Source organism: Aphis gossypii, chromosome X (assembly GCF_020184175.1).
Source record: "Aphis gossypii isolate Hap1 chromosome X, ASM2018417v2, whole genome shotgun sequence".
Taxonomy (NCBI): Eukaryota; Metazoa; Arthropoda; class Insecta; order Hemiptera; family Aphididae; genus Aphis; species Aphis gossypii.
Genome location: NC_065533.1, coordinates 12,514,857 through 12,658,623, shown reverse-complemented (window position 1 = coordinate 12,658,623; position 143,767 = coordinate 12,514,857). Strand labels below are relative to the sequence as shown.

General features: G+C 27.7%; 4 protein-coding genes, 1 long non-coding RNA gene and 1 pseudogene across 5 annotated transcripts in view; 4 read left to right on the top strand and 2 right to left on the bottom strand.

The window, feature by feature from the left end:
* LOC114126083 (uncharacterized) overlaps positions 1–10,715 on the bottom strand; it is a 13,038-nt gene extending 2,323 nt beyond the window's left edge. The window contains exons 1-3 of the mRNA XM_027989959.2: positions 10,556–10,715; positions 4,884–5,034; positions 2,543–2,722 (exon numbers count right to left, since the gene is read on the bottom strand). Coding sequence (XP_027845760.1) covers positions 2,543–2,722; positions 4,884–5,034 — 331 coding nt within the window. The 5' untranslated portion in view covers positions 10,556–10,715. The remainder of the gene's footprint in view (positions 1–2,542; positions 2,723–4,883; positions 5,035–10,555) is intronic.
* LOC126551774 (uncharacterized) lies at positions 3,367–4,339 on the top strand. The gene has a single exon (XM_050205912.1). It carries the CDS (start codon positions 3,374–3,376, stop codon positions 4,337–4,339), a length of 966 nt encoding a protein of 321 aa, XP_050061869.1. The 5' UTR covers positions 3,367–3,373.
* A 48,876-nt stretch (positions 10,716–59,591) lies between the features above and the next one.
* LOC114126084 (annulin) lies at positions 59,592–86,648 on the top strand. The gene is made up of 14 exons (XM_027989961.2): positions 59,592–60,202; positions 74,584–74,814; positions 79,202–79,341; positions 79,448–79,577; positions 79,800–80,029; positions 80,158–80,332; positions 80,746–80,884; positions 80,987–81,256; positions 81,942–82,021; positions 82,169–82,313; positions 83,563–83,705; positions 84,421–84,590; positions 84,707–84,843; positions 85,857–86,648. The coding sequence occupies exons 1-14, from the start codon at positions 60,085–60,087 to the stop codon at positions 85,990–85,992; spliced, it is 2,244 nt and encodes a 747-aa protein (XP_027845762.1). The 5' UTR covers positions 59,592–60,084; the 3' UTR covers positions 85,993–86,648.
* A 1,071-nt stretch (positions 86,649–87,719) lies between these two features.
* Positions 87,720–120,570, bottom strand: LOC114126088 (early endosome antigen 1-like). Its single transcript, XM_050205906.1, has 16 exons — positions 120,341–120,570; positions 97,334–97,552; positions 96,874–96,951; positions 96,598–96,701; positions 96,374–96,497; positions 93,562–93,603; positions 93,429–93,482; positions 93,215–93,346; positions 93,066–93,151; positions 91,962–92,088; positions 91,775–91,897; positions 91,582–91,692; positions 90,983–91,123; positions 90,775–90,875; positions 90,468–90,717; positions 87,720–87,931 (listed from the first exon to the last, which is right to left on the bottom strand). The coding sequence occupies exons 1-16, from the start codon at positions 120,464–120,466 to the stop codon at positions 87,830–87,832; spliced, it is 1,920 nt and encodes a 639-aa protein (XP_050061863.1). The 5' UTR covers positions 120,467–120,570; the 3' UTR covers positions 87,720–87,829.
* Positions 116,287–118,255, top strand: LOC126551770 (uncharacterized). Its single transcript, XR_007605658.1, has 2 exons — positions 116,287–116,329; positions 116,472–118,255. It is a non-coding gene; the product is annotated as an uncharacterized LOC126551770 (long non-coding RNA).
* Positions 120,561–121,699, top strand: LOC126552348 (uncharacterized; annotated as a pseudogene).
* Positions 121,700–143,767: the final 22,068 nt, after the last annotated feature.

Here is a 143,767-nt window from a genome sequence, read left to right as displayed (position 1 = left end):
TGTATTTTTTTTAATCTTTTTATTTTTAGTAACCGCGCCTTAGGCCATTGCTAAATATTTAAGAAATAATCATATAAAACACATTATTAAATTTAAATTTGTTACACGTCAAACTAATGTTTTTTGAGAAAAGATTACCTAAATGAAATTTAAATATATTATCAAAATACTAGCTGTTTCTTTTGAATGAATAAAAACATGAAAAGTTTTCAATTATATATTTGATTGTTATTTTCACTAGTTTAGTGTAATATCGTAAGGTTGTAAAAAATCCACGATCGTCATAAGTCCAAAAAGGAACGGAATTATTTTTTATTTTTATTAATAATATAATGTAATAAGTAAATCGGTTAAAATACGCAATTTATTGTTAACACAATACAGAGTCGTTCAAATATATGTTTACGATTTTATACAATATACAATCTTCCAGTCTTCGTTAAGTTTGTAATGTGACTTTTAAAATATGACATTCCCGTAATTTTTATACTTTTATAAATTAAACTAATATTTTTATAATTTATGTATGAATTAAATGTGTGATTAGATACTATCAAAATTATTATTATACACATATAGTTAAAATACATAAAATATGTTTTATTTACACATTATACCTATTTTAGTTATTAATTTGCTACTATTATTCTTTGGTGTAAAATTGTATTTTTCAATTTTTTTTTTTTAGTAAAAACTCACTAGGTGAAGAAATAACAATACTATGAACATTGAGTTATGAAAAACACAATATTATTTCAATTGATAATGACGCAAACCTCATGGATAGTTCAACTTTATATTACAATATATTATTGAAACTCGATAAATATACACACTTTTTTATATCTATATAATAATAAATAGTAAAAAAAAAATTAAATGATATATTATTATATTTTTTTATATAGTTTTTTTTTTTTTTGGAATAAGTTTAATGAACTGAATGTTTGCCGTTAACGCTGAAATATTTCAAAAATATTTGAAGAATATTAACAAATAATTATTTAATGTTATAAGGTATGAAAAATTGGTTTAGTGTTAACGAAATTAAATTTTCGATGGAATAAAGTTTTTTATACACCTACCTGTTGAATAAAAGAATAAGGAGAAACCAATTAAATTAAGTGAGCTAAAATGATACTAAAATTGTTTTGGTGTGTAGTATAAAACGTTATTAGAACTGTTGGTTGAACACAAAAAAGAATTTCACATTAGATAGTTCATAAAGGAAGCACGTGCCATGAAATATGATATTATTATAATATGTGAGTGAAACTGTTTGGACAATAATAGCCAATAGGATATACGTTTAATAATAGCAGAACATCTTTTTACCTTATAGTTAAATTAAAATAATAACTGTGTTTTCTTTCCGGCAGGACGGAAGACTAATGGTTTTACGAACTATGAATCGAATTACATAAACAAACTAAATTATATTTAATTTATTTACGCATTAAGACACTGTTGTATAACATCGGCACCTAGCTCTTCTTTTTTCTAACAGTCTCAATTTATTATTATACATAATATAATAGGCGTATCTTATTGTTAGTTACTACGAATAGAAACGTATTATTATTCTTTTATTGAATTTATTTTCTTTCATTCATTTATAGCAAAGCTGGGAAGGTCATCTGAAAACTTTAAAGTATATAACGATATTTAATACGTATTACACACCTACTAATCACATCATTGAAAGCACATTTTTTCTTCTATTAACAATGGCTGGTGAATTATATTACACTATTCAGCGGTAACGTGCCGAATCGTTCTCACGAAATTGTAGAAAGTCGGTAATGAGATGGACAAGTATATCGGTACACCTATACTTATATAATTTAATAATATATAATATTCATAATTATTTTAAAATCATTTTGAGCCAGATCGGGTTGGATTTGTTTGAAACAAAATTCTGATCTAGTCGGAAGATCAATGACTGTGTAGCCTTGAAAAATGAAACAATGATCATAATATAGGTTAGGTTTTTGCAATAGACATAGATAAAGACATGATATGAAACAATAACTTCAAGTATACAGTTGGATTGTTGGATTCGACCAGTGAGAATATATGTTATGAAAGTAACGCCCTTGTCTTAAATTTGATATTCATTAATCAACTCTCGTAAAACAACGCTTCACAGTCATTATATTATTATGTATTTTTTTTTTTTTTTTTTGGAAATGTTGATAGAACTTACTAACTAAAGTACCAAATACTCAGTGTATTATATAAAAAAGGTAATTACCTACTCAACATCATTGTAAAATATAAAAATAGTAATCCTCACTCAAATTGATAAAAAATATACCCATATGTACTAAATAAGTAAATCCCAAATTAATATAATAATCATAATATACAACCATCCCGTGTTATTTTATCAAATTTATCTATAATCCATGCTAAGAATAAAATTATAATTATGAATTATAAAGTTGTAGCGTCTTGTCACAAACCACATCAATGATATTAATAATAATAAAAAATCATCGTTTTACTTGTAGCAGATAATAATATTCGAAATACTCACTTTGTTGGATCAGTCGGAAAATGAGATTGTTTTCTTCTTGAGTTTCAATCGATACGAGGTCCATGCAGTATTCTCGGCAGATATTTCTTGCTTCTAACCAATCTACTTTGGATGTTTTGTATTGTTGTGTGTGTCCACTGTAGAAGTAATTGCGTCCTTTGTACGTGAATTCTTTCGGTCCTAACAACAAAAAATAGCAATATTAAATCATAGTACACCATTAGTATACCCATTCATAACTCATCACGTCATTATTGATACTATATAATAATTTTAGTAGCCGTTCATAATTATTAATGACGCGTTATCTTATTATGATATGTATGTGTAATGTATAAGTGATAAAAAAAAGAATGAAATTATTTCGATTTCAAAAAACATAAAATGAAAAAACAATTGAAATCCTATAAAAATCACTATCCTATGTGATAACATAGTTGAACATTATTGAATTTATACACTGAACATATAATAATTGTACAATACAGGCCATCTATCATTTATAAACAAATAATCAAAATTTGGCCTAGATCGGCGACAGCGCGACGTTCTTTTTATACATTATTATAATATTATTTCCGGACCAGTGTTTTTCAATCAAAAAAATCTTCAAATCTATGAAGGTTCTATTTTTTTCGAATAATAGTTATTCGCACTCAAACGTTGCTTACATATTATTTTGTCATTTTTCTTTGCATAAAAATCTTTGCTCTCTCTCTACACAGCTATCTATGATGTGTTACATGATTACGAATACACACCGCCGGTCGCCGTTGGTAACGCAAAAAACATTTTTTTTCGTTATTACCCACATGCGGCCGTTCGCGAGAAATGGGCAACATTGAGGTAACGCCGGCGGAACCGTCATTGTCGGACAACGACAGCAACGCGGACAACGATTCGAACGGGTCGTCCACCACCGATGTCTTAACGCCGTGTGCGCACGCGAACGAAGACGAAGACGACGACGACGACCGCGACGACGATGACGGCGGCGGCGGCCGCCGAGAGGACATCGACAACGGTGGCGACGACAACGACGACGACCACGACCGTCGCCGCCGACCGGACGTCGAAAATCGGAAGACGAATCGTTCGAACCGGACGACGACAAATCGCTCGAACCGGACGACGACAAATCGCTCGAACCGGACGACGACGGATCAACGGCGGCAGACGACGACGGCCGCTGGTCGGCGAAAGGCCGCGGTCGCGAGGCGGAACAGATCGAGAGCGGCCGCGAGCGAAGTCGGCCGCGGCGAACAGTCGTCGTGGACGGTCGTAGTCGACGACGTCGCGGAATCGTCGTCGGCGGCCGCCGGACGTAGGACGCGGCTGAGCCGATCACCGCGGTCGACCCGAAACCGGTCGCGGTCAGCGTCTTCGCCGGCCCGGCAAGACGATCGCAGAGGACCGGGCCAACGCCGTCCGTCGGCGAGCCCGGTCGAGCCAGTCGTCACGATGGCGGCCGCGAGACGAGTTACGCCGCGGGCCGCGGGACGAGTCACGCCGCGAGCCGTGGGACGAGTCACGCCGCGGGCCGTGGGACGAGTCACGCCGCGGACCGTGGAAAGAGTTACACCGAGGGCCGTGGAAAGAGTCACGCCGCGGGCCGTGGAAAGAGTCACGCCGAGGGCCGTGGAAAGAGTTATGCCGAGGGCCGTGGAACGAGCTGTGCCGCGTATCGTGGGACGACCAGTGTCGTGGCCGACGGAACGGTCGGCGGCGCCAAAACCTCAGCACTACCCTCGCAGGTCCACGAGAACGACGGCCGGCCAGAGCAGGAGGAGGAGTTAACGTAGCGGACACGGTTACGGATGATTTTTAAACCGCTTATAAAAAAACTATTCTAATATTATACCTACTGCGAAATAGTTCGCGGTGGGTCCTTCGCGTTGTGTTTAAAACAAGTCTGAACGATTCGACCAAAATATTTGAATATTTTTTTATGGCCACGGGACTAAATATTAAATATATGTATGTATATATAAATTATAATACGTTTTAAATCGCGACTATTTTTAATTGCAATTGTTTTGATTCGATGAGAAACGAAATTAAAAAATAAACTTTTCCGACATTATATCGATGGGTATACGAGATTTGAGAATTTGTGTAACATAATAATATAAAAGTCCATTTTGAAATAATTACAAAGGTATTATTCAATTACTGTAGCTCAGTCTGTTGCAAACCGATATCATTGCTAAACGATTTGCGACCAGATCTGCAGACGTCATAACTGCAATAGCTAACTTATCTATCAACGCGGGTTAACGATATCTCGCGATATATTACTATACTGTGTAATATTGCTATTTCTTTATCGCGGATGACTTACTTTGACTACATTTCTGAGCGACAGGCAAGCTGAGGAAACGACCAGGCTTCTGCGTAACGGGGTTGTTGGTTTTAACCTCACTGATGGCCGCCAAACAGCTTGTCACTGTCAGCGCGAAGGCAAAAAATCCAAAAGACACAGCTCCTGTCATCTGTAACAAAAAAAAAAAAAAAAAAAATTAGTAACGAATCATTTTACAGGTATTTTAATATTTTAATATATGTGTATAGTTGTACTAAATCATACCATTTTTATTTTATATATTTTTCATAAGTTCAAATACAATTAAAATTTTTTAAAAATAATCTAACTTTATGATGAAAGCACGTAAAATTATGGTTCAAATTAGCCAGAAACTTTTCACCAATAATGTAATACTTTTGCGTTAGGTATACTTATTTGTTAAAAACTTATTTTTCATGTATAATTGGTAAATTATTGAAAATTTAAATGTATTTAGTTAAATCTAAAATTTCGATCACGGACTTGAGTTATGCTGTTGTGAATCTCAATAATAATTGTTAAATTTTAAAGTATGGTTACACATAATTTTATCAAAAAAAAGTAAAAATTATAACAGATTAGTATACAACGGTACAATAAGTGTATGTAGAGATTGTAGGTGCATATTGAATAGGGGAATAAAGTATTATTTATTTTAAGATCAACAGAGAAATGTAAAATAATTAAATTAAATTTATATTCATTAAGTACCTATGTATAGTATATTATAATAAATATTATATAGTTTAAGTATCGATTCTATACAAAATTCGTCATTGAACATTTATTATATTTTATAAGAATATATTATACAACATAATGGGATACTTTTAGTTACAAAATTAAAATGAATTATTTTAAATTTTAGCTGAAATTGGTATAATCTTAATTCGAACTATAAGTATAAATTATAATTTAGTATAACAATAAACTATTATTAGGTAATAAAAACAATTAGTTTTATTTTTTAAGATATTTGTTTATATTTTCTAAAAATAATCTGCAAATGCATATTTAAACTTTAAAGTTAGTATATTAAAGTTTTTTTTGTATTTTGAAATATACCATTTAACAATGGCTTTTTCGACTTTAATTAAATAGATATATAATGTGTTTTTCATGTTTAAAATCGTATAAAATATTAATTTTCAAAACGATTAAATACCCAAATGCATGAAGAGTGAATGTCGATACAATGTCATCTAGTACAATTTCATAATAAAATGTTGATTTCATGTAATGTGTAAATATATAATATTATTTTTTAATATGAAAGTCAAATAATTATACAGTCAAATATTGCAATCATCGTAATATGAAATTATACGTAATAATGTAGAAAAATATTGTATAGTATATACGTTTCAGATAAAATTATAAATTTTTTGTCCAGAGTAATTTGAAAATCAAATAGTTACCTACACGTTTCTCTATTTAATAAAATTATTCTTGTCATAGTTGTATGAGATGTAGGTATTGACGTATCACCATACCCGAGCAAAGGATATAGTAAAAAATTATTTTTATGAGTTAAGTTTCCAACTTTTAGAACGGTTAAATTATAGTGTATTTTTAAGATGATATTTTATTATATCGTCAATATTGTTAAAATCTATTCCCGGTGGAAACCACCAACCGATATAATAATATTAATGCATAGTACCTATAAGAGACGTTGAGGTAAGGTGACAATACGACTCTTTAGTAGTTTATAGTGTTTATACCGACCCGAACAAATGGATTTTACTGCAAACGCCTAATGGATTTCGAAACGATTCGGCTCGCTGTAATCATCGAGGTTTTATTGTGCGTTTTTTATTGTTGACACCAGCTACTTTACAATAATAATATATGTATTTTTTTTTTTTTTTATGTTAGCCGGACGAGAACTCTTCGCACACGTAGGTCGGGTCAGGTTAGGTACACGGGCCACCCACTACCTACATAGGAGGCACACCACCCATAATAACAGTCGTATAATAATAATATGCCAGTGTAATATTATAGTAAATCGGACACAGAGCAAATACACGCGTCGCCGGCCCCATATCGGCCGACTTAGTCGGATTTGCCGAGTCGAAAGGCCGTTTTCGCAGCAGCCCGACCGCAGTTGTGCAGGACTGCCTGTATTATTATAACGATACCGTTGTACACTGTCTACTTACCTATAACCTCTGTAACGGCTCTATAACACGCGGACAACGAAAGCGTATCTCATTAGCCGTGCACACTGCGGCGCCCGAGGTTGCGCAACTCGCCGTACGTTATTATATTATAATAAAATATTATGTATATAATATACGGGTAAGGAATAATATAACATCTTCTCGGTTCCCGGTTTGTGTAAACGTGTTCGCGTCTTGTAAACGTTTGTAAACGCGCGTAACCGCTGTTGACGGCGGAATATATGGATATACCTTTAATATTATTATCTATTATAGTCGTCGCCCGAGACGATGAGAAATTTGCCCGATCGGTCGTCGCCGATAAAACCGCTTGGATTTTTTTTTTTTTTTTTTAATGGAACCACCGCCGTTACACAATACACAAGTAGGTACATGGTATTATGTTCGGAGTGGTTCTTTTAACGCGTAACAGACATTTTCACTGCAAATTTATATGTTTTTGAAAACGCGTCTGTTTTTTTTTTTGTTTATACATAATTTCAAGAAATTTTAAATTTCGTACGCAAATTCATGAAAAAAAAATTACGTTTTTCATCGATATTGTTTTTTATTTCAGTGTATACAAACCTAATACCGAACCAGGAAATTAATTAGTTACGACTTATTAGTGTTTATATGTGCACAAACATTATGCAAGTTATCACTAATTATTATGCAGTTGTGCCGCTTTGCCACTCCACTGGTCCAATGTATACCCTTCTAAAATTTAGACAACCGAGTTAAAACATCATATGAAACATGAATTTACTCCCAATTAATTACTGGTTATTATTATATTTTGAACATCGAAAATTTTTAAAAAATATTTCGTGTAATGTTAAGGAACGTGAGACAAAAAAAAATGTATGTTAATTTAGAAAAAATTAAAGACTTTGTAAAAACATAAAGGTAACGATAAAAATAGTGAAGAAATATAATTTATGGCGCAGGCGTTTGTTTTTGACTAAGACGAAAAACTATTTGATTTTTTCATACCCATGAAATTCATCATTTTATGGTTTATTGTATAGTTCTTTTCAATTTAAGTCCCATAAACAGATTTAGAAGACATCACAATTTTTCTTAATGTTATAATATTATTGTTATATTTTGTTATTACACCATTACGAAAATCACCAAACGAAACGTCATGAGATGAATTTTTTTCAAAAACGATGAGCCCGTATGTTGGAATTTTGAATTTTATTCTTAAAACCAATAGCCGAGGTTCTAAATATATTTTAAGGTGGATACTTCGATATATTACTCATTTAATATTTATATACTTTTAGTTTGAAAATAAATTTGAAACAATCTAAATAAAAACTTCCTACACACTCTTATAGAATTCTGTAGAGAATATATCAATAATAAGATATTTAATATATCTATCTAACAATTAATGTATTCATAGCTGGTTGACAATTTTATTCAAATATATTTTTCTTTTAGTAGGTATACATTTATAGTACAATATGAAAGGCGTGATATTTAATTTCGCAGCGTGTTATAAAGTACGTCGACTGACGGACTAATATTACGGTCGTTGTAAGTAATTTGATTAATATTATATTTGTGGTAACTGGTAACTATCAACCGCGAAATGACAATTATTATTAAAAGTTTCTATAAACGGAAAGTCTTTCGTCATTATACATATTGTATACATAACACGCATAATAGTACTATTATAATTTAAAATATATACTTATTATATTGTCAGTTTTATGTACCTAGGTATATATTCTTGTTTTGTTACGAATATAATTAATCATAATGTCCTATTATCTATGTGACTTATGTAATAATATAACTTAACATAGTGAATAATTCATAAATCCTTTTCATGTATATACCTACTTTATTCTGTACTTAGAATTTCTAAATTCAAATAATTAGCTTAAAAAATATTCAGAATATTAAAAAAAAAGTGTTTGTGTATAATAATATATATACTACTTTATATCTATAAATATAAATTTTAATCAATAGATATTTTTAAAAGTGTTTCAAATGTCGAAGTTTATTGAATTTCAAATGTAGGTAATAATGTGTAGTATTAAAAGTAACATTTTAAAAGATGGATTATTTTCTTGGATACAAACTTTATTTTACCATAATAAATAAGAATAATTGTTAGTGATAAGAAAAGTGTTTTTCGTGTTTTAAAAAATAATATATTCAGGTATTCTGAACACTTATTTGAATAATTTTTTTGTTAAATATATAGGTACATGTAATTTTTACAATGATATCGAATTCAATAAAAAATATTAAATACAAGTAGTATTACAAAAACCATGGATTTATATAATATCAAATATATTTTATTCAAATACTCTACAACGTATTTCAATGTGGGTCACTTTTAAATCGTGTTTGCGATGTACCTACTTAATGTTTTTCATATTTTACTCAAGTTTTAATCATCATTAAAATATAGGTATAAGTAGGTATTAATATAACGCGTTTAATTTACAATGAATAGATGGGGAGAAATCTGATATTAAATTAAAAATTATAAAATAAAGTAAAAGACATAATTTGAATATCCTTACATAATAATTCTCTACTGGTTAATACACCTAATAGTTAATACCATACACCAGTAAGTACCTAATTATATCTAAGCGTATCAGACTGAAACCATGAATTTTTATTAATTACACATTAAATAAACAAATTTAAATTTTTAATATAAATAGTATATTTACTCAACTACCTATATACAATTTTATACTTGTGTATACATAATTTTCACCTAATTTTTACCTTTATAACTTATATAATATTTTAATTTACATCTTATAAGTCCACATTTTTATTGCATATTTAATATTATAATTAAAAACACTTATTAAAATTAGTTAATTTTATTTATAGGTAACATTGTATGATTGTACCTATACCTATATTTCAAATTGTTATAAAATAAATTTAATTTTAAATATTTAAGCACATTACAAAAGTTAATTTGAAAATTAAATTTTGAATCTTGAAATAACGATTTTGTGTTTTATTTTATATTTTATATCTTTAAAAATACCATTTAGTTTTTACCTATTGCTATTTATTAAGAAAAATAAAAACAATATTTTTTATTATGTTAAGATTAGAATATCATTAAAAGTAATTGTATTATAAATTATTAACACTATAATTATGTACATTAAAGATACTAAAAAAATTTATTTTAAAAAACGTGAAAAAATTAGTAGATATTATATTTATATTTTATTTATTAAACTTACTAAAAACTAATGTAATTTTTAGATTCAATAAAATAAAACGTTATACAGTCATAATTCAAGCCGTAAAAATGTGTTTTGTTAAAATAATTAATTTCAACTAACATATTATAATATACACGCAGTAAAATTATAGATAAAAAAATCAATATCTATTACTCTGAAGTTAAACGTGCTTATCAATTTTAAACGATTTAAGTTTTTAATTAAGTTTAAAAACAAATTGCAATATAATAAAAAGTCATAATATATTTACCTTAATAGTTAGATGATTTGGAAGATGAAACTACTTGCACAGGCAAGAACGCTAGGTATAGAGACGAAACAGGACCAGGGAATGTCCAAGCGATAGTCAACGTCTCCGCACAGTTGCAAGTACTATTTATAGAAGTGGCTATAGTGGCTGCGACGGTGACCATTTACTTGTGAGTCCTTCGGCAGTGGGAGTCGGGTAAGTTCACGCATTGTCTGACCTTAAAGCAGATCAAAGTGGTGTATTCTTCGCAACGACCTTGATAACAACACAACACTGTGTCCGAAACTCAATCCTAATCACTTTCACTGTGTACATGATCTATTCGAAAGAAAAAAAATTAAATCAGGTGGACCATCGTTATCCGAATTGTTTTCGCCAAGTGTCCTGCAACTGTATTATTGTAATTCATTATATACATACTATATAATTAATTATAATCGTCCTTATAGTTAACAAAAAACATTATATTGGTACATTAATACCATTAAAATGTGAAGAATAAATTAACTGTCAAACTAAGATCATATATTTATTATATATATTTATGATCTTAGTATTTAGTATATTATATATTATATGATGCTTTATTCGGCGTAAACAAATATTTGAGAACACTTTATAATCTTGAGAGCATTCACGGGATCAGGAACAGGTTTTATACATAAATACGACGCATCAACAAAACATTTCAATGTGAAAATTACGAGTTTTTTTAATTTTTCGAAGAAATTTTTATTGTAAATTTGTTTTTGATACGACGTAAAAGTCTGGTTTCCAATTATAACATGATTTTTATTTTATATTTCTATCAAAGATGTCAGATACACCAACTAATTTGAGTATAATATAATCATTAATCACTAAGTGCTTTATCTAATATCCTAAGCTTCTAGAATTTTCATAACCATAAAAAATGTTTTGTGTTGTATACTTGCATATAGGTAATAGCAACAACATTATTACATTCCATAATGATTAATAATTGTAACACTATCTTATAATAATTTTATTCGAATATTATTTTTTAATTTAAATTTAATGCTTTATTGCTTTGGCTATCACCACGGAAATATTAAAAGTATTAACTTTCAATTCCTTAATAACATTATCGAATTAATTTTATGTCATTGTTTCCTATTGTAGACAGTAAAATATAATAATATTATATTAGTTTCTCTTTTTTGTCGTCCACTCATCACTCATCAGTGAATCAGCCTATAAACATTTCACACCACTGTCTAATAAAAAGACACTGATACCATGCACGTGGACTACCAAAAATATATACACGGAAGAGAAATCACACACTCGATCGTTTATTCTGGCAGATAACTACCTAATAAATATAATGTTATATTACACAGCCATATACAAACACATTTTATAATATTTTGTTTCCAGAAAATTAACGAACAGTTCTCAAAAATCAAAAACAAAATCAAAATTAAATTCTTATGTTTTAATCAACAATTCATAAATATATTTATAATATAATAACGATTAGGTAACAAAGAAACAGTAATTTTTACGAAATAAAATAAAATAATAATAACATATTACTCTTACTGATTGTTTTGCTGTTAATCGATTTCAAAAGCTTCAATTTTAGTATTTAAATTTATAAAAGTATTTTAATACTTCAATAATTAATAGTACATATCATCGTATCATACATTTACGAGCTTATAACATGCCTATCAAGTATAATATTATATGTAAATGTAAGTAAATTATAGTATATGACATATGTAAGAATAAAAATAAATCGTTCATACACAAAATTATTAATCAGTATTAAATATTAATGGTTATTGTATTATTGTAATTATTAATTTTGAATCTTATTCATATGTAGGTATACATAATCTGTCGTGATATTAAATATATCATTTATTCTTATACAATGTATTTGATACTATAATCTATAACGATATATGTACTAGTCCATACATCAAATTAAATATTAATGTATGTCGTTATTTATACACTGTTTGTAGATAGTCGATGTACAGACTTCGATAGAGAAAAATAAGCTCAACCAACCTCACTAAAAAATTCAAGATAATTAGAAAAAAATGACATCACAAAAAGTGTTTACGAAATTGAAAAATACAGGGAACAATATTTATATTGTATATATTATAGTTATACAAAAAAGAAACCTGGTACCTACATTTTTATCTTTATTGAACGGAAAGAAAGGAAAACATATGCATAACATACCTACTGCATTAATCAATGTACATAAAATTGATTGCATTGATCATATTTTTGATATTAAAATGCATTATATAATACGTAAACAGTATTTTTTTTACATACATTGATCCATATTATGTATTTATGTGTATAATATAATATATTATGAAGAGCTTAGAATTCAATGAAACTGGTCAAGAAACATATTTTTTTGGTGAGTACTTAACATTAAACAAAATAACATGTTCCGTTGAGGACTATATAGTGACTACCGCTAAAGATATTTTAATAAAAAAAATATCTTTCTCGAGGTCATTTACTTCAATAGTCTTGACTTATGGGCCGTATTGCTTAACGAAAACACCAACCATAAGTCCCGGTTCATCTGCTCGATGGATCGACAATCTCCATTCCACTATATAATATGATGGCTGAAGGTTATGACGAAAAAAATAGAAGTCATGAACGTTGGGAAGTCGAACTATTAAATTCTATGTAAAAAAAAAATTGTATTCTTCTTCACGAAACAAACAAAGTTATAGTATATATTTACTGGACTATAAATCGAAGCTCAAAAGTTTTATGCGTTTTACAATATAAGTTTTTATGCTAACACTCGACAAATACATAAATACATGACGTAATTGTTGTACTGATCACCATAATCATACATGTCTTTATTTTTTATAACTATTTTAACTATACGATAGATATTATACTAGCAAAATTCCATGACTTCACCTGTACACCGTTTTGAACTGCAGCTATATACATTTATGTATATAATAATTATAATATATGTATACCTACTTTAATAATTGTTATGATTTAACATTTTTTGTGAAAAATAATTCGTAAAATTATTCAAATATCTCGTCGGAAAACAATAACATTTAAATACAATATTCTCCCCCTCATTCTACAAAAAAAAAAATGAAAAAATGGACAACGTGAAGACACTAATATATTTAGAACAAATGTTAAAAATAATCATAAACAATTTTAATAAATAGTTTCATCAGAAACTTGGTACAAAAGAAAACCTGTTCCTTTTTATAAATAAGAATATATTTGTTCTGATTCGTATTGTGTGTCTTACCCTTTCAAATTTTTTTAAAAATAATATAATATTATACTAACTTTTAAAATTATTATCAATTGTTAAATTGCATATTTTTCTACATAATATGTTGATAATTTAAAAAATAATTAATTATATATGTATTTAATTGGTTGCTTAGATTAATTTATTAAAAATATTTTAGTATACATATTTATTTTATAATATCAATAGTTTTAATTGTAATCCTTAAATTAATATATTCAACAAATATTTAGTAGAATATTAGATACTTACCTCTTACCCATGTGTTTTTTTTAAAAATTCGAAACAAATATTTAAAATTTAACAATTATTACGTCCTCCATACGAAGTATTCTATTTGATAATTTTGTATGTTATAATTTTAAAATTGAAAGTTTAACTATAAAATAGACACGCTATTAAGATAAATCAAATTATTATAATGATTAAAAATATAATAAAATGTTTAGAAAATACAAAACGCTTAGCTTAAAATTTAATCACGAAATCGGAAATCATATCCAACTGCAGGTATTGTATATGATACTATATAATTATAATAGTATACCTATATTACACAAGTTTTTAGATTTTTACATAATAAAACATTTTATGCTTTTTTTATATTTATTTAGGGTTATTCATACCTTGTTATATCTTCAATGGTTTATTCTAAATAATATAAATGAATAAAAGAATCATTAAATACAGTACCCAGTATACCCACTTATAAATATTTTCTCATAGAAAAAATATATCTATAATCTACCTGCAATGAATTCATATTATTTTATATGAAAACAATCAAATATTTTAAGTTAGTAATAATTAATAAATAATAAAAATTAAATAAATATAACTAGTTCAAAATTGCCTTATAACCTACAATAATTATGTATTAATACAGGTAGCACATGCTGCTCTCTCAAGTTGTGTAATGCGACAATAAAATTATGCGTCAAATACCTACGTTCATTTATAATTTGAAATATTTATTATACTTATATTTGGTTTTGGTATCAAAACTCGAAAGCATAAAAATATATATGCAAGTACTTACTGAAAACATTTAATAATAATTACAGATTTAACATTTATACAGAATATCTATATTATTAAGTGAATGCATACCTACATAAATTATCCATCATGTATATATATATAACCTAACCTAAAGACTAAAGTATGATCGAGTAAACACCAAAATAAAATTATAATGTCGATATCGACGCATTATTTGCAAATCGTAAACATGTTTACCGAGTTTGAAGAAATATTCAAGTTTTATGCACCTTGGCATAGTTAACTGGGCATGATGTATAATTCTTGCGACGTATGGGATACCTTTCGTACACGCGAACTTGACACTATAGGGCATATATTAACCATCCTGAAATTGTCGTGAACTTCTTTTCATTATTTCCGGAGGTATTGCATTAAAAACGTGAACGCGCCGTTGAAAATACACGCATTACATGAACTTTTTCTTTGATTGTAGAATTCGATAATACCTGTAATTATGCTCATACCTACAACTGTTTAATAATGAATACAAAAAAATCCTTTAACTTATTTACGTGTAGAGGCCATTTAAATTGTAAACTAGTGTCAGTTTAAAAAAAATATAGAATTTCTCTTAATACGTATTATTAGCTTTATTATACATTGCAATTGCCTTATATTATTTTATTTCGAAAATTGTGTTGTAGGTAACAACTAGCCAATCTATATGTATAATGTAGATAGGTTACTATAGCAGGTATATAGTACAATAATACTATGCACCGAATAGACACAAGCAGAGTAGGTAACCACTTAATTTAAGTATTTAAGTATTGCTACTATGATAATTATAATAATTCATTAACTCGTATGTCGTACATATTATTATAATTTATAACCCAGGGCTGGTAAGTTCATAAATTTGAATGTGATGCATATTAATGTTAAATAGAATTTAAAGCTAAATATTGTTTAGAAATTTGTTTTAAAAATAAATGGATTTGACACTGCAGCAATTATGTACTTATTTACAATGTTTTTATTTTGCATATTTTTGCATATTTCGATATTTTTTGTATTAATCGATATAATCATCGTTTTTTTTTTTTTTAAGTGTCGTATAAATAATTATTTTAATCTACCATTACACTTTTTTTCATACTTTTTTTCAATGAAAAGATTAGAAAAATATAATTTTTTTTGAAAAAAAGTCAGATTTTATAGAAATATCTCTGAAGTATGACGGCGTAAAATAATTAAAACAATTATACAGTTTTTACCTTTTACAGCATATAATAATTATATAATAATACCTAGGTGTAATTATACCTGAGTACAGAATTAAGCATTTTTTTCTTTTATTATTTACATAATTAAATAAATATTTAAGTGATTGTTAGTGTATGAATCTGTGAGCCTTCTTAAATTGATAATGGTTTATTTATGGTAATCACTTATTGTAATGACAAATCAAAGTAAGAGCTTGAGAAATCCAAAAGTGAAAAAAAAATTTAAAACCTAATAAAAAGATCAGTACCTTATCGGTTGAAAACTAGTGATAATTTATTTTGTACTTTATATTTATCATTGTACTATGTATTTATTAAAACTAGGTTGACCAATCAAAACAATAAAATATTCTGAAAATAATAATAATAATAAAAAACAAACAAACAAAAATCTACAAAAAAAATATTATATATTTTTATAAAATATTTATTTTGATCTTGTAATCTTTTATTTGTACCAGGCCAATCAGATAAAACAGTAAATAAACCTAAACGTAGCACTGTTGATAATTACGTCAAGAACAAAATTAAAGCTATCGTAACGACACAATTACAAAAATTACTCCTAGTAGTAGTACTGCAGGAAACTAGTATTAAAACAACAACAAAATTTAAAAACATATACAAACAAAACTAAAAAACTTATAAATGAAATAATAGAAAATATAAGTGTAATTAAACCAAGCTCGTCCATTGACATCGATTATTGTAACGAGTTTAAATCTGAATATGAGCTAGTTCAAAAACGTCTTAAAACTTATACTAAAAAAAAACTATTGAAGAATTAAAAGTTATTGCCAGTACCTAATGTATCTCAGTATCCGATGATGTTAGAGAAAACATTAGAGAGCAATTCATAGAACAAGCTTTAATTTTTGAACCATTTAAGCCCTTAATTATTAATTATTTTAATTCTACATTTCTATAAAAATGAATGTAAAAAAACTTTAAATGATAATGCAATTCGTGCAGTTTCTAATGTACGCCTGAATATCATTCCATTTCCAATGGTATTTAAACAGTATATAAAATAAGGTTAAGAATTTAAATAAACTATTTTATTATTTAATATTTTTTTAGCGTCTTAGTGACAAATTACTTGATGGTGTGAAATTGCCAGATAAATTAAGAAAAGTGCTGATAAATGATTTGTTTATGCATAATCAACGCAATAAGGTAAATTATATTATACATCATAATTATTATGTTTGCAAAATTTACAGCTTGGTTTAAGCTACTTAAATTTCATGATGATCGTTATGTTGAAAAAGTTACATATATTTTCACTCAATTATATAATGATGGCAATTTGGGACAATTTTCCATGTTTCCAAAAGTATATAAAATTATAAACAAAATAATACCAATTATTGAACTTTACCTACGGTTGATATAATATGTTCCATATTTGACCTTAATAAACGATAGATAGAGCGCTCCTTTAGTCGGTACAAATCTGTGTTACGACCAAACCGTAAGTCATTTAACTTAAACAATTTGAGCATGTATCACATTGCTTTCAAGCTCAAGATGAATAAGGTTCAATTTCATAATACTAGCAAACCTTTTCAAACAAGTGAGCTACATTTAAAATTTTAAGTCCATGATGATCGGCATCCAGGACAAAGAACTAAGTCTTTAAGAAGATATTTAAAACTCAAAAGAATAATTATTTATTGTTTCTTCATAATAATAATAATCGTAATAATTTATTAAGCGATCGATCGATAATTAATGGTAAAATTAATTTTGACAACAATTGACAATTCTTAGTAAAATCGACTGGTTAGCGTCCCGTGCTGTAAAATAATTGGACTTTTAATTGTTTTTCTTAGTCCTCTCAACTCACAATTAAGTTTCCATTCTAATGCCTCTTTCATCATTTTTAGCTAAAATTCGATGTGCATTTACCTTAGCATTTAAATTAAGTGTATGGGCATCACATGTGTACCTCATAATAATTACAGGTAGCGATATAGCTTTACAGTATTCATTTTATGTAAGTTAAAAATAAAAATAAATCGTTATTGATAATAAGGCTAGGAAAATGATCCATGGAAAATCTACAGTAAATGCATAAATATATTATAAATATAATTAAAAAAAAAAAAAGTTTTCTAACCATAAAAATTCTACTAAAAATTCAACTGTAAATAATTTGTTAAAAAGAAAATATAAATCAAAAGATTTTTGTTATTAAAATTTGAAATATTACGAATATGCATATAATTAACGATGAAAATTGAATCTAATTAACCATTATTTCACTATCAAAATTGCATTAACTCATGAAAATCATAAAAAAAAAAAAATGCCAAGAAATACAAAAAACAATTTATAATTGGACTCTGTGATGCATGAATCAAATTTTATTTTTGGTAAGCCATGTGTTGAAGTAAATACTATGTAAAGAAATACAAAATATTCTACAAATTTCTAACCCAAGCCATTCACCATTTACATATAAATACATGTCAATCACGTTTAGATGCAAACCTTTATTTGTGAACTATGACGTTGACCAAACATTGCATTGTAGTGGAACCTAACGTACAATGGTAAACATTCAATTTTGTAATACCCTTGACTTTAAAAATCTCAATGCTAATAACCTTATTGTTATGTAACTATAATTATCAGTGTGTAATTATATTTGTAGTATGCGATATAGTTAGACTATTAATCTAAAATCATGTTGATGTGATAAAATAATTATTCCAGTTTCAATGTTTGAAAGTTTTAACAAATAATGAAGTTACACGTTAGTACGTTACTACACTACTATGCAGTTTTCAATATTTCGAATACATAGAAAATGTAAAAACGAACAATTTATTAATACATTTTAATGATTAACAAGTTATTGAGTTATTGTGTTAGGTTCGTAATAACATTATAAGGTATTTTCCGTTGTAAAATTTATGTTCAACTATCAAAAACTAAAAATATAATCTATTTTTGATTTGATTTTCAATTAGTACCTATTGTTTAATTAAACCTTTTAACTTTTTACTGAATCATCGAAGTATAATTTAATGCTAATTGAACTATTTTAACTCCGTCAACACAATAGTACCTACATTCTATTATTAAACTTAAATATGTCCATCAGACATACGATATTGCATCATTAAATATTTAACTGTACCTGTTAATATTATGTATTCTGGTTAAAACATAAAATAACATTAACGGTGAAGATGACTGAAAAGTAGATATATAAACATTTTTAATTGTGAGAAAAACAATGAATACTTTCAAAACATTAATTTTTGGTTAAGCAATCCTATGATAAAATTATAGGACTGACCGCAAAATTTGAATGAAATGTCGCCACGGTTAACGACTAGAGTTTTGACAGTGATAACGGGAATTTACGCAAACACGACTATGATAAATAATAGTGATAATTATATAAAGTTATACAATGCGTCAATGCTAATGACCGATGAGTAGGTATGATATATTAACGACCTTCCAAAGTACCTATTCGCCCGTATACACAACAGTAAGGAATTCGGAAAGTACAACCCTACAGAGTAGTTTTATACATATTTTACAGTCGACTAATTACATATTGTTCAATTATTATATTTTAATTAGTCACAGTTTGTTTCTTTTTATTTTTTGTATTTGTTATATGATAATTAATAAAAAATCTTAATTTATAATGTCATGGTAGTATGGTACACATATAACCTGTACATAATCTGTGTGTTGCTTTGTACAAGTAAACATGTGTCACGTGATGATTTAATACATTAAATATAAAAATTAAAAACAAATGTTTTGAAATTATTCACATTACAATTTGTCTTTTTGACAAGACATTCGATTTATCAGTACCCAAGTATAAATATGTCACACTTTGTGCGCTGCAGTTAAAAGATTCAAAAAATTTTAAAATTTAAAACTTTAAGTAATATTAATTAAGTATTAAAAGGTTAAATAATTATAAATGATCTATAGCTACCTACAACCAAGTCCAAATCGTAATCGTAAAACGCTATTATCTATACAGATAACATAGATATCTATTGATATGTGTGAGTTACAAGATTCCATATTATTAGTATTTGCACCAGTTACTGCAATAGCCAGTCAATATTGGATTAACTGTGGTATCGATGAGTAGTCATTTGTGTTGTACCTACGCGTTTTCTGTACAGGTCTGTGAGTAACTCACAAGCATTGAAAGCGTAAAGAAATCTTCGTGTCAAAATCAAAACAAAAAAAGTCTTGAACAAATGTTAACGTGAAAGTGTAGTGATGATGTGACCTGGACTATAGCTGCAGGTAGATTGAAACGGGAATGCACGAGTAGGCCTAAACGCATGCATGCGCATTTTTAATTTTATGTCATCGTCCTTATCCAACGTGATTTAATATTTGTTTTCAAAACATTATAATATCCTACTGGTGCAACTGCATAATAATAGTTTTCATCTTTGGACCAGACGAGAGTGAAAATAGAAAGTGGCACAATATTTACACACGCTTGTACCATATAGGCCTAAACGTCGTGTTTAACTATACATATATAATTTGTAATATAATATTATATTTTTATAGTTTCATCTTTCATATATATTGAATTGTTCAAACACTAGTTTTAGAATTTAAGGTTTTACGAATATGGAAATGAGTATATGGTGGTTTAAGATTGTCGTGAATATTGTACATACTTATGTGTAGGGCTGGGATTTTAATGCCCTAAAAAATCTCAAAAAATGCAATATAAAAATGCATTTATATTTATTATGATTTATGGCTTCATAAAATTTTTTTAAAAAAATTGTATAGTTAATTTTTTATTAATGTACGTTGTTACTTGATTTGTTTTGTTTTGTTGTATTTCTGTTTTCTTAATCATTCATTGTAAAATAATAAAATAGTTTAATATTTTAACTTGTTTTTGCTAGTTCATCTATTAACCAATAGGTATATAACGGCGATAATTTAAGCAAAAAGTCCTAGCTATGATAAAATTGTTATCGACGATAATCGATTGTCGTGCTGTATAATTTATAAATCGTACCGTCGCGCGTCGGTAGTTAGCCTAAAATATCTTGTTAATCACAACAATTTTCGTTCATTTTATGAATAAATTGTGAAAAATGCTCTAAAAACTAAGAAAATGCCCTGAATTCTTAGAAAAAAGCCCAAAAAATGCATTCAAGGTTAATTTTGACAACAAATGCAAAAAAATGCAAAATAAAAATTACTTTAAATTAATCAGCATCACCCAAAACACATTTTAGATGCATTTGCATTAAAATCCCAGCTCTACTTATGTGTTATATCTACAAAAATAAGTAGTTCGGTATTATTGATGACATGAAAAGAGCGATTCGTTTAAAAGTCAGCATCACTTTGTGGCGATTTTGTTACAGATCCTCTGGTTATTATATTATGTACTGGAATCTGGAAATATTCATAAAATAGATATATTCCAAAAATGGTTGTGAATATAATATTTCTTATGATACACAAATAACATAAATATGAATAATAATAATAAAATATTTATGATAACACAAATGTTCATTAATTGAAAAGTTTACACTGGTAAAACCGTATAAGCTCGACTTAAAACTTATATTTTATAAGCCCCAATATGTTAACAATAAGTATTTAATTCTAATTACAGAATTAACAATTTACGGATTTTTATATCTGAGATAAATAATAACTGACATGTTTGTTTACATATTTTCGTCGTTTTGTTGAAAAATATGAATACATCTTAAATATTAACTATTTAAACATAATTTGTATTTAATTACAATGAGAAGACGACATGTGTTATATTTTAAAGTTGGTTATTTAAATACCCTTATTAGCCACCTCGCTTTTCAAATAAAACTTATAGTGTAATATTATAATATATATCAGGTTGGCAGACTTTTACTATTTTTTGGTCATTGTAAAATTGGCGTTTATTTGTACGCTAAGACCTGACCCATAAGTCCTGAACTCATATAACTACGCATTTTGGTATTGGTAAAAATTACTTTTTAACTTATCCAGGCATTTTCTATCTGCTTTAAAATTTAATTTATCAAAAAAAAAAAAAAAAAAATGTTTTCTTTTCCTACTCATATCTATTAGAATTATATGTTCAAAATGCAAATCAGTAATAATTATAATGATCTGGCCTTAAAATTGTTTATAGAATTTGTTCAAAATTATTCATCTAATTATGGACCTCAGACTTCATTAACTACAATGAGCACAAATCTTTTAAAATTAAAATTTACATTTTACCGTCAAATCACTCTTACTAACAATTACGTTCTTTGCTGTAAAATGATTAAAAATTACTGTAAATAATGCTAAATTTGTTTGCTTATTTCATTTGTTAATAATGAAGAAGTAATTGTTTTATACTAAAATAATTAATATATAATGGAAGTTCCGTAAGAACGTTTCAAAGGTCCGTAAGGATATAATGAGATACAATACTATATTCCTTTTATATACTTGTAACCGTTTTTTCTTGCACTGTGGGCACTTATCTAGCCCGCGGCCTTCCGGTTCTACTGATAAGAACTAGATATGTACGCGTTTCCATATAATGTGCATTTATATCATGGTGCATAATAATTACAAAAGCGCGTCTGCAACTGCACCAGCTGCAGCTGCAGTCAGTAAACGAAAACAAAGTGCACTAACCCGCGATCGTGCACGGCCGAGGGAATATAATAATTGCACTGCGTTTCGTCAGTCGTCACACGGCAAGCCTAATGATACGACCGCGGAGATTTTATGAAGCTATATTATTATTATTTGTCCGTCGATCGCTGCGCGTTTGTCGCCTTCGCGCTCGCTCGCCGTCCGAAAAATCATATTATTCACACGACGTGAGACGTAACAACAATTATTATTATATTGTAGGTAGGCAAAAAACATAATATAATATGATGTTTTTCTCGTCCTGCGGTACTCTGCACCGTACGTATAATATCACTGTATCGTATATCACGACCATTAAATATTATGCAATATTGTCGCCGTTTGCGTGTTATAAGATCGGCACTATATCACGATCCGGTTTGGCGTGTGTGCGTGCGTGTGATATTATTATTGGGTACGTATAATATAATATTATTACGCGTCCTGCGAAACTACCGAGTTACTCGCGACGTCGCCGGCAAGGGGTGGGCGCGGAGGGGAGGCGAAAAAAAAAGCTGAACCACAACAAAACCCGTCTCGGACATTCCGAAAAATTAAAGACCCTGACGCATCTTCTCGTCCGCTCGTGTTCGTATATTACAATATACTACACCTACCTACGCGTAACATAATTTCATATATTACGGGTATATTAAAATATATATTGTGATAATAATTTATTAGTGGCGTCGCCGTCAACCGTGGCCGGATGACCTAGTCTGGGGGCCTATCCACCGTATTGTATACATAATACGTATATTATAATACACATGACGTCCTACACTGCTCGTACGATATGCGACACGACGCCGCCGCCTCCGACGCCACGCGTCATTATACCTATTTTAAACGCGCGATAAAACGATATTATTATTATTATTATGTACACTGTCCACGTATAATATATCTAATAATAATATATTATATTATTATATTACACGTACGTCGCACCCCGTCGAATGTCATCACGTCCGCCACGCCGTTTACAGCTTCCATATAAATATTGTTATGTACACCTATACTTATATAATAAGATATAATATGTAATGAGTTATTATGTTGTTGTACGATATTATTGTTTGCATTTTATTTAAATTCCATAAGTGCAATGTCGACGATTAGCCGTCACCGAAAGAAGAACGTATCATTTTTACTATATATATGATCGGCGAAATTGATTTAAGACCGTTTAGTTTTGCCCGCAGTCGTCCGACATGATTAGGAGTAAAAATTAAATCGATTTTAAATTTTTAACCGAGCGAGTTGCAAGGGCAAAAAATCTAAAGTAACTATTGACTTGACTTATTTTTGTACTTACGTCGGGTCATGTGTTAACTAAGTTAACTTATTAATACAATTTAGTTATTATGTAATTACAGGCTATGTAATAAACATGATAAAACCAATTAAACAAATTTGACGTATTAATTTTGAATTTGATCTTAGTTTAATGGTAGGTACCCACTACCCATATTATAATAATATGTAACTATGTATTATGTAAGTAATTATTATTCATACTTATGCTTAATTTATTTGTTACCAGGAAGTCATAATACCTATATAACCATATTTTTGATTCTGCAATAAGTAAAATCAATAGGTAACAAAAATATTAAGTAATATTATTGCATTTTTCCTAAACTCACTTAGGTAACTTTCAACTAAGATAAGATAATTTGTATCAATTTATAAACTAGGTACCTACTGTTTGAAACGATAAAACGATTTTTGGCACACTTTTATTTTTAATATACTTCTTCATTTTTGGTATTAGGTAGACAAAGTATTTAGCAAATTTAAATTTTATTTTTTTAATTTAAAACTGTCAATTTTTTTCACATTATTATGGTTAAAACTTAGATTAAGAGTTCTGTTTGTCGTTTGACCACGTCATGTGTCTAAAATCGATCGTGATTATTCTATTAACCCGTATATTATGTACTATAAAAATATTACGATTTTTACATTTAATAATTATTTTTGTTTCATTTTACTAAATATCGGTTTAGAAAATTTTAATTCATAAGTATAGTTACTGAGTACCCCATACTTACCAAATGTGCTTTAGAATCACAATAATAGAAAAAAAAGCTTTTGTTGAGAGCTGATAACAGCTATTGCCACTAAGCCATTGTATTCTTTATAGCATATTATATAACACTATTTACACATGTGAACACAACCTGGTTATAAACGACGTTACAAATACGCTTTCAAAAGTATTACTGACAGTATTGTACTTGTACACCATGGACAATAATAAACAATAAATAATATACCTAATAACAAGACGCGTAGGTATACTGCTGCAGCAGCGATTTATTTTACGTCGACACGTAGACACATTTTTAATCTTACTATGCCCACCTAACTCACTGCGCCATAATAGTGATGACAGACAAATCCTATAACTACTCGTTCGAAGATTATTCAATTTATATTTTAACGTTCATGGTTCATACATCACAACATAATATGCCTACCAGCTATTGTCAACATGTACCTATAGGTAATATATATGCCGCTGATATGCTTTTTTCGCATTCTGTATTTACGAACATATAAGTATGTAACTTAAGTTACAAATCTAGTGCCAAATTTTATATACAACTGAAAAGGGTTAAAATACATTTTATGGATATTTAGGTATCTATTATAACTCAAGGCAAATAATAACAAAATTGAATAAGAATAAACAAAGTTCAAACAATTTTTTGGTTTCAATGATAGCATACTCAATAATACAAATATAGGTACAAATGTAAGTATACCGCTCAAAAAAACAAAATTAAAGCTGAAAACGTTAGGTTAGGTTAGGTTAAAAGATAGTATATATTAGATAGTATACTTAAAAGATAATACTAAATTCATTCGAATATATTTAAATATTAAATCATTAGAAATGTTATATAAATAATTCAATAAGAAAAACAGTTATATTTTAGTGGATACCTACATCAAGTACTAGAATACACAAATAAATTTAAGTTAAAGTACAATATTTAATAATGTAACATTTTTTTTTTCACATTAGATTTTCAAATATATAGTTAAACTGCTTTTAGTACTTAGGTGAATAATCAATTACTAACTAAAAATACTTAAATACCTATATAACATAACTATGAGATGCAAAGATATAGTTTTTTAACATAATATATCTTTATGTTAAATCAATCTAGTTGAACCCGTACACTTCGTTTCCCGTTAAAAATGCCATTTCTATAATATGGTTCAAACTTTGTTTAATTTGTTATTTAATATTCGGTTTAACGATGTTTAAAACTTAAACATTTTCATTGACTATTTTAAATCCCAAAAAATTTATGCAAGCACCACTTTAAAATGCACATTTTGTAAAATGCTTTCTTATTGCACATCAAAGTTTTGGTACGAATATGCCGTGGTAATTACAAGCATCGATCTATTATATTTTAGGTTCATTGTCTATGTTTATCAGTCAGTGAGTTAGTCAGTTTCTAGCTATTCCGCTTGGCGTTGACTGTGAGACTCTCGTACTTCTCGTGTTATGCGAACAGTATATTATCGAGCCCCGCGAGATAAGTACCTACGTAAGTTTATAATTTCTAACAGTTCAGTTTCAAAGTTATAACAATTTTTTTTGTACAGTATTAGATAAGACACTATAATGGGCCATCTCGTGGTTTTTTATAGGTATAGTTAGTATAACAACCTGATTTATGTGTTGACACATTCACAAATTTATTATTACAACTAATTAATATTAAAAACTAATAGCAATCATTTATAAACAAAAATTTCCATCGTAAATCTCAAAATTCCTGTTTTAGCACCTACTGGGGGTGGACGTTAGAGCCTAGAGGTAACTATTGCGATATGAAACTTCTCTGTGATATAATCATTCATTTTTAAAAAATTCAAATAAATGTAATAAATAGTTCCAAAGTTTACCCTATACAAAGATTTTCAACAAACGCACGAACGTATTTTAAAATAAATTTAAAATAATAATTCTAATACACGATATCTAATACCATGGTTCGAACTTGAGACGCTGCAGTCTTTGAAATCCTATAAAAATGCCACTGGGCAAGAGAAATCTGAACACGGGGCGATAATTTTATGCTATTTAAATATATACGTCTATAAGGCACAAATTTGATATCATAGAAATTTTATTTATCAAGTTATAGGCATAAATTGCAAAATAAAACCTATTGATTAGAGAAAACTGTAATAAAATTCGTTTTTTCGGAATTTGAGTTATGCGCGTACATACAAAAAAAGGGTTCTATTTTATATAGTAAACAGAATATACAGATACAGATAATAATTATCTATATTATTATATATATATTTAATATTTATTAACATGAAAGCATGCTTAAATTATCGTTTCTGTATATTAATTTTAAACAAATCCATCTATCGCATTATTAAACAATTCTATTTTTCTTTTAACACCTTAGTGGCACCTTACTCTTATTCATTTTTTTCTTCAATAATAAGCAACAGTTCAAAACTGTATTATTGGAATTCTTAAATATACCTAATGATCCATAATAATATATTGAAATTTTTGAAATTTTTATATTTCTTAGAGAGTTTTCTATGTAGATACAAACATATATATTTTTTCAAATTAGAACTATCTTTTTATACTGTAAATTATTTAGTGAATAATTTTTTTTTTAAACATTTTTAGGTATCAAAATCAAAAATTAAACGAATAGTTTTTGAGTAACTTTTAACTTTGTATATGAATAAGGATAAAAGGTCCACGATGATGAGTTTGGAGGATGTGAACTATGAATGGTTTGAAAATCTTAGTAAATATCTAATTTATATTAATTTAGTGTTTATATTACCACAGGATACTCATTTTTAATAGTAATTGAAAAATGTTTTATAATTTGAAAATGTGGTGTTTGAGTATATTATTTAAAATTTACAAATATTAGAATTATTATAGGAAAAAATAAGGGGGACATTCTTAAGTACACAGTTCTTAACACAATACAAAATACAATTGAGGCAATTTATTAAGTTATTACTTATTTTTATATATAAAAAAAAAAACAAATTTTAAAATCTCTAACTTGAATATTTTCCTAGAACTGTATATTTATGAATACAAAATATGAAACAACTCAAATGTTTAATAAAATAATTCTGTAGACACTACTCTACACAAGTGCATATCAAGTACGACTATCTATATGGCTATATATATTGAATTTAGTCAAAATATAAGGTCTGGCCAACAAGCAGTAATCATATAAACCACAGAACCTAATAACTATCCACTTGTGAACAATCAACAACTACGGAAGTCAGAAATATATGTATTTATACATAATTATAGTTTATAATTACATACATGTGAGCTTCAAGTTGCAACTTACTATATTGTTACTATGTATTGTAATAATGAATAATGAATAATGATTCACTAAAATACAATAGTAAATGTATTTTAATATAATAGACTAATAATATTCATTGCCATTTGCCACTAAATCATGTCCGAAGGATCTCTATATTGATTCTCTAAGTATTTAGTGATTTAAATTTATGAAATCCGGCGGCCTGTTTTTGATTGATGAGAAATATTGAAAATGTTATACTTAAGTGAATGCATGCCAATTGGCAATTACTTATATATTGTTGTAAAAATTGAACTTAAAGAGTATAAATCCTACGTAAAACAACTAGTTTTTAAAAAAATACATATACAATTATTAAATAATACCGCTCGTTTTAAAACCGATGAGTTATATTATACAACTGCAAGGAAAAGTGTTTATTACAATAATTGCGAAATACGTAAGGTGCCTGTACCGAATAATTTAACCTACCTATCGAGTAACGAAACATTAAAACATTACGGATTTATTTTTGAGCCAACGACTGAGATTTAAACACGCGTAACAGTGTATGTTGAATTAAAATAGTAATAATATATTTTATGCATACAATGTTCCCGGTAAACTCGACACGACAGGTTAATGTATAATTTGTTCTCAGCTTGTATACATATTTCTTAAAATAAACGATGACGTGTTACATTTTATTATAGTTAAGGACAGTAGAACTATTATACAGATGTATGTCTATACATTTACACTACCTACTAAGATATTACCTAAATATGAATTATAAATTTATAATTGATAAGAGTTTGCACATTCCATTTTTTTTATACATAACAAAATTTGTTTTATTGCCGAGTAAAAATATAAAAAACATCCATTTATTTTTGTAGAATTATTTTATTCAGTTTCCTATTATAGATACATACAATATTATAATATGAGGTCATCAACCATTTTCCTATACAATTTAGTAGTTGTTAAAACAATTTTAGTAGTAAGTGTTTAGTTCATATTTATACTTATATAATGCGCCTGGGTGTTGTGCTTGTCTTATGAATATAATAAACATCTCCTAAATTAATAAAATTATTATTTTAAACAAACAACCATAGCAGAAGTCAATAGTGCTGGAGATTTTAAATTCCTTTGTGCACTTCACACTTCATACCTACACTATATTATCTACATGGCTATAAACTTAGTACCTGCATTCCCGTACCTACATAATTACTATTATTATTCAGAGTTGCAGTATCTCGTTGCTTCGAAGGTCTAGGTCATCAAAGGGAAGGGGTCAGGGGAACCAGGGGAACAAAAGAAGTTTAATGCGTCAAAAAATCAAGATGATTATATACATACATATGATGCATCGAGAATTTGAATAAAAGGAAATGTAAAATATTCACGAATATTATCGAAGAGAAGATCTTGTTGGTTGCACACTTGCACGTAACTAATATGTGATGAAAACGTACTTATATTGAAGTTCCCCCTATAATAATATTATTATCGAGAGTTATATATAGGTTTTTGCATTAAATATTTTTTCGTTCAATTTAATAAACCGGAGATATTGTTTTTAATTTTATCCCGTGAAACTATACAATTGTCAATTCTCATATCACGATCCACTAATAAGGTTGTTACGGAAAAAGGTGCCATATTACTATTATTACAGATTATATAGATAAAATCATAATATATAATATTATTATTATGTCTTATTGTCCTAATGATGTCAGATACTTTATTGAATTCTATAGTAAATTAGATGTTTTAAATGTTAATGATTTATCCATACTATTGTTAAATATGAGTATGAAATACGACGTTATGCATAGACACAAATCGCACGTCGAGATAATAATATTATGTTGAAATGAAATTATGTTGTTGCTACTAAATTATTCGATGTTTAAACTTAAAATTATATTGGCTAACTGGCTTAAGGTTTATTGATAGGTTATTATGCGTACTTTTTCTTACCAGACGCTAACTAGACAAACGAAACAATGTAATATGTAATGGTTAGGGCTCGGATTTGACTGCAAAATGTATTATTTTTTTGTAATAATACAATTTTATAATTTTATGTATTTTAATAATATATTTTTTTTTCAGAAAATTTTTTTCTCATATTTAAAATTCGTTATATACATCAACGAATTGAAAACTTGAATTTTCATTTTGCATTTTTACAATTAAGGGGTTTTTGAGTATATTTTATAATTTCTAGGAAGTACATAATATTATATACACAATATTAAATTTTATATTAAACAATGTTCTTCCGATCATTTATCATTTTCCGATCGTTCTATTTATTATTGATATTTGTACTATGTAGACATGATCTAGTCTTTATCTAATTACTGGACATATACTGCAATTAAAATGCATTTTTTGTTATTTTTTAAGCATTTTCATATAGATAATATTCTCCTTTATTATTCTATGAAAATTTGTCGATTTTCGTAATATTTCGGCTTCTACGGTGTTAATTTTCCCAAATCCAAATATCACATTACAAATTTTCACGAACCCGTGTATAAATGGAAATTTAAATTCTCACTTTGTTACTTTCAAAAGGCTGCGTGCGTCAAAAACCAAGGGAATTTATATGCAGTACGTTCAGTTTAATTAGGCTTTAATAGTTGACAGGTAGTTATTATATAATACACCTTGAAGTCTTATTACGATTGCACGCCTTATAAATTGTATGTATATACATTGTGTGCGTGTATACTTAATATAATGTTATAATATAGGGGCGGGAACCTTGTCCTTCTGAATCCGAGGCTCAGCAATATCTGTTCGTCGGCTATTCACGCGTTTCAAACTATGATTAGTATATTATAGTATGTATATATTATAGCCCCACCTAGAAGTCTTGTAAAACTTAATAGGTACGAAAAGTGTGTTCATAATAATATTATTAGGCATGAGACCCTTGACTTCGAACAAGTATTCCTGTCATGGTGCATTTTCGTTATTCACATAGGCCTGCGGGTTGGATAGAGAGTAGGGCAAATCGCTTAAGTTGGATTTATATTGTGCCTATACATACACGAAAACGCACAACTATTACAAATTATTATAATTAACCAAATAATTGAATGCTATTACTTTCAAGATTGACACATCGTAAATACAAAATTTAGGATGCCCGTTATAATATCTAATTCAAATATAATCATATATTATTATAGACTGTAGAACTGTAGCTAGTACATACATAATATCATGATATATTATAATAAACGATACTGACTTACTAGTTACTGTTTACCGATCAAGACTTGTATACGTTAAATAGTATGGAAATTTAATACAATTTATTGGGTATAGTTTACAGCCGTATACGTATATGATTTGCCATATATGATAGATCACATAGCTATATGTATAATCATTTAGATATTTTATATTTAGTTAAGAGGACGCTATACCCGCATGTGTTGTCTCTGTCTTATACACGTGTAATATTGTTAAAAACTGTTTTGCGCGGGACAACTTTACTCTCTCGATATTTTAATCAAAACAATCAAAATTATAAATCCCACTGAGAAGAATTTTACCTGTGTCGTAGCGTTTTAATTTTTTTGATGACATGAGTACAATTAAAGTTATCGGTTTGAGAACTTTAGGTTTTTTTCATTTAATTGTTAAAAAATATTGCTGATCACTATTAAAAAAATTAAAAGTTGCAAATAGGCTATTAAAGGAATAAATGGCACGAACTGTTTTTGAATTGCAAACTGATTCAAGTCTATTTTGCGTTTAATCTATGAATAACGGAATGTTAATAAATATAAGTAAATGTTCAATTATTTAATTTTCTCGATAAAAAAAACTATTTTTTTTTTACCAATTATCAAACTCTAAGATCCAGAACAGTTGATGCAACGGATAAATTTATTTAATAATATATAGGTGTATTTTTTGTTAAAGAAAATAATTTCATGGAATATATCAATAAGATAAAAAATAAAGTACTATTCAAAATTAGATATGTTTTAAAAACGGAGTAGTTCAAATTTTTAAAATAATTTTTCAATAAAAAAGTATTTAAAATATTTTGTACTTATTCAGTCCAATATTTTTTCAATTCTAAATCAAACTATTAATTCAATTCAAAACTCTTTCATGGGTTTTTATTCTTCAAATGCAATGTCAAAAGACTTTCTCATTCCGTTTATGAAGGAGTATTTGCAATTTTTTAATATTCCTGTATTAAGGAATCGTAGAAAATATTTAAATTTTTTTTTAAATTATTAAACAATAAAATGTTATTCCATAAAGTACCATAAAAACTAAATATTTAAATCAAATTTAATCTACAAGGAATATTTATTTATTTATTTAAAAAAATATACGAACTAACTGTTCTTCTCTGTAAATAATTTTATGTGCACTGTAATTTCAATAAAAATGAATTTATTTTATACTTTTTTTTTTTTTTTAACAAGTATTATTAAGTTATCGCTCAATGCACAGTTTTATAATTGTTTTTGATATTTTGTAAAACATTCTTATGATGGATCGTAAAATTGTAACTTATAATATTATTAACATATGTCTGTAATACTACTATGCTATTTTATTGTAAATGGAATTAATTTCATAAATAAATAAAGAATTTGTGAAACAAATAAGGTATTCTGAGCCATATTACTCTATTATTTAATGCTTCTTAGAGACAAATTGTGGTAAATTCTCATTGATCCTATTCAACAGAATAATATTTTTATTAGCCTTATTTATATTCAATATTATATAGACACTTAAATTAAAACAATATCATCTACATAATCTAGTTCTTTTTCATAATTATATAATTTAATAAATTAAACTGTATTGATATTTACCTAAAAATATATAAAATTATTGTATATTAATAACTCCATAAGCCATTTTTATTTAAAATATAAAATATTAATTTCATATTCAATAGTCTCAAGTTTAATTTATTATGTAAGCCATTAGACAAGAGTCTTAAAATAAAATAAATATTTATGTTTGAATTATCTATTAAATATAATGTACCTATTCAAACCTTAAATTTAAACTCGGTACCCATTTATATGTATATTATACTAATTTTGTTCTCTATTTATTTAAAATTTCATATTTGAACAAAGTAGGTATGTACAATATAAGTAAATTTGCTTTGTACAATTTCAATATTGTTCTTCACATTTTATAAATAGACTAAATTTTTACAACTATCAATTATTGTTTATCAAAAATATGCAAAATTAATTAATTTTTTTTTGAACTTCTATAGCTTTTAGCCATGAGTCTTGTATATTGTATATATTATTATTACTACTATATACCTATTAATTAAACATTTATTTATAAAAATCATTATTATGTACAATATAATATTATACTTATTCATATATATTATTAATATTATGTATGTTTCTACAGACTTAAAGAAAACCTAATTAACAATATTATCATAGTAATAAATCATTTTGATCTCAAATTAAGTTATATTTCTATTAAGCATATTAGGTGGGTACCTAAATAATTTATTTTTGGTTAATTATTCACAGCATTGAACAAACCCACTCACGGTGACATTATTATTATAATATTAAATATTACAATTCCATACAATTAGGTACCTACCAACGTAAAACATATATTTATATTATATTATGACGTATACTATAGTAAGTTCATCGCTATAAATAAATAACGCAACAAATTATGTATATGATAATATTATACAATAGGATAGTATTATTAATTAATATCTGAAGATGTTATAATATATTTTCTATCGTAGTAAAGTATCCACGTGAGTAATATTTAATACCTACTATAATATTCAGTATAAATGCATTTAATAAAAAAAGGTGATTAATTTTTACAGATGTTGTTTTTTACAAACAAATAGGTAGATGTACGATTTCGTTGAAACACAACGTCACATTTCGGTCATCGCTGCCGTGTAAAGGATGAGAGGCATTGTAAGCACACGGTCGCACGGGAGCTGCACGAGGAGTAGGCAAACCTGCAGAACGAGATAATCGCGCGCCACGCGAGAGCGTATATTAACACAATTATTATTTAACAACGACCTTGTCCGGAATTCACACGCCAATAAACAACGACGGACGTCAAACTCCATTTGTGCAATTTTCTGTTTTTGCGCGCTTGTTTGCATGTCCTAGAAGTTCATTATGATACGTGAGCCGGCTACTCGTTTTAGGAATTTTTTTAGAAATTCTAGTCATTTTCATCGATGGTTGGTTGAAAGTTCTCACGTAAAAAACTCGTACAAATTAATTAAGGTAGAGCAGTCAATAAGTTAACAATAAGCAAAATTATGGTAGTACTGTTAAAAAAAAGTTGCAATACCTATGTTTGTGAACTCAAATCTCAATTACCTATACTAATTACTAGGTAATTGGTTTAAACGCTTAAAAAAATGGGAACTTTCCGACAAAAAACGATTAGTATTCCACGTTAAATGAAATTAAAATATAGATCTAGTCCAACAGTGTTTACAGATTTAATATATATTTATTTTAAAAATGAAACAAAAATATTTATCTTACGTACCTATCGTTTGGTGAAAGCATTTAGATTCTACTTAAAGTTAATAAAAAATATGTGTTACGGTGACATTTTGCTTTATTTTGTTATTGTTATTTGTTCTAGACTATAGACTATAGCATATACTATATACTATATAGGAAGTTATCATTTAATAATTTAAGGAAGTATGTTATATTAAAAGTTCAAATATATCAAAATATTATACCATAAAAATGAAATCCATAAAATATTAATATAACAATATTAATAATTGTTTTCTTGTTATCTATATTATTTGGATGAATATCAAATGAATACACAATACCATTGTTGATAATTGATAAATCATAAGCATACTACATTTATATTAACAAATAAAAACATAAAGTGCTTAACAGAATTTTGTTAACGAACAGTGTAAACATTTTTAGACCAAAATACGTAGGTAGATATGTAATAACGTGTATATAGCGTATCTATTAAGATTGATTTTTAACGTAAGCCACATAAAATGATAAGAAGGAAATAAAAAGTAAGATTATTAAAAAAGTACCAAAATTAAAGATACAAAATTCTAGATATAAAATGTAGAACTTTTGATGCATTCAAAACTGCCTAATGTATAATCATTTTTTTTTTTTTTATTCAAGTAAAAAAATATTTACAATCTGTAATATTTATATTATACAATAAGTAAATTGTATAGCAAAAGATAATAACGACATGAATAACATGTGCCTCATGTCATGAGAAGGGAGGTCTATCAGAGTAAAATCAAACAAATTTACTATACATTTATGGCAATAATTTAAATTAGTATTATTTCTGAATTGACTTAATATTAATTATTAATTAATATTTAATATAAAATAAAATATGTAATGAGTATAAAAATAATGGTAATAGTAATGAGTTTAATAAATTATAAAATTTTTTTTATATAATGGTACTTTGTAACATGCATTTTTTTTTTTTATATCACATTTCATTTTATAATACCAAATATTTATAATTATTATTACTATTACAAATTGGTACATAATAATAATTTTCATTTTATTTTTTGTGCTTAAATCATATTACCATTACCTATGGCTTTATGGTAGATAGATAATATAATAAACAAAATTTGTTTTTATCTAAAACTCTTTGAAGTAGTTAGAGAAATTTAATATGCAATTGACAGTTTGGTACAAAAGCAAATAATTAGGTATTATGATTAACAATTCAACAAAGTTGCTTTGTAATTTGAATTATTTTTTAAAATATATTAATCTACAAATCTGTTGTAGTACATTTTTATTGGAGAACCGGGTTATACCCGTTTACAAACACCAACTTGACATTTATCTTTAAATGTCTCCTTGTTAACTTATTACTAAACTTAAAATTTTTTTAATTTCTAAGAAAAACTCTTATAATAAATAAAAAAAACCCCAAAAAATAATTAAAATCATTTTAATTCTTATTTAACCAAAATTTGATGATAAACACACATCATTGAATTACTTAGCTCAAAATAGAAATAATAATCTTAATATACAACTTATAATTCAAAAATATCACTAAAAAATATAAATGTAAAACAAAAAGCATGTATTTTATTTTGCAGAGTGCCAGAGTATGGTTCAAATTTCCAACTGGTATACTAGCAAAAAATTTGAACTCTACTATGTAAAAATCACAAATAGTCAATGATAACAATAATTAACTTTATGAAAACCTTCATTTAAACAAAAGTATTGATCTTCTGTACATAAAATTGATTTTATACTGACATAATAACTAATACGTATGGGTTTTGATTAGAAATAAATGTATACCCATAATATTTTTTCGTTTACTTAATTTTTTTTCAAAGTTATCTCACAGCATTTAATTACTATTAGTTTTGTTATCATATAAAATTAATCCCTAACAGACTGAATTTATTTAATATATATTATTATTTTAAATAAATTCAAACTAAATAATATATATTTATTATAGTTAAGGCAGATCTCAAAATAACAAATCAAACGCCCCTAAATATAAAAGCTTAAAATAATAAATGTAAAGATGTTAGACTTTATAAACAAGTTTAGTTGAGCAATTATGGAGAAGAAAGTTCAACTAACAATTCCATACACCGATTGATTTTTTTCAGACATACCTATGTAATATGTATAGATAACAATGGTTCACTATGTCCAATAAAAATCACCGAAAAATACGAAAACCATTCTTATAGTTTGAGGAAATTATTGATGTAAGTGATAAATCATCAGTCTATAGTTTAAACCTACAGTCTTGAGAATATGAGATTCTGGAGGATGACAAAATAATTGCCTATACAAAACCCCTTAAAAATTATAGGTTTTCAGCAAACAACATATTGTAGGAGTTTACAAATTCCTATTATAAAATAAAAATTTTAATTTGTTAAATGCATATTGCATATAGAACACAAGCGAATGTCAACCATATAAACTATATACTGAGGCTATAGCTCTATTACTCATACATACAACAAGTAGGGAAAAATTGAAAAAATTAAGACAATGTTCTACATAAGAATTTCTTATTGAATCCAAAAACACTAAAAATCTATATGTATAATTTTTATAATAGATATTCTAATTAAATTTGAATGAAATTAGATATTTAAACGAACAATTTTTATTTTTAATCAATTTTAGTTATTTCATTTAAATTTAAATTTTTTAAATATTATTCATATAGTACTAACACATAGGTATCATTATATTTTATAATATACAATATCACTTTATTATAAAAATGTTATTCAAATTAACAAAAACAATTCTTCTATAAAATAAGTGTAGAGTAATCATTGTGATGAATGTGTTAAATTTGAATTCAATTAAATATTATTACAGTCGTATGCATCATATATTTGTTTTTCAGTGGACGTTCTTTATGGTACATCAGTATCAGTATGATTATTATTTATTATACAATAATATGTAGTGTAATATTGTTATTGAATTTAATTCAATGAGTTAGATATTGTGATTTAATGTAATATTAATAAAATTGACAATTCTATAAATATCACATGATCTTTTTAAATATGTGGAGGATGTGTCTATCCTTTTTACGCTGCACTTTGAACAAAATGAACAAAAGTCGGTTTAGTAATGTATCAATATCTTCTATAGAAAAATACATTGAGATTCAAATTAATAAAATGTTGAAAAAAAAATTACTGATAAAAATTATATAATGAAACTTGAGCAAATAAATATAGTTTTGTTTTGTTTAATTTTATTATTGCAATTATAAATATATTCATATTATTGTATTGTGTATCTGTTTTTATAGTTTTCAGACTGTTTTGTTTGAGAAATTCAACAGTAAAATTGTTTATTATAATCGATGAAATATGTTTTGCCTATTAATTATGTGTACAACATTAATTTTTATCATTATTAATTAAAATAGTTATAATTTACTGATTTTATTGAATAGGACTGGAGCATATTATGTTTTAAGGAGTTGTGTTTAGGCATTTTATATTACATGTACATTTTACTGTTTCAATGTGTGATAAGTAAATAAACATGATATAATAATATGTAAACTGTATATAATCTGTTATCACTTATTTTGAGATAAAATTCCTCAAACTACAATAGTAATCAAAACAAATTATGCTGCATAAGAACACATTGGAAAAAGGGTTAATTTTTTTCTATGAACTATATAAAGGCCTTGCCACACTATGCGTTCTGGTTTATAAATTCGATGATATTTCTATTATTTTAATCTTTTTGTACCATTTTATATTTGAAGTTTTCGTTTTATATATGCTAATTAATTCTATTTTACCAACAAATACAAAATACATCTTACTTAAAATATATTTTAAGAATAAAAATAAATATAATATTTACCTACCTAAAGTAATTTGTTGTTCTCTTCACATTTCAACAGTTAACTTAGAGATTACCAACCGGGGTGCCGTGAACTTTATTTAGGGTTCCGCAAAATTATTTGGAATATTTTTTTTATTATATTATTTATGCAATAATAATCAAAAATAAAAATATATAATTAATTTTCAATGTAATAGATTCTAATTAATATTAATATTAATCTTTAGTGTTATGCAAATAATAATAATCTAGAGAATAAAGTTTCTTTTGGAGGAAAAATATTAAGGACGACAAAATACGTTTTTTGAAACTAAATTCAGTAACATTACTATATTAGGTTAACAGCTTACTCGATTAAAGTTTTCACCAAATGATTTGACTTAAATGGAAAAACAATACTGTTCACACTCGAGAACTGCATTAATTGCAGCTTTTTCTAAGTCATTTATAATAAATTTTGGTAAAAGTGCATAGCCTAATTACAGATTAATATTAAGTCTTCAAATGACCGCTCAAAACACTTTTCATTTTTAGATGTCATTGAAATGTAAACAAGAGGTAAAGTTTTGTAGTTTATATTAGTGCTTTCAGTGCAAACCTGCTGGAGTATAAATCACGTATAATTGTAAAAAAATATGTGAAACGGTTTTAAATTTTTCATTCATAATTTGGTGGCTGACTTCAGCTAAGTTTTTTTTAGAAAATATAAATATTTTTTCATTAGATACTGAAATTTTTCTTAGTAAAAATTGATCACCATATAAGTATTTTTTTAAATTATCAGTAATATTTATTACCTACTTTTACTTCATACTTGGTTGTAGTTTTCTTCTTACTCGAACAATTATTTTTGTTTTTAGTTCTACTTAAGACATGAAAAGGCGATAAATAATTGGAATTACGCAGTGAATATTATGAATAATTTGATATGGTTTTTTCAGAGTCGATTCAATTTTATTGTTTAATGCGTGACTATGTATTGAAACTTTACCTTGAATCACGTGTTTCTAATTTGTCAAAACTGTAACCATTCGAGCATTACAATAGCCAAAATATTTGTTTTCTTTTTTATGAAAAAGTTTTTCACATTCCTATAAAAGACATTATCTTGTATACGAAGATGTATAATAATTTGTATTAGTATATATTATATACTATATAATATTGTGATATATTTTGTTTTTGCTATGTCAAATAAGCTATGGATTTAACTCGTTTACTTCGCACTTTCGTTAAACTGTTCATTATGGTATTTTATACAATATTTTAATATTCAATCGTACACAAACTACGCAAACGTCAACTAAAAAATATAAAATATGAAAAAAACTAGTGGACGTGTGGTACAAATAGTATGTAAGTACATTCGTCACTCTTCCTAAATCAGCTAAATTATTTGTTTACAGTTTTTTTTTATTTTTGAGTACATTGTTCTAATGAGTTAATTTTCGATACTTTACAAAATATTTACAAAATTAAATTGGCTCATAAATCATTAAATTTAATATACTATCAGACACGGATCAAGAGCACCCCCCTTAGGATATTTAATTAAGAATTAAAATATTCTACAGAAAATGCCAATTTTAACAACTGGTGTATGTTTCAAGTTTCTACGACGAATAATTTTTAACTACAGTGGAACCTCAATAAGTCGAAAAAAATCTGCTCCCTTACGAAAACCTAACTCGAAAGAAAAACTATAAATAATTCGAACATTTTGTATTCCGAATATAGACTTATAATATAGATAATATACATATACAATGAAGAATAATTTTATAAACATTTGGCTAATCACCTTAATGCTATTGAAAATAGCATGTATTCTCAAATTTTAAGTCGAAGTAAGATACAAATTATCTATTATAAATTTGCAAAACTGTACATAATATGTTTTATTAAATTTTTTTCGTGGTAATTTTTTTTAATAAACTTTTTAATCTTAAATAAACTATATAATTACATTTTTTTAAAGTGTATATAATAATTTAAAAAAAAGAATAGAAAAGTGAGTCACGCTTTGCTATATAGTAGGATACTATAATGAATGTATAATACATTTGAATCAAATGATAGGTATCATTGTATACGAAAAACGATTCTGAAAGTAGATAATTTGTCAGCCTAGGCCCTAAGGCCTAAGATATAATTTTCAGTGATTGGTGAAAAAAATGTTTATGTTTTAATAGTCTGAATAAACCAAAATTTAAGTTATTTTATTTTTCCAAACTTATGAAAAATCTTGTATTACATTTTCAACTCACTATTTATACAAAAAATGTTATGAATTTTACCTACAAAATATTTCATAATTTTGACGAACTCTAAATGTCAATAAAAAAAAGTGGGCAAGTGAGTACCGCTCTGCTGTACATTAGGTGCCGTATGGATCATTATTATATATTATAGGAGTGTTAAATTTGAATCCAATGATAGTTATCATTGTATACGAAAAACGATTCTGAACGAAGATGATTTGTCAGCCTAGGATATAATTTCTAGTGGTTGGTGAAAAAGGTGGTTTAAAAAAACCAGCTTATATTAAAAAATATTTTGAAAATTAAATCACGTAAAGAAAACGCGAATCTTAATAACTGGTAAAATTTTCAAGTATCTACGACTTATACTTTTTGAATAATAACAAATATTTAAAATCGTTTGAGGATAAATCGTTATCGTTACGCTATTTCGTTAAAATTTAAAATTCAAACGCACTTAAAATTTTTCCTATAATGATGCTTCGAGTTTTCTCTATAGATACTTGAAGGTAAACTTATGGAAAACTTAGTGTTGTATTTTTAATCCTTAGTTATAAACACAAAAAATTTTATGATTTTTCAACTTCAAATATTTCGCAAATATTCATAATTTTGACGAATTTTCGTCAAAATTTGAACTTCAAATGCTAATAACAAAAAATTGTGCCTATGTATTCTTATAATTTTTTAATCACTATAAGAATAACATATGAGGAACTTTGTATTAAATTTTCAAGTATTTTGATAGGGCCAAAAAAATTTTATCGACACTTCAAAAATATTTTTTCAGAAAAATTGAAAATTTCAGTTGTCTATAAATAGCTCAAAAAAAGTCAAAATATTTTGAAATTTAAATCACTTAAAGAAAACGCGAATCTTAATAACTGGTAAAATTTTCAAGTATCTACGACTTATACTTTTTGAATAATACAAATATCAAAAATCGTTTGAGGCTAAACTGTTATTTAACGCGGTTTTTGTAAAAATTTAAATTTCAAACACTCATAAAAATTTTTTGTCTGAATCCGGTAGTTTTTTTTACAGATATTTGAAGAAAAATGTATGGAGAACCTTGTACCAAATTTTCAAAACTTAGTTATAAAAGAAAAAAATTTTATGATTTTTCAACTTCAAAATTACTTGCAAATTTTCGCGTTTTCGATAGATTTCGTAAAAATTTGAACTAAAAACGCTTATAAAAAAAAATTGTGACTAACGATTTTTAATTTTTTTTAGCTACATTAAAAACAACTCATAAGGAACCTTGTATTAAATTTTCAAAACTTTTTGGTCATCCAAAAATTTTTTATCGACACTTTAAAAAAAATTTCTCAAAAAAATCGAAAATTTCAGTGGTCTATAAATAACTGAAAAAAAGTCAAAATTTTTTGAAAATTTAACTATATACGGATACCACTGACATTAACATTTGGTGAAAATTTCAAGTATTTTTAGTGATTGGTTTTTGAATTACAACCATAAAAAAAAATCGATTTGGTCGAAAACTGGTTTTGCGTAAAAATTGCCGTTTTTCCGTCATTTTTTTTTTGTTTTTCTCGATTTTTTTGAAAACTGTTGGAAAATGTCAACTTTTTACCTCTATAATGCACCAAGGATATTCACTTTTACATCGGAAACCACCCCCATAGTTTGAAATTGGAGCATTATTTCGACTAGTTATGCTGTACACAGACACAAAAACAAAAAAAAAAAAACAAAAAAAAAAAAAAAAACACACACCATTGTAAAATCAATACATTCATCACTTCGTTCAGAATCTAAAAATTGTGCCTATGTATTCTTATAATTTTTGAATCACTATAAAACTAACTTATTAGGAACTTTGTATTAAATGTTCAACTATTTTGACTTAGCCAATAATTTGTTATCGGTATTTATAAAAAAGATCAACAAAAATGTATCTTTTATACACTTAAAAATAAACATAAAATAAGCGAAATATTTTGAAAAGATAATTATGTAAAGAAAATTCCAGAAATTTCCCAATTTGTCAGCGGTATACATAAAAAAAAAAAAAGTGGATAAGTAAATTAGTAAATAATCAAGTTGTAAGTTTTTAATTAGTAATTTATGCTTTCGGTCTTAAAGCTTAAAATTATAACACAAGATTTCTTATAAGTTGTAATTATAGCTATTTAAAAATACTGAAAGTATGTTTTAAGCATACCTAACTAACTATTTTTTTATAAGCAGTTATTATTCAAATTTTGATAAAATTTGTTAAAATCACAATAATTATTTTATTACTTTGTAAAATGTTCTATGTTTATAGCTAAGGTTTTAGTTGTTGTTAATTTATGTAAAATTGAATTATTTGTTTATTAAATACCTATGTAATAGTAATATATAAAACACAATTTTCAAGAAGAAATCTAACTTTAGCTTTAATCAAATTTCTGACAATTTGGACATCAAAGATACTAACTATGAATTTAACGGTGAAGACGATCCTTTAGAAGACATTCATATAACTTCCGATGGAGATTCTTGGGCAAGGAAATAAAGTGGCAATAGCATTAAAAAAAAAAAAAATTTAATGACAATGATAAAAAAATGTTGCAAACCAACTATTTAGATTTTTATTGTGAATTTCCTAAACAATTCAATCAACGGTTCTCATTTGACAGTAATGAAGTTTTAGCATTGAAGGAATTAACTTTTCTCCATTTGGACAATATTTCCAAATCTCAATCAATGGGTCCCGTTGCAAATTACTTTGGATCATTTGTTAACAATCTTAATGAATTAGACAGAGGATGGCGACTGTTTCAAAATAGGGGCTATAAATTATATTTAAATATTTTTGATTATATATCTTTTTGCGAAACCAACTTAAAAGTTAAAAGGGGTGATATTAACTTACTTTTCCTCAAATTTTTTTTGACTAAGACATTTCGTTGTATGTATTCCGACCGTACATTTCGTTGTGTGCTGACCGCATATTTCGTCGTGTGCCGACCACACATTTCATTGTGTGCTGATCGTTCAATTAGTCATGTACCGATTGTTTAATTTTCTGTGAGTCGATTAATTTACTTTTGTTCTGTGCGTTGATTTGAATTGCATACACGATACATCCCACCCGTCGCAGTATAATACACATACCCGCATTCGTTTTCGTCGACATTGAGACTACGAGCGAATCTTCTCGTGCGCCTGGTGTGTAAATCAAGTTAACGCCGTCGTGAGGTCAATGATCTTCACAACAACATCGATATTTGGCAACACCTGGACTAATTATATCTCCCGATCTCTGTCATCGTCGTCGTATTCCATCATCAATTGTGTCCGGTGGTATCGTTATTATTATTATTATTATTATTATTGTATGTACCTACTATCTATTGATATTATATTTGCATATTGCACACCATTTGTGTCTTTTATATTATAAATCATTCTGTTGGTATCATTATTATTATTGCAACTGTCCAAAGGGACGTCTTAGCATTGTAAATATTTATATTCTACCTATGTTATATATTTTTATGTGCTAGGTAAAACTTATAAAACTTATTTTGTACCGATTATTTTTATCGTTATTACTATTTGCTGCCATACAGTTAACGAGTCGTTCAGAAAACTGCTCAAACAAGTGCTGGCTGCATAAACAGATAACATTATCTATTATTTAATTAAAAAATTTAAATAACTATAGATGAAAGTGGCAATAACTACAATATTTGGTATTTTTAATCGTACCCTCCGTTTTTCCTATATCGAAATTCTCGAATTAACTTTTTTCCGACAGTTATTGTTCCTGAAATAAAAATTTAAAAGTTTTGTTATTACAAAACAGTAACACTGTAGCTGAAAGAATTATACGCAGATGGTGAGCGCGAATAGTCGTAGACTACGAAAAGCGATTGTTGAAAGTATGTAAGCTGATTATAGTTATTGATTTTATTTCTAAATTTATTGTTTTGCAGAGCAACTGACAGTTGAGAGATTAAAAGTTAAATTATTACTTATATTGACTCTTAGTCATATTGCCTAGCCATGCTCCTTAAAACGGATATTTTACTTTCCGGATTGTACTATTTAGGTCTTAAATTCAATGTGATTATAGATACTCAGTTTAAGATACAAGTATATAATAATGTGAATGATTACAGTGCAAATATAATGTGGTTTAAAAAATAATTATTGTTATAATTAGACACTGCTGTTATAATTCAAAGAAATTTACATTTTTGCAATACGCATTTATAGATAATATTTGTTTGAAAATAGTCAAACGAAATTGATTTTTTTGATAAAATATATTGAATTAAGAATGTGAATATGTAAATATAAACTATATTACACTATTTTAAGTACTCACTACCGAAACGGTAGAAGCGGTCCACTATTTATTTTAAACTACAATTACACATGTGATATTTATACGTAGACAAACTTTTAAAAATTGCCTATATTAAACTCCTTATAAACGATTATGACCGAATCCCCTTAACAGAATTTATTATACTCTATAATTTTGCAATTGTTGATTAGGCGCTAAGAATGTTAATGTGGGGTAAACTGTACTACAGTTATAATATTTGTTTATATTTTATGTATATAATTTGTATTTAATTTTATAACATAATATTATAATCTTTATATCTAATATCCAAATACCGGATTTATATGCATTTTAAATTTAAAAACATGCATGCAAACATGCATTTAAAAAATCAAAAAGAGAAGGATACAAAACAAACAAAATTAAATTTCAATTTTTATTTCATTTTATATTTGATTTTAATTTTGCAGTGATGATTATTTATACATTTTATTAAAAATTTTCATAAACAAAAAGTAAGATGTATAATATAACAAATATGCAATACAAAAATTTAATTTAATTTTAAATCATTGATAGGTACATTGTAAAAAATATTTAATAAAAGTGAAAACATTTTGTAATTCGTAATTTGTATAATTAATATTTCAACCAAGAGTTATATATTTCGAAATATAAATCATAATAAAGATATTAGTGGAAGTTTTATTAAATAATGTGATTTATTTAAAAAATGTATAGGCAGTAAAGTTTAAAAACGAAACCAATTTAAATGGTGCATGCACTTCATGCATTAAGTTTAGGAAGTTATTAAAAATAGAAGGAAAGAAGATTTAGCAAACAAATATTTTAAAAACAATAAAATTAATTGTATGTACTAAAATAGTAGAAATACTACCTATATTATTAAGGTTAAAAAAATTATAATTTGTAAATACCTGTAAATTTAATTTAAAATAATTAAGTATTTTGAATAAAATATAGGACAAGTACCCAATTTTCTTCTGATCAGAGTGATGAATATTTTAGACTTGTAAAATGTATAGTTTCTAGCACAAATTAAAATTGTATATAAATTGTTTTTTTCTTATAAATCTACAGAAATAACATTTTACAGAACTTCCATATCTTCTGACTTCCATTATTTTTATAGAGGATTTTATACTCAATCATTTTATATAACTATACATTTCTCATTTATTTTCTTTATAAGGTGTATGCAAGGCTATAACCGGGGGGAGGGCCCAGGGATCCGGACCCCCCTCAAAATTTTTAACGTAAATTATAGGTAAAAATGACAAGTGTTCAGTATCTATATTCTATATATTTAAAAAAATGTTGGACCCTCCGAAATATTTTTTCAGTTACGGCCTTGGGTGTATGCATAGTCGGTTAGGTAACCTATAACCTTGGCTATAACTTATAAGTCATATTAAACATTAATATTATTTTGAATAATTTTTATTTTTATCAAACATGAACACAATAAAATTAAAAATAGAAAATATATAAGCTAAAAAGAATAAGTAATAATATTTGATTTTGAACAGATATTTTAAGAAATTATTTGAAATACCTTGTCCGAGTACTAGTTTTTTTCAAAAGTATTTAAAATATGTATTTAATAATATTATGTAAGTTTCTTTTGTAAATGTACTTTTATAAAATTACCCTAATGGGCGTTAATTAATTATAAACAAAATAAATAAATAAAGTACCTCAAAATAAGAATTTGAATAGGTACCTTTACACTCCAAATAATTTTACTTAAGTATTCTAAGACTGTGAATGTATTAAACCAAAATTTTAAATCATTTCCGCTCAAAATCGGGTTTTTTTTTTCGTACCTACCTACCTTTATACTCGTACAATGATTAATCATTGAATTCAAATTTAACTCGGTGACCTACTCATTGACGAGGTTATCTTGACGTAACCCTAGTGTACAATAGAGCGGTTACTTAATTTTTTGATTATTAAGTTTTTCTAACTCCTAACTATCCTAACTAAAGTTATCTAAACTTAATGATACTCTGTTAGCTTACAAACGAAAAGTACATTTTTTTTAAAATTTTTTCGTTTTATAATAAATAATTGAAAAAAATAAATAAATTGTATAATAATAATCATATTAAAATATTAAAATTAATAGTATAGGTGTAGTACAATTTATTAAAATTATAGTACTTAGTGTTGTATTAAATCTATAATTAATATAAATATCAATTAACTTTATATTATTATATGTTTCACCTTTGTCTGTTTTGAGAAACTTTAGTTAATAACCATTGGTTCAGTATACGAATAAAATTCCACACTGTTGTGTCATCCATTATATCTATAACGATGGTACTATGGATCTATAGGTGAAATTAACTAACAAATTCGCTACTCACCCATAGATAGGTAAATAAATGCAACTATTCTGTTCAGTTATGCAAGGCGTTGTAAATTTTAACTGATTGAATATTATTTACTTGTAATGAATATAAATAAATAGTAAAATAAAGTATAGTTTTGTGCAAGTAAATAATGAATGTAAATTTAATATAAATAAAATATTATATAGATAGTTTAAAAATACGAATTTTTTGTGCTTCGTGTGCTACAAATAAATAAATCATTGTTAATTTTTGAAGGAAAACGTACTAATACTTTAATATTATAAAGTTATTAAAAATTAACTTATTAACTACAGTATGATATAGTATGGTTCCCACAAATAAATTTACAAATTAACAATAATATTATGAAATTGTAATAGGTCTAACATAAACTTAAAATACTTTAAGTATTTCATATATACGTTCCACATATGTACGCGTGTAATTATTCATTACAAATAAACTTTTATCAAATATTTTGACCTTCTGTACTTCCTTTGCAAAATACAATCACTGCAGTATATCTGTGAATACATCATATGTCCCTGAATTATATGAAGAGGTGTACGGATATATTATGGCGATACGTGTCACTCCTGATGCAATTATACTGGATGCACTTTTTCGTACCACCCAGTTTAAATAATGCATTGTGCATTGAATAATCAATGGAAGGTAGTCCATTTTTGGTAAAGACCTTCCGTGAATAGTGTCAATGGGTGTGTCGTGTTACACATCAAAATCGAGAACAACTACTAATAATATAAGTACAAAACAGTCGCAATTATAGATTATATAACCTAAACATAGAAATAATATATGACAAACAGATACAATTACAATGTTACTTACAAATTTTTATTAAGAACAACTTTTGACTAACCTTGTATTATATTTTAAGGCATATATTTAAATTTTTGACAGAGAAAAAAATGTATTAAGATATATCTATCTACGTCAAAAAAGTAGTAAACAAAGTTAAACCTATCAAATGTCTACATTTAATATATACCTATGTACGTAGCTCAAAATTAGTTCAAATATTTTAAAAATTTCACTGTTTAAAGTGAATATGATAACAATTAAATGTTTCAAGATTTTACGATTCATATTTTTTTTAATTCCAAAAAATTAACTTGTTTGAGGAAAGTAATTATTTTACATTAATTGAATTTCCAATTTAGTTAGGATTTGAATTTAAAACGCTTATAGGTATATAAATAATTGTGACAACGGAATTTCAATGATTTTTAATTGATGAATTAGAAAAAAAACGTTTATTAAAATTCCAAGTTAGGATAGTTTAGTTATCATAATCCATCACTAGATATGTGCACAATATACTGTCTATCTAGTCGTTCGATTGCACATCAGTGTAACACATTCAATATAATTATATATTAATATATATAATATAATTCATAGACTAGTATTACCTATTTTCTACAATAAATTTGTTGTAAATTTTATATTCTATTCAAAACGATCTTGAACTAGTTTTCTAGGGTACTTGTATACGTATAAATATTTATACAAAAGGTTTTGTCGAATATGGGCTTGAATAGTATACACATACCTATTAATTAATTGGTAATAATTTTATATTTTTATTTGTCACAAATATATTTAAATAGCTTACGATATTAATGTATATAATATAATTCTATCATCCGAAAAATAAAAATAACCAATATTTTTACAAAATCGTATTTATATACCTACATAGTACATAGTTGTTGGGTAATTTCAATAATAATAATAAAAATATTATTCTTGATATCAAAGGGTTCAGTATAAATATATCATAATTCATAAACTATTAATGTTATGCTATATTAGAGTTATTTGAATTAAATTAATTATTTTAAATGGCATTTAGCCAATACATCAAAACCTAAATTAAATATATTTGTTGAAGTATAAATAATTTTAATATGTTCAGAAAAAAATCCAAGAAATGGTTTCTACAGTTCAACAAAATTACATAATATGGTTTTAGGATTTTCTAAAGCATTGCAAGTACAACGGGATTTATTATTATATTATTATTCTTTGTGAGGAAAATACAAGCAAAAGCAATAGGAAGTAACGATTTCATTTTATTATGAGTTACTATATGAATAAATTAATATATTTTTTGTGAAATGGTTTTTTTAAATTTGCATGTAATTTTCACTCCAACAAAATTATATGACAGTATTATTTTTAACCAGATATTTTGGTCAATGCTATATAATATTAAACAAGCCTATGTTATTATGTATTTATATACACTCTTAAAATATATTTCCCGTTTTTCTATATTTATTTTATTCTCTGTTCACATTTACGTACATATTGGTATGCACATATTATCTACTTAATGTCACTGCAGCTTTGAATATATAAGAATTTGAGTTAAGAACTCACAATTTAATTTTTTTATCATTGTTATGATAATACAAACACTGTGACATATTGTAAGTAATAAGTAGTAATAAAAAATGAACTACAAAGCTATATAGTTAAAAAGGAACCAGGGTGATCTAATGTACATTGAATGGTGTTTTAAAAAAGTTCAAAAGGTGTTGCTGTGTATTACGTGATAGATTAAGTACATGTGTTTTGAATTGTAGCCAACGTCCGGCTTATATTTTGATAAAAGTCCAAAAGAAAAACAAAAATGATTCATAGGCGTCTACTGTTGAAATGAAATATAACTAAATACTGTCGTCAGTGTCGATACGTATTTTTGTGGTAATAGTATGTCGTATACACGTATAAAAACAACCAAGTTTAAATCACAAAAACGATATATCAAGTTTTCCTATACTTTTAAGTCAAGGATGATGATAAAATATTTTGATTTTTAATTGCATACCATAGGTAGGTAGTATAATTTAAAGCACCTAGTTACATCAAAATAATAAATCGATAAATTAATAAATCATAAGTAGTCTATAATATAGACTATAGTAATACTATGACTAAAAAACAAAATATTTGAAACGAATCAACTTTGAATACATTTTGAACAGTGGCCTATAATTTGTTATAGAAAGACGACCAATTAATTTTGTTTAAAACTGATTAAATCATTTTATCAAAAAAAAAAAACAATTTTTTTATTGTTTTTGTATTTTTATATTTAATACTTTAATAATATTTTATTTTGACACAGAGCTTGGTGCAGATGTATCCCTGTGGAATTTTTTTATGAATATAAATAACGCAGTATTCAGAGTAGAAGTGAATAAGTAAAAGTAGTTCCGTATTCACTTTGATAAGGATAAATAAATACACCAAGTATTCAGCAAAATGTTCAATATTGTGCCTGTAAAATACAAAATATTGATTTCAAAAAGCATTAATTACAGCAACATCGAAAAGAATATTATAGAATTAAACACCAACAATAAGTATTACATTTTTTTTTTTTTTGAATACATTTTATTTTTTCATTTTTTATTCAAATATAGAAGTTCTTAGTTTATCGAACAATAGATCTATTTTAGATTCTAAACGGAGTGTTGAATGTATTGATTCTACAATATTAGGTGTATTTTTTTTGTGTTTGTACAGCAATACTAGTCGAAATAATGCTTCAATTTCAAACTTCGGGGGTGATTTCCGATGGAAAAGTGAATATCCTTGGTATATTATAAAGGTCAAAAGTAAACATTTTCTAACAGTTTTCAAAATAATCGAGAAAAACAAAAAAAAAAGTGACAGAAAAACGGGATTTTTTACGCAAAACAAGTTTTCGACCACATCAATTTTTTTATATGGTTGTAACTCAAAAAATAATCACTGTAAATACTTGAAGTTTACACATTTTATATAAGCGTTACCTATAAACGGTTAAATTTTAAAAATATTTTGACTTTTTTTGAGCTATTTATAGACAACAGAATTTTTCGATTTATCCAAGTATTTTTTTTTTTTTTTGAAATGTCGATAAAAAAATTTTGGATGACCAAAAAAACTTGAAAATTTAATACAAGGTTCCTTATGAATTGTTCTTATTTAAGTTAAAAAAAAAAAAAAAAATCAAAAATCGTTAGGCACAATTTTATTTTTTAAGCGTTTATAGTTCAAATTTTTACAAAATATGCCAAAATCGTGAAAATTTGCAACTAATTTTATAGTTGAAAAATCATAAAAATTGATATTCTCTGTTCATCTTTAGTAATTGTCCACCAGGGGTGGATCCAGGAATGTTTTACGGAGGGGGCTCAAAATTGTATTTATACTTACGACTAAGCTGCCTGCATTGTAACACAATACGTAAAAGCAACAACAAACCTATTTTAGGGATTTTTGGGGGGGCGTGCGCCCCCTTCGCCCCCCCCCCCCCCTTGGATCCGCGCCTGTTGTCCACGTTTTGCTGCCATATTATAGCATTGCATGCCATATAATATAGCATATAACAGTATATATTCTAATTTCTAAGAAAACAATTAAAACTTAACTATAATAGTATAACACAGGTCTACAAAGATTTTACTGTTTAAAATTTAATAACTGATTTAAATGTATTTTTTGACACTGATTTCAAAAATATTACAATTTTTTGTCTATCACGTAAAGTTCTAAAGTTATTCCATTATTACCAATTAACATTATGCACAAATAGCCTACGGTTAGGTAGGTTATGCTTCAGAGCCTTTAGCTTCGAGACCTCGTAATAAAAACTTATTAGCACCATATGTATGTTACTTGGTCAACAACATAGGTATACAAAATTTCCGTGTTACATTTGTGAGTGGGATAGTCGAGCGCGTGACAAACATTGGACTTAAAGACAGTGGCCTTAAGAAATAATCTAATCGTAGGAGATAAAAATATATTACGAAGTAATTTAGTCGACCCCAAAAATATTTTATTACCACCGTTACACATAAAACTGGGTCTAATGAAACAATTTGTAAAAGCATTAGATAAAAATAAAAATTGTTTTCAAATTTATGCAACAAATTTCCACAACTTTCCGAAGCTGAGCTCAAAGAAGGTATTTTTGTAGGCCCACAAACAAGAACATTATGCAAAGACAATGCATTTTTAAATTTGATGACAACTATTGAAAAAAAATGATTGGATTTCATTTAAAGAAGTAATTATTAATTTTTTTGGAAATATTAAAAGTGAAAATCACGAAACCATAGTAAATTCTATGTTAGAAAACTATCGTATCTTGGGCTGTAACATGAGTACCAAAATGCATTTCGAAAATCGACTAAACGAAGTTTTTTTTCAAAAAGGCAAATATATTCTTCAAATACGAAGTAATATTAATTTAAAAATTGTATTTGTTGTTTAAAATAGTTATGTAAATAGGTAATCTTTATTATTTTAATTTAAATTTTTTTTGTTAATATGCTATATTTCATTCATAAATTGTAAAAAACTGTGACGTGATATGACCAAATAGTTAATATATTTGAATTTGGTGTACATATTTTAAATAAAACCAGTGATTAGAAACAGGACAGTTTTTGAAAATATTTTTTTTGTAGACCTGTGTAATTATTAATTATACTATTATAATGGTTTATGGTTGTGTGGTTCATGGCTGTTTTAATCGTCAGAGCATAGCTGGCGAAGTTCAATCACCAAGAAAATTTTTTTGTTTTTTCGTAAGTTTATTAATTTAAAATACTTATATAGTACCAGCAGTTAACTTGAGTAGAATAGTAAATATTTTATGAAATAAACACTTGAACCTAACATTATTTTTTAAGATATGCCCTTAAACAGCAAGCACGATTAGAAAAATGGAGTTCTGCAATTAGTTGTAAACAATTCACTGCGACTAAATACGGCAAAATATGTAGTGATCATTTTTTACCAGATGCTTTTAAATGTTGGTGGAAGTTATCGTCTAGACTTAAAAAAGAATACTGTATTTTGTATTTACTTGCACAAAAGAACTTTTGACAAAACGTGCAAAGTTATTAAATATAAGTAAATTAGATTAGTTGAAGTCAGTGATGCAAAATCAGTGCAAAATATTTGTACAGCCGACATGAGTAGAGTTACACCACAGAATGAGGGTTCATAAATACTTTTAAAACCAACCAAAGGTAGAGTATTATATTTTTCTTCTCCAAAAAAAAAAACGAAAACGTGAAAAAGTACCAATTACCCCCAAAAAGAATTTTTACAAAAAAAAAAAAAAATAATAATAATAAAAATATTACAACAAAAACTCCGGCGGAAAAACATTCAAATAAAAACTCTAGAAGATTTGATCAAGATTCTAAAAAAAAATTATTATATTGATGTTAATGCTGAAGGAAATTTTATTCTATTATAGTTTAGATTCAATCATTATTAAGTATTGATATTTGATCACATTTATATGAATATCTGGTTTGCCGCCAAAAGGCAAACATCTGGACATAGGTGCTGGTGTTTCAAAGGCACCTGTTGTGCGTCAATTGCTCGTCGACGCGGTCTCGGGGAATCCAAATGGTGATAAGATCTATCCAAAAATAGGCTAAGTCTTCGTTCTTTATTCATTATTTTTATTTTTTTTTCTAGTTGATCCCCCCCCCCCCCCCCCAAGACGACACAACAGTACTAACTCCATCTGTGGCATTACCGTCGCCAATAACCAATTTGTATTTCGGGTGTAACGCATTAAAATTGCGGTGTCACCCACAAAACCGAAATATTCCTCAAAAAAGGAAAATATTCTTCGAAGGCTCATATAAACGAAGATTGAAAAATGAACACCAGTCAGGGTTTGTTATGTTTGATGAAAACGTCCCATTTTAACAAAGTTCCTAATCGGTCACTGAGGACAAAAGTGAGAGACCTCAAAAGAAAACTCACGTAATTGGTCTGTTTTTGATAATGTTTAAAACATTGTATAGCTACTTTTTACTTTATTTCAATAATAACATTTTTACACTCCACTCGAAACAATCACGTATACCTATTTACTATGCGTTTCGTACTATACAACATAATATATGAATTAATTATTATAGTTATTGCCCATAATAAAAATGTAATGTATTAATATATTTATATTTTATTAACAACTGGCATAAATTAAAAATGCTTTATGTATTAGGTATAAACAATTCTTTTGATTAAGATATTTTTTCCAGGTACTTTTATTTATCTAGTTACCGATATGGTATTACGAGAAATAATCTTACAATCTTCACGGAAACGGAAACTAAAGGTATCATGTACATCGTTGAATGAGTCCCACACGTTCGACCCCATACTTGATCCAGCGATGACGCTACATCAGTTGAGCTGTATAGAAAATGTACTGCCATATAAGTGAAGTAAATCTTAGAAATTATAGTAAACTATAAAATAACAAGTAGTTACTTATAGGTACTATCAATTTATCCTCTAATAAAATTAATATTTGATGGAAGTACTATTGAATTCTTCACAGTGCAAATCAGGGACATTATCAAGGATTTGAGAAGTTTAATTTTAATTAAAGAGATTCTAATATTTATATTTTATACATATATAATATATATATATTTTGTTATTAAACTAAGACATGTTTAATCATAGTTTATAGAGATTATAAGCTTTTTTCATTACGTATAACATTATTTTCCATAGATACATATTGAAATTTTCAAAAGATTTTGATTAATTTTAAGTTAGTTTTACCACGAACCTAACATTCATACCATTAGGTATACAGTAAGTCAGTGTGTGTGTATGATCTTATAAATTATTACGAATTAATAATAATATACCATCAGAATTGCACTAAAGGTCCGATACTATAGTTAAAATTAAAAAATGTCATACCGTTAAAATGTAGTCTTCTACGAAAATTAGGTATACTTACTATATATAGGTTCTACGGGTACTCGTATTTAATGTATAGTAAATATACATCTTAATATTATAAACATTTATTATTGAAAATTAAAAATACTCATAAGTCATAACTGACTTTAAAACTAAAATAAAAAAAAAAAATCGCATGATCAATATAACTAATACAACTAATTTAGCCAGTCATCCTAACTATTTCTGAAGTTGAGTGTCAATATGTAGGTCCCTAATATGAATCATTATTTCATTGTAATTTAGATGCTATTTTATCGATCATATTTTTAAACAATTTCAAAGGCTGTCTTGATTAATTGAGAAAAATATATAATAAACAACCGACTAACTACTTTATAATTTAAAAAATATTTTAATACCAAACACAAAAATTATAAGTAAGCATTTTTATTTAACTAGGTTAGGTCATAGTTTTTTAGCCTATATAAAACCTGTTTATAAAGTTATCTGTTACTTATGAAGCGAACTATATACTTAAATGGAAACCAAACTAAAAATTACCTACCTAATTATTTAACTATTAAATCTCCCTTACTCTTGAAAAATATATAGATTTGAAATTATTATATATGGATTACGGATAAGTATATGCACCATCAATAATAGATACATAAATAAAAAAATTATATAGAGATATCAGATAGACGCTTTAAGTATATGATATCATTGAAGTTTAGTGGTCATATCAGAACTACAATGCTTACAAAATATTAAACTGATAACAGATTAAAATAATGATTTATGATTTAAATATTTAATCTTAAATCTAAGGATTTAAACATATTATGTAATCTTACCAGTTATTTTCATAACTCATCAGTTGTATATTATCTTCAATCTTGTATACCTATATTTTCCTGTATGATAATATGGCTGCCGACTTCAACGCACTGATTAAAACGAGATATGATCGGATATCTACCTAATTATTTTAAATGTCTATGTCTATAATATAACATTATAATTTTATAGGTACCCAGGCAATAACACATCTGTTATAGTAACCTACTCATTACTCAATGACAGGCACACTTGAAACCTACGCTGTAAACAAAGCGAGTTCCTCAATTTTTTTTATAGCAATGTTAATTAGCAGCTAATTATATCTGTAAAAAAGATACTGATAACAAATTAATTTAACTAAACTTTTTTTTTATTCATATTTTTTTTATTTTGCACCTGCTTAAACTAATAAAAACTATATTACAACCTACATAATAATGCATTTCTACTGAGGGCTGATATATTCATCATATTATTTAGTTACGCCTCATTTTTTTTTATTGTGTAGGATTCTTAATTCAATTTTAGTTGAAATAAATAATAACAATTATATATATTTTATTTAAAATTTGATGTATCTATAACTACATTATAAAAATATATAAAAAAAAAAAATAACATGTAAGTACATGCGGTATAGCAAAAATATATTGTCCCGGAATTACAATTATCTATACCCCTATTATTGTAACTTGTAACTCTATACTCATGTGTAATAAATTGAACTAATAATTAATTGATCACAATATTTATTAACATTTTCTGTTTTGTAAAACTAAAACCTTGATAATTGATATAATTCATCGTTTAATGTTCATGAATCTTAAACAACTTATCAAATTATTTATATTTAATTATTATTTTTTTATCAGCTATTCATATTTGCTTGTAATTAGAACATCCGCGGTTCAACAATGATTATGAGTCACATTCAAAGCATAATATGTAATTCATAAAACGATTTAATAAGATGTCTTCAAAAATTGTTTTGAAAACAATTTAAAACTTCTCGTCTTATCATATTAATACATTGAACGAAAATAGAATGTGTACTATAATAATTGTTCTATATATTATTTTTAATAAGAATAAAATTGTTGTTGTGCGTAAAAAAAATTAATTATTCTGTGTTGTCTACAGCTTAGATACCTACTACATAAAATAATGTAAATAATCGATTATTCAACAGTTTTGAAAAGTAAATATATTTGACTAGCTGTCCCAACACGGCGTTGCCCGTATATTAGTTTCTTTTTTGGCATTTTCGTAGGTAGTGTGTTAGTGTTTACTGTAATATTAAAGACAAAGGGTATCTATATTGAAATTCGAAAGTGTGTATTACAATCATAAAATACATAGGTTTTACTCGGTCAATTTAAACGAATTATAAAATAAAAATGGATAAATATTTGTGATTAATAAAGTTTTTAGACTTTATATGTTTAGGTTTCAATTCCAAATGGCAAATACATTATAAACACTTTGCATTTTATTATTACTATAGTTACTATAACTACCTATTTATAGCTATATAAAATCTATACAAACTTTTATTACTCCCCCCCTTTCACGAATTGTCGAATTTTTAAAAATCCTTTCTTAATGCGCCTCTACATTGCTTAAGGAACCTCTGTACAAAATTTTAAGTCTCTATGATAAGTATTTTATCTAATTTCAAGACCTAGTGGTTTGGTCTGGGCGTTAATGTGTGAATAGAGGCAGTCTCCTGTATGTATAATGTATGTAGAAGATTTTAGACCATTACCAAAAGCACTACAAAGAAAAGCAGGTAGAATAGGTAGGAATAGGAAGAATAGGAAACGTCACACAGCTATACTTACAGGTACACCCGAGAAAGAAAAACTAGAAAAACAAAAACAGGAAAAACAGGCAAAAAAATTAAGTGAAAATCAAAAACAATAAAGTATGCAAAAAAAAAGTTAATTTTAAATGATGAAGAAGAAGACGATATAAAGTGTTTAGTTTGTTATGAGTTATTTTCGTCCAGTCACCCAAAGAAAAATGGGTTCAATGCATTAAATGCAAAAATTGGTCTCATGAAGTATATTGCACTAATCAAGAAGATCGATATATTTGTCAACACTGTGACCCAGATGACGAAATGGAATAGTTTTCTAGACAATTTAAAGATTTTCAATTTTACAGTTTTAATGCAGTTCAAGATCTTTCTTAAGTCACTAAAATAGTTTCAAGTTATTTTTTAAAAATTTATTATTCATTGCTTCTACAAAACTTGTTATTAGTTTATTTTGTATAATCTCTTAATATAAGTTTAATGAAAATATTAATTTTAAGGTTAATTCCAATGTTTTTAATTATTATCAATCAAAAATATTTAATATTTGTTAAAATAAAGTAATGTCTAATTTGTTTAGTTTTGTGTCAATATGCCCCAATGTCTGTGTCAACTAACCATTTTCATAGTTTACATGCCAATGAAGGGATACAAAAAAATTAAATATTTAAAATGGAAATTCTGTTCGTGGAAAAAAATTGCATGAAGTGCCCTGGTCTCCCTTAACAGTATTGAATTATTTTTAAAATATCATTTTTTGTAAAATTATTAGAAATTATTTACACCTGCTCGCCTCTCAATATTCGATGAATAGCAGATTCAGTGTGGAGTTAATATTTGAAGTAACCGTCGTCCGTCATCATCAGTGTAAAGTCTTCGCGCGCTTCTGTTTATATTTTATAGTTGGTAAATGCGTTTTTTATAACCTGCATACATTTTAATGTTATTAGATATGTACCTCATTTTTACAATGGTTTTGGATTTAAGGCGCATATATAATAATATTCTGTCTTTATGTAACATACATCTGTAAGTAGTTAGTACACGGTATATCGTGACGCGTTTCGTAATTTTTATATTTTAAAGTATAATCATTACCTATTACAGATCTTTCTAGGTACTGAAAGTCGGTATATGGGTACCTACTTTTTTTCCCGGGACATTTCGAACCACAACCGAGGAGTTATACCGAGAAAAATAACCGGACCGATCTCGCACACACACACACGCTCTGTGATCATTTTTTACATTTTTTATACGTCATCATTATCACTTATCCGCGTGATTAGCAGCTGCTGTTGTAATAAAAATACATTATTCACATCACGCTCCCGCGCGATTGATGAAAATTCTTGTACACGGCCGTCGTCGTCGTCGTCGTCCCCACGAACACACGAACGACGAATGTTTTCCGTAGAGCGGTGGCAGTCGTACGGAATTATTATTGGAGACCGCGAGTGTGTGTGTGTAAGTACTAATGCCGTTTAAACGCACACACACTCGCATGCGCGCGTACATAATACCCACCTACAGTCTTACGAGTTGTACACACGTGTACGCTCGCGGCGCCCGCGCTCTAGCGCGTGTGTGTGTGTTACGTGATTTATATATAAAAATATGGGAAAAAAAAATATATAATGCACAGGCATAGTAAGTGTGCACCGAGTAGGTATATAGCTTGTGCCGCGTAGATGGCGGCTGTGGACAATCATTCGTCTATGAACCGCCGCCGATGATAGAGTGAACGTTTTGTTTTTTTGGATTTCCGATAAAAAAAAAAAAAAAAATTATCATAATACATTCAAACACTTATTATACAACAGTATATATTATACACACACACACACACACACGTAGGTACTCGAGTGTTTATATATACCTATTATAAAGGTATAATATTATACACCACATTCTTATAATACGTATAGACGCGCGCGAGCGCTCGTGTGTGTGTGTGTTAGTCCGTTTATCGCATCGCACACAACGGGGGTCGATTTGTTGTGTGTGTATAATACAATACTTAAAAATCATTCAGATAAGGTCGAGACGACGAAATAAAGAAAGAAAGAAACGAAAAATTCCGCTGCCATTTTGAAACGCCCGATGACCGAATACTATGACAGATTGTTTCGGACTATGCCGGTTATTCGAACGGCAACACTCGACCGGCAAGATGGGTAACGACGCGTCTACACCAAACGGAAACTTCGTAGTGATACCGACCGGTAACAACAGTAAGTGATCTCAAACACATCGTGTTATTTTTATTTTTTTTTTTATTATTATTATTATTCTAGTAACCGTACGATATTTATTTAAAATTTTTTTTTTTTTTTTTAATTTTATTATTGTTCTAATGCGTACGCCGACAACGGTACGAACACGTACTTTGTACACGTTACGCAGCGCACACGAACCGGTCATTGATTAATTATTGATTTTTATTAATGAATTCAGATTAACATAATGTTATGTACAATCTACAATGTACATAATACTATTATATTTCATTACGAACCATACATCGACACAATATAATCATAATTTTTCACATATTTTTATAAACACGATGAGTTCATCTGAAAAAAAAAATCATTTGCTTTATTTAAACGTTTATAAAACCGTATAAATGTGTAATATAATTTTTACATGTTTAAATTTTAAAAGTATAACTTGAGTTAAAGATTAATACAATATTATGTAATTTTTAAGCATATTATATACAAATTATTCACTTCGATTGTAAATAAAATCACGACAATACTGACAAACATTACATTATTTAAAAATTTAAAAAAAATATTTTTCGTTACAATCTATAGTTATGTTTGACTAAACAGTTTTCATTTATATAATATTGTTAACACCTCTACTAGAGTTTTTTTATTAATTTAATTTATTAGGATTTGGAACAATTACAATCAATGGATTTTAATTAATATTAATGCAACGATCATACCTAGTTAGATAATAAAAAGATAGTAAATCGATCAATGGCTACCTACACTTAAGAAAAATAATCGTTTGTGTAAACTTAATTTTTATTTATTTAAATACTACCTATAATATTAAAATATAACAGGTACCTACTTGTGCATTATAATACCAAGTACCTATACTCTATACTAATGGATACTGTAATATTAAAATACTATAATTGATATATACTTAACCATAATTATATTATCCATTTAATAATATTAACATAAATTAATAGACTTTATTTAAAACATAATCTAAATAATACAGAATTTTATATTTTATACTTCGTTTTAGTAACATTTAATTAAGATTTAACTTTCATACTAAACACTAATGCAATACAATTATTGTAATAACTTATTTTATTTTAATATTTTTTTGAACAAGTAACATATTTTAATTTCTGAAAATGATCTATGTACATCATAAGTGATTACATAGTACCTAATATTATAAAGTAAATATTAAGAATTTAAATAATCGAAAAACGAATAATTTAACAATAATTACATAGTTATAATAAATAATGTAAAATGTATTATATATTGAATTATTATATTATGTAGTAATTGGTACCTTTTATTTATCAGAAATGTATTTTACTAAAAGCCATAGCGATCCTATTATATTTTAGTATTATTTCCAATCATACATATAACTATAAAATAAATCATTTTTTGTTAAAAATTAAAACCCAATATCGAAAAATACGATTTACGAACATCACTGGGTCATCGTGGGATGAAAATAACAACCGGTTTTGATTTAAAAACGGTATACATTGTCATCGCAGAAGGATATCTTGTCCGTTGTCTTACTAAAAGGATTTCTATTACTTGCATGGATGAAACGAGTCGTAAACCACTTATCTTTTCAAAATGTCTATGCTGTAACTATTTTGAAAATGTTGTCAACGACAATTATTATTATATTAAAATAATTAATGGATAATATATAATATATTTAACAATAACATTTCTTATTACTTTCTAATATATTAATACAATAAATTCTAATACATTTTTTTCTAACAAAAATTATTATTATATAGAATATTACAATAATTTTTATTAACTTAAATAAATTATACAGCTTTTAGTTTTTACATATTTAATACTACTAAAAATATTCAGCATAGACGATTAAAAAATTGTTATTTTTTCGTATGCTTTATAATCAAAATTACATTAAATATTTTTCAAATTTTTAATTAACAAAAAATTATTTAAATAATTTTCAATTAATCAATTTTATTATTTTATATTTTTTTAATTTTTGAGATTAATATTTTTGTGCTAATAAATCGTAATAGTAAAAGAAACTTTGAAATCGCTGATCAATACAGTAACAAATGAACAATGTTTACTACGACGAATTTACATTTTACAATATTATCAATATTATTATCGATTTTGGATTTGACAAATGATGACCATAAAAATGTGCAATGTTGTATTATATTATAAAATAATATGGTAATATCATGAGTAGTACACATTTTGTCTTTTTATCTTAAAACCTTATACCAATATTGACCACCAAACACCGACAATTAAAAATGATGTACTATATAAAATATTATTATTACTTGTTAGTTATTTTTTTTTTAATTTACGAGTATATCATGAAATAGGTGTAATCCATGAGTTGCTTGCAGCGTGACTTATTTGGTCATCAATTGTATTTAAATATAACCTTACTCTGCACAATTTACGACCAAATCGAATTTTAAAAAAACTTTTAATTACCATAGAGAGAAAAAAAAACGTGGATAACCATTATGGTTTTTAAAAATAAAAAACATCTTAATAACGCTAAAAACATACATAATATTTTAATCAAGTTTTTATACCGATCATAACAATACTAATCAAAAATTCATTAAATCTGTGAAAGTAAACATTATTTTTAAAAATTTTAATCGCCTGATATTTTATACTAATAGTTACTTCATAAATATTACAAAGTACATACAATTATTAATTGTTATTGGACTTGGTACTAATACCTGCAACGAAAAAAATAGAAAATTCGATCATAGGTCCGATGTAGCATCAGTTTGGCCATGTATATGTATATTATTTCAAAATATGAGGAGACTGAAAATGTTTAATTTATTTTAAAAATACAATTAAACTTCATTTATGGGTATTCTTGATGGTTACAACAGTGTATCTAGTTCCAATGAAAAGATTATAGTAATATTGCCAGATAAAGTAAAACGTGTTTTCTATCACAAATTATTTTATAATGAATGAAAAAAAAAACGAATACTTAAAATCAATAGAATTTTACGTTTATCTTGCAATATTTTTTTATAGTTGCCCTATTTTTTTTAATAATTATTTACAGAAATTTTATCTTACCACAAATTGTATACTATTTTAACTAAACAAAAAATATGAAGTCAATGTATACGGGGAAACACTAAGTATCAGTTTTTACCAAAATATAATTTAGATCATTCGCTGTACTTTCAGTTTTATAGTTGTAAATACAAGATATATCTATCTACTTTGTTATTAAACTATAGCCTCTATCTATTTAAACAATAATACATATTATAACCTATTGTTGATTTCTATAGTTTGTAAACATTATGTCATCATCCCATGAATAAGATGGGTCGAATCTAGACTGACGTATCATACAATCGTACAATTACATAGGGGTAACTTTATTCAAGTGTACATGTTAATTATTTTTCTATGGTATTTTCTTCAGAAAATTTAAATGTTCGAATCGATTAACCGTGTATTTAAATTGTGATGGCGTAGCCCGTATTATGTGGGAACTTGAGTTTTATAAAAATATTTTATTCATTACCTATATTAAAACATTGTGTATTATTTTTTATCCCATTTTATTATACTTTTTATAATATTAGATAGGTATACAAACCATACCACGTTGTTCCACACATACATACATACATTTATCTAAAACAATTTTTTGTATTGTCAATATTCATTATAGTAATATAGTATAATGATTATACGAATAGCATGAATTATTTCTTGTTCGTTGTAAGTGTATACCAACCATCATACACGCTACGGTTTATACGTTTAAATATGAATTGGTGCACTGCAGTGTAGCAAAAGTTCTAGCAACATCGAAACCGATTAGTTATTTTTTTTTTAACACAGGAAATAACTTTTTTTCATGATTTCATATTATCCAATTTACAAAATGTAACGTTAAATTTAAGTAATGTGTACTATTAAAAACAAAGTCCCTGAACAATTAACTAGAACTATTGAACAACACAAATACAATATTAAAATTTGTTCTTCCAAAATGAATGTTAATCTATGATCATATATTAAACAAAAAAATCCAATAGGTCGACCCAACGATAAACCCGATGTAATTTCGGGTGAATTAATACATTATTATTTATTATTATTGCACAAATCGACTCCAGCTTTGATTAATAATTATTATTTATTTTAAACTCGTACACTTTATTATTACGATATAATATACATTATACAAACAGTTTAAACAATTATCAAATTATTTATGATTCAACAATTAATAATTGTTATATAATATGCAGATAATACGTCAAAGTTCTATAAGTATTATTAAAATCGTATATGATGAGAAAACGTCAAAAGATGAATGTACCTATATTTACAACGTTATAGGTATACTCTACAATAATTATAATATTTAATTTAATTAGAAATAATTATTTTATTTTAATAGCAATATGCTATCATAATTATGACGTTTTCCCTATCGTTGTATTTTCAAAATCATTAATTTAATTTTGTAATAAAATGTATTATAAACGTTTTGAACTACACAAAGATACGACATTAATTGTGTACAAAATAATATTACAATAATAATATTTATACATAATAATTTGTAGTGCGAGTAAAACTATAATGATGGTCTCTTATTATTAAGATATTTAATTTATCCGGAGAAATGTTGAAGCCGCGATTATAACAATGCTGTTTGTATTATTATATTCTTAGAGCAAAAAAAGTGAATAAAGAAAATTATGTATTGAATATCAAACGTAATTCTTATATTTTTTTTATGGGATGAAAAATAGTCGAACGAGATGTTTTTATCACTTCACGAGTGGACGTGACTCGTGATGGGTATAATAATATAATATATACTTATTACATATTACGTATATAGGTTATAGCCGTTCTGTATTCTCTGGTTGGAAGAAAAACATCGTGTCGATCCGAAAGATTATAGAGAAAGTTTACTGATTAGAATTGACACGAGCTATATTTATTGAGTAAGAATAAAAATGTCAAATCGTATTAATTTATAAGGTGTTGTAGGTATACACGTACGTGATAATAAGACGAAAACTACGACTTTATTTTCGATGTATGACGTGACGGTTAACATGGTCAAAAAATAACGTATAGAATTCAAGGGAGAATACTTATAATATATATTTTGATTTTTTGAAGAGTAAAGGGATAAAATCTATGACGGCGTGGTCAATGGTCATTAATACAATTTTGAACGTGGTTCAGATTAAACCCTAAATGGTATAACATACATCTCCGAATGAAAAATCTTTGTATATAGGTTGCTTAAGAGCCTTGTAGAAAAAACGAAAAAATAAAATTGGTAATATAAGCCATAAAAGAAATAGAGTATAAACGTTAGTTTTCGTATTATGACCAGACAAATTAAATTATGTGCAATATAATAGATTTAGATTTTTTTAGAGATAGGTTTTTATAACAGTTCATACATATGTATTATTAGGAGATAGCTGTTTCTGTTTCGTAATCGAATGAACGCAGAGAAAAAAAGAATTTGGTTAAATACGTTTTGTAGTTTGAGAACATTATTAATTTAAAATATATAAATCAATTCAGTGCAATATTATTTTCATCAATTGTAAATAAAATAATATATAAATATCAAATATCTACAACAATGATTTAATTGAAGCATTTGTATTTGTTTTTCAATTGTTTTAATCTTATCTATTAATGTTGGTACATCATGTGTTTAATAAATTCCATGGTTATCATTTTAATACTCTTTGAAATTATGTAATATTGGTATAGGGTTTTTGTCTTGACGTCTCCAAACTTTTTTTTTATCTTTTAGAAATTTTGGAATCTCATCACTTTGATTTATATTTAAAATATTATCGTAAGTCAAAATTTAAAAATTTATAACACAAGGCTTCGTGAAAGTTTTAAATTGTGCACTTAGATATTATTAGAAAATACTGAAAATATACAGTTTATTATTAACAAATTCCGTTAAGATAACCAACATTTGTAAATTATTTTCTTTAGGTAGGTAGTTAAAATTGAAATTTTTCTATTTTAATAGTTGTGATTTGAAAATTTAATACAACATTTCTCATAATAAGTGTTCTTATTAGAATTAGAAAAAATTTATTATTTATTTTATAAATATTCACAAAAATTAAAAAATAAACTATTTTTTTATTTATCGGTTTTAATTATATTTGATTTGAAAGAATGGGTTTATTAGTTAAGTAACTAAAATAATTAAAAGTATATAGTTAGATAAAATAATAAAAAAATTAATTAGAAAAAAAAAATTACAACAATTACAAAATAACAAAGTAATTCTATAAAAACAATGTCAAAAATATTTATCATCGTGTTTCAAAAATATCTGTAGTTGCATTTCGATTTATAATTTATATACCCACTTTGATTGTATCCACCGCAGACCATCATAATCCATTTTTATTAACAATTATAGTTCGTGTAATAATAATAACTTAATTAATGTGTTAATTATCATGACTTCAAAATATAATTAATGCACTATAGTCTAGCCTATAGTACTTTACTCACTAAAAAAAAAGTGCAAAAAGGTATATGACACATTGACATTTGACTCCCATACCATATTTCACAAAAACAGCGTTAGAGTTAATAACTATACTATTACCTATTACAATTTACAAGTACCTATTGTTTAATAGTATAATACACACGGGGTTTTTGGAAATTAGTGCTATCTTTATTTTATATACTTATTATATATATTATATAGGTATCTTTATATGACTAATAGTGTTATAAATAAATTATTATAAAATATCCTTAGAAGTGCGAGTATAGGTTGACACACAGTTTTCGCTTAGAATAGTTATAGATTCTGAGCGAAGCGAGGAATGTATTGGTTTTACAATGATGTTTATTTCTTTTTTATTCTGTAAACACTTTTTCTCCCCCTAAACTTGCTCAAATGTACAAGTGTAGCATATTTTCTGAAAGGTTATGTTCTTGAGCTGGTACTTTAAAGATGTCATTTTTCGATTTTCGAAATAAAAGCGGTTAAAGGAGAAAAATGTACAACTTCACGATTATGTGGTGTAAAATAATTACGGCTTAGTTAATTACCATAGAAACGAATAAAATTAAATAAAAAAGATCCTCTCGTCCGCTCAGAATCGTTTTTTTATTGAATGCAATCATATTGTATTCAAATCGAATACCTACAGTAAAATTACACTATCCTATCCGAGGACCGAAGGGACGATGGACAAATATCCACCACCGAAATGCGCTGACCTACTTTTTTTTTATGCAATGATCTATAATTGAAATCAAGTATACTACATTCATTATACAGTGATTAATGATTAGTAACCAACTCAATGACGAGATACACTTAAAACCCACTAAACGACTAAACCGTAAAACAAGATCCCCGGGTTTTAAAATTATTTTGCGTCGTGTCGTTTTTAAAGAATAAAACTATATTTTTTGAAAACAAGTCGAACATTATTATCAATAGAATCTCATCTCCCGATTCCCACACAGTTATTTTAATTATACATTAAAGTTGTATTATCAATGTCGCTATACTTTCGTATGTATATATTACGTACAGTTTTATTACTGTACTTATCTATGGCTAAAACGTTAAGACCATATTATTATTTTGTTAAATTTCGTGTGGGTGATCAACTAAAAATTATAGTATACAGGTATTTTGTTCCATTTTTATAGCCATAATCTGTCTACTAAAACTTTTTAATATTTTAGATGTTTTATATAATCAAAATTAAAGTGAAATGTTAAATACAATACAATTATAGGTGTATTATTTTTATGACTTATGCCATATCTATTGGTTAAATTGTGAACGTTATTTAAAAATTAAATGATTATTATTATAAATAGGTAACACAATACATATACCTACCTATAGTTTGTACAAAACATATTATGTATTCATATAATATATGTTGAGATAAAAGACGTTAGAAAATATCGCTAATTATTTATGTAGCAATTATATTATTATAATCAGAAACTATGGTAGTTAATAATTTTTAGGGAATTTTTTTCATTAATTTCAACGCGGAATGAAAAATGTTGTAATCTTAAGAGGATGTCAGCGCACTATATTTGTTTTCTCTCTCTGGCCCACGCGCGACATAGACAAAACACATTTACGCAGAATCATTTTTTTTTATGGTTTTATGAATAAAAACACCTATTATAAAAAGATAGAAAATAATATTTTTAAGGAAATAACATATCTATTTGTCAAAATATGGTTAAACATCGTTTAAATTTATAACATTATTTTGTTTATTTTGAAAATCAAATACAAAGTCAAATAACAATAAAATATAAAATAGATATTTCATTCCCTCAAAAATATTATTATCTATCTTTTTTGTAACGGGTGATTTTACTCTAAGATTAGTTAAAAATATAGAAAAAATGATTCTGCGTAAATGCGTTTTGTTTATGTTGAGCGTGGGCCAGAGAAAGAAAACAAATAGTGCGCTGATATCCTCTTAAAGGCAATACATAAGTAGAACCATGTAGTCCCCATATTTTTTAAACCTGATAGATGAACTTATAGTGGAGCGTGCTTGTGTACAAATAGCGTTCATATTACATATTTATATATCTATATATAAATCTAAATAAAGCCGATTATTTTTGTTACATGTACCAAAAAATATTATAGATAGAAATGCGTAGATAAAATTTGTTATTTTTATTAGTTTTTGTAGATGAATTGAAAACTGAAATCATATTTAACTAGGTATGTTATATTTGATACAATCGATAAAATAGTCTTATGGACGTATAATGTAAATATGGAAATTGGTAAGTTATGCAATTCAAAATGATACAATTCTTTGTTATATGATGATAAATAATAATCGTATCTATTATACGCAATACTAAATTATTATACCAACGTACTTTTTTTTTTTAATCAGCATTTTATTATAAAAAATATAATTATTCATTTTGAATATAAAATTATAAATTAATATGAGTATTATCTATAACAAAAAAAAAGTAGGTCAGCATTGCAGTGGAAGAAGTTTTTCCATATTGTCCCTTCGGTCAGGATAGTGTAATTTTGCAGTATTCAATTTGAATGCAATTATTACAATCGATAAAAAACGATTCCGAACGGACGAAAGAATATTTTTTATTTCATTAAATATTTAAATATTATTCGTTTCTATAGGTAGTGATAAACAAAGCGTTAGAAATTGAAATCCCATATTTTCGTAATTTTTCAGTGTTTTCCCTGTGGCATTAATAACTATTTCAAAAATCGAAAAATGACCTCTTTAAAGTACCAGTTCAAAAACATTACCTTTCAGAAAAGATGCTACACTTGATACTTTTGAGCAAGTTTAGGAGGAGAAAGGGTTTACATAAAAAATAAATAAATAAATAAACAATATCATTATAAAACACTAAAACCTATACATTTCTCGCTTCACTTAGAATCTAAAATAATAATATGTCATATTATATTAAGATTAAAATATCAAAACCATTAACTAATATATTTTGGAATTGATGTACATTTTTAGTAAATAACATTATTGTTTTTTTTTTTAATGTTTTATTGTAGCATTTACATTCAATAAAACAAAATAATAATACTCGTACATTTTTACTTTTTATACATTAAGTATATTAGGATTGTACAGTACAGATAATATTAGTTTGTATTTATAGTATGTATACCTACTCGTGCGAAAAAAGTCGTACTGCCAACAAGTCATAATTATATTATTTATAATATCATTATTATGTCTTGTTATCGAATGTTACGAAACGTCAGGCACAACGCGCTCGCTCAGCGCGAATTCGTATTTTTAGACTTCAAGTACTTCTATAATAATATAGTACGCTAATTTTATATATATAAAAAAAAATCTACCGTGAACAGAATAAAGAACCACCTACTCACTGCGGTATTAGGTACACGTGAGAGTGGTCCATATGCCGACAACGATCATTCAGTGTATTTTTAGCGTATCCAAATTATATTGCGTTACAGTAATAATAATTATTACAATATTATGCCATTTCAAAATGGAACATTGAGGTTTTATCCTACTTTATTGGTTAAAATACATGTCACATGTGTGTTTAATACATTAATCCCTAAAATATATATTTTAAATAGTTTTGTGCTACTAATATTTTAACGACTCGCACTCATGTGTTTTGATATTTTTATCCATCACCCACACCAAGTCAAGCATTACAATATATTGCTTATGTTGAACATAATTTTCCGGTCTACATAATGTAGTAACAACTAACATAAACACAAGCATAATAAAAATTTTTTTTCACAGACGAGATGGTCTAAGTTGTTAAACATAGGCGCTGTTTTGTTTTAAATTATTGTTGTCCCTGTGTGTACCCAGCAACCAGCAGAATATTATTTAAAATACTTTAACAATTTTTGATTATATATAATGGATACTACTCATAAGACTCGTGGATATAAGAGAGGCTCAAAAATCGTCTGGAACGGTCGGGACGTATTCTATATACGTATACATTATAAAAAATTCGGTTTAAGTAGTGTTTGAATTGGAAGGCAAAAGTCCTCTTTTAATAATCATAATAGAAAAATAATTTTTATACAAAAATAAATGTGTTTTATTTAATTTCTAAGAGATGGGTGTATTTTTTTTTTGCTTTTTTTCTTTTTTTTTGAAACAACGAGCGATAGCGATTTAACATGTAAATCATGTGCATCTTAATTTAGTTAATTATTATTTAATTATGTATAAAATACGCCCCGGTAACTTTGGTGGACGCAGAAAGACTTTTTTCGATGTATAAAAATATTTTGAGCCCAATACGTCAACGTTCAAGAAGACAGCTTATCATGGTACATTGTAGTGATTTTTTTTTAATACCAACTACCTAGTTAGTATATTTAATTTTGTAGTATATTTTTGAATTGCTTTTTGTTATTGATTATATTGCTTTCAAATCCAAACCCTAGTTATAAGACTCAAATTTCGTAAAAAAAGAAATTGGTAGAAACCAAACATTTTTGGTTAAAATGTAGAGATAAATTGGTTTTGAAAAGTTACATATTATTGTCGATTATTACTGGTTTGGATTTATGTTTTATAGTGTGTGTATTATGTAAAACAAATAGATCGAAGTAAAATAAAATTCATAAATAATTCAAATTTCTGTTTTTTTCTGCTTCGCTAATAAGATTTATTCGGTTGTAAGATTCACTTTGTGCTGGTCCCAAAGTGAGTCTTATAAGCGGCATCCACTGTATATATATCTATATGTATACAATATTTAAGCTAAAAGTTAATATAAATAATGTAACAATAAAGAGTTTGTTTTTAAAACAATTTTATTTTTATTTTTAAACATTGACATTTCTAAAAAAAAACAGTAAACAATGTGGAGGTTAAATCTACGTTGGAAAGATGTTAACTGCTAAACCCACAAAACTCCACACAACTAGTTACGGCAGTCAGGATGATCTATAGACTTTAATATTATTCTTATAACAAAATTTTACTATTATAAGAGAATATACAATAAATTAAAGAGTAATTAAATGTGTAAAATACTAAAATATAACTACGTATTATGTTTGTTTAAATTAAGCTACAGCCAACATTGATATTTTGTCAGTAGGTAAATAATGAAACCACTACATTTCTATACTTTAGGTTAGGTTCTATTAAAAAAAAATCATAAACATTGTCAAAAAAAAAAAAAAATAATGTTTTTTTTGCTTTATCATTAATACTTAGTTATACAGTGTGACGGCCTTACGGATACAATAAATGTCTTTAATCAAAATTTTTGTAACATACAGAAAAAGAGATCGCAATATCTTGTATTACTAGCTTATATCAGTATATACCTATTTATGTTATAGGTATTAGGTAACTAGTACTAGTATGTACTTGTAGATATTATCTTCCTACATATAAATATTGTTTTACGTAGTCCTGTATAATTTGTATTTAAAAAATCTAAAATTTCTGATTACAAGTAAAAGTTAATAGATTTTAGACAGGTACCTATATACTATATAGGTTGTAGATAAATAACGTTAATCACTTTTTAAAATTATTTTTTTTTCGACCATTATATGCACAAGAATCATAACCGATGAATAGTGTAAATCTTATTGCCTATGTAGCTTAATTCAATTATAGACGGCGCATTCGTTAAACTTGTATACTTATTACCTATAAATATAAAAAAAAATTCTAGTCATTGAATTTTTTTTTTTTATTAAACTGTATTTTAAATACCTAGTATGATAAGTACTAAGCTCATTAAAGTATGTGATATTTGTGACAGGAGTAGCGACAACAAGGATACGAGGACTGTATTTGTTCTGCAAATTTCAGTTTTTTTCTATTATACTGTCACTTCGTTCTATGTCTTGTGTACAAAACTTTCGGAATGACTTCGAGATGAGTGCGTTAAAAATGTAATTTTTATTTACACGCTCCCGCAATTGTACGGATACGCCCACGCCGGCCCACTAATCGCTTGCCCTCCGGAGTATATATCGTCGTCATTATTGTGTACAGCGACGGCGGCGATTAAATATGGGTAATGTTGTCGTAATCGTCATCATCATCATCATCATTTGTCAATGTGGTTCTTGTTGTTTACATACATCTTATGCAATTTCGTCCTACTCAGTGTATACGAGTATCATAATATCCGGTGGCCCGTGCATGTGACGTACGTTTATGCACGTGTAGTACAAGGATACTATGTTATAAACGTTGCGCGGCCCACGAAAAACCCAAACACGAGAAAAAAACATTTACATTAAGAAATTTTCTTTCACTATTCTCTCGCGTGTGGACAAAATCAAAAAAATATGTTTGTAGGTACCTATATTGATTTTATATCTAGAAACGTGTCTGAACTCGTAACTTTTACTTATATATATCTAATCACATTACTATTTACTGTAACGACTGGATTATTTATAAAAAAGATAAAAACGTAATATTTTTTTACATTAAAAATATATACTACTCTTAAACTAATATTATATTACAGAATATATAAATCATATGTGAAAATTATTGTACATGGTGCATTTTTTTAATTGATTTTTAAAACATAAATTCTTTTAAAAATGAATTTGGTTTTTAAATGGGTTACCAACATTCATAGATTTTTTTGAGAAAGGGCACACTCAAAATGAAAGTGACAGTATGCACTAAACCGCATTGAATATGCCAAAAAAGGCAAAATAATTTATGATCTATCTTAATGGACGATGACATTGTTGTGTCAAACTCAATAAAAAGTTGTATGTGGTTTACGAATTGTCTAATGAAGACTTTTTGAACTTTAAGTTATTAGTTTAAAATAAGAAACTAAAATTGGAAAACCTCAATAACAATAAAGAAACTGTAAAATGGAATAATATTATAGAAATAATGGAATTATAATAATGGTACTCCTTTTATTTTAAAAGTAAAACATGATTACAACACAACAGATTTTGTTAACGTTGACATAATTTCATCAAAAAAATATGGGAAGACACCAAAAACAAACCTCTATTTCAAAAGCTTAAGAAGGAAAAATTCCAATTGAATTCCTTAAAAAAATATCTCGTATCACTGTGTAACAAAGAACTTATCCTTTCAATGTACCTAATAATAATAATATGTCTATATAAACTATAAAGGCTTATAGACTTAATATTAAGACTTTACTTTATTATAATATTAACTAATAATGAGTGTAATTAAACAATAAACTTAACATCATTATATTATTAATTGTTTTTTTTACTTTTATTGATTTCACAATGCAACATAGAATATGATGCATTAAAAAAATAATTAGTTATAGTTTATAATATTATACATTTTTCTTTCCGTGTAATTCTTTTCTCGCCGAAAGAGACGTAAGTTAGATAAAATAGTAAAATATAATTATATAATTAAAATTAGGTTATAGAAATATATTTTTAAAGAAAACAATTGCAATTTTTCATTTAACACTCAACAATATAAATATTAAAACAGGTTAAGTATTAAATACTTGAAATTTAAAATAAGAATTTAAATTATACAACTTTAAACTGTTCTTCTGAAAAATGATAAAAATTGAGTTACGTCCTTCTTCGTTGGAAACGTCGATATATATTTAAAATATGCGCATTAATATAAAAATAAACTTGACATACATTATGTATAACTAGATATTATTAATTATTATTATATATATTCAATAAAAATGATGTCGAAGAAGTTTTACCCATCACTCATAAATCATAAAATTACTTTTTTACTGTATAAATGTTAAATTAAAATGTTGGTTTTATTTTGCAGTGTTTCGCCGATCGACAAACAAGCCTAATATTCCTCCACTTAATCTAGAATGGATTGATTACTGCTACCAAAAGAATGGACAAAAACACAGGACCGATAAGTATTATTGTATGCATGGAAATAATCCAACTTTAGTGGTACGCAGAGGACTACCAGTTTGTTTTTACTTGAAATTCGACAGAGAGTATGACAAGGCTAATGACAGTGTGTCATTTATGTTCAAATTGGCTGGTAATAACCTTTAACTTTATTATAGGTACCTACCTAATGTAATATAGTCGTGTAGATGTACGGTATTATTATTTATTAAGTTAGGCACAAATATTTTTGCTTGGTTAAGTTAATGCACATATAGTTGTTAAGTGCAAAAACAAATATGACCATCATGCTGAAAAACTATGATAATATCAAAATAATGTTGTACGGTTTAATTGGTATTTTCATAAGACAATGGGTGTTATAAGTGGATACTGGATAGCTAAAAACAATAAAAAAATTGACAAATAATACAATTGAATGTTATCCCCGTCCGATAACACGATGCATGCATTATGGATGTTGAATAAGGATTATGTTAACCAATCCCGAATCAGCCTCGAATAGTTTTCTGAATAATTTTTAAAACTATTAAACGCAAACAAAAAACTCTCAGTAGATCGTAGTGTCAATAATTGATAATATGACAATCATGAAATAGGTGCATTAAGATTTCCTAATAAAAATTCAATAAAAAAAAAATGAACAATGATTATAGCCACCACACACAATATCTGCATTATACCTAGATGGCAATACGTGTTAAATGAAAACACGATGTTAGTCATTAAAACCATTCATAATGCATTATTATTTACTGTCGATTGTACATAGGAAATGCGTCCAACCCGACGAGTAGGTGTTTTTGACCTAGCACAACACTCCTGTATCGGTGTTATGATTGCATAAATATTAATTAACTATTACCTATATTAACGACAACTGAACCCCGTGTGACGTAGGCACCGAGTTACAGTAAAAATTAACATACGCGTATATGACGTACAGTATACGTGTTGCACATTATGCATTAAAAATATAGTAGGTGCACATAATGCACGTGAACATGTGTAATCATTAAAAAATACAACCAGATGATTATTTAAAACAGTTTTTCTCTTTTGTTTCATCCTTGTCCCAGTTGAATTATTTCTAATTTTTTTCTAGGCCACTAAATCGACGGGCCTTACGTTTTTGTTATAAAACAATATTCTTTGAAAAAAAAATTCATTCGACCCAGTTCTTAAAATAATATATCATATTTATTTTATCACTGAAGTATGTTGTATGAATAAATAATAATCACATTTTTCGACTTCAGTAAAATCAGTACACTTAATGAGATTTAACTATTAAGGTACACAAATCGTTATATGAACACGTTATAAACAGTGTAATAGAATAGGTATATTAATTAATTTTGTATAGTTTAAGTGAAACAAAATAATTATTTGATAGCTATATGTGCTTATGTTTGAAATTTGAGGGAAATTTATTTAATGTAATATTTGGAAATGTTAAAAATATTAGTTATGAACAAGCTGGTCATTGAGAATATTTATCCACAGATAAAGTATTTTCCACTTTATAATTGCATATTTATTGCATAACAAGTTAGCTCAAGCTTAGCGTAAACATAATATACTTCATTGGTTATAACTTAAAACCCTATGGACTTTTTCTTTCTGGAAATTTGATACACATTTACATTGTAGATTTATATCTATGTGTTATAATATTTGAAATAATCAATTTATACAATATATATAAATATATTAACAAAAAAAAAAATATATATATTATATATATTTACTGACTCTATTGCTTACGGAATTTTTGAAACGTCTTAAATTTTTAGTTAATAGCAAAAATGAATAATTTATTACAATATTTAAGTCCACTGCTATACTGATACTTCAATTTATAACTCTATTCCCTGCATAATAATTTGCTTTAGCCATATAAGAATTAATTTGAATGATGATAACAAAATATTCGGCCTTATAATCACAATTAGCATTTTGATCATAATAACTAGTAAATATTCATATTTTATGAAATCATTGTATCATTTCTCGTATTAATTTTTAGCATGGTCAAAAAATACTAGGTAACATTATCAATTCTTACACAAAACAGACAATTTCATAATTTTTTAATTATTCTTGAGTTCTTGATAGTGTCCAATAATTATCATTGTCGGTAACATATGTCAAACTAATACAAGGCGTATATTGACATTACAATAAATACCTATACACCTATTTACCTATAATTATTAAATTTAAACTTATATAATTCAATTAAATATAATATGTAGCTAACTAATATATATCATTACTACTCATGTTATCATTTTACTGCGATAGATATATTTTGATATTTTTTCTAATATTCTTTTACATAAAAAAATAATATTTATTTATATTTTACTTTTACTTTTGATTACTCCTACATGATTTTTGTAGCCAGTGAATAATGGTTAATAGCTAGTTATAAGTGTACATGTTTCGTAATACCACATCAATAATTTTGCCTTAACTAATTTATAAATTATTGTTTTCTTTATTTAATTTACCTAAAGAATATTTATTGTATTATACCTATCTCGTATTTGACCAACTGTTAGATTCCCGATGTTTGGGATTTATTATTAAAAATATTTGCATTTGAATACTTATTAACGTGGTCCGTTTTTTTTTCTACCACATACTTAATTTAAACCATATTTTGATATACAGAGTACATTGTGTAATAACTGAATAAATAATATCTATAATATAAATTATAATAAATTGATTCAATATTTTCCATAATAGTGACACGTTATATGTAGTATAATATGATTAATATGAATCATGATAAATGCGTATAATAGGTATTACATGTATATTTGAGTGATAAACAGCGATACAAATAGAAATAAGCTTAGGTACCTATTCATAATACGATTATTATTCTTTAAACAAAATCTTGAGCCAATTCCATATCTGTTTATTTAAATGACATAATAAACATTTTTATTTATTTAACTTTTTTTTAGAATTAATAGAGAATCGCATTAAATATAAATTAAGAATAATTTGGCATTTTTTCGCAAAATTTTAAACTAATACTGTAAACTGCATTTTCTAAATGTTATTCTTAACTTTATTTTTTCAACAAAATTCTGTGGTTAAAACGGACAAAAACTTAATATTCAAATTATAATTATAATAATTAAGGCGTGTAATTTTATTGTTACTAAATATTTGTTACTATATTATCAATATAAATGTAGATTTAATAAAATTTTCAGCTGAACAACTAAATTGTCCGGATAAACTTCAATGCTTGTATAAATATAATAAATAATATATATATATATATATATATATATATATAATCAATAATAGGTATTTATATATTTAATATAATATATATAACAGAATAAATCAGTATACCCCACGTCATGTGTATATAATTAATTATACCATTAATACGACTAATAGTGGAGATTTAGTGGGTCTTTGGGATAAGATAATATATTAAGAAAAAAAAAGTCAAGGATATGGTGAACTTCATTTCTATTAGAATTTGAAATGTTTGAATTATGTAGGTAATAACTAGCTGAATCTGTGCACTTCGTAGCCCGTTAAAAATCCTCCTCTTATATGTCTCAAACTGTGTGTTAAATTCGTTGAATTTTTGTTTGTCTGTTAGTTTGTCCTTTATGCATTCCTAAACGGCTGAACCAATTACGACGAAATTTGAAACAGAGATATATTAGATCTATGGGCAGAAGATAGGCCAAGTTAAAAAGTAATAGGCAAGGTACTCAAACAGACATTTTGAAATTTAAGATGGAAATTTGTGTTTACAGATGATTAAATCATTACATATAATGTATTAATAGGTATTTAAAAGAATTTGACATTGGGAAAATTAATTGCCTATATGTAACCCCTCATAAACCACCTGTGTAAGATTCTGCAGACATGTAATATTTAGGGAGTAGAGTATAAACAATAAATTATTTTTTTATTTTTTTTTATTTTTAGTTACTAATTTTATGGAGTATACATTTTCAAAGTAGTATGACATACTATTTAGCCTTTTAGCCTTTAAAATTGCATTTATTTATAAATAATCAAATAATAAATATAATAAAATTGTTATTGATAATGCATATTGTATAATATTATTATATCATGATTATAAATTAAAAATTGAATTTTTTTTTTTTTTCATAAATTAGAACTGATTAATATTAATCAGTAATTACTTGTTTTAATAATAATATGAATACGTGGTATACGGCATACAGACATATTAAGAATAATAATGCATGATTATAAAAATAAACACAAACAAGAAGTTATTAGCACAGTTCTCAAAAAGAACAAATTATAAAATATTTCATTAAAAATGCTATATGATCTAGTAGTTAACTAATAGATAACAGTAAACATTACAGTAAACACAAAATTATTTTGGTGAATACTTATTAGAATTAAGAATAGTATTACGTACAGATCACGTTCAAATAATTCTAATTTTTATTACGGAATATTTATATATAGTTAAAGTTGATATATTTCAGAAATGGGAGGAGATTCGAGCTTTGGAAATGATACTATGGCTGCTGTGCCTTTAAAGGCTAATCCAAGTAACGGCAATGGCCACTGGTCAGCGTATGTGATGTCTTCTGATAGCGTGGACACAGATATACTCAGCGTTAGGGTAAATATTTTTAATACAATCTATATTATATATTTAAATTAAATAATTAGACGAAGTTGATATTAGGTTATAGCTAATTTTATAGATTAAATATAACGGTTTATAGATTACTCCTCCGAATAACTGTATTGTGGGACAATGGATATTTGACGTAGACACCCGATCAGGAGAAGAAGCGGCTATGTTCTCAGCACAAGGAAATCCGATTTACATACTGTTTAATCCATGGTGTCCAAGTAAGTCCTAAAAAATTATTGATATAATGCGTACTTTGAACTAATGTATAAAATATGTATGTGAGTAATATATTTGTTATTGTGGCTTATAAGTTAAAAGTTCGTGTTTTTGATGTTGATTTAACTAAATTAATAGAAGTTAATTTTATTTATTAACATGTCAACCTTTTAACGTGTATGTAATATTACGTGTATATAATCGAAACTATGTTTTTCCTGAAGCGGATGAAGTTTACATAAAGGATGATGCACTGCGTGACGAGTACGTGTTGAGTGAGGAAGGTCTCATGTGGCGTGGAAGTCACAGTAGGCAGAAAGAAGTGATGTGGAAATATGGCCAATTTCAAAAGAACATGTTAGAAAGCAGTTTTTTGTTATTATTAAAAATCCGAAGATTAGCACTCATACACTGCAGTGACCCAGTAAAAGTATCACGAAACCTATCAGCCGCGGTGAGTAGTAACTGTTCGTTTTGAAAACTTTTCCGAATAGTGTAAAGTAAAAACTATGAAAATCTTATTCTACTTTGGAAAGTTACAACCATAACATTGTTTATATGTTCGTGATTTTTTGTAAATAGGTTAACGCCCCTGATGAGTTAGGAGTTGTTCAAGGCAATTGGACTGAAGATTTTTCCGGCGGCACCGCACCCATTAATTGGCTAGGAAGCGAAGATATTTTAAATCAATTCATTAAAACGAAAAAACCTGTTAAATACGGACAGTGTTGGGTGTACGCTGGAGTATTAACTACAGGTTGTTAAAAGTTATTAATACCTATTTAAAAAAATTTTAAGGAAAAATAAGTATACCAAATACTTCAAATTATTGGATAGGTACATTATTTTGTTCGATTCAAACAATACATTTCGAGTTTCCATTAAAAAAAAATAATAAATACTTAAAAATGTTATTATATTTTTGTAAATATCTTATACCCTATACATATAGATTATTTAGTTATATTTAATTGATATTAACATTTTATTTTATATGGTTACTCATTGTTTAATGAACTTGTATTTGGTTTAAAGCGATTTTCAACAAATGCGTTTTTTTTAGTGAATATATATTTAATATTACCTGTATAGACAACTTTGAAATTTGATTATTATTTTATATACTTATAATTAATTGTGAATTTCCCATAATATAATTCACGTGTATAGTGTGCAGAGCTATCGGAATACCTTGCCGTCCAGTGACCGCATATTGCGCTGCTCATGATACACAAAATAGTTTGACGATCGATTACTTGGTCGATGACGAAGGAAAAATAATAGAAGAATTACAAACTGACTCAATTTGGTAAGTACTTATTGTATAGATAAGCCATGTAACAAAAATCAATAGGTAGGTTTATAACACACGTTTTACGTATACTAAACCGTATACCGCGGTTAATCGCAGGAACTATCATGTGTGGAACGAGGTTTGGATGGCTAGGCCCGATCTGAACGTCTTGGATCGAAGCTGGCAAGTGATCGATGCTACACCGCAGGAGCTGAGCGAAGGTCAGTTCAAATGTGGTCCAGCCAGCGTTACAGCTGTCAGAAATGGTGACATAAGAGCACCGTATGACACAGCTTTCGTGTACTCCGAAGTAAACGCCGACAAAGTGTATTGGAGATACTATGGTATATCTCAGCCAATGAAGTTGTTAAGAAAGGACACGGAAGCGTAAGTCTTGTTTATATGATAACACAACTGCTTATGTTGAAATCAATGCCGGATTTAGTGTCAATGCGAAAGATGGAATATTGCTCAAGATGATGGAATTTTTTAAAGACCTCCTAGATTTTTATAGCTATCTATAACAATTATCTTTATACTTTATATCAATATTGTCTTCTTTTATATTCGGTATAAATATATTTTCTGTATGGATAATAATACAGGCTTTTAAGAGTATTAAAATAAGTGTGTTGTATCCTTTTAAGTTTTTATAATTTATTTCATTATATTATATAAAAAAAATAAGTCCTTTAGAAATTAAAGGTACACACTCATATTTTTAAATTACATACTATCCAAATCATAATGGAAATATGTTTAAAAAAACTATTTATGGTCTTGTATTCTGTATCTTTTTGTTATGAAGGTATTTATATTTTGGTACTTTTAAGTTATTTTAACCAATATTATTCTATATAGCTATATATTGAAGAAATAAATAAGTTGTTTTGAGAACATAAAAAAACCATAAGTAAATTGTTTTCAATAGAGGGCTTCAATTAGTTAAATTACTAACTGCATTTTCTTCAGGTCTTAACGGTGTCATTGATCCGGCATTGGTCGTAGACCGTAGTACGTCATATTATAGATAATCGTTTATCAATTATGTGCATTTGTGTATATCTATTAGAATTGGCAAATTAATCTGTACGAAAGCGGTTGGAAAATGGGAACAGGAAAACATTACAAACAACTACAAATACCCTGAAAGTAAGTTTTAATATAATTTATAAGGGGTTTACATTTAATACATTGGTATACTTTCATAAAAAAAAAAATGGTTATATTGATAAATGTGTGTATAAACATATTTTTTTTTTTTATAAAATGTTGGGTCTTTTTAATGTTTTTTTTCAGAATCAACCGAAGAAAGGATCACTATGCATAAAGCATTAAAGCAAAATAATAGTATATTTAGCCGTTATTATTTGAATGAAGATTTTAATGAAATTAAATTTGATTTCGAGTTGGTCGATGATATTATTGTGGGAGAAAACTTCAGGTTTGAATTGAGTTATTTTAATTTAACATTAGCTAATAGTTTGTATAGTTTGTACGATTGCCAACTATTCAGTGTTATTAGTTTGTATTTTTGTAAATTTCAAACTTAAACATTGGGTAGGTACTTAAATAAAAAAGTAAAAACATTAAAATAATTCTTGTTCTAAATGTTTCAATAATATTTCTACTTAAAAACTAATTATTTGTAATATATATATACATATATTAACAGTATTATCAATTAAAAATAATTTATATTAAATAAGTGAAAATAAAAGTTAATTGTTATAGTTAAGTTATTATAATAAAATAATAGCGATACACCATAGGACTTACATGATATATACCCATATCACAATATAATCAGGCAAATTTGATCTCTGTAATTAATTCACAATTTTAATAAATTAAAATCATACCAACTTGAAACTGAATCGACTTAAATTACGAGTTTAAATTGAAACAGTAGACGATTTCAGTGGTTCTTCATCTTTAGAAATCGAAATGACGATTGTTGTATGAATAGTATAGTTGTATTAGTTAAAGTAGTGGTAGCAGAAATTATTGATTCACTATTCGACAATTCTGTAATTCCTTATGTTTATTAGTAAGCCATGAAGTAATATTATTTGAAATAATTATTTTACTTTTGTTTGCATTTTGAATTTTGTCATACCAGTCACTAATATTTTCAAACAAAAATGAACTCAGTCAATCAAACAAAAAATATTGTTATTTATTAGTAACTTTTCTGTAAATTAAACAGTAAAATATGAAAACTATTTAAAAAGTATAATAACACAGTACCTAACACATCTAACTGCACGACGATTACCGATAAGTAATAACAAGTAACAAGTAATACTTCGTGACTAGGTATTGAATATCGATTCAATTAAACATATACGGTATATCGATAATTCGTGATAATATTCGTTTCGATAACCAATACCACATAAATATTATCTTTATTTAAAAATATTTACCTATTCGTTGATAATAATTATTAGGTATTAATATGATTATTAGTTTTTTTCTGCTCATAACGGAGAAATTCACTATTAAATTAAAATGTTGATCATTGATCATTTTATTATTTTGTTAACAAAGACATTAATTTGTATACATTAAAAATGTTAAGGAGGGCGAGCGAATGCCCATCCTCCAATCACCCCTTAGAAACGCCCCTAATTTTTAACCTATTGGTTATTATAATGCATTTTTAAGATGATTTATTTTAATCAATTTAGGGTTGCGGTGAGAATCACGAACAAAGGTCATAAAGATTACACAGTAAAAGTGATATTGCGAGTCGACACGGTTGACTATACCGGTAAAAATGGATCTCTCATCACCAAAATCGAACAAGAAAAAGTAGTGCTTCACGATCCAGGTAAGAGTCTCTGTGTATAAAAATGACGTAAGCCTATGTAAACAGTGAAATGAGTGCATTTTTGTAAACTTTCATGACTGGTAGATTGGCTGTTTGACTTTGCAAGATTAGAATATGCATACCAAGAGCGTACTCAGGAATTTTTCAAAGGGGTTCCAAGTTTCGATTTTTTGTTAACATGTAAAAAGTATAAAACAAATGATGTCATTATTTTGTCATTGATTTGTTCCCTCAAGGCCTCAAATAACTCATAAGCATACCAAAAATAATTACGTACTCATAATAGGACAAAATATTATTTTATAGTTTGGATTAATGGAACGATTTATTATTGTTATTAAATCCATTATAATTATTTTAAAACTAATTCTATATTGGATTATTTTCTAATTCAATTTGTTAACCTATATTTTCAAAATTTGGTTATTAAAAATGTATAAACCTCAAGTACCTACGTATTTAAATTAAAAATTATAAAAATGTTTCAATATTAATTAATTTGCACATTTTTTGATACTTTGAATATCTATTAAAACAACACATTTAAATAACTGTAAAATTGTACAAAACGAATCGAATACACTTTATATTGTATTTAAATTTATTAAGTTGTTATCCATACTCCAATAATTGTAGCTGATTTCTGTTATAAGTTTTAAAATACAATGTTGAACATAAACTTAAATCACAGTTACAAAACTACACTGTTTGACAGGGTCGAACGTCGAATTTGTTCAAACTGCATTGACGTATTTTGATTACGGAAAAGACGTAAAAAGCCAAAATGTTTTCAATATATCATGTCTGGCAAGCGTGGTAGACACGGACTATGAATATTTCGGGCAAGATGACTTTCGAGTCAGAAAACCAGACATTGTGTTCGAAGTGAGAATTTTTACATTATACCAATTTGATGCAATAATAAGTTTAATAATTTTATGTTGTATAAAACAAATCATTATAATAAAATTAAATTTTACCCAATTATACATTTCCAATAGATGCTCGATAAACCTGCTATATCAAGTGAAGTACGGACTCTTGTGAAATTCAGAAATCCATTACCCTTGTCATTAAAAGATGGAAAATTCCTCATTGCTGGTTCATCGTTGCCTAAAACCTTGGAGTTCAAAATTGGGTAAGTAAATTCTTTTAATGTAATTTTTTTACAAACTAAGCCAACTGATTTTTTTTTAATGCTCACCTGATGCCACTTTAAGTAATCTATAATATATGTGTACCTATTTACATATTATGACCTTGCAGTTATATTATTATCACATAAACGTACTCAAATCGCTTATCGTATAATTTTAAGTGTGTGTGTATATATAAATATATATTTTTTTTTATTGATATTTTTTTAAAGCCCGGAAAATATGGCCGGTTTGTAGGTTTTTTACTGTAGGGGAGAGTACGGTTGGTTTAGAAACGTGTATGCGTGGAAAAGTTTTTACCACTACAATTCCCGGGTGGTCGTCCATCCGGGAACTATAGTGGCAGAGAACGATATTTAAGTGTATATAGTATTGCTGGATTATTGCAGAATACGTTAATGGGAAAGTTACATTCAATTTGAGTTATATTTTGAAATATGAATTGATCGTTCGCTAGAGAAGATATTAACTTATTGATACTATTTAAAAATATTTTATTATGTTAAAATAATATTACATCTTTATTATATTCTAATTTATTATGAGGATAAGGCATTAATGAAGTGTGCTTTTAGTAGCCCCTATAATATTAGTTAATTTGCGATTAATCATTAAAAAATAACATTAATTTTGCTAAATATTTTAGTTTTTTAATTTTATTATTAGATTTTAAGAAATAGGTACCTAAATAAAAATAATACATTAAGTTGGCTTTTTTGAGGACTGTTTTGGTATATACTTGTATGTGGTAACGAGTGTATTCATATATAATATATATGTATATATGTACCAAAGATACAATAAAAATTGTAGTTTCGATGTAATGAGATTTTTCACCAACAGGTATACCACTGATTTCACATAAAAATGTAAAATACATTTCTTATAGGTATAATACTCCTTAAAAATGGATGACCACCTCTAAATGATTTTTTTAAGTCCTTATCTTTGACATTAATCTAATGATATGATTATTTTACTATGTATTCAATAGTAAAGTTGGTGCAAAAAAAACGACCAGTGTGGCGTTCAAATTCACTCCACAATCTACTGGAAAACAAGTAATTTCTGCGAAATTTACATCCAAGCAATTGCAAGACGTCGATGGTTATTTGCAATTTATGGTGTAAGATGGATGAACACGGATGGCATATTCTCATACCTATCGATAATAAGATAAGAGTCACTACTCCATACCTACCTACGATTATTTACATCGCGTGTGAATTGTTTCTTTTTTTTTTTTTGTTTATTGCTTTAAGTTAAATAATTTTTATTTTTATTTTTATTTTCTTTAACATACAGCTAATATGCCATTTACTTAGTTATAGTGCTACTAAAAAGTCAAGGAAAAAACCGAATTTGACTGAATTTATAATATTTATATTAAAAATCTGGTCAAAATTCGATTTATTTTACTATAAAATTACTGTCTGATGTATTTTAATCGATATGGGATAGCTAATTAGCTTTAGAATTATTGATATATATAAATATGTGTATGAAGTATGTAGTCATACAGCCGTGATTGTCTAAAGATATGATATTTTGTCTACAATTTAAGAATACATTTTTTATATGTGATATGTCTCCACAACATAATATTCACCTACCTATTTTATTGTAAACTGTTTGAAATCAGCACAAAATTAACCAATTGTTTACACGAGTATATTCTATATAATCTGTAATGGTACATGTTTTTTTTCGTCAAATCTTGTTACCAATTAACAACTAAGTATACATTTATCTGTATAAATATAAATAAATCAAAATTTGTATTGTATTTATGAAGTGGTATATTTATTTTTGTGAAATAACTAACTTAATGAGGATAGACCATATTACATAACTTTTTTACAAAATTAAAATTTTTAATGAATAATACGCGGTTATAGATTTATTTGTACCTAATAGTAAATTTCTATTATTTGCTTATAAATGAAAGCTGTTTTTGAAAATCTGCAAATAATAGATCGTCATCTATTTCAAAGTAACTTAAACGAGATAAAAGCTTGGCCTGTTAATATTTAATTAAATTTAATGTCACTAATTATCACCTAAGTCTTTTTATAGAAATCAGGTTTACAGTTAATTAAAAAATATAATTACTTGCATCAAAAAAACCTAGGGTGAAATTTAAATACAGTGCAAATCACTTTTCTAAAATAATTTGGCACATTGTTAAATTTTGACCAGTTAATCACTTAAAAGTTAAATTAGTTACTTAAGGTCTGACATTTTTTTTCTTCGTAAAGATCTGCCTCTCTTAAATACTAGATATTCTTATTTTAGACGCCCATTACGGGACGGAGAACCAAAGAATTCTTAAACTAGTAACCTGACGGGAGGAATAAAATGCAAGAAGATAACCTCTCAAAGAATTGTATGAGTTTTGTGTGCTAAAATAATACTACCACACGAGTGGTTTTGGGGTCCACAGTGGTAGTGATGCAGCGACTGTAGACTTGTCGTTACCTTCTTCATCATAAAATGACAAGTAATGGTCCTACAAAAACCATGACCTTTCAAACAAAGTCGATATAACTTTAGTCCAGGATCAATACATAAGAAACGGGACAATAACATTCATGGAAGACCATGCAAGAATCAATAGGTCAAAAAGACATGCAGGGAGAATCTAGTCGGCCATTATCGATATTTATTTAATTAAGGCCTTGATATTATATGCAGATGCAACGATGCAACGAATACTTTCGTGTAGCAAGCACATCTCATCCAGGCCAAACTTTCTTCATTGTAGTCCCTGATTACTTTCAGTTCTTAAGTTTAACAATGTTTTTTTTATTTTTACCGAGAACCTAAAATATAAATAACTATTACTGTATACGTCTAATTACTAAATACTATTGCTCTTTTAATTTTTCACAAAAACTATTTTAACTTCATCGAAAACGGACTAAAATATTTTCCCAACTTTCTCAATATGAAGGTCATGGTGACATGTTATGGTTCATTTAACTGTTCCAAAAGAATACGAATTTCTATTTTACATATCTCCACGTTCTTATAAATCGATGTTATATTGTCTTTAAGAAGATCCATAAACTGAATAAACAAATAAATATATTATTATTAATATATTATCAGGCATCAATATTGTTTTAATTTTAGGTATTTAGACTTAGTGAAAAACAAGGTGAAGTTAGAATGGTCCAGCTTAGTTTTGAAATGATAGTTATTTGAAGTTTTTTGTTTTTAAGGTATAGTTTTGATATCTATTTGTAATAAATAACAAAACATATAGTAGTGCAATGGGAAATACAGGTTAGGGCTACCTCTAACTTAAACTTTAAATAAAGGGTCTTCAAACAATTCCCGGTATGTCATTGTTAGAGGCTTTAGAATATATTTTAAACATATCTTATAATTACTCGTATATAATTTTACTACAAATACGACCAGCTAGATTTAAAAAAAAGTAGATGGCCCCAACCATCTAAAAAGGTTAAGATCCCTAGTATACACTCTTAAACTCAACAAGCTGCTTACAATTTATTGTTCTAGGACGTAGTTTTACATAGAGAAATATGAAGGATTTCAAATTTAAACAGTCCAAGCAAGTGAATGGCCAAGTGTTATCAATTTGTTGTGAAAAAAATAATTATGCCACTGTGACAAACTAAAGTAATTTTACATAGTAAAACTATAGATATTTTGAATTAAACCCATTCAAATATAAGTATCAAAAATTGAAAATAGAAGAAGAAAAATGAATGAGTTAGGTTATTGAGTCTAGTATTTAAAAACCCTGTACCTAAGGTTACCTGAACATTTTCAAATATAAAAATTTGATAAAGAACATTGAAGCGTACTGATTGAAGTTGACAGGAATTGTTCGATCAGTCAATATACGCTCTAAACAGTAATGAAGTTGTTTTTATATGTAAAATAGGACTTTAATAAATCCGTTATATTTTATAAATCTCAACGTAACAATACACATATATTCACCCCAAACTATTCATACACAGCTTTTCGCAATTCGAAATCGAATTTATTCTAATATAGACTCAAATCTTTAAAAATGTATGCAAGTATTTATATATAATTCTTATTTTATCAACAGCTAGTTAATATCTCAAACCTTCAAACAAGTCTATAATTTATTCAATCATTATTAAGTCCTCGGTTAGAAATGTTAGAATTATAAAAAATAATCAACCCAGCATTTCGTTCCTACAATTTATCGTTCACAAAAGTCCGTCATCAAATAACCCAGAAATTTTCATTCACATTATGTTATTCAAAATTTAAATAGAAGAACTTCACTCCAGATGGAGTCAAAGGTGCCAAAAACTACAGATATAGGTGTACATATTGTAATTGCTAATCGAAGTATGCTCACTGTGAACAAAAAAAGGTCGTTGTTTAAAATTGCACAGTTTTCTCAAATGTATACCATTCAATGCCACATACACTAATATTTATCAATAATCCATACATTTTTCAAAAATCACAATATCCAACTTTCGAGATTTTATGTAAGGATAAAAAAAAATTAATTTACATAATCGTTTCATAAGCAATGTAATAACTTTGATAAACAATTCGAAAATAAGAGGATGTAAATTTATTACAATTAAAATTTTTTTTTTCATTAAGTAAGTTATTGTTTTTGTTATACTCCTATTGTATTGATGGGTAAAATTATAAAATCTTGTTTATTAAATTATTTAATGATGATTTATATTTTACATCAATAAATGTTTAATTTTTAATTGTTAATCAAATGTATGTGGTGTTGAACGGTGTTAAATGTGTGGTTATAAATTATAAATGTGCAGTTTTGAACGACGCCGACACAAAACACTCCAAACGTAATGAATGATGATAAACTTATAAACAAATCAGTGAAACATAAAAATGAATGAAAACAAGTCCACTCGAGTAAATTTATAATGAGTAAATCCGATTTCCACAGGCTAGGTTTAACAACAAATGCATTTCTCAGCAAAAAAAAAACCTTAAGCTCACATATAAAGAACAAAAATACATCAAGTGAAATATAGATTGCATCCTCTGAGATCCCTTTTAAAATAAAAACTTTCCTAACTATCAACATGTATATTGTATATTATATATTATATAAGAAATAATGTTTTAAATTCTGATTCATACACTTCATAAATTTGAGTTTTAAACTTTTGAAAAGCATCCATTAGACTGAAGAAAATCAAGAAAATCTAGTACTAAAAAGTAGGTAAAATATTTAATATTACTCACCATTAGCTAATCAATTCACATAAATAAAAATAACAAAAAATTAATTAAATATTACATTTATAATACTAAAATATACTAAATATATTAACACTAAAATACTTTCCTATAATGATGGTAATAAAATTACAAGAGCATTAAGATAGCATTCTAGTGGATGAAATAATAAATTATATGTTTTCATTTAAGCCAGATGTGTGTGGCATTATACCTTAAATTTTCAAAACTTTTAAATTAAGTAAGACTACCAAACTCAACCTCACCATTGTTTTAACTGTTTAAAGTATATTTTAAAGTGTAGTTAAAAATAAGGATTTCAAGTAATCATATTCCAACTTGGATATTCTAAGGTCATCCATACCGATTTTTTAACGAGAAATTTTGAACACTCTCTGCTTTGTGATTCTACATAAATTTCTTTCAATCTATGTAAGTCGTCAACTATTCTTTTTAAATGTATTTCAGAAAATTGTTTGAATGCGTTTATGTGTTTTGTACTTTCTGCAGTAGCATCCTGAATTTGAAGATTTACTGCATTTAATTCCTGAGTTTCTTTATCTAAGCATTTTGCAGCTATCTCGATGTTTTCTTCAAGAGATTTTAATTTAGATCTGAAAATAATTTACATTAAAATATCCGATGAATGACTAACTCGTAAATGCATATACTCAATAACTTTAATTTCGGCTTCGATTTTTAATTGTTCGTCTTTAATTGCTTGATTCATTGTCTTATCATCGTTTTTATTTGCATCATTCAAACTTTCCACCTTAATAAAAAATACTATTGTATTACACTACGAATACTATACAAAATGGCAATGATTCATCACAGTGCATTTTAAAACAATATTAATTACTAAAAGTATTATTTTACCTGTTTGATATCGCGTTCAAGCTTATGCATTGTTTCTTCTGCCAATACTCTAAGGTCAGTCTCTTCTTGTAGCTTAATGTGTGTTTCTTTCAAAACTTTCGGCAGTGCCAGCATTTCCTCTAACTGTTCTTTATACACTAACTATGCATAAATACAATATTTACGTTTATTTAACTTTCTGGTCTAATATAATATTTTATTAAAAAATCATTAAAGCATAAAAACATCTATATCATAATTATTAATAAATACAAATGTAAGCCAGGTATAAACTTTATTATTTAAATTATAAATTGCATATAATTCCTACACGATGTCTGGTGATTATGGTTTCAGTGCGAATATCCTTGACTGTTATTTACTTGATATGTATATTGAATTCAGTATATGTATAATGAATAGTGTGTTAGGTATAATTGTATACGGGGAGATTCTATTATCCAACAATACTGATCAGTTAAAATTAGATTAATGTTTTAAAATAATGAGTGTTGTTTGATAAAAGTATTAATCGGTTGATATTTGCCTTTTTAAAACGGTAAGACAATGTAGGTATAATTATGGTATGACATATTTAACATTTTTATTTAAAATATTACTTCTAATTTATTATACGATTCATTGAAATCATTTGATAAATTTTTCATTGCATCTTCTAACTTTTGTGTTTTTTGAGTAATATCTTGAGTTTCAAGTTGTACTCGTCTTAACTTAATACATGGTAAGTATATAAAAATAATGTAGTATAACTCATAAATTATACTTGATGTTAAAAATTAATTTAGAACGTACCTTTTCATTGCAATCATTAATTTCATTACTACGCTCTTTGATGATCAATTCCATTGTCTCGATATCTTCGTTGTTTTTGTTTAAACCATTTATCAAATCTTTAAAACCATCCAAATCGGACTCCTATAATTTTATTTTAATACATATTATTGGTTTTTTTTTTTAAATAAAACTTGCATTGACACACTTCTATCTTCTTCGATAATTCTACTAGACCATCAGCTAATTTATTACGCGTATCAGTAATATTATAAATCGTCTGGATGATATCTTCATAATAAAATACAATATTATTTAACTCATTAGTCTTTTCTCTAAAAAAAAAATATATACATATATATTCTGTATAGTGTATGGTATACTATGTCTCAAATAAGAGTAACCACAGGTTGCGATCGATTTTCGTTTGGTTCGGTCAGACCATAACCATCGATTAAATTGATTTTTATAAATATCCTCGTCAGGTCAGATCTTTCAGAAAAGTTAAGAAATCAATAAGAACTATAAAGACACGTACGGTTAGGTTATACATGTCACCACGTTACCCGATTTTCAAAATTTTGATTTAAAAGGTTTATATCGATAAAAGTAAATTTAAATAAAAAATAAAATAAAATAAATAAACAAAAGAAGTTAGATTGTTTTACCAACTATATAAAAATCACGGGATGGTATATTATTGTATCTTCTCTATAGTCATAAAAAAAAATTGATATAATTTTGAAACTTATTTTGAAACCTAACCTGTGGTGGATTGCCTAACTTATAATATACTGCTTGCATAATCATAAAAGAGTCACCGTCAACGCCAAGTGAAATGACTATAATATAACCCGACTAAATCACTGACTGATAAACGTAGTCTAAACAATGATACATCAAGCTTGCAATTTACACCGTACATTCGAATCACAAATTTAGTGTGCAATAATGAAGCATTTTACAAAATTCGCATTTTTAATGATGCTTGCACAATTTGTTTAAGATTCAAAATGGTCAATGAAAATGTCTAAGTTTTAAACATCGATTAAATAACAAATTAATCAAAGTTCGAATATTATAGAATTAGAATTTTTAACGGGTAACGAAGTGCACGAGGTCAGCAATAAAATACCTATAAAAAAAAAAATCGACGTTTGTCGTTAGTAAATTAAATGTATGGATAAAAACTAAGTACCTATAAGTATCAAACATCAATAGAACTCTAATAACTAATGAGATATTCACATTACTTGATCAAAAATTATGAAAACACTTAACCTTTATCTACTTCTCAAAAAACACTATTTACTTTATCTGTAATTCAATTTGTCGTATTTCTTGTTTTTGGACTTTAATACTTGTATTAATATTGTCATTAGATGAAGAACTTCCTGACTATTCATAAAACAGTATTTTAAACGCTTAATAATGGTCATTAATCGGTATTTGTTTAATTACTTGACAGTTAGTGGCATTAAATTGGTCAAGTATTTCTTTGACTGATTTTAATTTTAATTGAGTAATGTGTACTTCTTTAATCTCGGAATTCAATCGTAATATTTCAGTTTTAAATTCTGAAATTTTTTCCTCCTAAAAAAGAAAACAGTTATAGTAAAATTAAAAAATTAATTAATTGTTCATGAGTTAGTCATAATTGTTTATAATTGCTTACCATCTCTTTCCTTCCAGGAAATCTTATACATCCATCTATTTTTTTAAATACGTCCTACAGTAAATTAAATCATATAAAAAAATAATAATAGAAATAAAAGGAAATTATGATTGTTTCGTGTAATGTTACTTACAGGACGGTTCAAAGCTTTTTCCAATACATCGTTACGTTCGGTCTATAAATACAATAATACATTAACTTCATAAAATAAAGTACAGTAAAACTTCATCATAAATTTCTAGCTTGATAATGCTTCTAGGCTATAAAGTTAGCTTATTAGTTACCTATTAATATTTTAGAATTTTCGGATATAACATTTATTAGATATAGATTTGTCTTATGGCTAAAGCTATTGATAAAAAATGATATATTTATATTATTTATATATATTTAAATTTACAGTTTAACAATAGGTTTATCGTTATAGATATTCTATGTTATTTATTTATAATTTGACAATCCAACCAGTAAATCACTTAAATCCGTCGGATCCCAAACGGCTCCCATCTATTGTTGTGTATATTATACAGTTCACGTGTATCATATTTTTAAATTTAAAATATATAAAACAGAATACATAGGAAAATATAGAATAGATATATTGATAATATCAAAAAAACCGAAACATTAAACTATAGCTAATTGGAAATATTGACAATATAATGTCGATAACAATTTTACTTACACAATTTAATCAGATTTGTGATATGGCACACAATCGTATCAACTTGTGCAGTTTGTTCAGATTTCAGTCTGTTCGCGATATTCACCGTCGTTGTGTGCGTTCATTTATTTTTATTATTTTTCTAAAATGTCTAGTGAAATAAGTGAAAAAAAATTAGTAGAAAATTTTTGATTTTCTTTCCATAAAAAACTCGCTGGTGACGTAGAGCGTTAGAAATGTATAACGCGTGGTTGTAAATCTTATTTTAAGCGAAATAGTATTGGCGAAATGTTTGATGAACATGTGGAACATAACCACTTACGTTTAGATGACAATGTTATAAGGAGGAGGGAAATAAGTAATAATTTAAAGCGTAAAGCTCAAGAAAATTTGCATGAAAAGCCCGCGAAACTTCTTCGAACTCAACTTGAACCGAACGATTTAAATGTATTGACGACACAAGATATCAACGCTATTCGCAAATGTATTGTGTTCGTTCAAAATCCTTACCAAAATTACCAAAATCAACAGAAGAAGCTCAAGATAGTTTAGACAAAATTAATATTACAACTTTGGCGGGTGAGAATTTTTTACTTTTTAACCATAAAGCATCAAATATTGTTATTCTTACATGTACCACAAATTTAAACATTCTTAAGGAAAACCGATGTATATATGTTGATGGCATATTCAAGTATTGTCCGAATTTTTTTTATTTAATGTTCTTCATTCATGTTTTCCATAACGGACATTATCTTCCCCTTATTTACTATTTTTTACCAGATAAAACCTCAGTAACCTACGGAAAAGCTTTTTCAACATTGTGTGATCACTTAAATCCACAAGTTGTTTTCGTAGATTTTAAGGAAGCTATTCACATTACATTGCGAAAAACGTGGCCATCGGTTAACATAAAGGTGTGTAGATTCCATTTGGGTCAAAGTTGGTGGCGGATGATTCAATTAGTGGGACTAGCTTCAGAAGTCAGGGACAAAGATTCTGGAATCGGAAGAGCGTTGAAATATTTATTTGGCCTTCCTTACTTACCACCGTCAGACGTCTTAGATTGTTTTACAAATGATTAAATGGCTATCAAACCCATAGATGATAAAATAGACAAAGTTTTCGACATATTTTTGAAAATTAAATAACTTCTTCCCTCCTAAAATGTGGGCTGATCGTTCATCTGCTCTTTCTTTGACCACAAATGGATGTGAAGCGTTCCACAGTAAATTCAACAAAGAATTTAATACTACACACCCAAATATTTTTAAGATTATTGACATACTAATCAATATACAATCTGAAACGCAAATTATAATTCGAAGTCATTTTAACACCGAGATCGAAAAAATCATTTGCGAGTTTCCATCAAATAAAAAATATCACGCATACACTATATAAAAAAATTGTGCTTAACAAATTTACTCGATATATGATTTTAAAATATTTTTTTAACGTTAAAAATTTAAAATTTAATATTATACTATACGCTTTTTTTTATATAATTTTAATAATTTCCAAAGTGTACACCAAGACATTTTTAGCCACACCCTTTTTGAGACAGTCCTAAGTCTGTATAAAGTGGGAAGGAATTTGTGGTGTACAAAACCGGAGCCGTTTAGAAATTTACCTATTCGTGAGACCTTTATGGACGGGAGCCGAATGGGCTACGACCACGACCCTTAGATCAGCGTTTCCCAAACTTTTTCTCTACGAACCTCTTAAAGATAGGTAGTAAAAATGATTGCGGACCCCCTTAATAAAAATAAAATTTTCATTTTTATATAATATGTACTATATGATATAGTATATAGTATTTTCAATTTACGTCCACGGACCCCCTCCAGTACACAGTTTGGGAAATGCGGACTTAGATCAAAATAAAATAAAATTAGTTAACCAAATATAATTAGATCTTCAAAATATTTAAATGTTACTTCAGTAAATACAAAATAAATATAAGTTCTTAATTAATTGTATTACATCTGATTGGAATGATGATAATCAAGTATAATATCAAACTTGTTTAAAAAGATTAGATTTATGTAGAATAATTTGAATTTTACTTACAAATAACTATGATAAAATTAATTAGGTACATTAATTGTAGATTGCTGGAAATAAAATTAATTTTAAAAACTATGAAAACAATTGTATTTTCTTAATATTATTGTATATAACAGTTTTATGTTCTTTTTACTCTTAATCAATAAAATAGGTAATGTTAAAATGAAGTTTTAGTGTACTTATATGACTATCGATTAAATTTAAAACGAACTATAGATTTGTATTTAAAAAGAAGTTCTTGGTTTTCATTGACGATATTTTGAAGATGTTCTTTTAGTTGACAAATTTCTTGTGAGTTGTTAAAACTATCTGAACATTGAGTCTCTAGCGTATTTCTAAAATAATATTATTGTAAACAATTATACATACCTAATCAAATATAATTAAAATAAAATTTCACACGGACATATCAAAAAATAAAGAAATATACTATACATATTTGTGGCATTAGAAGAAACACTAGAACAGCTAGAATCACAATTAGAACCACATTCTTGAATTGAACAACAACTTTGACAAACGGTATCCTTAAAGCTTGTCTATAACAACATAGAAACATAATGTATCATATTTTAATATTTATAAATTTACGGTGTAATTATATTTACACAAAAAAATATGTTTTGTTATTACTTGATAAAAAATATAAATTCATTAGTAAAATTCCATTTTATAAACATGATTAAAAATATAATATACGTAGATACAAACCATAATATTATGAGGTAGTGTTTCCATCAAAGCGTCGTGGTTAAAATTAATTATCTCTCCTACCAATTCACAGTTTGGCTAAAAAAATATAAGCATAATAATAATAATAATAATACATTATATTCTATCAATCATGAAAATTTAACCCAATCAAGTGTGGATTTATGGTATCTAGACGTCCCCCCCTGGACTGAGACGTTCCCCTTGGCAAATCAATATATGTTATTTTTTTTCATAATAATAGGTTTATCTTACCAGAATAAAAAATGTTAGGTAATTAGTTTTTTTTTTTTTTTGATTTAGGTATATTTTTTAATTTTCGTATACAGTATATTTATTTTATACAATTACATTCATATATTAATTTAATCATTTGTTAATTTATTTATTTATATTGTATATTATTGTTTAATATTTATATTTTGTCCAGGGGGGAGTAACGTCCTAGATTCGGATTTACATTTTGAGTGGAAGTTGGTATTAGGTCTTGACATCCCGGATTCAGTTGATCTACGGCGCCACCATAATTTATATTCATCAATTTGTAAGTCTGATCCACCACAGTCATTTTCAATTGATTGGAAAGATCAAATTGTTTGTCTAATTCTTTCAGTTTTAGACCAATTGTTTTTTTTAAGTCCTGAAGTGTCGTTACCTCGTCCGGAGTTTTATTTTCTTTCTAAAGTTATAGAATAATATAACAAATATTGTCAAAGTATTAATTATTTTCGCGTATAATAGATCGATAGAATTGGGTTGTAAATTACATTAAATATTATCTTTAGCTTTAATATACCAATGTCAGTGGAAAAACACTTCATCTTTTTCAGTAGAGGGATATCAAACTGTTAAGCGAAAAATGATTTGAGTAACTTTTTCCAATCAGTTATGGTGTCTACTATATCATTAGGACCTCTATTTTTTATAATCCATTAGGTAAACTAGGTTTAAGTTAAAATGCTAAAATTATTAGTTTTTAATGATGATAAGTTAATTTTGATAAGTAAATAGCAAAACCTTAGAGAAAATTAATAACTGGTTCAAAAATAATTTACTAGAACTAAATATAAAAAAAATCAAGTTTGTGTACTTTGAAATTTATATAAAATAAGTTATTATACAGTACATTAGTGATATTCTACTCAAATTGTACCTTGCGTGCAGTCGTACAATTCACTATTATTACAATTATGGTATTGTTATTTTGGGAAATGCATCTAAGTTTGCTTAAAAATGTTTATTATAATATTAAACTTACTTACTATTGAGTTTACTAACAAAATCACGTGGTTATCAAGTAAATTATCTTTAGAGTACCTACTTTTAATGTAATAAACCTCAATGGCTTATATATATGCAATATTTTATTTATATATTTATAATAGATTTAAAGTATTATTCTCGTCTCATAACTACCAAACACGTCTGAAACAATCTGTAAATCTGGATAAATCAGTAGCTCATAAGGAATTTCGCAAAAAAGTAATTATTCATGTCGATATTTGCATATTATGCATTATGTTAAATATTAATTTAATATTGTACAAATATAAGTATCATTAAAAAACATATTTAAAAGATCTTAACTTAAATCAGTTTACGTTAAAAACTTATTGTATTTTATTTTACATTTTTTAATCATTATTAAATACATATTCTATTTATTATGCTAACATAATGTTGTATTGAATTTTCTTCACCTACCCCAAACTACGCATTTGAGGTGGCGTCTTAAATTGTTTTTACTTTTAATTTTTGTTGTATATTCATATAAACATATTATTTTACAATAAATCAGCGTTTCCCAAAGTTTTTCTGTGCCGGACCTCTTAAAGATAATAAAAATGATTGCGGACCCCATTAATAAAAATACAATTTTCGTTTTTATATATACTATATCGATACCTAAGAGCACACATTTGCTATGTCCAAATTTAGCATAAATGAGATATTGACATCGTTAAAATCATGGTACGCAATATAATTAAGTGTACATACGTTCTAGGTCTCAAAACGAAGCACAGAGTTACTAAGCCAAAACTTAACCCAGTAATACAAAACCCAGTATTAGCTCGAAATAAGAAGCGTAAATTAACTCAGGTAAAAATTATATTTTTAACAATTCCATAACTAACCAATCTTAATGATCTTATGCGGTTTTAATCCTTTAATTTTTTTTTATTTGATTCCTTTAAATTCTTCATGTGTTCCAACTGTAAATTAAATTTGGGTACAAAAATTCTAAAAAGTTCCTAAAATAAAATTATTTATGAAGTACCTATTCTTAAAATTGTTTTTTTTTTTATTTATTTGAAGACAAGTGATACAATTGAAAACGATATCAATTATGAACATTACGTTACTACAAATGTGATTGCCAAAATGAGTAACATGGATACTACTATTAGTTCAGATGTAATATAGACCTATTAACTAAATGGACTGCGCCTTGGGCAATAATTAATAAGACAACATCAGATAAGCAAAAAGGGGTATCATGGAAGACAATATTACATATACTTCGTTTATTCCATGAATATAACGACTGATAAAAAAAAACAGTAAGTAATAACGCGCTATGCGCAGTGATTATTGTTTTGAAATTTTGTTTATTTTCATTTATCACTTCGTGACTTCGTGTTCTACTGTCGTTGTGACTGGTCCTTAATTTTGCGATAATTGAATTTTGACTTCATAATATTTGAATTTTTAACTGTACTTATTACTTTTAGTGTAGAGTATATTTAGTTTTAGTTATTATTGTCTTTGGTTGTATATCACAATGGTTAAGATTTGCTCGATTCCACTTTGTAAAGGTGCTGCATCAAAACAATGCAACATTAAACTACACAAGTAAGATATTAATATATATGTTTCACTTGTATCGTTATTCATAGATTTAAGTTTTTTGTTAAAAGGTTTCCAGCTGACGAAAAACTGAGAAATATATGGGCAAAGTGTATAAAATCATATTACCCTAATTTTAAAACTAACCATAGCAGTTTAGTGTGTAGCAAACACTTTAGGGAAATTGATTTTATTAAAACTGCAAGATCTCAAACCTTTTCACTTATTAATAGCGCAGTACCCTCATTATTTGATGTTGAAGAATGTGTTTATATTTACAACAAAGAACAATATGATAGTTCAAATACACATGAACCATCCCACATTGTTGTTCAAGATACGACAGAAAATATGAGCGATAGTGTTATTACATTATCACAATCAGATCTCCAAGGTGATAGTTTGAATATTACAGGGCTATCTCACATTGAAGCTGTAGAAGAAATTATACCAACAATAGATGACAGTTTGGATTTACTTTGTGAACCTAGTGAAAATGTTCAAGTTACTCCAAAAAAAATGGCCAGCACTATGTAAATATAAATTTTAATATTAAAATAATAAATATACCATTCTTCATTAAAATGTTATACTTTAATTTTTTTTATTAAAAATTTAAAAAACCAATACCATTGATTATAAATATTATAGTATTTATAATTAATGTTAATACATAAATCATTATAAGAATACAATAAAAAATAAAAATATACAGTATATTTTATTGTATTATTTATTAATTTATGAAGTTAAACATTGTATTCTTAACAATAAATGTTTTGATAGTATGATATTATAATTAAAGTTACTATTTTTTAACCAAAAAACGTATAAGCCCTTCTAATTATTCTCTACTTTAGTAATATTATTTATTAAAATTAATTTTAAAATTTTCTAGGAAAAGAAAAAGTTTATTTGGTGATTTTAATGTTGAAGATCTAAGAACTCCTACAAAACTCAAACGATATTGGAATGTATCTCAAACAACTGTAAGAGACTTCAAAATAAAAAAAAGTCTGCAGAATAAAAATGCATGGCTAAGAAAGAAGATTAATTCGCAGTTGATTAATCATCTTAAGGAAGAGAAAAAAATTTCTGATAACTGTTTCACAATCCTTAAGGTAGAAATAGCAAATTAATTAAATATTTTGCTAACATTGTACAATATCTTAAGATTTATTTTAGGAGAATCTTCCTACTGCACAGAGAGAAATGATTATGAAACAATTGAAACGTCACACTGAAAAGAAAATTTCACCTGAACTTAGGGCTTTTGCATTAACACTTAATTTTTATTCAGCTGCAGCTTATAAATATGTAAGACAAGTTTTTAACAATTGTCTTCCACATCCATCAACGTTACGCAAATGGCATGCTGTAATCAATGGATCACCTGGCTTAACCAAAGAATCAATGAATGATCTAGAAATTAAAGTGGCGGAAATGAAATTAAAAAACAAAATATTAGTATGTGGTATGATGATGGATGAAGTCAGTATTACACAGAGTACACATTTTAATGGCACAAGGAACACCAAGGCTATATACGTTTAGGAGCCGGTATAAATGATGATACTGATGCTCTTCCATTAGCAAAAGAAGCACTCGTCATTATGCTAGTTGCTATTAATTCTAATTGAAAAATTCCAATCGGCTATTTTTTACTTAATGGTTTATCTGGAGAAGAAAAAGCAAATTTAATTAAAACTGCTTTAACCATTGTCCACGATACCGGTGTTCTGGTGAAGACCTTAACATTTGATGGAGCCGCCTCAAATATTTCAATGGCTACTTCATTAGGAGCTAAACTGTATCCTCCAGATGTAAAAACATATATCTTGCACCCAATCACCGATGAAAAAATATTTATATTTTTGGATCCATGTCACATGTTGAATGTCGGAATACACTTGGTGACTGCCAAACATTGTACGATAAGGATTGACAAGAGATTAAATGGGACTTATTTAAGCAGTTGGTAATTTTACAAGAAAATGCTGAACTACACTTGGCCACCAAAATAAGATCAAGACATATCAATTTTTTCAAAGAAAAAATGAAGGTCAAGCTTGCGGCTCAAACATTGAGTGAATCTGTTGCTAAAGCCCTGACGTATTGTAGTGAACAAAATTTTTCTAATTTTCAAAATACCAATGCTACTTCAGAATTTTGCAAGAAAATAAATGACATTTTTGATATTCTAAACACTAGAAATTTTTTGGATAAAACTCAATTTAAAAGACCACTTTACTTAAATAATGAGTTATTTCTTCGTCTATTGAATATCTATCATCCCTACAGACCAAAGTATATAATAAAGTGTCAAAATCACATAATTTTATTCCAATAATAAATTCTGGAAGAAAAACTGGTTTCAATGGCTTAATAGTATGCCTCAGAAGTCTTGGCGAGTTATTTGATGATGTTTTAAAATCAAATAAATTAGAATTTATTTTAACTTACAAAGTTTCACAAGACCATATTGAAATGTTTTTTCCGCTATAAGATCTCGTGGTAGATTTTGTGATAACCCAACAGCCAGCCAATTTGAAGCGGCATACAAAAGATTACTAATACACAATTGATTTGTAACTTCTTCTCAAGCAAATTGTATATCACAAGACACAACTGTAATATTATCAACCACTAGTGCATCAAAAAAAAAAAAATTCTAAACATTTAGAGCTGACCTGTGTAGCTGGGACAGCTGAGAATACTAATTTGTATATGGACTTAAAGAACTCACCATATGTATCATATTTAATAGACACGACCCAATACATTGGTGGAGCTGTAACAAAAACATTACTAAAATTGACAAAATGTTCAGAATGTCTTCAAGTTTTATCTGAATCCAGTACAGCTCTTACACCATTAATATCAATAAAAAATCGAGGTAGGCTAATTAAGCCAAGTAGTGATGTGACTGAGCTGTGTCGAATCGCTGAAAATGTATTTCGAACTAGCGGTGCAACGAATATCAGAGAAACATTCATTATCAAATCATTTTCTAAAATAAATATCAATAAATACTTTTTAAAAATTTCTAACCACATATACAATCAAGATCCAATAAATAATCATTTAATCCAGTTAATCAGAGACATTTTCAAAACCTACTTCAATATACCGATACACCATTTTAACAGCTCAAGAAGTCAGCCAAAAGAGAGAATACGTTCTCATTTCACCAAACTCGGGCATTTCAGGAATCAATAAATATTAAATTTTGTATGCTAATGGATGCTAATGGATGGTCCCATATATTTATTTAACATGTACATGTATGAAAGTTAAAATATTTGTTATTATTATTATTTTTACTATTTTTTTTTATATTATCTATTATAACAATGTGTTTTATAATATAACAATATATAATTGTTTAGTGTATAAAAATGTGTTTGTTTGTTTGTAATAATATTGTAGTGATCGCTGTGCAGGACACTGCGACTTCGTACAAATTAATTATTTAAACGACGTAGCACGTTCTGTGGTTGAGCTTGAGTTGTTGTGAGAAAGGTAGGTATTGAAAATTAAAACACTTGTTGTTTTAATTGAAATAAAGTAAAAGTTTATTAAGTTAAACAATATAAAACATTAAACAATAATATAAAACATAAGTAAAATAGCTTGCTGCTATGTAAAAGTTACAAGTACTGGGAATGACCGTAAACTCGCGGCGATGTGGCTGTGACAAAGTCCACGACGAGCAATAGTCTTACATTGGAGTGAACTACCTTCTCGAATAGTACTACCTTTCTGATTACTTCTAAATACTCTACTCGTATTTATATGAGTTCTCAATGACATGCAGGGGACTAGTAGTCTATTTTAGAGTGATATGATGATTTACATAATCATCATTAAATAATTATATAACTATTATATAAATGATATAATTATAGCAATATCCTATAATTGTATAATTATTACTTAATCGACAGAAAAACTATGTTTTTCTGATCTCTGGCCTATTGCTTATAATGCAGGTGTATTAATAAACTATACCAATTAAATATAATGTAATCTAATATAGTATAACACCATGCAGGTGCATTGGGTTTACTACAATATAAACTAACCTAACTGGCTAGCTTAGTCGGTAGAGCATTATAATCTTATTTGTGGGTTCGAGCGCCACTTGGTCATATAGGTCTATTACACACACACACACACACACACAATAAATTAAGGTACAACTTGAAATAATGCAGATTGTCATAGAGTGATTGCATCACATGATTAAAAAAGAAGACTTAACACGCAAATAAAAACTATGAGAACTTAATTCAACACATTATTGGATGATGAACTTCTTCAACTATTAACTACTGACTTAACTAAAATTATAATCCTTATAATCACGATAGTCTAATATTTTATGTAGGTATATTTCATTTTTATTTCAATTAATATTATAAAAAACATGAGGTAAATATGAATTTTTAACCAGTTGATTCCCACTTAGTTAATTGTGTTCATAAGATTATATGAGGCCTTCAGCGCAATAACGGACTAACCCACAAATTTACAATAATTGAGTTAATGACATTAATTGCAACTATACACCATATAATTCAATTCGTAAACGGTCTAAGCCACCCTCACTAAATATTTACTAGATGGCAGCACCTTATCCGTTTTTGAATTTTAAAGTTATAAATATTTTTAAAAGCAAGAATGGACTAAAATGGCTTAGTCCATTTTTACATCTTTTTTTTTTTATTAAATGTGGGTTAGTCCATTTGAACCACAGTACAAAGAATAATATAATAATATTATATTCTTTAAACTGTGCTTAAACTTTACGGTCTTATCAGTATAAAGTGTTAGTAAAAAATATAAAATCCGTGTGACTATTACCTACCACAGATTACATAAAAAAAAATCTAATCCGTGGCTATTAATGATTATTATATTTTTTTAATGGTTATGATTATAATTAATAGCTTATATTTTCATGCGAAATCATTAAACAACAATCTAAAAAAGATAACGTATAAAATTAATAAAGCTTTTTTTTATTTTGTTGTTATTAACAACGCGTAGTGAGTTGCTGTGAAATTGATTTATTATTAGGTAGGTATAAAGTTTATGTTCATTAATTGTTTTAATTCAGCACCATGGACATTGAAAATGAACTGCAACGTGAGTACCGTTAATGTGTTACCTATTGCATTTTCTAATGCATAATAATAATTATTATATACTAAATTACGGGAATAATTCATAGGTTTATTAGAAAGCGATGATGAGTTATCAGAGCTTGCTGATTCGGGTTCAGAATATAATCCCTCTGAACAGTCTGAACTAAGCAACTTAGGTTCTTCGCCTTCGGACCAAGAATCAGGTGAAAATATTCAAGTTAAACCAAAGGGTCGAAAACGGGTAAAAAAAAAATGAAACAACGTGGAAAAGAAATATTAGAAAGGACAGGCGTTTAAAAGGTAAAGAATATAATGATATTAAAGGAAAAGTGGTACCTAAGAAACAACCAAAAGTAGGCCCTTGTCGTTGTTCTAATAAATGTCACATTAAAATAACGGAGATACGACAAATACAAATTTTTGATGAATTTTACAGTCTTGATAGTTTGAACATGCAAACATCGTATTTGTTTACAATGATTAAAGTTTGCAATAAACAACGCTCTTATACGCAAAATCCTAATAGTAGAAGACAAAAATCTCGGGTCTATTGTTTGTTAGATTGTAGTGGAAGCGAAGTAAAGGTTTGTAAAGAATTTTTCCAAAATACACTTCAAGTATCAGCTGGGCGGATTGATAGGGTACTTAAAAATAAAGGAGAAAATAGTACCCCTACCATTGATCGTAGAGGAAAGGGTCCATCGGAAAATTAGACATCTCCGGAAAAAATTGCTGAAGTAAAAAATTTCATAGAGAAATTTCCTGCATACGAAAGCCACTATGCCCTTCATAAATCGACAAATCGTAAATATATGGCTCCTGATTTAAATATTATCAAATTGTACACACTCTACACTGAACAAGTTACAAATCCTGTTTCAAGTTTTGTTTTTAGAAAAATTTTTAATGAAGAATTTAATTTATCTTTCCATCCACTTGTATCAGATTCTTGTAGAAAATGTGATGCATACGATATAAAAATTAAAGCAGCTGAATCTGAAGCACATAGGAATAATCTGAAACAGGAATTGGAATTACATCAAAGAAAAGCAATTAGTGCACGTACTGGTCTTCAAAGCGACACTGAATTGGCTAAAAACAACCCTGAAGACGTTACAGTTATAACATTTGATTTGATGAAAACATTACCTACTCCTTTACTATCAACGGGTATTTGTTACTATAAACGGCAGCTATGGACGTATTGCTTCGGAATACACAACATGGGTAACGGTGACGTTTACATGTTTGTCTGGGATGAGTCAGTTGCCTCTCGGGGTCCCCAAGAAATAGGATCTTGCATTTTGTATTTCTTAAAAAAATTTGTTTCAACAGAACATTTAATTATGTACTCCGATCAGTGTGGTGGCCAAAACCGCAATATTAAATTATCTCTTTTATGTCAATACATTGTTTCTAGTCCTGAATACATGGTTAAAAATATTGATCATAAATTTTTGGTAAGTGGACATTCATACTTGCCGTGTGATCAAGACTTTGGTCTTGTTGAAAAACAAAAAAAGTTGTTTCCAAACATTTTTATTCCAGAACACTGAAATAACGTTATTTTGGCGGCACGTAAAAAAAAACCTTTCAAAATCATTTGTATGAATAAAAGCGATTTTTTTTCGACAATAAAATTGGAAAAAAATATTACACACCGCAAAATCGATGTTGATCAATCTAAAGTTGAGTAGTTGAGATACAATGGTTGAGATTTTCTTTCGAAATGCCTTACAAAATATTTTTCAAATATTCGAAAAATGATATTGCTCAATTTAGTGAACTTAATTTAGAAAAACGAAACACCACACTAATCGCAAATTTAGATTTACTTTATCCTAATGGAAACTGTATAAATCCGCTGAAAAAGAAAGATTTGTTATGTTTACTAGATTATGTTCCACCAATTTACCACGAGTTTTATAAAAGCCTTAAGACCAATGCTCAAAATATTGATAATGAAATTCCATTAATAGATTTCTCTAGTGATGATGAATAAAAAAAAAGTTTTGGTAACTTTAATAAATTAATAATATAAATGTTTACTCATTACATTTTTTAAATATTGTATTTGTTAAATTTATGAATTTATTTATGAATATAAAGAAAAATTTTGTTTTGTTTTTTATTTTTTTTATATAAAATATTAAAACAGTATTATTAATATAAAAATTTAAAAGTTAATAAATTATAATATTATAAGGAAACATTTTGTTTTGTTTTAATTTTTTTTATAAAGTGTAGAATAAGAATTATTAATATTAACATTTATAATATGTATAATGTCTTACGGTAATGTATCGTTAATTTAGTTTTGAAACATTTTTTTTTTAACATTAAACATTGTACAATTTTCTTATATGATTTATATTAGTACATGACCAACAATTTATAAATAAATGGACTAACCCTCATTACAATTAAAAAAAGACGATTTAAAAATGGACTAATCCACATTTAATCAAAAATGGCTGTGATTTCCAAAATAATGAATTCAGCAATCATAAAAACTCCTTTAATCAAAATTAATATGCAAAAAACAAAAATTATTACGTTTTTGGTTTTTGAAAAAAATGATCGATAAAATTAGCATTTTATGTTTTTGCCTATAACTCAATATGATTAATTATGGGTTAGTCCATTATTGCGCTGAAGGCCTCATATAAATGTTATAATTAATATTATAAATACAATATAATAACAATAATATAAAATATATTCTAAATGGTTGTTTTTTTTTTAATGGATAGGCGGGAAATATAATAAATTGAAGAAACAAGATATAATTAATTTTTTCTTCCACAATACCCCTTTTTGCTTATCTGATGTTGTCTGAGTTGTTTGGTAGGCAGGGGGTGTAGAAGGCGCAGTTCATTTAGTTAATAGGTCTATGAGATGTAACTAGTCATGATTTTTAAAAGTATGTATGAATTAATTATTATTTAATAGATAGTTGGTACCTACCTAATTAATCCTATAATTTTATTTTATTGATTCCTTTCATTTCTTCATGTGTTTCAGTTGTAAATTAAAATTGTTTCAAAAATTCTAAAAACTTCCTTTCTATTACTGAAATTATTTATGAAATATTCTTAAAATTGTTTTTTTTTTATTTATTGAAAGGTAAATGAAACAGGTAGACACAATAAAAAGGGCATTGATGAATACACTACAGTTAATACAGATATGAGTCACAGAGTCACTAAGCCAAAACTTAATCCAATAATAAACTCAGTACAAATTCATAAGAAGAAGGGTAAATTAACTCAGGTAAAAATTATATTTTAAACAATTCCATAAATAACCAATCCTTGATTAAATTTGATGAAGTCATTGATGATGGTAAATTATTTAAATTTTTTGAATAGTCACATTATAATTGTAACTATATAATATTTATTTACAATTATAATTTTACTTTTTTGACATTAGAATTCAACATAACAGATCATACTAATCAGAACAAAACATCAATTGATTAACTGACTGTAGAAGAAAACAATGAAAAGGATAATATTATTGCAGATGATTTACAAATTTGTGATGATATTGTTCTTGATGTACAGGAAAATAAAAAAAAGTCATCTAAAACATTGTAACGAGGCAAGATCACGCATTGCACAAGTGTCGCGCTCATGTGTCGTACAGTGACGCAATTTATACACAGAAAACGCACCGACGGTCGACCACTTTCAATTACAACGCAAACTGGATGGCGCGTACCCCGCCGCCGTCATTGCGAACCAATGTTTCACACTCTTATTTACTTTTTTTCACCGATCACAATTCATTTTAAACAAAAACACCAATAACCTATATCAAGTAAAACACCTCCAGAAAAATATAAAAATAATCAGCAAACTCAAAATCATCAGCAAAATAGTTAAAATATCAAAATTCACTTTTCAAGTTACCAATGTCAATGAGCCCGCAAACTACATATAAGGCCGTCGAAGCCACCAGCAAAACACACACTCTCTCTAGACCATTCTATCCCGTAGCTGGTCTAGTATTAACCGGAAGGTACTTAATGACCTTCATACGGTGACATACGACCATACAGCTACCAAAGCAACTTTTTAGTCGCGACGAACTGCGGTGCCCTCTTGAGGTTCACTTCAAGACGGGGACAACACCCGGTTGAACGAGGCATTTACCGCATATTCTACTATACATTGTAATATAATTACAATATATAGTATAGTAGAATATACGATATATATATCAATACGACCACCACCAGTAGTGTATTGTATAGTGATAGTATCATCAAGAATACACTGAAGACCAAGCATCATTCACCACAAGAAGGACCAAAGAAGCTGAAGCCTGATCCCATCTTGTGAGTCATTATTAAAAATTTCCCCTATATAATTGTCATAACCCATAAGATTTTTTATTGTATTAAATTGACACTAAGTCATAAATCAAAAGAAAATATTGTAAAATAAATTAATATCTGTAAAAATAATCATAAATAAAAGATAACGTTATATCAAATAAAACTCAAACATTTGAATTTCGTTACAACATGGAAAAAAAATTTTAATTAAAAATTACGTATGGAAGATAAGCCTTATTTAGGTTAAAGAAGAACTAATGAAAAGAAAATATATCATGATGTTGATAGAGCAGCCAACAAATGGGCCCTACATGTAAGAACAAGATTTGTGAAAAGTCTTCCAAATGATTGTGTAATACATTTTCTGAAAATGATAGACTTAATATATTTACATATTTTTGGAAAAATTTAAATTGGGATGAGAAACAAATGTATGTGTCTTTTTTGGTGAAGAAAGTCCCTGTAGAACGTAAGAGGAGCGATGCTTCATCATTTCGAAGAAATTATACATACCTTTATTATTTAAAACTTCATGGTGAACTTGTTAGTGCTTGTAAACAGATGTTTTTGAACACTCTAAGTGTGGGCGAATGTCAAATACAAGGTTGGTTTATAGATACAGGTGAAGAAAAAACTGCATCTAGTCAAAACTCAATTCCACGCAAAACAAAAACAAACAACAAAATGTTTATTCTTTTCTAGAATCATTGCCAAAAATGGAGTCTCATTATTGTAGAAAATCTACATCAAAATTATATCTTGAACCTATAATACAATCTCACTTACAACGCTATAGTATGTTCACAGAAAAATGTAAGGAAGAGGAAAAACATTAGTATCAAGAACTAATTTTATAAACATTTTTAATGAGAAAAACCTGTCATTGTTTTCACCTAAGAAAGACCAATGTGACTTATGTTGTGGCCATAAAACTGGAAACATAAATGATAAAGAATGGCACAAACACATTGAAAATAAAAATCGAAGCAGAGAAGAGAAACATATTGATAAAGAGAAGGGACTTTCAGATGAAATGTTTGTTTTTACCATGGATTTACAGGCTGTTAAGATATGGTTCTCATTGAAATCAGGTGCATTATACTACAAATGTAAGTTAAGTGTTCATAATTTCACAATGTACAATCTTTCTTCCCATAAATGTATGTGCTACTGGTGGGATGAAATTCAGTCTGATCTTTCAGCATCTTCATTTACAAGTTGTATAATTGACCAGCTAACAAAGTGTAATAATAAAAGTCCAAGTAAAAATTTTATTTGTAGAGTGGTGGGTGCTGCTATCAAAATAAAAATACCGTTTTGTTCAATGCATTGTTAGAGTTTGCAGTCAGTAATAAAGTAGTCATTGAGCAAAAGTATTTAACTAAAGGCCACACTCAAATAGAGTGTGACTCAGTGCACTCTGCTATTGAGAGGAAACTAAAAAATGTAGATATCTACTTGCCTTCTGATTACTTAAAAGTTACAAAAAATGCAAGATCAAAACCATTTTCTTATGAAGTCAAATCATGTGACATTTCTTTTTTAGACAATACAAGACTAACTTTTTTAGGTATGGTTCTATAAGATCCGGGAAGGTAGCTGGAAACCCTACTATAACTGATATTAAAGCTATCCGATATAATTGTAATGGTACTATTGATTACAAACTAGACTTCAACCATGAATATTCTGATCTAGATTCTGTACAGAAAAAAAGTAATAAAGAAAAACAACCTGTGTCACCTATAGTGTATGACCAGCTTCATAAGATAAGTTTAAAATACCTAAAACCAAATGGGATCACTTACAACAACTCAAAAAAGTACTTCCAAATGATTGTCATTCATTCTATGACCAAATAAAATATTAAAATATAATGCAAGGCTGAATTTATAGTGATTTAACAACTGTTTTTTTAATGTTTAATTGTTAGAAATATCTATAATCTTTGTTTTTATGTTAAAATTAAATTTTATTGTACACTTTAATGTTCAAAATTGAACTTACTACAGTGATATAAGATTTTTTTTTTTTTATTTAATTGTTAAAAATAACTAGATATATTTTTATTTTGTTTTTAAAAGATTACATACTATAACTATTTTTATATTCAAGACTGAATGGATAGTGATATTATAATATTGTTTTTATTATAACTAACAGGAACAATTGATTATTGTTTTACATTTTAAAATGTTATGGTGATATTAGTTTTGTTTTAATTAAATAGAATTAAGTGTTTAACTGAATAATATTTTTTCATTCAAGGCTGAATTTAAAGTGATCTAAAAACTGTTTTTATATTGTTTAATTGTTAAATAATAAATAAATCTATAATCTTTGTTTTTATGTTAAAATTTATTTGTTTTACATTTTAATGTTCAACATTGAACTTACTACAGTGATATAAGAATTTTTTTTATTTAATTGTTAAAAATAACTAGATAGGTACATTTTTATTTTATTTTTTGTTATACCTACTATTACTATTTTATAATAAAGTTAATTTTTATGACGTGATACTAAGTATTTTTTATATTATATTGATACAATATACCTACATTTTATGAACATAATAATTATTACTATGGAACTATTATTTCTGTTAACTCTCTATAACGAATTATAGTAACTGAGCAAATGGCTAGAGAAATACGCAAGCTTATTGTGAGCCACGTAACAAAAAATTGGACGAAGTTTTCTGTCATGTCTCACGACAAGAATGGGAACAACTATATGAGTTCCGCTGAGTATTTTGCTGACATATCTCAATTATATACTTATGGTGGTTTATGTGAATTGGTGGCCGCTAGACAATTGATCAACTACGTTTTTGAAGTTTACCGCAATTATCAGCTCTATGAGCGTTTTGGTATTGAAGGTTACCCTGTGTTGAGGATGCGTTTTACACAAAATCTCTCTAGGGGCCATTTTGATGTATACCTGCCTAATGAGTCAGAAATATTGATCCCTCAGAGAGATTCCATATTACAGCAATCACCTTTCTCTTTATCCTTGAAGAAGGGTAGAAATCGCCGTGCAAGATACACTAGCAATATAAGAAAAAAACAACTTAAAAACGCGGCAAAGACATATGCAATTCGTAATCCTTTAGTGAACAGATCTGCAGTTGCCAGGTACCAGCTAGATAATCCTGAGGTAGGCAGAGCTGCTAAGTCTCGATATGAGCATACTAATCCCCGCCGGAAAGTTGAAAGACTGACACTTCCATGGAAAATAATGGTCAACTCAGGAATGACGTACAATCCTAACCTGGCTTATGAGGCAGAAAAAACTAAAGCTCTTGGTTCTATGAACCACAAGTGCGAATACTGCAATGCTCTAAAATGGAAAGAAGAAACCCCTGGAATGTGCTGCAATAATGGCAAAGTGCAGCTTCCATCTTTTGAACATTTGCCGGAACCTCTCAACAGCCTGCTTATGGACAGACACCCCCATCATAATCATTTTATGGACCTTATACGAAAATACAATGGGTGTTTTCAAATGACATCATTTGGGGCTAAAAAAATTGTAACAGAAGAATTTATGCCTACTTTCAAAGTTCAAGGACAGGTGTATCATTTGGTAGGGAGTCTCATGCATAAACCTGATCAGAATGCCAAATTTTTACAAATATATTTTGTAGGAGAGGATGAGAGGGAAGTTCGCTCTAGGTGCGCCAATTTTACAGACGTCAAACCAGGGTTGGTCAAACAATTGCAAAGCATGCTCCATGAAAAAAACAGTTATGTCAAACAATTTAAGACCACGATTAATGCGGTGCAAAAGAACTGTAAAGAATTTAAAGTGGTCATCAGTGAAAACAGAAAACCAAATAATGCTCATGTTGGTCGCTTTAACGCACCAACACAAAATGAAATAGCTCTGATAATTGGAAGTCAGCAATTTGAAAATAGAGACATCGTACTTCAAAGTCACGATAATAAACTACAGCGTATCAGTGAAATTCATCGAGCATACGACGCTCTGCAGTATCCACTTATGTTTTGCCATGGCGAGGACGGATACTCTATTGACATACCATTGTGTAATCCCACTACGAAATTGCCTCTTGAAAAAAAAGTTTCTGCGGCATCCTTTTATGCTTACCGAATTATGATTAGGCAAGATGAAGTTAACCATATTGTATACTTCCGCTCCCTCTTCAGTCAATTTTTGGTCGAATTATACGCAAAAATTGAAACTGAAAGGTTGAATTGTATTAGGAATCATCAGAAACAGCTAAGAGCTGAGAACTATATTCATCTCAAAGATGCTGTGGGGAGGAATGATGTTAATGCAACTGATCTAGGTCAAATGGTAGTACTTCTTTCATCATTTACGGGCGGGCCTAGGTATATGCATGAACGAACTCAAGATGCCATGACATACGTCCACGTACATGGTCGCCCTGATCTATTCATCACATTTACATGTAACCCTACTTAAAAAGACATCATAGATGCACTGTTTTCTGAACAAAAGCCGCACGATCGTCATGACATTATAGCGAGAGTATTTCATATTAAAGTAAAGAAATTAATGGCACTCTTGACTAAAGGAAAATTATTTGGTGACGTACGGTGCTATATGTATTCTGTGGAGTGGCAAAAGCGAGGATTGCCCTCACGTTCACATCTTACTGTCGCTACAGAATCGAATTTCATCAAACATAATTGATAATGTCATCAGTGCCGAAATACCAGACCCCGAGCAAGATCCTCTATTATATGACATCGTCAAAAGTAACATGATTCATGGTCCCTGCGGAAGCTTAAATTCTAATGCTCCTTGCATGAAATAAAATACATGCAGTTAAAGATACCCTAGAAAGCTTTGCCGAGAAACACAGACAGGAGACGATGGATACTCAGAGTACAAGAGGAGGTCTACAAATGACGGTGGTTTTACTATAAGAATTAAAGGACTTGATTTAGACAATCATTGGGTTGTGCCTTACAACCCAGTCTTATTACGTACTTTCAATTGTCACATCAATGTAGAGATGTGTCATTCTGTTAAGTGTATTAAGTACATCTGTAAGTATGTAAACAAGGGCAGTGACCAAGCAGCGTTTACGATAGAAAACCAGAAGGATGAGATTACAATGTACGAAAGTGGTAGGTATATCAGCAGTGCCGAAGCAGTATGGAGAATATTATCATTTTCCATTCATGAACGATATCCTACGGTTTTTCATCTAGCCGTCCACTTTGAGAATGGTCAGCGAGTATACTTCACCTCTAATAACTTGGCAGAGAAGCTCAATAATCCTACTAAGACTACGCTTTTAGCATTTTTTGAGTTATGCAAAACTGACGTTTTCGTAAAAACCCTCCTTTATTCGGAAGTGCCTTCTTACTTTGTAGTTAAGAAAAATTAGTTTCAAAGAAGGAAGCAGGGAAGGAATGTAGATGGCTGGCCGACCGTAAAGAAGGACGATGCATTAGGCGAGTGTATACTATCCATCCACACAATACTGAATGCTACTATCTTCGTATGCTTCTTCATGAAATAAGAGGACCAACATCTTTTTCAGACCTAAAGACTGTTAATGTTATCCTCCATAATACATTCCAATCTGCCTGTAATGTGTTAGGTTTGCTTAAAGATGATAATCACTGGAACAATACGTTAAATGAAGCTTCTTTGAGTGATTCTCCTTCCAAGCTACGGGAACTATTTACAGTAATGTTAGTATTTTGTCAAAAATCGGATCGGATCCCTTAACTCTTTGTGATACACATAAAAACAATCTTTCAGAGGATATTATCCGACAAATGGATGCTGACTAAAAAGATGAGGCTCACAACAAATGTTTGATACAAATTGAAGATGCAGTGCTTGCTGTAGGAGGTCAGAGTATATCAAATTATGGGCTACCTCAACCAACAAGGACAGAAAATAACTTTAAAAACATAGTCTATCAGAGAGAGATAAACTATGACCTGAATACCTTAACAAATGTAGTAGTGAGCAACGAGGCCTTACTGACGAATGAGTAATACAATGCCTATAGTCGGATAATGCACAGCATTAAATCTGATACTGGAAAAATTGTTTTCTTAAATGCTCCTGCAGGAACAGGAAAAACTTTTCTTATAAACTTGCTTTTGACAAAAGTAAGGAGCAATCGTAGTATTGCTTTGGCTGTTGCATCTTCTGGCATTGCTGCTACGCTTTTGGAGGGGGGAGGACGGCCCACTCAGCATTCAAACTTCCTCTCGATCTCATCAACATAGAAACGCCAATGTGTAATATACCAAAACAAAGTAATATAGCCAAAGTGCTTCGCAATTGTAAGTTTATTGTTTGGGATGAAAGCACTATGGCGCATAAAAGAGGTTTTGAGGCACTTGATAGATCTCTTAAAGATATAAGAAATAAAAATGAAGTGATGGGAGGAGCAACTGTTCTTTTAACTGGAAACTTTAGGCAAACTCTACCAGTTATACCAAGAGGAAGTCGAGCAGATGAAGTTAAGGCTTGCATAAAAGCTTCTTATTTATGGCCGTTAACCCTTTAAGTGCCATAGACGCATATATGCGTTTTCCATACGACCACCGTTAAGTGCCATCGACGCATATATGCGTTTTGGCTTGTTAAAATTACATTTTGCCGTTATCAGTACTAAACAATATACCAATAGATTACAAATTCAAAGACGAATCCAAAGACGTTTAGTTGAACAATATCGGATAAATATCAAAGAAGTTATAAGTAAATTAAATAATCTGTTTTTCCAGTGATAACCAAAATGTGCTGTTTACCAATTGGTAATATATATATATATATATAAAAACGTTGTATTTTTCTATTTTTATTTGTTTGAAATTGTATGCGAACATTGCGATCTGTTACATTATAGTAATTATTATAGTTCTTTATATTCGATCGATTTGTATTTTTCAATCCTTTCACTGGCTCTCGTGTATAATTTATTGTGTAGTATAATATATTACACTACTGAGTTATTTGTAATATTTCAAAAACAATCAACTGAAAATGATCTCAGATGAAGACATTTTATTATACTTAGAAGAAATTATTGCAAACGAAGAACCAGAAGATGAATTTATAGATGACATAAACTTTGATTTTGATGATGATGGTATGTATCTTTTATAATGTATATATACATAGTTAGTAGTTACTATATAATTTGATATTGTGTAAAAACAAATTAAAACTATTATGTATTTACTTGTATTTTAATTTGAACCATGTATTTATATATCAAAAATGTATAACAGATATTGAGGTGACTGAGCTGATGGTTACAGATCCGCCGTCTCCTGATAATTCTCCAATAGTCCAACGTACAATAGCACCAGTAAGGAGAGTAAAAAAAATACCATTACAGACACCAAATTTTAAATGGAAAACTAAAGGAAACTTTAGGCCTAAGGAGCATTATTTTGAATCATCCAAAGTAAATACTGGTAGCTTGTTGCATTATCTATGATAATGAACTAATCTATTATAACTAGATCACATTACTTACAATTGTTATAATGTCTTTTTTTTTTTAGTGTGGAGTTCAAACACATGAATTTGGTTTGAATAGTAACTCAAGTAAACTAGAGTATTTTGAAGCATTTGTTTCTGAATTTTTACTTGGCAAAGTAGTATTTGAGACAAATAGGTATGCTGAACAATATAAACAATCTTATGAAATCTCACCTAAATCTAGAGTAAATGCTTGGAGGGATACAAATATTGGTGAGATGTATACATTTTTAGCAACTACTATATTGATGTCAATAAATAAAAAACTTGATATGAAAGAATATTGGTCAACTGACCCATTACTGATCTCACCAATTTTCAGACAAATAATTTCTAGAAACAGATATTTATTACTACTTCAAATGCTGCATTTTTGCAACAATGAGAATCAAGAAAAGGGAAACCGTCTATTCAAATTAGATGTTGTATTAGATGAAATTCGTGCAAATTTTAAGGCTGGTATGAAACCTTTTCAAAATATAGTAATTGATGAAAGCTTAGTCCTTTGGAAAGGTAGACTAAGCTTCAAGCAATTTATAAAAACAAAAAGGCATCGTTTTGGAATCAAATTATTTGTCCTCTGTGATGTTGAGACTGATTTCATCCTTGATTTCATTATATATACTGGAGCTGATACAAAATTACTTCCATATGATGCAAATATTGGCATATCAGGAGGTGTTGTAAAAACTCTTATTGCACCATACTTGAACAAAGGATATAACTTGTATACTGATAATTGGTATACTTCCCCAATATTAGCTCAGTATTTATACAAAAAAAAACCACAATAACAGGGACAGTAAGAAAAAACAGACGAGGGATGCCAGAATTAAAAAATAAATTAGCTGTTGGAGATGTACAAAGTGCTCATACGAAAAATATTATGGTTTTGAAATGGGTTGACCGAAGAGAAGTATACATGTTATCTACTAAGTTTGATAATAAACTAGATGCTCTGGCAAGTTTGACCTACAAGGTAATCTTATAAAAAAACCAATTTGTGTGGTAAATTATAATCAATGTATGGGTAGCATTGACAAGACAGATATGCTACTAAGTTCAGTAGAATGTGTTAGGAAAACCAGCAAATGGTACAAAAAAATATTTTTTCATCTGATTGATTTAAGCATTTTAAATGCATTCTCTGCTTTCAAAACAATTACTGGACACAATATACCAATTGCAAATTTCCAACTTGATATAATTCGACAACTATTAGAAAAATACGGTAATAATACAATAAGCCCCAGAGGAAGACCATGTAATAAAGATCAACCATTTCGACTAACAGTTCGACATTTTCCATCAAATGTGAAAAAATTAAAGTCAGGAAAAGCTCAAAGGAGAAAATGTATAGTTTGTAGCAGGAACAACAAAAGAAAGGATACAATGTATATGTGTCAAGAATGTGATGTTGGTCTATGTGTTACACCATGTTTCGGCATTTACCACACAAAACAAAATTATTTGGCTATAAAATTATTTTAAAATGTATAATTATAAAAGTTTTGTATATTATAAACAATTTTGTATAGTAATTTTTATAAAACTTGAAAATGATATTTTAATTTTTTGGCAATAACATTTTAAAATAATTTGTATATTTGTATGTTATACAAACAATTTGTTTACTTTATGTATTGTATAAAAAATAAAAGTTGTGTTACCACAAGCAAACGTTAATTAATCATTTATACCGCTAATTGTCGGATTCGTTAACATTTTAGAAACCACTGAACACCAAATTTTAAAAGTACAATAACTTTGGAAAAAAAAAATTTTTTTTTTTTTTTTAGTCATTTAATTATTATATGAAGAAAAATAATAAAATATAAAAAAAAATAAAATAAAATGCAAAAAAAATTCGGTCTGACAGACACCAGTGGTCAAAATTAATTTGGCACTGAAAGGGTTAATAGAACAATTTTCTCTCGAAAAGAATATGAGGGTCCACCTGGGAGGTGATGTCACATCTGGAATATTCTCTGAACTTCTACTCAAAATAGGAAATGGAGATTTTCCCGAGTTAGCTGGGAAGTTGTTTATCACTAAGGATTTAGGTTTAGTAGTGACAACACTACAAGAACTTATAGTTCAAATGTATCCTGATATTGCCGATATAAAAAACAAATCAATGGATTGGTTATGTGAGCGCGCTATTTTGACCCCTAAAAATGATAGGGCAGCTGTAATTAATGAAATTCTTCTTAAATCATTTAAGGGAACAGAAATGGAGTATAAGTCTATAGACATGGTACTGAAGACAGATGACGCAGTTCACTATCCTGTGGAGTTCCTCAACGCGCTTAATCCCCCTGGCTTTCCAGCACATAAGTTAGTCCTTAAAGTAGGAGCTCCAATTATGCTGTTGCGAAATCTCCACCCACCCAAACTCTGCAATGGTACTCGACTGTGCGTGAAAGCACTCCAAAACAATTTAATTGAGGCAACAATAATTACAGGTTGTGCTCAAGGAGAATCAACGTTTATACCATGTATACCACTTTTATCATCTAAAAAAAAACTATCCATTCGAATTTAAAAGACTGCAGTTTCCTATCAAGGTATCTTTTGCAATGACTATAAGTAAGTCGCAAGGGCAGTCGTTGAAGATAGCAGGGATTGACTTGAGTGATGACTGCTTTACACATGGGCAATTTTTTGTGGCATACTCCAGAGTTAGTTCCCCTACAAGCTTAGTCATTCTTGCCCCAAACGGAAGAACAACCAATGTAGTTTATAAGGTGGTGCTATAATAATAATAAAAAAAAATAATAACAATATTCACATCCTATAAATAAATGTTATCAATGAATCTAATAGTGCTATAACAATTAACACACACACACACACACACACAATTAAATTGTGAATTCCACGTAGTATTAGTACCATCAATACAATTAAATTAAACACAAACACACAGCCTATGAAAATGCCAAAAGGGAAACTAACAGAAGGGCAACGCCGTGTCGGGTCTGACACGATTCACTCATTAACGCCCAGACCAAACCACTGGGTGTAGAGACCTCAAATTTTGTAGAGTTTCCTTAAGTAATGTAGCGGCGCACTAAGAAAGGATTTTTCAAAATTCACATTTTAAAGGGTTGCTCAATTGGGATTTTGTGATTTACGATGGAATTTTACGTTGATAATTTTGGTTTATAAATGGTTACTTAACAACCCGATTTATGTGTTGATACATTTACATTAAGTCATTTTTGCCACAAGTGGAAAAACAACCAATGTAGTATAAGGAGGTGCTAATAATAATAATAAAAAAAATATAATAATATTCACGGCCTATAAATGTATGTTTTCAATGAATCTTTAACACACCTACACACACAAAATTAAATTGAGAATTTGACGTGATATTGGCACTATTCATACAATTAAATTAAAACTAATACACGACATACGAAAATGCAAAAAAAGAAAGTAATACACGGGCAACGCCGTGTCGGGTCAGCTAGAATTGTATATTTTCTTTACATTAATATTATTATTATTGTTATTACTATTATTTTTAATTAGGTAATTCACGTTTTTATTATGTACAGCAATTTGTATTTTTTTTTTTTAATATATATATAAAAGTATAACGAACCAGACTTAATATGTTTTCAGCATTTCGAAGAACTTGTATAGACTCTGTTATCTTTAAAATAGTTTTGTCTATGTCCTGTATAGTCAGTAGAATATGTTCATTTGATTTTTGATCCATGATAACCATATAAGTAATTTATTCAAATTTTAATAAATGTATATAAAAAAAAATAAAATGCTTTAAATAAATAAGTATTTAAAAAAAAATAATAATAATTAAAATGATATGTTTATCAAACGCTCAATAACAACGCGTTGCTATCCATAATATACCTACATTTTGAAAACTGTAAATTATATTATACAGATCAACTTCCAACTTTTCATGTTTACATAAAAACACAAATATTATTATAAATGTAACGTACACAATTTATCAGATATAAGAATATTCTGCTAAATATTCGACTATCGTAAATTTTCATAATTTATACAACAGATACAGCTGATAGTGATAGTTACTACTCATATTCAATCGATGGATTATATGAAGCTGTAGAAAATAATTCAAAATCAATAACTAGGTAAAATACAGTTAAAAAAAATCTGTTACACAGCTCCCTTAAATTTAAATCAAACAAATTAATTAGACCGTTATGTAATCAATGACTGTAATTTAGAAATTAATATTGATAATATTGAAACATTTAAATTCAATGAAGCTCTGTTAAATAATGATAATATAAAAATAATTTCTAATTATGAAAATGAAAGTGTAACAAATCATATACCTAGATAATATTATACCAGATTATGACATCAATAAGTCTTCTTTAGAGCATTACGAAATAAGGATATTACAAACGTAAGTTTTGAAGAAATTGATAACATTTCCCAAAACTTTAGAAGAAAACGTAGTTAAAGAGCCAATACAGATACTGGACTAGAAATAATGTAAAAGAATGCGAGGAGATGCCTATTTAGGATATAGAAGGAAGAAAAAACAAGTACCTTAAATATATTGCATGACACACCAAAAGAAGAACGAAAAATGGGCAAACCATGTCAATCAAAAACCTGTAAACAATGGAAGACAAGATATTGTTCTGAAATAAAATGTGATGATCGTTTAAAAATATTTAATCATTTCTGGAAAGAGCTGGTACATTCGAAAGAAAAACAAATTTATATTATATCTTTAATTGAACTAGTTGCACCTAAGCAAAGAACTACTCAAAGTTCAACTTCTCGCAGAAATGGTACATATTTTTACTATTTAAAAGTTGGCAGTAATAGATTTTGTGTATGCCGTAACATGTTATTAAATACATTTGGACTAAAAAAGTTAACTATCAGGTATTGTTTGAAAAAATCTCACTGTCTGCAAAAGAGTTCCCAAGAAACATCAGAGAAGATTTGAGAATAGTTGATGAAGAAATTGAATCTGAAATGAAAACAGAAAATGATGTATCAATTGGGCACAAGAAAGAAAATTTAAAACGAGCAAAACATAAGAACAAATACTTGGTAATTTTTTTTAACAAACTTCCTGAATTCCCATCACATTATTGTAGGAAGTCTACTAGAAAACTGTACTTGCAAACAGACATTATTTAAATTTCTCATCTTAACAATGTTTAATGTGTTGCGTGTACAAATGATAATGAAGAACCACTAAGTAGAAAGAAGTTTGTTGATGTTTACAATGATCAGTCTCTCAATATTTATGCCAAAGAAAGATCAATGTGACAAATGCTGTGAATATTAATAAAAGTTAATAACGTATCTAAAAAAGATTATCAAAAACACATTGCGCGAAAAAATCAAGTCAGGGAGGAAAAAAACAAAGATAAAATATGTGCAGAGTCTGGTGAATGTTATACATTCACTTGTGATCTTAAGGCTGTACAATTACTACATTATTGTCAAGCCAATGCGTAATATTATAAAATGAAATTGGCTGTTCACAATTATACTATATATCATTTGAGTATTCACAAAGCAATTTGTTATTGGTTTGATGAAAGCCAATGTGATCTTGTAGCATCAAAATTTACATCATGTCTACTGGATACAATCGAAAAAACATTGAATACATTACATACATCATTAAAACCGGTAATAATTTATACAGATGACTGCAAAGCTCAAAACCGAAATAGCGTGCTATCCAATGCTTTATTGCATCTCAGCATTAAGTATAAAATTGATATAACTCAAAATTACTTAGAAAAGGGCCATACTCAAATAGAGAGCGATAGCGTGCACAGTGTCATAGAGGGAAAAATGAAAAAGACTGATTATTATTTAACAAGTCAATTATGTAATCTGGCAACTGAGGCCAGAAAACATCCATTTCCATACGAAAATAAACATTAACATAGTTAAAATTTTCTTTTTTCTTTTTTTGATTATAGTATCAAAAACTTAATGATTTTACAATACAATAAGACCAGGAAAAAAATCTTTTGGTCCAATCGTAACGGACATAAGGGTTCTCAAATACTGTCCCAAAGGAATAATTTTATACAAAATTAACTTCAATGACGATTTTACAAAGATGCCTAGAAGGCCAAATAAAATTAATATGCAAAATATAATTTTGTCAATGGAGGGATTATGATGATATCATAGAAAAGTTTACTTATAATCCAGATAGTTCAAACTCAGGAATAAATCCTGATATTTTTGATACAATGATTGGTGAAACACCAATTGAATTTTACAAATTAATTGTAAGGAATGACATTATAAATAATATAGTTTTAGAGACTAATAAGTATGCTGAACAACAAATAGCCTCAAAATTACTTTCACCGTTCTTTCGGTTAACTAAATGGACTGACACAAATATAACGGAGATATCTCAACTATTAGGTCTTCTATTATGGACAGGGTTAGTTAAATTACCTTCTTATGAGTTATACTGGAGCAATTCTCCTTTATTTTCAACTAATTTTGGTAAGATTATGAGTCGCAATCGATTTGAGATCCTGTTACAAATGTTGCATTTTGCAGATAATTCAGTAATTGACAAAACAAACTGTTTATTCAAACTTGGCTCAGTGGTAGATGATATAATGCAAAATTCTAGTAATTGTATGCAACCAACAGATAGCTTGTGTATAGAAGAGTCACTTATCAAATTTATGGGTAGACTGTCTTTTAAACAATATATTCCTAACAAGAGAGATAGATTCGGTATTAAAGAATTTAAGTTATGCATACCTCCATGCTATACAATAGGAATGAAAGTTTATGTAGGTAAAGAAACAAGTCCAACCTTATTCTCTAGTATAGGGACAAAAATTATCCTAGAATTATCAGATCAGAGCCCTATTTAGATAATGGAAGAACATTATATGTTGACAACTGGTACTCTAACGTTGAATTGGCTGAACTTTTACAATCTAAAAAAACATATCTTATTGGCACATTAAGGTCTAATCGAAAATCTAACCCTATAGAAGTAACAAAAAAAAAAAATTAAAAAAGGAGAAATAGTTTCTATGAGAAGTAGCTCTAATATACTAGTCTTAAAATGGAAAGATAAGCGTAACTTGTGCATGATATCAACTAAACACAATAGTGGAATGATTGAAACTCGAGTAAAGGGTAAAATTATAAATAAACCAAAGGTAGTAGTAGATTATAATGCAGGAAAAACATCAATAGATCTTTCAGACCAAATAAGTTCATACTCAAATCCACTAAGACGCAGTACAAAATGGTATAAAAAGTTGCTTTGGATAGTATTTTAAATATAGCAGTTATTAATTCTCTGATTTTGTATAATGCTGCTAATTCATCAAAAATATCAGTAACAAATTTTCGTGCAGCATTAGTTGAACAATTAATTTTAAAAGAAACTATTATTATTCCAAAAAATTTAGAGACTAAACATCAGTTGCAGGCAGCTGGAAAAAGCAGATGCTTCAAATGCTACGCTAATATGTCATTGGATAAAGGTCGAGCATATGCCCAGTCACATTCAAAAAAATCAGACCAAGTGTTTGCTTTGCAACAAATTTTATTGTACTAAATGTTTTTATGAAGACCAAAAAATTAGCAGTAAATAATTAATTTATAAACTATTATTATTATAACAAAAATGTTTTCAGTATTAATTTTATGTTATATTGCAAATACTGTAGGGTGGTAGTCCTCTGGTATAGATGAAGGAAAAAAAATTGCTAAATGTTCAAGTTACCCCCCTCAAATCGGTTCCAATACTTAAAAAAAGCATAAGAAAAAAATTTCAGATAAATTGATAAAGTTTAACATGTGCCACAAAAGCTCTAGTTTTAAAAATAGAAAAATGTTCGAAATCGTTATTTTTTTTAATAAAATTAACCATAACTCTAGAAATAATAATTTAACAAAAAAAATTGTACATACGTTAATTATAAATTATTATTATTACAACAGTTTCATATTCATATCTTTTTTTATACATTAAATTTAAAATTATTTGAATTTGGATTAAAAAGAAAAAGAAATTATAATAATTGTTTGTCACAGTCGGTAATAAACAAAATGTGTCCTATACCATATAATGTGATTTAAATTAATATAAACCTATGTACATATTGTACCTACAATATAATATAATTTGTAGATAATACTGCACGTTGTATTCTACGATACAAGAAATTATTATTGACTCATAATGTGGGTATTAAGGTATTTTGTGTTTTGTACAATATCGTACATTATACCTTGGACTCATTGTACACGTTATCAGATTTAATAGTTTGTCAATTCAGATAGTAATTTGTTATTTTTCTATAGCTTTCAGTTGACTTACAACAACAGCCGATGTTTTACCTATAGTTTTCACAGTTTAGTTTAATATTTGTAATAGTTCATACGATATAAGTAGACGTTTTATTTTAACGGTTTTAAAATGGTTACCAGAAGAAGTTTACGTGAATCAAAATATATTTTTTTAATTGGATATAGTTTAAAGTCAAATAGTTGGCAGTAAATTGCCCTCAAATAAACAAGTTTTGTCGGTATTATTTTTTAATATGCGGGAAGTTAAGCTAAATTCACATCATAGTGCTACTTTAGTGATCCAAGAAACGATGATTTTTTGGCAGAAGGCGCGCATACCTACAAGAACTGAACAAAAATGTGTAAAAAAGTTGGAAGATTTATACCAAGAATGGAAAAATTTGCAGAAATTAGAACATAGGAAAAGTGAAATACAAATGCATAAAAATGCACAATTTATTTCAAAGCTAGATGATTTATTCGATATTGCGCACGCAGACGCTTTAAATTTAATTTCTATCGAGGAAGACAGAGCTTTTTTAGTTGCTCAGAATCGATAAAAATAAGTGTATGAAAGAAAAAAATTCAGAAGAACGGATGCAAGCGGAAAATAAAAGAAATTATCGAGCTCACCAAGAATTAGTAACTTTATGTAAGTATATTAAGATCAATAATTACATTTGTATAAGTGAGTTTTGATATGTAATAATGAGAATTTATTTTAGCCGAAACTGTTCAACTACAGTCGTCCAGTAGCACTGACGAATATGACGATACAAATAGTGAAGCAATTATGTCAACCAAACATTTCAGATCAAGCAGAGGATTTGAAGCATTCGTCTCCGAAAAGCTTGCAATCGTACTGGATAAATGCAAAATAAGTGATCGGAATGCTGTACATCTTTTAATTGCTACTGCTGAAGATTTGGGTAATAATGTTAATAAACTAATTATTAATCGGTCATCAATTCGAAGCGCTCGTATAGAATTTCGTAAAGAACGTGCTAAAAAAATACGTCAAGACTATAATTTAGCAAATGAAGAAACAGTAGTTATACACTGGGACGGAAAACTTCTTCCTGCATTAACGGGGAAAGGATTAGTTGATAGGCTTCCTATAGTCGCTTCGGTTAATGGTCATGAACAATTGCTAGGTGTCCCAGCAATAAACACGGGAACTGGAAGTGATCAAGCTAATGCGGTGTACCAAACGCTTGTAGAATGGTGTTTATCTGAAAATGTACAAGCTTTTTGTTCGGATACTACTGCATCAAATACAGGACGTCAGGACGTTTAAATGGAGCTTGTGTTTTACTAGAGCAATTATTAGAACGTGAAATCGTATACCTACCATGCCGCCATCATATATATGAAATAGTATTAAAAAGTGTTTTCGATCTCAAATTAAGTGGAACATCGGGTCCAGATGTGGCTATTTTTAAAAGATTCCAACTAGCCTGGGTAACAATGGATACTAAAATGTTTAATTCTGGAATAGAAAATTGTATTGTAATGGGTTCTGTAAATGACGTGTGTGATGATATTATTAAATTTTCTATAGATCGACTAGAGGAAAATCACCCAAGGGATGATCACCGAGAGCTTTTAGAGTTGACGGTAATTTTTCTAGGTGGAATACTTCCTAATGGTATCCATTTTAAGAAACCAGGTCCCATTCATCATGCCCGTTGGATGGCCAAAGCTATTTACATCTTAAAAATATATTTATTTCGCGAGCAATTTCGGTTAACAGTAAGAGGATACCGCATTAAGAAATATTTGTATTTTTATTATTCGACTTTACATTAAGTCATGGTTTGACACACCCTCTGCCATCAAAGCACCTTTCCAAGACTTAACTTTTATTAAAAATCTTTTAAATTATATTGCAATAGATAAAGAAACATCTCAGATTGCAATTAAAAAGTTCTGTGGTCATCTGTGATATTTGTCAGCAGAATTATGTGGATTTGCTTTTTTTGATGAGGCTGTTTCGATCGATACGAAGAGAAAATGGTAAAAGCTCTTAATAACGAAAAAAGTACATCGGAAATGTTATCAACTACACAACGTATAATAATATCTTCGAAAAATGCTAACGAGCTATTAAAAAAAGAAATCGAGGATTTTGTATGTGTAAAAACTAATAATCTATTTAAGCGATTTGCCATCAACACAGATTTTTTAAAACTAGACCCGTCAACTTGGAGAAGTAATGAAGATTTTCAAAAATCAATAGTTCTTTTAAAAAAAATTCCTGTTATCAATGATGTCGCAGAAAGAGGTGTAAAATTAATAGAGGAATATAATGACAAAATAACTAAAGACGAATCCCAAAAACAATATTTACTACAAGTTGTTAGCGACTACCGCAAAAAATTCCCTGACCACAAAAAAGAAACGCTTATTACATCATTATAAATTGAGTTGTATAATTATATTTTAAAACGTATTTTATATAATTAATTATAGTCCAAAGTAATTATTAATTACCTATAATAGTATAATTAAATTAAATTATTTGTCTTTGTTGTTATTTCAAATACAAAATCTATAAAATATATACTGTTTTGATACTTACATTCGAATACACATAAAAATGTAATATTTAAAAAGAAAATACAGGAGTACAAAATTATTGCAAATATCATTTCCTATAATTAATGTTCTTGCAATTTTATTGTAGAATTTGTATTTCTAGAGTTATGATTGGTTATATTTAAAAAAACTGAACATTTTTGTAATTAACTATTTTTAAAACTTTAGAGCTTTTGTGGCACGGGTTAAATTTAATCAATTTGTCTGAAACTTTTTTTGTATGCTTTTTTTTTAGTAGTGGAATGGATTTAGGGGGGGTAATTTAAAAAAAAAACATCGAAAATTAAGGACCACCCTAAAATACTGTGATTCTTATTATTTATTATATTATTATTTTTTTGTTTATTATTATAAAACAAGTTGTTTATTTTTTAATTTTATATTATATAGCATAATTTATTTTTTGTTTATTATTTTGCATTAATAAATACAGTGATTAATATGTTCCTGTGTACCTGTAAAATCATACCTAATTTTAATTTGTTTATTTTTAGGTATGTATATTGTATATTGCATATACAACTTGTTTTTATTATCAAATCATTATAATAAAACAAAAATTAGTTGAGATTTAATGTAAGGTCTCACATACAGTACTTTTTAATATGAGATTTAATAAGGGATCTCGTGGTAATATCCAAATCAATAATTTTTCAGATGGTGACATCCTACAGCCTCTATTCCAAAATCTCACCTCTAATTGACTTGAAACTATTAAACTTTCTTTTATAATCATATTTTAATAGGCGTTACAAATTTTGAAAGAAATTGGAGAATATTTTTTCCAAAAATTTTTTCAAGTAAACCTATGAAAAAACCCTTGGCGGTTTGGATAAAGTGAAGTGAGATCTCCTATTAGATCTGAAATTCTATTTTTTTTTCTTATTTTTTTTTTTTTTTCTATGAAATTGAATAAAATTAAATAAAATAAATAACTAAATAAAATTGACTTATAATAATTACTTAACTAATATGTTTCTATCTGTTAAGTTTGATACAATTATTTCAAAACTTAATTGTAAGAAATATTAAAAATATTATTACCAGTATCTTAAATTGCAGATACTTATTAATAATAAGTTATTATATTCCTGGTTAAAGAAATAACCAATTATAAAAAATAGTGAGAAAAAGAAGACTTACTTATAAGAATTAAGTACTTAGTATTATATTTCTATCAATTAAGTTTGTAATGCTTAAAAAGTTTCTAAATTTAAAAAAAAAATAAAAATATTATTAATATGCAAATATCTAGGTACCTATTTTATTCATATTATGTACTTAATTTATCTATATAATATGGGTAAGTAATTAAATTTAAATAATGTTTTGTCAATTCTTTATAAATCAAGATATTTGAATGAAACAAAAATCAAATTAAAGCTGATTTTTATCTTTATTATTCACTTGTCCCATATATAATTTTATGTAATACTAATAGCAAAAACAATCCGATTTTGCACTTGCCCCTTTTCTTGGGGCAAGTGTGATGTTTTTAAATTAAAAAAAAAATTTTTAGACAAGTTAAAATACAACTTTTTTGACTATAAATTCCAATTATGTATATCTAGAGGTATTACCTACATTATGGAACAATAACAATTTTTAGTTAAAAACAAAAAAGTATTGTCAAATTCAAAATAAAATTTTCATTTTTGAGTCAAACTGACCCCACTTACCTTACAATGAACGGTTAATAGTTGATGGTAAAATTTTAGACAAATTTTAAATGTATCATTTACATTTTACAGATTATAGTATCCGAATTGTATATCACTTTTATTAATAATCATTTTTGCTTAATGCATAGAAACCTACAATGTTTCTATACTATTAACAAAATATTTTCATTTTCATTTGTTTTAAATCCAATGTTGTCAAAAATATTATGTAATTCCAACAATAAAAAGGCCAGTAAGTTTAGCATGAAGCTCGAACATTGTATAAATTTAATTTAATCAACTTTACGTCTTGAGTACTACCTAGTTGAAGATTCGATATGAGTATATTTATTAAATATATCAGTATAATGAATAATAATTCAAAATAAATAATTTTAAATGGCCTAGTAAGCATATTGTCAACAGCTTTTCTTTTTAAACTGTTATTAAGTTTCGGTCAAATTATTAATTGTTCTGAAATTTGTAAATTATTTTGATCTTTAAAACTATACAAATATTATCATCAATAAATTTCAAAAACACAAATTTTAACTGTGCAACGTTTAATATAATTTTTTAGCAATTTGTGAAAACGAATTTGAAACCATTCACTACTAGTTTCAACGTTTTTTCCTTTCACTTTTCATAACGTATCAACGTCCATTTTTATTTAATTAAAAAAATACGCACTAAATGAACTATAGAGCAACGTCAAAACACGTGCGTAAGAACTTCGATAAAATGCACACAAGCTACTAGTAATATAATGTAAATGAGCAATCATTAAGACAATATTAATACTTCTCTTTAATTTGTACAACACTACAGCCGACCGGAAATCGGAATATCCCAGACCTATACGTACATTTTAAATATACTCGAGACGCAATTTATGCATGTTTTAAAAGTACACGGGCTGCAAAGTAAGGTTTATGACTATAACCTTTTTTGGGAGACGTTATTGACTCCGATTTATTCATATCTGTAAGGCTAAATATTGCACTTCTTTTTTTAAAGCAACACGGTATTTTACGTATTGTACGTGATATCAAATAAAAATGGCACATTTCATAGACGGAACAAGTTTTTTTTTCTATTTATTTATTTAATAAATAGGTACATAAATTTTCAATTATGTAATGCTGATAATATTTTAAAAATATTTCCATAGTATATTATTTTTCTTTTAGCGACCAACTTAATGAGATCGGCCTCCTTGCCGGCTTGTCCTAACATACATAGGCTGTAGAACTCTGTCCGTATAGGATAAATCGTTGCTACTATTAACACATTTTAAAGACAATAAATAGGTACCAATGTGGTATTAAACACCACGTAAAGTTGACAGTAAGATCATTTAAAATATTAAACGCATAATACACTAATAATACTTTGTCGAAGGACTGCACAGTACACGTTAGTACAGACCGTAATATTATGCAACGACTACAAGAGAAATAACACTGAACGACTGGGCTCCGGGGACCGGGGGGTACCTATGCACTCGCACTCGTACCTATAGCATAATATAGTATTGTAAAATAGTGAAAAATCGTGACACCGGGAGCGCTAGGCTCCATAGAACAGCGATAGACTAATAGCACAGAAATTAATGATTATAATTTATAATATTATATTATGAATAATTTTCATGAGAACTCGACATGCACAATAAAATAATAAATATACATATAATATTATATTATTAAAATGGTTGGTACTTGTATTATGAAATGGGCCATCTAGTATTTTGAAAATCAATTATTTTTTTTTTTTGTAATTGGTGTTATTTGTATCTTAGTGTTTTACTTCTCACTTTCTCAGTTCTCTCTAATTTGTTCTTAACAATGCCGTCGACCAACTGTAGTGTTCTAGGGTGTAAAAGTAAAGAAAGAAAACATGTCTCTCCCCAGAATGATGATGATTTTAATAGGTACGTGGATGCAACGGTGTAATAATGACAAATTATTTCATCTTGAAAAATCTGTCGTTCGACGCCGGTATGCGGTTTGTCATTTACATTTTGATCAGTCCTGTGACAGCCTAGAAACAAAAAAATTTAAAAAAGGTCCCACCAACTTTATGTTTACCAAGTAACAATGCAAAATCCAATTATACAATTACATGTTTGTATATATATGCATGTTTATGTTCCTGTGTAGTATGTATTGTGCTGACAAAATTTTGATTTAAATTATACTATTTGTTTTGGTAATTTACTTATAAATTATACATTGTGAATTGTGTATTTCAACTAATATTTAAATTGTATTATCAATTATTACCGTCCTAAATAATTGTAATTATAATACCTAAATAAATTTATTTTATTGTGTATTATATTTAGTATAACATTAAATGTTGTATACAGGCGCGGACTGGCTAGGATGCTACAGCATCTCTTGCTCTAAAATATATTTGTCCCTATATTGGTATAAATGTGCCTTGATTACTTTATACTTAAAATGAATGTGAATTATTTTGAAGGCGAAAGTTACAATTCTCTAATAAAGTTGTAGGTAGATCTATTATTTATAAAATATTAATAACAATCATAAAGAATACAATATGTACCTAAGTAGCTAGTAAGAAAATAGGTTAATCATTTTGAGCAAAATTTTTATAGGTACATATATGAGTATATTTTTTGTTGGTAATTTTTTGCAGTAGTAATCTAATATTGTACAATTTTGTTTGAATGTTAGTTGTAACTTGGTACCTATTTACATTTTTATGTATTTTCAATATTTTATTACAACTAAATAAAATATTTTAATATTTTATAAATAATCTATATACTTTAAATTTACCCCAAAAGTTTTTTTTATTTGTCCTTTAAATTATATAGCATCCATATAGCATCTTTATAGCCTTATAGGTACCTACTTACTTTTTTTGTAATCGTGATATGAAGAATTTTTTTCAGAGTACCTACCTACCTATTTTTGTACATAAAAATCAAAGTTCTGCTGAGTTAATGAGTAATAATTAGGTAGGTACCTATTTAAAGTGTAGGTGAGCGGAGTAGTAGACCAACATTTCATTGGTTATCATGTCTAGTGAATCACAAATGTCATATAATCTAATATGAATATATTAGATTGGGTTTCTTTTTTTCTGGATAGAAACGATATTAACAAAGAGGTTGACTCGTGTCTCGTGTCACGTTCGAATAGGTACTCGAAATGAAGATTGCACAGTTATGTAATGAGTCAATGAGTTGCCTAATAAGATAAGGACAAGGATAAGATGATGATTTCAATTAGGTAGCCGACTGATTTTCTTGTAAACACGGTAAGATATCGATTGGATCTTGCCCGAATCATCCGAATGGGAATGGAGCGAGCGAACATACGCCAAACAGGCAGTCATAAACGTCGATTTGCGGACTTGGAGGCCCATTCTCGTGACCATCGACAAAACAAATATGATATACGCAATAACTCGTACATGAGGAGTTCGTTAGTTCATAACCTTTATTTATCTTCAACAATTATCTCGTATTCTAGAATACCTAATGTAAAGATTGATTCTTGTACGAACAACTCGGATACACTCTTCTTTTTGAATGACATTTTTTAGATTAATATGTGTAATTGTGTAAATTTCAGTTCGGTCATAACCGTTGATAATGAAACATTACGTTGTCGTTGTTACAATTAATATTCAACAATTACTTCATGCAATAATTACCGTTTTTCTTCATTCAAAAACCAAAATACTCAAAAAAGTTCTAGTTCTTCTAGATCTACGCCTAATCAAATCTCCGAAGAAAAGGATCTCCATAAAATCGTTACTGTTAAATTATTTAATTAATTACATAAAATTATAAATAAACCAGCTCTAGATAGTACGACCACAACGTCGCGGTCGTACCTGGCCATCATGCTTATCGACGTTATCTTGCGATAACCACCCTCACCGCATAAAAATTTCCAACAACTCTAAAACCGTCCCGCCACTAATAATATCAAAAAACCGTATACAGAGTGTGCCAAATTGACCTCCCGCTTCGCCATCTAACTCAATCGCAATGATGGAAATACTACTCCAACATTGTCCACTTCACTCCCTTCGCCTAATGCAGCTACCCAATACAAAATAAAAACAACACTATGTATCGAAAAATCGCTTCTCACTATTCTCTAATGATGTTGACTTAATCGATGGCTCCGTTTCTAATCAATCTGATAGTATGAACTAGAGTCTGACCAAACCGAACCTATATCAATCCTTGTCAAACCACCACCACCAATTTTCATTCGCAGAGTCAATAGCTTTAATTACTTTTGTACCAGTATTAAAGAGGTAACTAAAGGTAAAAATTTCATCTGTAAAAGTTCAATAAATTCAAACATTGTACCCAATCTTCAGATTCGTACTGCTCAGTCAATACATTTTTACAACACAACAAATCAGAATTCCATACTTACCATTTAAAACAAGATAGAGCCTACCGTGTAGTACTCTAAAATCTACATTACACCACCCCAATAGAGGAAATAAAAAATGAGGTACTTTCTCTTGGACATACACCCAGAAATATAACAAACGTTCTACAACGTAACACAAAACTGCCTCTCCCTAAGTTTTTCATAGATTTAGATCCTGTCCCAAATAATAAAGATATATTTGAAATCAAATTCTTACACCATGCAAAAATCAAAATCGAAGAACCTCTTGCTAATAAACAAACGATACAATGCCTTCGCTGTCAAGGATTTGGCCACACTAAAGCATACTGTAACCATTCTCCAAAATGTGTCCGCTGTGGAAATAATCATCTATCTACGGTCTGTCAAAAAACATCGAACCTCCCAGCAAAGTGTGCTCTTTGTGGAGGAAGTCGCCCAGCCAATTATCGAGGTTGTCCTATACATAAAGAATTCCAATCGTCGCTTCAATAAAAAAAAAACCTATGATAACCTTAAAAATGTACCCCCCCCCCTATCAATGTTAAACGGGACATTACTTCAAACACAAATCTACACACTCCCCTCCCAAAGTCTTATGCTCAAGCAACAAACTCAAACTATCACTCCTCTAGCCCTCCTACCAACTCGGATTCAATCTCAAATAAACTCTCTTCCTTCATCGATGAATTTAAATCCTTAATAAATCCCTTAATTTCGCTTTTAACCACCATCATAAATAAACTCATAAAAATCTAATGTTTAATAGTCTAAATAACATTCATCATTCAATATCAATCCTAAATTGGAACGCTAATGGACTTATACATCAAAAACTAGAACTCCGAGCATTCCTAAGCAAATATCCTATTCACATACTCCTTATAAATGAAGCCCATTTAACCACAAATTTCCAATGTAACATTCCTGAGTATACATTATATTATTGCAATCATCCTGATAAGACTGCACATGCAGGCTCTGCAATATTAATTAAAAATAATATAAAACACACTTCCCTTCCTCCATATCAAACTGATAGCTTTTAAGCCAAAAACATAAGATTAACTCTAAATAATATTCCAACTACCATCTCATCTATCTACTGCCCTCCTCGTACGAAAATAAATACAGCAGACTTCAACAAATACTTTTCGTCTTGTCTTTAGGCAATACCTACATTGCCGGCGGTGACTTTAATTCTAAACATCAATTATAGGGTCCTAGATCAACCAACACTAGGAGTCGAGCACTGAACAACCTCATTACAAATAAAGCCCTAAAAATTCTTTCACCACAATACCCAACTTACTGGCCATCATAGCATCACAACAGACAACCTGACGTTTTCGACTTTTTCGACTTTTTTTATTTCTACTCTGTCAAATTACATATCCGCTACCATTAAAAACTCAGCTGACCTTTCCTCAGACCACTCACTTATCATTTCAATACTAAATGACTCATCAGTCAAAACTAAACTATATACTCTTACTTCAGGAAATATAATATAGTCTAAGTTTCAGGTCTTATTAGAAAATCAAATCATGCTTAATATACCACTGAAAACAACCCTTGACAGTCGACATAGACTTGGATGTCCTTTCTTTTACATCAAATATTAAAAAAGCTGCACTTGACTTATCTATAGATAATGCAATTACACAAAAATCCACTTCCCGACTACCCCAACACGTCTCCCAATTAATTATCGCTAAACGTAGCGCGCGCTCTAGATGGCAGAGATCGCATCTATTTAGGGATAAAAAAAACTTACAATTATCATGTTTTTTCTCTTAAAATACTCTTCAAAACTTTTACTCGGACAATTATCAAAATTATTTGAAATCTCTCTCAACAACTAACAACTCACTATGGAAAGCTACAAAAAATATTCTTAAGCCAAAAAATATATTACTCCTCCTCTACGTTACCCTGGCTAGTGATGTGTCATTAAGAAAATTCCCCAAGAAAGGTTCCCAGGAACAGGAAATATTTCTGGAATATTCCCCAACCTCTTGGTAAGTTTCTTTAAAGAAAATGGAATGTAAATAGAACGATGTCAGTCTAGACGCCAGACAAAAAATAACAAGTAATAGAGTAGATATAAATAGTTATTTTATTCTGGTGAATTCAAGTTTAAACATATAGGCAGTATAAATAATTATAGATAATAATAAAGAAATTATTTAAAATACAATCTTTACACTGACAAAGTGACAACTGAAATTTAAGTTTATAACTTGGTTAAATTAGGTTTATTCTCCTGTAATATTTTTGGATATAAATTAGTAGTCATTTGGATTATTTACTACTATAAGTTTAATTTCACACTAAAACATATGATAAATATTTAAAAATTTATTATATTCCCGAAAAATTCTCGTTGTTGGAAATGTTTTCGGGAATTTCCTTGAGAAAATGCCTGTAACTAAATTTCCAGGAATTCACACAATACTAACCCTGACAATACTTTATTAATTTCTTACTTAGAAAAAGTTAATTTATTTGCCTTTGACCTAGAATCTAGATTCGCTCGCCACCCAAATATACTTGATTCAGAACACTCGACCCATGTCGATTCATCTCTATCCCAAACCCTCCCTATGTCTCTACCTACAAAACATACCTCTTCCTCTGAAATTCAGTTTATTATCAAGAATCTTGCCAACAACAAATGTCCTGGTCATGACTTAATAACTAATAAAATTATCAAACATTTTGCTAAAAAAGCCATCATAAACCTATTTTACATATTTAACTCCATATACGCCTGTCGTATATCCCGACTACATGGAAACAATCAACCATAGTGTTAATCCATCAGCCAGGAAAACCCCCTGATCTTCCTTCCTCGTACCGGCCAACTAGTCTCCTTCCATCCCCATCAAAAATCCTCAAAAAAATCCTCCTTAATTAAATTAACCATAATAAAAAAAAAAAAAAATAATAATACCCTATACTCTATTTGGTTTTAGAAACAACCATTCTGCCCTGCATCAAGTTTACCGAATCGTTGATAATATTACGTCTTCCTTAGAAAATAAATATTACTGCAATGCGGTATTCCTAGATGTAACTGAAGCCTTTGATTGTGTCTGGCATAAGGGTCTGCTATACCAAATTCATTTTCTTCCTGCATCTCTCTTTCTCACTATAGAATCCTTCCTCTTGAATAGAACATTCCAAGTACGCTATGAAGACAAACTCTCATCAACTCATCTTATAAATTTTGGGGTTCCCCAAGGCAGCATTCTCGCTCCAAAATTATATAATCTTTTTTCCTCTGACATACCACATTCAAATAATTCTACTTTAACTGTCTTTGCTGACAATACTGCGATTTTGTCTTCCAACAATTATTTACAAACTGCCACAAACCACCTCCAAGAATATCTTATAATCCTACAACACTGGTTTCACAAATGGAGAATTAAAATCAACGAAAATAAATCAACTTTCATTACATTTACTCTTGATCTTAAAAACAGTCAACCTAAAACACTAAATAACAAAACAATTCAAACACAAAACTCTGTAAAATATCTTAAACTTCACCTCGACAAAAGACAAATTTGGGCAACCCATATAAAAAACAAAAAATCTTCCCTCAATCTAAAACTCCATAAATTCAGACAGCTCCTGCGATCAAACTTCTCTCTTAAAAATAAACTTCTCATATATAAACAAATCATTAGACCATTCAATGACCTATAGCATACAAATTTGGAGAACCTCTAAAAACTCCAACTTAAATAAATTCCAAGCCTTTTAATCCATTAATCTCCGTCTCATAACCAACTTTCCCTGGTATGTCAACAATCCCACTCTTCATAAGGACTTGAAAATTCCAACCATCTCCAAAATCGCGTCAAATCGCTACAATAAATTTCATAATAAAACTATTAATCATCCAAAATTTCTCATCTTTAACCTCTCCTCCCTCTCACACCCAGATAACCCAACCCGCCGTCTCAAACGAAAATGGCCACGTGACCTACTAAATACCAAGCCAATTAACATAATTTAGCCAAAAAAAAAAAACACTAATTAGTCAAAATTAATACCTATCAGTCATATCAAGTTTAAAGTAGTGTCACTGGACACCCTCTTCTATCACGCCACCAAACCTTGTACAAATTAAACCATCAAAATTACCTATTGTAAATACTAATTACAGATTTTATATTTTAAATAATAATAAAAAAAGGCAAAAAAAATTGTGTAAATTTCAATATCACATTTACATAATATTATACATAACACAAAAGCGCGCCTAGTGGCCATTTTACGTCGATGATTGGTAAACTGTTTTTCAATAAAATTTTAAATTTATCGTAGTAGGTAACTCGTAAATGTACAGTGAACATTTGATAGTATTTTATATATATATTGTTGCGTGACAATATCAGAGTTGAATCCAAATATTATTTAGAATGAAAGTTTACAACTTAATAATGAATAATGTTTTTATTACGTATAAATAAATCACATGTAATTAATATAATAAGTGGCTGAGTGTCGTGAACGTGCTCAGGTGTTGATAGTTATGGTACATCTGCCGTTGCTGGTCTTCGGGCTCCCTTATATATTGTGGTGCTTCTCTTTTGCAACGAATGGTAGCCTTCTAGATGAAACCAGGTGTCCTTGTAGTTGTTGCAAATTCGGACCCGGATTTGATAATATGCAATAATACTATTTAATAATTATTATCACATAAAGATGCGTTTTCGAAGACTAGGTGACCACACTTATAATTGCATTCTTATTACAATATAAAAATTGATGCGCTTACTATCCAGACACGTATCATGGTCATAGTAGCATAAGCATCTCCCTCGACACGAGGTATGGGCTTACTAACTTATCCTTGATATCTCGTAGATATCTTATAGATATAACAATATAATAAAACTAATTGTACGATACCCGTTAAAAGCAATAATTTATTAAATAATAATAATAATAATAAGTAGAAATAAGTCTTAAAAGTTCTACAAAATACTTGATTGGCTTATTTTCATATGAAACCTAAACATCTTATGACAATGAAAAGTTGTTCATGGTGACCCCACAGTCACTCATGGCCCTATGAAACTTGTATCATATAACATTATAATTCATAATATTAAATGTGCCATTAATGTCTGAGACCCGTTCAGGTGGCCTGCTCTACTTGTCAAAGTTTGTGATTGATAAAAAAACTAACAAGATGGATCAACCTTGATTATAACAATTAGACGTAGTATATTGTAACCATTAATCAATGATGTGTATTCATAACATATCGTCACTCTAGACCCCTATGCATACCAACATACTTTTGATGATTAAAATTATTACCTGAGTTCTATAGACACCCAGAGCACACTTATTGTCCTATGAGGTCCTAAGCTTTCATATTGTTAATGTTAAATAAAAAATGCCTTAAAACAGTTACCTATTAAAACTAAAAATTAAAATGCAATTTTTTTAGGAATTAGCTATATTATATATAATTTATATATAGCGTTCAAGCAATTACACGTTCAACGTAGAAGTTTAACAATGTTTGCATCCTAGTGAACATTAAATGTATCTTCGATGGTACATTTTCAAACATAATTATTCATCAACCTGAATGTGGTGAACTGTTATGCAACTTTGGCATAAAATTATTTGTTTAACCCTCATTAAGCGTTTTCTGAATTTAACCAAACCAATTATTACTTGTAAATTACAATAATTTTTTTTCAAAACAATATTGTTGATTTAATATGATGTTTTAATATTATTATGCTCTGATAGGACCATAATTTTCATATTTTTCAATGAATATGATTTATTAGGAACGCATTATTCAATATGAAGAAATTAGAGTTAAAAAATATTGTTAAGAAAAAAAAATATCTATTGCGACATACGTTGTGATACTAAAGGTACATATTTAATAAAATATAATTATGCATCTCTGTTAGATTTAGGTACCTACTTATTTTTTTGAAGCAGTCCTCAGTTAAAGTAGCTATATTTTCGTAGTTTTATTACCTACTCAAATACTCTGGTAAATTTGGGAAAATGGTAAGAATTGCTTCAGCTACTAATTTAGGCTTACATAATTTGTGGGGGTGTGTCTTTCCAATCAACCTCCTTAAAAACTCATTCTTTGATTATACAATCAGCCAGAAAATGCAATTGACATATAATATCATCTTTTAATTTTAAAGTCCTATCAGCCCGTGTAAAATTTATGTTCCACATTTCAATTATACCTTGTTACAAATAATATGTTATTATAATTGATCTGTGTAAATTGTTATTATTCTTTTTAGATAGATACCTATAATATATTACAATGTTGAAAATAATTTAATCTGATTAAATGTATAGTTATTATTTAATAGTTATAGTATTATGAAATATAAATTAAACTTTCTTTAAAAATTCATTGATTTTCGTATATTATTTTGTAAGAGGAAATTTCAAAATGAGTCATGACAGTATTTATTAATATTCATAATTGTCTTGAAAAAAAAAAGAAAGAACTTAAATAAATGTCTTCCAATATTTTTTAACATATAAGTCATTTTAATCGTTTACAATATAAAATTTTTAATTTAATTAGTTGGATCATAATATATTTTCAATTTTCTATGGCTTTGACGTACAAAAGTGTTCATTTATGGGCCTTCATACAGCGCTCCTGGTAGTGACGACTATTTGTAGTAAAATTTTCATTTTTCAATCAATTTGCAAAAAAGTGACGACCCTCTTGATTATAATACTATAATAACATACGTCATTGTATTATATTGCAAATTTTTAATAAGTTGTATAAAGACTATAACATTGTTTGTATATATTCATAAGTGAAGAGAAAATATTTAACAAAAACATCTCAAAGAATAAGTAATAATATTTATTTACCGATTATGTGGACATACAAGTATTATATGTTATGAATTCTGAAATTTAAGAACAATTTTTAATTCCAAGCTGAAAATACATCTTAAGCAATTATATATTTTAAAATAAAAAGTTGTCCTAAAATGGAAATGTATTATAATGACATATTTTAAAGCTTAATAATCGATTATAAAGCGATTAACGATTGTAAGAAAATAATATTATTCGTAATGGATTCTGAAGTTTAAGAATTATTAAATATTCTAAGCTGAAACAAATTTTAAGCAATCCTATATTTTAGTACAAATACTAGTTCTAAAATGAAAATGTATTTTAAGAAAATAATAATCGTAATGAATTCTGAAGTGTAAGAATAATTTCTAATTTTAAGCTGAAAATACATCTTAAGCAATTATTTAAAACAAAACGTCGTTCTAAAATGTAAATGTATTATAACAACATATTTTATAACTTAATGATGATTATTGATTCTAGATGATTAACAATTATATGGACATGTTACACGTAATGAGCATTGGGTCTGAAGTTTAAGAATGATGTTGATTTCTAAGTTAAAAATAAATCCTAAGACAGAATATGTTTTAGAACCGAAGGTAGTTCTAAAGTGGAATCGTATTACAAGGGAATAGATACGTTAAGTTATTTTCTAGTAGTCTAGTTTAACGACATATATGATTTATTAGGAACACAATAATTACTATGAAGAAATCAGATTTAAAATATATTGTTAAGGAAAAAGGTTACCGATTGCAACACACATCGTGACATTATAGGTACCTACTCACATCCTCCATATTTAATAAAATATAATTATGCACCTCTACTTTTTATTTGAAGTAATCATTAGTTGAGAGCTTTGTTTTCGTTGTTTTGTCACTTAATTATTCTGGTAAATTTGGCAAAATTTTATTCATCTCACACATTTGAAACATTTGCCATTAGAATAAAATATTAATAGACTAAATATTATTTTACATAACAAATAATTTGTTTTTATGAGAATTTTAAAAATTGCTAAGTCATAATTTAAAACATAATCATAGGTATATTAATTCTATGCAATTTTTATTTAACTATTACTATATAACACAGTATTTATCTCAAACAATTGAGGCGATTGCATTGGAATCAGAATATAATGAAAATGAGAGATAATATTACCTCATATTTATTATGTGGACATGAGTCTTTTAAAACTTGAAAATCCTTATAATTAATTAAAATTATGTGTAAGTATACAGTTACAATTTTTATTTTGTTAACAAAAAACTTAGTATTTATCTCACGCATTTGAAACATTTGCCATTAGAATAAGATATTAATGAGACTAAATAAAATATAATTTATTAACTCATATGTTTACATGAGATTTTTAAAAATTGAAAAACATTATTTTTATTTAAAATTATGTGAAAATAATCAATTTAAAATTTTTATTTTCCTAATAAAAAACTCAGTATTTATCTCAAACAATTGAAGCAATTGCCATTTGAATCAGAATATAATGGAAAACAGAGATGGTATTGCATCATACTAACTATAATGATATGAGTCTTTAAAAATTGAAAATTCTTATAATTAATCAAAATTATGTCTAGGTTCTTAATAAACATAATACAATTATAATATAATATTTACAACATACGATTGTTAGAAAGTATTAGAGCTATAAAAAAGTACTATTAAATATTGTAATGAATACTTGAATTTGTTATTTTATTTAACTACCACTAATAAAAAATCATTTTAAATATAGTAACATTTATTATTTAATTAGAATATTGCATCTTATATTTTATCAATATACTATTGCAGGTATATTAATAAAATTAACAATCATAATATGCATAAGGTTATTTTTCGTTAGGTTAGGTTAGGCATAGTAAGTCTCGTCGACGACGTGGTCGCGAGTCGTGGCGAGAGTCGCAAAGTACTCGATGATAACTGCAGTGCGCTCTAGCGAGGAGTGTAGTACGTCGCGAGTCGACCGCACTCGATCGTCAGAGCGCGGTTTTCGAGCTAAGAGACTCTCACCAGTTACCGAGGGACCGAATTGCCGTATACATATACGACCGGATCGACACCCGATCGATGCGAGGACGCTCGCGATAGTCGACGTCAAACCAGCCGTACGGCCGACCTGTCTCACGACAGTGTATAGAACATATATGTCTACATATCAAAATCCTCATAATCCCGCACTCGTGCACAAAACCATCATTGCTTCATTGTGCGTTGGGCTTAATCCACCCGACGACACAGGAGCAGTTCGGACGTCTTCGACTAATCGCAACCGGTACCGTCCTCGCCAAAAAAAATTTTACACTTTTGAAACGTTTACCCCCCCCCCCCCCCCAAAATGACATGACTATCTGAGCGAACGTACATGGATCGCCGCCTACCGACACACACACACACACACACGGTCGCTTAGAATTGTCGTTATTTTTGTATTATGTGATAGTGAGCCGCGCCGGCAAATACTGTTATCACAGCCGCCGTCGTGAGATCAGTCTGCTCCGGCGTGTTAACGCAACGACACGTCTTTACGCGCGCTAATCGTCTCGTCGACGATTTTATTATTAAAATATTGCGTTTTGTTCGCGCGAATCGCCACTGTTTTTTTTTTTTTTTATATATAAGTGTATTGTATTTGGGCGCGAATCGCCACTAAATTTATATCGTGTATTCAACTTACGTTCGTTCGCGTGCGCTTATCGCCACAAATATTCTTATATAGTTAGGTACCTATAATATTATTGTTTCATAGGCGCTAATCGCCACCTTTAATCGTATAATTATATATTTATATACTTTTGTGTGCACACAAATCACCATCTATAATATTTTATTTACTTATTATTAAGTAGCTAATCACCGTTATTATTTATTTATTAATTTTTTTTTATAATATTATTCTGTGTTTGTGTGTATGCATTTTTAAAATATCCAAAGATGAGTAGCAACTGGCCAGCCTTGCTCACATGCCAAATCATGAGTTTTAACTTTTATTATATACCTATACTTACATTATTAGGTACATTAATTTTTTTTATTTGAAGTTATCTGTAAATATACTGTTTTTGATATATTTATGTAAATAGAAAACATAATATTCATCTAATACATTTGAAA

Excerpts from the sequence above, each read along its gene's own strand:
- LOC114126084 (XM_027989961.2), top strand. The coding sequence starts at position 60,085 with ATGACAGATTGTTTCGGACTATGCCGGTTATTCGAACGGCAACACTCG. Across the intron at positions 60,203-74,583 it reads GATACCGACCGGTAACAACA|TGTTTCGCCGATCGACAAAC; the intron begins GTAAGTGATCTC and ends TTTATTTTGCAG. Across the intron at positions 84,844-85,856 it reads ACCTTGGAGTTCAAAATTGG|TAAAGTTGGTGCAAAAAAAA; the intron begins GTAAGTAAATTC and ends TGTATTCAATAG.
- LOC126551774 (XM_050205912.1), top strand. The coding sequence starts at position 3,374 with ATGGGCAACATTGAGGTAACGCCGGCGGAACCGTCATTGTCGGACAAC.
- LOC114126088 (XM_050205906.1), bottom strand. The coding sequence starts at position 120,466 with ATGGTTATCATGGATCAAAAATCAAATGAACATATTCTACTGACTATA. Across the intron at positions 93,152-93,214 it reads TTAATGCCACTAACTGTCAA|TCAGGAAGTTCTTCATCTAA; the intron begins GTAATTAAACAA and ends TTTTATGAATAG. Across the intron at positions 87,932-90,467 it reads AATTTCTCGTTAAAAAATCG|TTTATGGATCTTCTTAAAGA; the intron begins GTATGGATGACC and ends TTGTTTATTCAG.